At 45.2% G+C, this 144,179-nt stretch overlaps 1 protein-coding gene across 3 annotated transcripts; it reads right to left on the bottom strand.

Moving 5' to 3' along the window:
• Positions 1-44,125: 44,125 nt before the first annotated feature.
• Positions 44,126-129,424, bottom strand: LRRC8C (leucine rich repeat containing 8 VRAC subunit C). Of its 3 annotated transcripts, none has more exons than XM_075322305.1 (3): positions 129,267-129,424; positions 57,108-57,249; positions 44,126-51,545 (listed from the first exon to the last, which is right to left on the bottom strand). In XM_075322305.1, exons 2-3 carry the CDS (start codon positions 57,243-57,245, stop codon positions 49,278-49,280), a joined length of 2,406 nt encoding a protein of 801 aa, XP_075178420.1. In that variant the 5' UTR covers positions 57,246-57,249; positions 129,267-129,424; the 3' UTR covers positions 44,126-49,277. The 3 variants fall into 3 exon arrangements, with proteins under 3 accessions (XP_075178420.1, XP_075178421.1, XP_075178423.1); XM_075322306.1 differs by lacking the exon at positions 129,267-129,424 and adding an exon at positions 59,400-59,859; XM_075322308.1 differs by lacking the exon at positions 129,267-129,424 and adding an exon at positions 59,475-59,859.
• Positions 129,425-144,179: the final 14,755 nt, after the last annotated feature.

Below are 144,179 nucleotides of genomic sequence, written 5' to 3'. Positions count from 1 at the left end.
ATCTTTCCATCTATCCACATACAGTATATATCTATCTATCTATCTATCTATCCATCCATCCATCCATCCATCTTTGTCGCTGAATAATCTGCTTCTGGTTTCTCTACTGCAATAGAAAGGTCAAGATTACCAAATCTTCCTATGTCCTTTATTAGAGGCAGTAGCTCAGTGGTAGAGCTGTTGCCTATGGCCAAAGAGTTCACGAGTTGCAGTCCCGGTAACCCAGAGAAGATGAGAATTTAATTTATTCACTGCACTGAAGGGAGGAGCCGGGACAACACCTGTGAGCCGCGGGACTGCAGGAGAAAGCCCTCAAATGGAGACAGTCCAGCAGAATCCAGGATAGTTGGGAGGTATGCATGTACGGGGCAAGTTGACGGGGTCCAACTGTGATTCAAATCAGCCCCCTTTTGTCCCATTAAAAATACTAATTATTTATTTTTTTTAAATACACATATATGGTATTGACGGATTCAAAAAGTCTGACCAAAATATAAAATCAATTATCCCGATCAGTAAACACTGTAAACAAATAAAAAATTAAGAACACCAAAATTACGTTTTCTTGGGTCATTGCAATACCCCCAAAAATACTGTAGCAAGCGATCAAAACGTCATATAGTTTCCAAGAATTGAATATCTGCTCTTCTCATTCACTGCGTCTTTTTGCTGAGTTTTTGAAGCAGAAATTGAGCGGAAACTTTCCAAATTCTACTCAAAACTCCTCAAAAACTTAGAGGTCCTGTTCAGTTTCTGCAAAAAAGACTCTGTGTGAACATAGCCTTCAGAGGGAACTGAATCTATGCTCCAGGTTCTTTGACCTTCTACAGTATTTAGTATCCTAATACACTGATCCAGTGTTAAGATATGTGGACAATGCGTTTTTGCTGAGTTTTTGAAGCAGAAACTGAGCGGAAACTCTCCAAATCCTCCTAAAAAAAATGCAACTGAGTGTGCATATTGACTTCAAATAGATTGTTTTAATTCAAACAAATGTATTCTTCTGGGGGGGTGAAGACCGGTGCACACAGTCACAACCACTCTCTAGATTTAGGTAGCTCAAGAAATAACATAAACACAACAAACATGCTAATAAATATTTGGCGTTGTGATCTTTTTTTGTTTCTATGGTAACGAATGTCATATCACATGAAAGCCTTATGTGTCTAATATATGTTTTCAAAATTTTGTGTTTGTTGCTTATGGCAACAGTGTTCCACGCACGCGGGAAAACAAAATGGCGAAGTCTAATGCGATACTCACAGCAACTGAGAGCTGAGACTGAGAGAAGTGATAAAATTCTTGTTTCTGCAAGGAAAGTCCACAAAGGATATTCATGGTGATATGTCGCAGACATTGGGGGATCAATGCCCTTCATATTACACAGTTAAGAACTGGGTTGCCAAATTTAAAACGGGCCACTTCAGCTCCAATGATGAGGAGCGTCCTGGACGATCGAGAGTGGTTGTTGTTCTGGAGATCGTCGATGCTGTGCACAACCTCATACTGGAGAATCAATGAATTTCAGCTAAAGCAATAGCAGACATCATGGGGATTTCCCATTATCCATGAACATTTGGACATGAGGTAGCGATCTGCAAAGTGGGTCCCCAAATGTTTGACAACAGATCAGAGAAGCATGCAAGGGGAAACTTCCCAGTCTGTTTGTCACCATTTCCGGACTAATAAAAACTTCCTGGATCGACTGGTCACCATGGATGAGACCTGGATTTATTTGTATGACCCTGAAAACAAGGAGCAGTCAAAAGAGTGGAGGCACAGTGGTTCTCCTCATCCAAAGAAGTTCATCGTGCAAAAATCAGCCACTAAGGAGGGCGTGCTGCTAGTGAACTACCTTCAAAAGGGTTCCACCATCAATGCAAGGTATTATGCTGAACTTTTGGACCATTTGAAGGCAGCTCTGAAGGCCAAAAGGAATCGTGTTCCTGCAAGACAACGCCTCCTCTCACGCGCACAAGCGACCAAGACAAACCTGGCAGACCTGGGCTTCCAGCTGGTTGACCACGCACCTTATTCACCAGATCTAGCTCCCTCTGATTATTGTGTTTCCAAACATGAAGAAATACCTCAAGGGTACTAAATTTCACACCATTTCTGATGCAATGGCTGCTATGGATGCCTGGTTTGAGGCACAATTGAAATCATTCTTTTTGCTAGGCTTACAGAACTTGGAATACCCATGTAAGAAGTGTGCTGACATCAGAGGAGAGTATGTAGAATAAATGTAAAGTTTCATCATCCTATCTCATGTCTTTCTGGGTAAAGCCAAAGACTTATCAGCAGCCCCTCATATACACAGTATTCCAGAACACTTTATATAAGAGCCCAGGCCGGCGCCTTCTCCATCTTGTGCAGTCTCAGTTTGTCCTCCTGCCCAGCCATGTGTGCATGACGAATCCTATCGTTATTCACACAGAGGCCTCCATTGCGCTCCTGCGCATGCGCACTTTGAGGTGCCATGCTGAGGGCAGAATAAAGTACTGTAATGCACAGGTGCGAGAAAAGGTCAATGGCCGCCCCTCGCATGCGCACTGCAGTGCGTTGATCTGTCCTCAGCTGGATAGATCAAAGTGTGCATGTGCACGGGCGCAATGTAGACACAGGATGCGTCATGCACACGGGGCTGGGCAGGAGGAGGGCAATCCTACAAGATGGAGAAGACATCAGACCCAGAGCAGCGACATCCATCGGACCTGACTGCCCCCTAGGTGAGTATAATAAAAGGTCTTTTTTATGTTATACAGAGCGGCCTGGCCTAATACATAAAAGTTCAAATCACCCCCACCCACTCCTGTTTTCTCTATCATAAATAAAGATAATAAAAATTTTAAAAAAAAATACACATATGTGGAATTGCCGCATTCAGAAAAGTCTGATCTATCAAAATATAAACATAGTTAACCCGATTGGTAAACACTGTAAACAAAAACGACTTCAAGAATACCAAAATTATTTTTTGGAGGGCTCTCTGTAATACCACAAAAATGCTGTAAAAAGCAATTAAAACGCCATATCTGTCTCAACATGGTATCAATAAAATCATTCTCTTGCCCCACAAAAAGTAGCCAATGACACAGCTCCATGAACTGAAAAATAAAACTGTTACTGGTCTTGTAAAATGCTAAAAAAGCAACCCCAAGTTTTTTTTTTGCAAAATTTCTGATTTTTTGCACGACAAGATGTGCTTGAATAACACCATTCATTTAACCACATAGTGTACTGTAAAACAGGGAAAAAAAATTCAATTGGAGAGAAATTGTGGAAAAAACACAATTCTGACATATTGTTTGGGAATTGTTTTTTAGTACAATTACAGAGATACCAAGTATGTCCAGTTTTTTAAATTGTTTTAGTAGTGAAAAAAAAAATCTGAAATTTGTAAAAAAAAAAATGTTGAGGGGTGTGTCGACATTTTCCAAGACCTGTAAATGTTTTCATTTTTCGGTCAATCGAGCTGTGTCATGGCTTATTTTTTATGGGGAGAAACAATGTTTTTATTGATACCTTTTTGGGATATATCTGACATTTTTATAGCTTTGTACATCCTTTTTTGTGGTATTGCAGCGACCAAAAAAACCTTAATTTTAGCATTCTTGATATTTTTTTGTTTACAGTATTTACCGACCATGTTAATTATTTTTATATTTTGATAGATTGGACTTTTCTGAACTCGGTGATACCACATATGCAATTTTTTTTTAAATTTATTATCTCTATTTTTAATGTGGCAAAAATGGGGTGATTTTACATTTTTAAAACATTTTTTTTTACTGTTCCTAATAGTCTCCATAGGAGGCTACAACTTGCGATGGTCTGATCACTTGTGTTATATAGAACCATGCTACAGCTTTGCTGTATTTAGTAAAAATTACAATCTCCTTTGAAGCCCGGCCACAGGCAGGATTTCAGAGGAGTTCTGCTGTGATAAACACAAAGGTATTCAGCAGATCTCCTGCTGTCATAGCCATCCATTGGCTACCAGCGATCATGTCATGAATGTGCTTATGGTTGCTAAAAATGGCGCGTCTCTATGCGTGTTAAATCCCGCTCTCAGAGTTTGACAGTGGGATTTAACAGGTCAACATTCGTGGGCGGAGCTCTATTCCACCCGCGTTTGTTAGCTGCAGCTCGTGCCAGTAATACATATCCAATTACCTGCTTAGTTTGAGGGGTGAGCCTGTGTAACATGAGGCTGCGTGGTAGACGGAGGTGAGAGACATAGTCCAGCACCCGCCTGACATGCTACAGAAACTGGGGATGGAGTGTGCGTTGGAGTCGGTGTGGTACTGTTACCTGAGGGCCACGGTACTTCTGGGCTGTCAGCCCACTGCTGCTGGTCCAGTGCATACGCTGCAGATTTTCTTCCATAGGAATTAAAAAGGCACTCAGGCTAGTTACAAAATGCTTCAACTTTACTGATAAGTTCCACACACCGTTGTTCTTCTCTCACAGAGAGGTACATATTCTTTACAGACATTTCTCCACAGTAGACTAGGGCTGTTCCTTAATGGCTGTAGACAGAGTCCCACCAGCTACCATGGAGCATGAGAGTTTCTTTAATTCAGGTATAGGCACTCTGCTGATCCCTGAGAGGCTATTCTACACCGGGTTGCATCCGAAGATTTCAAATCCCACAGTAACGGTGGCTCTCCAAAGACTAAGACCCTTACATTAACTGTACTCCTCTTCGTAGCCTGCTTGCAACGGAGGAGCTGTTCTTGTTCCCTATCAATACACCAAGGAGCTGCTCTGCTACAATCTGTTTTCTGGTCATCAGTGTTTTCTTCCTCCTGCCCAAACTTCTGCCTGTTCTCTCCACACCACACCACTCTATCTACTTAGCTACATTGCTTTACTCCATCCCTATCACTAACTAACTAAAACCAGGAAATCCTACCTCCTTTATCCCCTTCACTGTGGTTTGGGCCTTTCTCACTAACCCTTTCAGTTCTGTCACTATACCTTCTATATGAGACTCTTTCCTAACAGTTAGAGAGTCCAGTGTCACCTAGTGGTAGCTGGCATCACTGCAGCATAACTCACATGAAAACTTACACATATTATTCTACACATAAAATACACATTTGCAATGCGACCAATGATGTCATCAGGGGAGTACTGACGATAGGTCACCTCCTTACACCTGCTCCATATACCCGCTTCCGACATGCGCCATACATATACGGTGGATGTCGTGAAGGGGTTGAAGGTATACTGGGAGTTGTAGGTTTATGCATTACAATTGTACATGATGCTGACCTAACATTGCAATTGATCGCTGTACGAAGAGAGAAAATTATTAAAGAAATAAAGTCAAGAGACACCTCCATTCACCAATTTATTCCCCTAGCAAATCCCTAATCCATGGTCCGACGTAATCCAAAAGGGGGTCCCACGACGATCCCATACTCGTTGTCCCAGTTAATGAAGAACACAACGTTCCACATTGGCTGGGAGAGCAGTGACTGCATGCTCACACACTGCTGTGAGAAGCACTGCAATGACCTGAGATAAACTCATAAGGTCATCTCAGGTCACTGCAGGGGCTCACACAGCAGTGCGTGAGCGGCTGCATTGTGGCGAGCGGTGACATAATGAGGTTAGCTCAGTTCATTGCTTGCGGCAATGACCTCAGCTGAACTCATGATGTCAGCGCTCGTCGCTGAGTTCTATTCCCGTGGCCGTTCTCACACCGAGTATAGCAAGAGCCCGCTGCTGTGATGTGCGGTGATGTTGTAGGCTCTCACGATACTTCATGTGAGAACAGTCGTGCAGTGGAACTCAATTATGAGTGCTGACGTAATGAGTTCAGCAGAGTTCATTGCTGCGGGCATGATATCACCGCTCGTCACGCCCGCGACCACTCACACAATGCTGTTGGTACACCTGCGGTGTCCTGAGCTGACCTCATGAGGTTATCTCCAGTCACTGCACTGCTTCTCACAGCAGTGTGTGAGCCTGCAGTCACTGCTCTCCCAATCAATGGGGAATGTTCTGTTCTTCATTGGCTGGGAGAGTAAGTATGGGATTGTCATGGGACTTCCTTTTTGGATTACGCTGTACCCGGATTAGGGATTTGCCAGGGAAATAAATTGGCGAATGAGGGTGACTCTTGTCTTTATTTCTTTAACAATTTTCTCTTTTTATGTCTTTCAGGATCGCTTTTGGGGAATGTTGTGGGACAACACTATGGATTACGTTGGACATTTTTGAGGGTAACATTTGTAAAAAAAAAAATTGTAAACGAGGGATGTACTTGGGGGTGTTGGTCCAAACAAAATTTATTTTCATTTTTACAACTGCTAAATTAGTAATGGGGGAATCTGACGCCCACCCATTACTAATATCAGGGCTTGATGTCAGCTGGCAGTTCACAGCTGACATCAACCCATTTTTTACCCCATTTGCCACCGCACCAGCTCAACAGGAAGAGCTGATGCGAAGCACCAGGATTGGTGCATCTAATGCGTTGGCTGTGGCCTGCTATTTTTAGAGGAGAACCTAATAACCATGGCCCCTCCCACCCTGAGAATACCAGACCCCAGCTGTCTGGGTGCAAGCTTACAATATGTAAAGGGAGGGACATGGGGCTGGGGCTGGGCCTGAGAATACAAGACCCCAGCTGTCTGGATGCAAGCTTACAATATGTAAAGGGGGGTACAAGGGGCTGGGGAGGACCTAATAACCAAGGCCCCTCCTACCCTGAGAATACCAGACCCCAGCTATCTGGGTGTAAGCTTACAATATTGGGGGGGACATCATATACAGTAGGTTGCACATATATATCTCTCTCTCTATCTATACATTCATCTATCTGACTTTGGACAGTATATAAAACTCCATGATAAAAACGCGTTTCTCAAGGACGTCTTATGGATGGCACAAGGTCGACACACGGATGACACTCGGACAACACACAGCCATCCCACAGAGACTAGGCAAGGGGAAAAATGCACTCACCTAGCATTCGCATGACTTACAGAATGACACTTGCATGTCACTCGCATCTCACTCCAAGACACTTCAGGAGCAACAATGGAGCTATATTTTACATGCAGATGGGACTGAACCCTAAGATGTTTCCCACTGATTTATATCTCATCGCTTGCTTATTAACCCCTGTAATAGAAATGTACAGAGTGATCGAGCTGGGTCAGAAAATTATCCGCCTCTGGCTTTTATCAAAAGTAAGGAGTGGTGTCCGGGCAATTCGCCAAAGTAAAGGGTATTCATGACCTTGTCCTGTCAAGGAGAAGACGATCATCTCTGCTCCAGCAGCTAGGAAAAAGTCACTTTCCTGTCCGTGTATTGTGCTGAGCCGGAGCTGTTTACTCCACCACAAACATTCTGTGTTGTTTCTGGATTTATATTATTGTTCTCTTTGGCTAGTTTCACACTTGCGTTGTTTTCCTTCAGTCGCAATCCACCGTTTTGGAAAACAGCGGAATCCGTTAATGGATTCCGCTGCTTCCCATAGACTTGTATGGATGACGGATTGCGACAAATGTACCTGCGTTGCTTCCGCTGGCCGATGCTGCGTTGCTTCCGCCCAACGGAAGGAACGCAGCATATAACGCTTTTTGAGCAGCGGAATCCTTAGGATTTCGCTGCGCATGCTCTCTCTGGCTCCCTGCACACGTAACCAGGGTACACATCGGGTTACTAAGCAAAGCGCTTTGCTTAGTAACTCAAAATGTACCCTGGTTACGTGTGCAAGGAGCCAGCGGATAGCGGTGTACGCTGGTAACCAAGGTAAATATCGGGTAACCAAGCAAAGTGCTTTGCTTAGTTACCCGATATTTACCCTGGCTACGTGTGCAGGGAGCCCGACACTTCCCCGCCTCCGGCTCGGCCCCCTCCCGCACTCCACTCCACATGTACACACACACACACACACTCACCTGTCCCCAGCCATGCAGTCCCCGTGGCACTGACGTCCTCAGCGCCATGGCCCCGCTTGGCTCCACCCACTCTTCCCCCCGCACTCCGCCCCCCGCACACATTCTCGGCGGCCGAACGATCAGCTGATCACCCGGCAGCCGGCTGCTGTGAGCGATAAGGTGATCACCCGGCGACCGGCTGCTGTGAGCGATCAGCTGATCACGCGGCGGCCGGCTGCTGTGAGCGATCAGCTGATCACCCGGCGGCCGGCTGCTGTGAGCGATCAGCTGATCGTTCACAATAGTCTGCCGCTGGTAAAACTGTAAAGAAAAAAAAAGCAGATTCCGTTGATTTGTATGATCCGTTGCATCCGTTGTGCCACTATTTGCAACACAACGCAATGCAATGGAAGCCGTTCAACGCAAGTGTGAAACTATCCTTTACTGCAGATCTGTACAAAGGCAAATAAATATAACAGCAAACTCTGAATAAAGAAGATAATAAGTGTATACTAGTAATAGTTCTCCATGTAATTCACCCCATAGTTTTCCATATATTATAAAGCAACCCCATAGTACTCCATGTATTATAATGTATTTCCCATAGTCCTCCATATATTATACTGCACCCCATACTGCTCCATGTATAATTCACCCCTATACTCCATGTATAAGGTGTCCTTCATTTTGTATAATGCATCCCCATAGACCTCCATGTATAATGCAGCCCCATAGACCTCCATGTATAATGCAGCCCCATACTCCTCCATGTATAATGTACCCCTATAGTCCATGTATAAGGTGTCCTTCATGTTGTATAATGCATCCCCATAGACCTCCATGTATAATGCAGCCTCATAGACCTCCATATATAATGCACCCCTATAGTCCATATATAAGGTGTCCTTCATGTTGTATTATAAATCCCCCCATGCCTCAATATATAATGCACCCCCCAGGCCTCCATGTATAATGCAGCCCCCCAGGCTTCCATGTATAATGCAGCCTCCCAGGCCTCCATGTATAATGCAGCCCCCCAGGCCTCCATGTATAATGCAGCACCCCGGGCTCCATGTATAATGCAGCCCCCCGAGCCTCTGGCCACCGTGTACTCACTGATTTAAAAAAAAAAAAAAAAACAAGTTCCACCGTTGCTCTGTCCTCAATTCTCTCCTCGTTTCCCTGCTCCTCCGGTCAGCCTCCTCCTTTCCGGCGCTCTGCATGCCTCAGCACAGCATTCGCACAGGAGTGACGTCACCGCACAGGCACAGGGGGAGAATGAGGAATAATCGAGCTGCGTACACCACTCGATGCTTCATCATTACTGTTTGCAATGACAGGTGAGGGCGGGCCCGGTGCTCCTGCTGCTGACACCGAGCCCCCCTGACTTATGGGTCATACAGTGGCTGCGTGGTCTGCGACAGAACAGCGCAGCTCCTCTCTCACAGACTTAATGTTTAACATTGGTGCGAGTGCAATCCAATGTATTATCAGATTGCACTCAGTGTATTTTTATGCAAATGTAAGCAAAGTTCATGGGAACACTGTTGCTCTACTGATGCCCTAGCTGCAATCATACAGAGGGACATATATTATTATTTTTGTTCTTGAGCCCTGACACAGAGTATATGTTTATGTCTTTAACATCCGATATAGTGAATGACTATATGTGATACACAGTGAGTATTATTTTTGTCTATCCACTCCTGAAGAACCCTAGATAGATAGGGGGAAACGCGTTGAGTGGTTTCCTCCAATTTTTGGTAGGAAGAAGTTATAAAAATATAGGACGATTGGTTGTTGTGTCCCTCTGATGTAATTGTATTGGACGGACACTGAATTGAACATTTGTGTTGGAGGATCACACATTTAATCATCTTTTGTCATTTCTGACTAGGCTATTTGGTGGTTTTGATCCTAGATTGTTAATCACTTTATCTCCCAATAGAGACTAATAGGGTCATTAGGTAAAAGTCGACGGTGAGCGGGGGCGCCAATTGCGCAGGTAGTAGGGCGCCGACCTCCACCGCAAGGTAGGGGAAGTCATAGGGCTCATTAGGGTCAGCCCCTTGGTGTGTTGTTTTCTTATTTAATGTATTGGATGTTGGGTTTCCCCTCTTTTTAACCTTACTAATAAATTCTAAGTTTTAGGAGTTTTTTGTTTATGATCTACCTTATGTACTTCTATATGTATACAATTTCACCCTTTGGTAGGAATCAATTGGCGTCATGGGACATTACATCACTAAATTACGTTGGAACTTCTAGGATTTCTTTTTAGTTAATAAATTGGTAAACAAGGGAGTTTGGGAGAGTCTTAATTCAAATAAATTATTTTTTGTTCTGTGTATGTTTCTTAACTTTATACTTTTTTGGATAGTAATGAGGGTGTCTGATAGACGCTGTACACCTACATGTGTGAACAGCACCCTATACAAGCCTTTTTGTGTGCAATTTTTATACTAAGCAATCACCTCCTCCATGAATTGGTAGATTGTGAGTGTTTTGCACCTGTGTTGCTTCCATCTGTATTAAGGGGATTTGCTGAGTCCTGTTAGTGCATTAGATTCTGTGATCTGGGTAGGTAAATACTTTTGCCCTTTTTTTGCTGTGTTAAATGCCTATCCATTACTAACCCCTGGGCTTGATGCCAGCTTTCAATTCACAGCTGACATCAACCCCAAAAGTATTACCCTGATTGCCACTGTACCAGGGCAATTGGGAAAAGCCCGGCAAATTGGCACATCAAATGCATGCACCACTTCTGGCGCGTCTGCGGGCTGCTATTTTTAGGCTAATTTTATCAGCCCCCAGTTGCCTGCTGTACCTGCATTGGTTATAAAAAATAGGAGAAACCAAAGTAAATTATTTTTATTTTATATTCACATTTTTTGCAGGGCAGTTGTCCAGCTCTTAACCCTATTTTGCTTCCTTTTTAAGCCCCCTAGCCCTTACTACAACCATTTTACAGCACCAAAGTTTATGTCCCCCTTTGACTTATATGAAGCTCGGCTCAAGTCTGGGTCCCAAACCGAAATTTTAACTAAAGTTCATCTGAAACTGGAAAAATTCGAACTTCCCCGACTCAACTCATCCCAAATTGTGAGCTAATCAGGTTCTCAGCATGTTTGTACATGTCCAGAAAGTGTCCATACATCGATGGATCGATTGCAAATATCCTGTGAGTTTAAATAGATATGATCTGCCTAATTCAAAAAACTAAATACTAAAACACGGGGAAAAAATATCCAAGTGAGTCGAAATGGTGGGAAAAAAACCCAAATAATGCCATTGTTGTTTTTTTATTCATTTTTACAGAGTTCATTGTGCAGTTATAATGACCTGAATATGATTCTCCAGCTCAGTCCAATTATGTATTGATATTTTTCTAATTACGGTAAGTGATGAAATAAAATTCTTAATATTGTAAAAAATTTTTTTGGTTTTGTGTTGCCATTTTCTAAGACCTGTAACATTTTTATTTCTCTTCTTCTTGCTGAGGGAGGGATTGTTTTTTGCACAGTGAGCTGACATTTGACATGCTTTGATTGTTTACATTTTTTTATGGAGATGAGGTGACAGAAAACTCCCCACAATTCTGGAAGTTACCAATAGGGTTAATTAATGTTATATTTGAGAGCCGGTGTGCGTGAGTATCTAAATGCCATCAGAGATCGAAAGCGGTATTTAAATAGTTAACAGCTGCGCCTGTTAGACACCGATGCCAACAATGTAATATAGCCACTACCTGCCTCGTGTAGAGGGATTTCAGCTCCTGAGCCCCCTCCACACATGTGGACCCCTATGTTAATTCATGTCTTAATGCAGGAAAAGATGAACTAGGTCATTAAAATGACCCATGTGAGTTGATACACGCGGCACTTCTGGGGTGGTGCACAAGTAGGGTCCAAAAACGTCTCAAGTACATGTAGAAACTTGGCACTCAAAATCACTGTGAATAGTGTTTTTTATTGTGAAGAACTTGTAGGACCAGCACAAGCACAGATGTTTCGGTCAAAAGACCTTCATCAGTGTGCGTGCAGAGGATCCTTAGAAAGTATAGTAACGTGGCAAGCGGCATAGCTGGATATGATGTGGTGTCCACCGCTGTCTATGTGGCAATGCCTACACAGCTATGCCGCTTGCCACATTACCATACATTCCGAGGACCCTCTGCATGCACACTGATGAAGGTCTTTTGACCGAAACATCTGTGGTTGTGCTGGTCCTACCAGTTCTTCACTATAAAAATAACTATTAACATTGATCTTGAGTGCCAAGTTTCTACATCCCCATAAAAAATGACCTATAACATATTCTGCAGGTCTGCACAGGGCCAAATTTAGAAAAAAAATTATGTTTTATGGGTAAACAAAAAAAAATAAATTTGATTTCTGTCAGCTTTTTTTTATTAAATAGCAGCCGCCAGAGCTAACAACAGATGATTGGAGGGGATGCTGGATGTCAGATTCCTATAGATCTCATATTGATGATCTATCCTCTGGATCGGTTATCAGTTTTAGTTGTCCAGACAATCTCTTTAAAGGGAACCTGTCACCAGATTTGGTGACTATAACCTGTGGCCACCACCAGTGGGCTCTTATATACAGCATTCTACCATGCTGTATATAAGAGCCCAGGCCACTGTGTAGAACGTAAAAATCACTCTATAGTACTCACCTAAGGTGCGGTGTGGTGCAGACTGGTTGGATGGGTGTCTCCATTCTCCGGTACTAGCACCTCTTGTTTCGGCCATCTTTGTCCTCCTTCTTCTGAAGCCTGGGTGCATGGTGTGTCCTACGTCATCCACATTAGCCGGCAATGAGATCCTGCGTTTGATCTGCTTTGAGCAGGGCAGATCAAAGTATTATAGTGCGCATGCGCGAGATCTCAATGCCAGCTAGATATTCTGAAGCCTGGGTGCATGACGCGTCCTACGTCATTGTAGGATGCGTCATGCACCCAGGCTTCAGAAGAAGGAGGACAAAGATGGCCAAAACAGGAGGCATCTGTACCTGAGAACGGAAACACCCATGCGACCGGTCTGCACCGCAACGCACCTTAGATGAGTATTATGAAGTGATTTTTACATTCTACACAGCGGCCTGGGCTCTTATATACAGTATTCTGGAATGCTGTATATAAGAGCCCACTGGTGGTGGCCGCAGCTTATAGTCGACAAATTTGGTGGCAGGTCCCTTTTTAGTCATTCTATTATGTACATATATGTAATTTTGATCAAATAAAAAAATTCTGCCATATAGTATAATCAGTGCTAACATCTTTACGTCACTCATTGCAGTATGATTGTGCATTTAGCACCATCTTATAAGCCTGCTGTGCAATTACTATTGGAAATTACTATGGGGTTCAGTTAAGATTGGTTACAATAAAAATGGATCTGACTACAGACAGAAGACGCCTATAGATTTTATTATTTACACACGTGTACATTTTTTACAGTTAAACTTCTTGGATTTTAATGCAATAGTTGTTGCAAAAAAAGTTGTAACTAATAATCATGCCACTTGTTACATCGACATGCAGAAAGGATTGAGTGTATTATATATTATGGCCACTAGGGGGAACCAGCAACTTACATATTACTCCTACTAGAAAATACACTGGGAAAATGTGATCAGAGTTTCTCTGGTGTCAAAGAACATATATCTATATACATGGATATATGTACAAACATATATACAGCCATCAATATTTGCGATATTTCTGCCATGAATCTGATATAAAACTACATTATATTTTCATCCAAGTCTTAAATTAGATAAGGAATCGAATAAAACAAATGAGTCAAAAATATTCGACTTTGTAATTTTTTGTAAATGAGGAATATGATCAACACCTTCTCATCTCTAGAACAACTATTAAGAGGAGACTTTGTGCAGCAGGCCTTCATGGTAATATAGCTGCTAGGAAACCACTGCTAAGGACAGGCAACAAGCAGAAGAGACTTGTTTGGGCTAAAGAACACAAGGAATGGACATTAGACCAGTGGAAATCTGTGCTTTGGTCTGATGAGTCCAAATTCTAGATCTTTGGATCCAACCACCGTGTCTTTGTAGAAAAGGTGATTGGATGGACTCTACATGCCTGGTTCCCACCGTCAAGCATGGAGGAGGAGGTGTGATGGTGTGGGGGTGAAGGCATGGCTACCACAGCATCTTGCAGCGGCATGCTATTCCATCCGGTTTGTGTTTAGTTGGACCATCATTTATTTTTCAACAGGACAATGACCCCAAACACACCTCCAGGCTGTGTAAGGGCTATTTGACTAAGAAGGAGAGTGATGGGGTGCTACGCCAGATGACCTGGTCTCCACAGTCACCAGACCTGAACCCAATTGAGATGGTTTGGGGTGAGGTGGACCGCAGAGTGAAGGCAAAAGGGCCAACAAGTGCTAAGCATCTCTGGGAACTCCTTCAAGACTGTTGTAAAACTATTTACGGTGACTACCTCTTGAAGCTTATCAAGAGAATGCCAAGAGTGTGCAAAGCAGTAATCAAAGCAAAAGGTGGCTACTTTGAAGAACCTAGAATATAAGACATATTTTCAGTTGTTTTACACTTTTTTAAGTATTTCATTCCACATGTGTTAATTCATAGTTTTGATGCCTTCAATGTGAATCTCCAATTTTTAGAGTCATGAAAATAAAGAAAACTCTTTGAATGAGAAGGTGTGTCCAAACATTTGGTCTGTACTGTGTATGCATTGAGAAGGTGAGTTTTTTCCCTGATATTTAGAAAAAACTGGTCCCCTGCTCACACCTGATTATAATCTCATTGATTGAAAATACCAGAATTTAATTTTACCTTCAAATTAATAGCTAATCCTAAAGCTTCACATGCTTTTGCCATTCACAGACATGAGTTATTGGATTGTTGACCTCATTTAAAAAATTACAAAATCTAATATTTTTGACTCATCCATGTGAGTTGCTTCTCTTTATTTACTTTTAGTGGATGTGAAAATCTGATGTATTTTTATGTCAAATTTATGCAGTAATATGGACAATTCTAAAGGGTTTACAAACTTCCAAGCATCACTTTATATACAATTGAAATCAGAAGTTTCTATACACTATGTAAAAAGACACATATGCAGGTTTCCCTCACTATCTTGACATGAAATCAGAATAAACCTTTCCCGTTTTAGGTCAATTAGGAACCAAAATTATTTATAATTGCCAAATGTCAGAATAATGAGAGGGAGAATGTTTTAAAGCATTTTTATTACTTTCTGCAAAGTCAAAAGTTTACATACACTAAAAGTAAGTACCAGCCTTTATACAATATGGGACAGCCTATATGATGATGTCATGTCTTTGGAAGTGTCTGATAGGTTTATTGGCAACATCTGAGTTAATTAGAGACACACCTGTGTATGTATTTTAATGCACACAAATGCACACCTGAAACACACTGCTTCCTTGTGTAGTATCATGGGAAAGTCGAAAGAAATCAGCCAAGATCTCAGGAAGAGAATTGTGGACATGCACAAGTCTGGTTGATGCTTGGGTGCAATTTCTAGATAACTGAAGGTGCCTCGTTCATCTGTACAAACAATTATATGCAAGTACAAACAAGAGGGGAATATCCAGCCATCATACCGCTCAGGAAGGAGACAAGTTCTGTGTATCAGAGATGAAGGTGCTTTGGCCAGACATGTGCATATCAACCAAAGAACAAACGCAAAACACCTTGTGAAGATGCTGGTGAAACTGGTAAGATTGTGTCATTATCCACAGTGAAACGAGTACTGTATCAAGATGGGATGAAAGGCTACTCTGTGAGGAAGAAGCAATTACGCCAAAAGAAACATAAAAAAGCCAGATAAATGTTTGCAAATGTACACAGGAACAAACATCTTAATTTTTGGAGACATGTCCTGTGGTCTGACAAAACTAAGCCTAAGAACACCATCCCAACTGTGAAACATGGGGGTGACAGCATCATGTTGTGGGGTTGTTTTGCTGCAGGAGGGACTGGTGCACTTCACAAAATAGATGGCATCATGAGGAAAGAAGATTATGTGGCAATACTGAAGCAACATCTCAAGACATCAGCCAGGAACTTAAAGCTTGGGGGAAAATGGGTCTTCCAAATGGACAATGATGTGAAGCATAATGCCAAACTGGTTACAAAGTGGCTTAAGGATAACAGACTCAATGTTTTGGAGTGGCCATCACAAAACCCTGATCTCAATCCTATTGAAAATTTATGGGCAAAGCTGAAAAGGCCGGTTCGAGCAAGGCAACCTACAAATATGGCTCAGTTACACCAGTTCTGTCAGGAGGAATGGGCACAAATTCCTACCAGCTATTGTGAGAAGCTTGTGAAAAGATGAAGGATATCCAAAATAGTTGACCCAAGTCATACAGTTTAAGGGCAATGGTACCAAATACTAATTAAATGTATGTAATCTTTTGACTTTGCAGAAAGTAATAAAAGTGACTTAAAACGTTATCATTGTTCTGGCATTTGGCAAATATAAATCATTTTGGTTTCTAATTGACCTAAAAAGGGAAAGGTTTATTCTGATTTCATGTCAGATAGTGAGAAAGACATGCAGATGTGTCTTTTTAGATAGTGGATGGAAACCTCTGCTTTCAACTATATGTGTAGACACTCCTCAACATTGACATTGGAGCACGAATAAGGAAAAGTCATGGAGTTATGGAAACCACAAGATAGTCATTTTGATGATATGCAAATGATGGAAAAATGAAAATAAAACTTTCAAAATATTTTTATTTATTTAGAAAAGAATACTAGCACCACAAACAGAAATACATACAATTAGAGTCCTTGGCTGCTATCAAGCAGGTTATAAATGGTTGTCTAAGGAATGTTCTGCCACACCCAATGAAGTTCAGCATGCAAATCATCAAGATCCAATACTGGCAGTGACTAATGATAATGCCATGAAAAGGCCTTCACGAAAGAACATCACACTGATCCTACTCCCGGGATTATAGTGTGAGTTGGTGTAATGTACAGTAACTTGTCCATTCTACTCTGCATTCCTGGTACAGTAACAACTCTGTGTTAAATTAATTTGGTCATGAAACCTATGGTATAGCAATTTCTCCACTGTCCCAAGAGCCATTTTTCAACACAACACTGCCAAAGTCACGAGTGTCTCTGGGAAGACTTTTGGCGAGTCTGGGACCAGAGGGTCACAACACCTTATTATGCACAGGTCTACAAATTGTATTTGAGTTAATCTACTTTATTTTAGTGCTGTATGGGTTAAAGACTCTGTGAAGCCCCTTGCTCACCTGCAGGTCGCCTCAGGGTCTTCACGTGCTGGGAATCTTCCGGCAACAGGTATGTCAGGTTAACTTCAATAGGAATCGTGACGCCACTCGGTAATTGCGGTCAGGGGGTGACCGCCACTGCAGTTTAGCGAGCGTCTGGGGCTGATGGTAAATGCAGACTGGTGTTATGGCCTCCCGAGAGTGAGGCTGGCCCTAGGGGCTTGGGTGTACGTGCGTGTAGAACCAGAGGTAGCAGAAGAACTCACACACAGTCCAGAAATGTCTTTCAGGGTTTTTACTCACTTTTTACTGATAGAGTGAGACAACCCGGGCGATGCTATGATGGACCAGGTGGAACCAGGTATCCCTCAGACTGATATAGGGGTGACTGCTGACTCGCCTTCCTAGCACTTCTTTTGTTTCAGATAACCCCTAACTTGAAGTATTGCGGGATTGACCCAGGGAAGTCGCTGCTGCCTTTCTCCCCTTTCTGACCCGTTTGCTGACAGCGTGGACCAAGGATAAGATGGCTCCAGGCTCGATCCTCCTTATGGGCCCCCTCATTGCTGTTGATGCTGCGGGTTCCGTGATGGTTGGTGTGGGACTTGTTGTCCACCCCACCGGCAGGTTTAGTAGGTAGTTAAACTTGAGCCTACTTCGGGAGCCTGTTTCCCCTGCGTGCCTAGTCCTCCAGAAGTCTCCGTACACGACCAGCTGGTTCCCTCAGTGTCCTTCAGACCTAGCTGATTTCCCCAGCGTCTTTCCATCCGACTTGTGGTGACTGAACTCCCCCACCAGCAGCCACTACAGGTGCAGGGTCTGACTAGTATCCTGCTCTTCAGCTCTACACTTCAGACATGGCTGCTCCACTTCTCCTCTAACTGCCACTGCACACTCCCTGTCTCCAGTCCCATTACCCACCACTAGCTGGGATGCGAGGGCTACGCCCCCTTCCTGGGTCTGCCCAAGGGTCCCCTCTAAGCTGTGTGTGTGTCCTGGGTACTTTGTGTCTGTGCGTACACACCCTAGTCAGCCTTTGGGATTACCTGTTTGTAGTGACCCAGCATGGGTGCAGTACTCAGTGGTGCCTGACCAGGTCAGGGGCGCCACAACTCTTTCTTATCTGGCTGTTATTTGTAGCTTTAATCTCAGATGCAACTTTTTTATGACCCCTTCTCTTCACTATAAAAGTCATGTGTCTTACCATCTGACGGTGGTTATTCATTCTTATTCTATGCTGACCACATGGGAAGGAGCCTGTCTCTGGAAGAAGTTGAGGAGTCATGACTATTGCAGCTGTGGTGTTTAGCTGCATTGGAGAAGCTTGGCGTGTTTTCCTTTTTGCGTCTATTTTCCCTCTCTCTGTCTCCGTTATCTTGTGTTTTATTATTGCAATGGTGAGACTAGTGTTCTCAATGGCCTTCTCACTAGCCATGGTGAGTTCAGGACAAGTGAGATCCTAGGAAAATGACAACGATGGGGGGAAGGACCCATATAGGTACATTAGGAAGCGTAGGGTACAGGTAAGTTGCAGGAGGTGACCCCTCTTGCCTCTCCCTATCGCAAGGGCCTTCCTACTATACCATTCGCATTCCTGTTGTTATCATTGTGTTGCACTGCACACTGATCATCTGTACAGTCTAAAGGTCCAGTCACACTAAGCAACTTACCAGCGATCCCAACAACGATAGGGATCGCTGGTAAGTTGCTAGGAGGTTGCTGGTGAGCTGTCACACTGCGACGCTCCAGCGATCCCACCAGCAACCTGACCTGGCAGGGATCGCTGGAGCGTGGCTACACGAGTTGCTGGTGAGCTCACCAGCAACCAGTGACCAGCCCCCAGTCTCCTAGTTACAGCACACATCAGGTTAATTAACCCGATGTGTGCTGCAGCTAAATGTGCACAGAGCAGGGAGCAGCGCACACTGCTTAGTGCTGGCTCCTTGCTCTCCTAGTTACAGCACACATCGGGTTAATTGCCTGATGTGTGCTGCAGCTATCTGTGCACAGAGCAGGAGCCGGCAGCACAGGCAGTGAGAGCGGAGGAGTCTGGTATCAAAGGTAAATATCGGGTAACCAAGGACAGGGCTTCTTGGTTACCCGATGTTTACATTAGTTACCAGCCTCAGCAGAAGCCGGCTCCCTGCTCACTGCACATTAGTTGTTGCTGTCTCGCTGTCACACACAGCGATCTGTGCTTCACAGCAGGACAGCAACAACTAAAAAATGGCCCAGGACATTCAGCAACAACCAACGACCTCACAGCAGGGGCCAGGTTGTTGCTGGATGTCACACACAGCAACATCGCTAGCAACGTCACAAAAGTTGTTCGTTACCAGCGATGTTGCTAGCGATGTTGCTTAGTGTGACGGGGCCTTAATACCATGGGCTGCAGTGTATCTACATTTGTCTCCTGTCAAACACAATTGGGACATCATTGATAGGCTAATACAAAGGGAGCTGCCAGCAGTGGATCTTGATAACTTGCTTACTGCATTCAATGTGGCAGAACATCTCTCAGACAACCACTTATAATCTTGCTGATAGCAGCCAAGGCGTGTAGTGCGGGGCATTCTGTGCGTGGTGCTCATACTCAATACTGAATAAATTGAGATGTTTTCACAATTATGGAAATACCAGCAAGTCAATACTAAAAACTGAGTTTTAATACTTCACAGGGAATGAACTTTAGCTCATGTTCTTCTCTCGTCCTGTCTTTTGCAGACAGGAAATCTATGTCTTTGGCCTTCACAATATCTTCAAGTCTCCAGGGGAATCTGCAAAGGAAGGGTGTTAAGGCCCCGTCACACTAAGCAACATCGCTAGCAACATCGCTGGTAACGAACAACTTTTGTGACGTTGCTAGCGATGTTGCTGTGTGTGACATCCAGCAACAACCTGGCCCCTGCTGTGAGGTCGTTGGTTGTTGCTGAATGTCCTGGGCCATTTTTTAGTTGTTGCTGTCCCGCTGTGAAGCACAGATCGCTGTGTGTGACAGCGAGACAGCAACAACTAATGTGCAGTGAGCAGGGAGCCGGCTTCTGCTGAGGCTGGTAACTAATGTAAACATCGGGTAACCAAGAAGCCCTGTCCTTGGTTACCCGATATTTACCTTTGATACCAGCCTCCTCCGCTCTCACTGCCTGTGCTGCCGGCTCCTGCTCTGTGCACAGATAGCTGCAGCACACATCAGGCAATTAACCCGATGTGTGCTGTAACTAGGAGAGCAAGGAGCCAGCACTAAGCAGTGTGCGCTGCTCCCTGCTCTGTGCACATTTAGCTGCAGCACACATCGGGTTAATTAACCTGATGTGTGCTGTAACTAGGAGACTGGGGGCTGGTCACTGGTTGCTGGTGAGCTCACCAGCAACTCGTGTAGCCACGCTCCAGCGATCCCTGCCAGGTCAGGTTGCTGGTGGGATCGCTGGAGCGTCGCAGTGTGACAGCTCACCAGCAACCTCCTAGCAACTTACCAGCGATCCCTATCGTTGTTGGGATCGCTGGTAAGTTGCTTAGTGTGACTGGACCTTTAGAGGACTCAGTAGAGATTTGTCTGCCCTGAAACAAAAGAAAAAGTGGACAAGGTAGCAATAAATCTGTTTTCTCCTTGTAACAATAGATATTTAGATAGTTTTCCGTGAACTGTAATAATAATAACTTTTTTTCCGGCTGGGCAGCATTGTAACGCCAGTTACCTGCAGATTAACCCTATAGCTGCAGGTAAATAGCATTTTTGGAGGTGACACCAGGCTCTGACTCACACCTGTGTTGGGAATGGGTAAGGGTACCTATGTCTGCAGTCTAAAGGGCACTTTACACACAGCGGCATCGCTAGCGATGTCGCTGGTGAAAGCACCCCCCCTGTCGGTTGTGCGTCATGGGCAAATCGCTGCCCGTGGTGCACAACATCGCTAAGAACGGTCACACGTACTTACCTGCCTAGCGACATCGCTGTGGCCGGCGAACCGCCTCTTTTCTAAAGGGGCGGTTTGTGTGGCGTCACAGCGACGTCACTAAGCGGCCGCCCAATAGAAGCGGAGGGGTGGAGATCAGCGGGCGGAACATCCCGCCTACCTCCTTCCTTCCTCATTGCCGGCGGCCGCAGGTACGGTGATGTTCCTCATTCCTACGGTGTCACACGTAGCGATGTGTGCTGCCGCAGGAACGACGATCAACCTGCGTCCTGCAACAGCAACGATAATTGGGAATAGAACGACGTGTCAACGATCAATGATAAGGTAAGTAATTTTGATCGTTAATGGTCGTTCATGCGTTTCACACGCAACGACGTCGCTAACGAGGCAGGATGTGCGTCACGAATTCCGTGACCCTAGCGACATCTCATTAGTGATGTTGTTGCGTGTAAAGCCCCCTTAAGAATCTGACAGCATTGATAAATATGCCCCAATGTGTCCTCACCAGGACAGCATCATATGTATATATTTGTTCCATAGACATCCAAATTTTCTGTACTATTTCTCAAGATTAATTTAATAATGACTGCTGGGGGAGAGGAGATAATGACTTCTGGGGGGAGAAAATAATTACTATCTCCTCTCCCCCTCCCCCCAACAGTCATTATCTCCTCTCCCCTTCCCCCAGCAGTCATTATTTCCTCTCCCCCCAGCAGTCATTATCTCCTCTTCCCCTCCCCAGCAGTCATTATCTTCTCCCCCCTTCCCCCAGCAGTCATTATCTCCTCTTCCCCTCCCCCCAGAAGTCATTATCTCCTCTCCCCCTCCCAGTAGTCATTATCTCCTCTCCCCCAGAAGTCATTATCTCCTCCCCCCTCCCCCCAGCAGTCATTATCTCCTCTCCCCCTCCCCCCAGCAGTCATTATCTCCTCTCCCCCTCCCCCCAGCAGTCTTTTTCTCCTTTCCACCTCCCCCCAGCAGTCATTATCTCCTCTCTCCCTCCCCCCGGCAGTCTTTTTCTCCTCTCCCCCTCCCCCAGCAGTCATTATCTCCTCCCCCCTTCCCCGCAGCAGTCATTGTCAGATTTTGTTATTAGAGCTACAAATATCACAAGATTATGGATTTTTCGAGAAGTGACACACCACTTGAGTTATGGTCGGTTTTATTTACGAATTTTGACACACCAAGTTCAAAAGGTTGTCCATCACTGCCCTAAGCGTCGGATGGGAGATTACTTCCTGATCGCTTGGTGTCCAAATGCTGGGACCTGCAGTGATCCCCAAAAGTGGGGGATAGATGCATCAGCGGCGGTAAAGCATACGCACCTCCAATCCATTCATTCTCCATGGGACAACTGGAGACAGCCAAGCGCTGCAATGAATAGGAGATAACTTTCAAATTTGGTACAAACCCTTTAATTAATTTTGTTAAAATCCCCAATATTAGCTTATCTGAATTACATACAATAATGTATGCCACTCAGAGATATTCTACTGTATATTATTCCCCTATAGGGAAGAGCTATCTTCATGGGAAGGAAAATTTACCGCAGGATCTAATTTATCTACAAGTTATACAACAATTAGCACAATTCATACAGTAACAATGTACGGTAATATTCCTCACACAGTGATAGGTTGTCGGCTGCGTCTATCATAGTGATATAATAGGTCTACCAAGTTTGGTTTATTTCTGCAAACCTTCCCAGGCTCACATTAAGTGCTGGCGAAGGTGGCAATCTTCCCAGAAGAAATCCTGAGTGTGGACTGCTGGTGGCATATCAACAGATGCTACCAGTACTTCTGCAGACTGGTGAGAGACCTTACTGGTCTGCATAGGAGCATGAAGATTCAGCATAATGGACAATCTGGTAGTGATCAATGTCGCGGGCAGGGAGGACCCCGTCGCTGCTGCGCTCTCGCTAACGCTCGGGTCCGGCGCTGCTGCGATGGCTGATCGGTGGCTCGAGCGGTGGGCCGGATCCGGGGACTCGAGCGGCGCTCCTCGCCCGTGAGTGAAAGGGGTGGTTGGTTTTGGGAATTTAGTCCATGACGCCACCCACGGGTCGTGGTGAAGATGGGCACCACCGCTGCTGATGATGGGGATCCCGGGAGCAGCTGGGATGTTGTTTTCCCCCTCTGTGGATAGGGGTCGGTGGTCCCGGGGCCCGGTGATGTGACAGGGAGGCAGGGTTGGAGAGGTGCAGGGTTGCAGGGACAGCGTGGCGCGGTGCCGGATGGCACGGGTGTACACACTCAGCAAGAAAGGTACAAAGTTCTCGGTAAACCAAACGGCTGGATGGACGGGTCCCGCAGTCGGCTGCAGTGTCTCTCCCCGGACAGGTGATGGCGGCTGTCTTTCCCTGCACCTTGATGTTCTCGTTGACTACTATGGATCCCCAACGGTAGTCCGCTCCCCGGTGTATGGGTACCGGAGGAGCCAGTTTGCCCGCGGGCGCTGGCCCTTGGGTCTCTAGCTTAGGCGGTAGCTGTATACCCTCACGGTGTGGGCCGTTGCCTTCAATCGGGTCTTTTGCTGTTGTGAAACCCCTGGGGTTCCAGTCACATTCGGATCTGACTATTGTCAGCGGCTCCAAGCCTTGTCGGGGTCCGATGGCCCTGCCTGTGTGTGCTGGCTTCACTTCGCTCCCCGGTCGGTACCGGCGGGCCATCGCCTGACCCCGGTCCTACGGTTCCGCGTCGCTCCACCACGCCTGCAGATGGCCACCACCGTCTGACAACCTTGCTGTCAGTGTCTGCGCCACAAACCCAGACACCCAAGTGTTTAATCCTCTCACTTCAAACTCCAAGACTGTTGTCACTTTTCCCGCCTCCAGGCCTGTGAACTCCTCGGTGGGTGGAGCCAACCGCTTAGCCCCGCCCCACCTGGTGTGGACATCAGACACTGGAGGGAGGCAACAAGGGTTTTGTGTTTGGCTGGTGTCCCTGTCTAGTGGGGGTGGGGTGTTGTTAGGGCCAGGTGGACGGGCAGACCCAGGAGGTGGATCCACTGGGCCAAACACCTTACTGAAGGCAAGGGGTCCGGTAGCCGGAGCACTACAGGTAGCAGGACAGTCCGTTCAAAAGAGTGGAGTGGAGAAGTCCCTGGGACCACGGAGTCACTGATGGTAGTCCGGGTGACGGAGCTCAGGTTCAGAGGCCGAGATGTTGTCAGGCAGAGTCCGGAACCGATGGAGCGAGAAGACGGGTCACCACAGGGATCAGAGATGGTACGGACTGACGGGATGGCAGACAGTCAGCGTTCGGGGTTCGGGAATCGTCAGGACCGGATGGCGAGGCAGGAGCGGCTCTAGAAGAGAGATAGGTAAGTATACCAGCAGACGCAAGGAGACCTGACTCCTAGCTTAGGAAACACGAAGAACAGGCCCCGCCCACTTGGACATTAAACCCCTTTATACCCTGTACCTGTGTGTTCAATATCCTGTCAGTGGACGCTGGCCCTTTAAGAGAGGGTCAATGACCGCGCGCGCGCCCTAATGCGCATGCGCGAGGCCCGGGTGCCAGAAGCCAGGACAGGGAGCGGTGAATAGGAAGCAGGGGAGCCGGCCTGGAGCAGAGCTGCCGACGGGCGCCGGGAGCGGGGACCGGGCCGCCTGGGGACCGCAGGTGATGGGGGCTGGAGGCTGTGGAGCGGGGGACGCCTAACAGAGGAGCCGGGGAGCGAAGCAGGGAAGCCGGGGAGCGTGGCAGGTGAGCCGGGGAGCAGGGCAGGGGACCCGGGGAGCGTGACAGGTGTGTGAGTGTTATCTGTGACGACCTGGCTTGGCCAGGGCGTCACAATCAACAACCCAAACATCTCTGTGTGCAGGGCTGTGGAGTCGGTAAGCCAAACCTCTGACAACTCAATTTCCATGATTCCGACTCTGACTCCCACATACATGACTCATGTGTGATAAATTTACTATAGCAAAATGGTGACATCAGGCTTTTAATCATTATTATCATGCAATAATCACGCTGCTTCGATAAAACATAAAATATATTTATTGGAGTTTAGAACACAAAAATGTTTAATAAATTGTAAATAGGCAATACACTGTGTAGTAAACAGGGGCGCAACTACCGCGGTCACAGCGGTCGCCATTGCAACCGAGCCCGGGAGGTTAGGGGCCCGGCGGCCACCCAGCAGATCAGCAGCCAGCTCCTGTCAGTAAGAGAGGAGCTGCGCTGATCTGTTACAGTGCATGCGGCCACTATATGACCCACTGCCACCGCCGACACCGGGTCCCCCTGCCCTGTGTCAGCGGCGGCGGCACCGGGCCCCTCCTCCCCCATCACCGCGCACAGTAATAATGAAGCATCGAGCGGCCGGTGCCGCTCTATGCATCATAATCCTCCCCCTGTGCCTTCGCAGTGATGTCACTCTTATGCGACTGCTCTGCTGAGTGCACAGAGCGCAGGGAGGGAGGACACGCCGACCGGATCATCGGGAGAGTGAGGAGAGGGGAGGACGGACCAGCGGTGGTGGAAGAGGAGAGCGGTGAGGACAGCAGCGGTGGAAAGAGGAGACATGAGGTCAGAACAGCGGTGGAAGGAGGAGAGCGGTGAGTACTTTTTTTGTATATATATATAAATTAGTGTGTACACGGTGGTCAGAGCCCTGGGGAGGCTGCATTATACTATACATGGAGGCCTGGGGAGGCTACATTATACTGTATATGGAGGCCTGGGGAGGCTGCATTATACTGTACATGGAGGCCTGGGGAGGCTACATTATACTGTACATGGAGGCCTGGGGAGGCTGCATTATACTGTACATGGAGGCCTGGGGAGGCTGCATTATACTGTACATGGAGGCCTGGGGAGGCTGTATTATACCGTACATGGAGGCCTGGGGAGGCTGCATTATACTGTACATGAAGGCCTGGGGAGGCTGCATTATACTGTATATGGAGGCCTGGGGTGGTTAGCTGCTATAAAATAAATGGAGGCATGAGGAAGCTGCATTATACTGTACATGGACGCCTGGGGAGATTGGCTGCATTATTATACATGGAGGCCTGGAGAGGCTAGCTGCTATATTATACATGGAGGCCTGGGGAGGCTGGCTGCATTATTATACATGGAGGCCTGGAGAAGCTGGCTGCATTATTATACATGGAGGCCTGGTGAGGCTGGCTGCATTATAATACATGAAGGCCTGGGGAGGCTGGCTGCATTACTATACAAGGAGGACTGGTGAGGCTGGCTGCATTATTATACATGGAGGCCTGGGGAGACTGGCTGCATTATTATACATGGAGGACTGGGGAGGCTGGCTGCATTATTATAGATGGGGGCCTGGAGAAGCTGGCTGCATTATTATACATGGAGGCCTGGTGAGGCTGGCTGCATTATAATACATGGAGGCCTGGGGAGGCTGGCTGCATTATTATACATGGAGGCCTGGAGAGGCTGGCTGCTATATTATACATGGAGGCCTGGGGAGGCTGCATTATTATAGATGGAGGCCTGGAGAGACTGGCTGCATTATTATACATGGAGGCCTGGAGAGGCTAGCTGCTATATTACACATGGAGGCCTGGGGAGGCTGGCTGCATTATTATACATGGAGGCCTGGGGAGGCTGGCTGCATTATTATACATGGAGGCCTGGGGAGGCTGCCTGCATTATTATACATGGAGGTCTGGGGGGCTGCATAATAAACATGAAGAACACCTTATTCATGGACAAGGGATGCATTATACATGGAGGGCTATGGGGCTGGAAGGACACCTTATACATGAAATATAGGGGTGCATTATACATGGAGGAGTATGGGGCTGGAAGGACACCTTATATATGGAATATATTGGTGCATTATACATGGAGGAGTATGGGGCTGGAAGGACACCTTATATATGGAATATATTGGTGCATTATACATGGAGGAGTATGGGGCTGCAAAATACAATATGAAGTTTTATGAGGTTGCGTTATAATACATATAGGACTATGGAGGCTACATTAAAATATATAGCGGACTTTTGAGGCTACCTTATACATGGACTATGGGAGTGCATTATAAAACATGGAGGACTATGTGGTGCAGTATAATATATGGAGAACTATGGGGTGAATTATAATATATGGAGAATCCTTTTAAGGATTCACTTTCCAAGCTCAGTGTTTGTTTATTTAAATGTCCTTTTACTATGCATCGCTCTGCCCTGTTTTGTGTATATATTTGTGTTTCTTCAGATATTTTGTCATACCATGCCTGAGGAAGAGACCTGAGATGTCTCGAAAGCTTACTTTATAACATCATATTTTAATTTTATTTTAGTTAGCCATTAAAAGGTATCACAATTACAAAATTTTAATTTTCTTTCTCTCACTGAGAGCAATCAATCATTTTTCAACTGGCTAACACGGTACCAAAACCTTTTTCATCTAGCAGTTCTGAGATGATTGCAGGCATTCTTTGTGTCTTTGTTTTTATCCTTACCTGTAGACAAGGAGTTTCACTACTTATATCATGTAGCTGAAGCGCAGCACAGATTCATCTCAACTAAAAGCCGAGATCCTTTGATCAGGAATAGAACAGATGTTTATAGGACATTTCATAACTTTCCCAAATTCTTATGAAAAACTTAAGTATTCATCCCTTACTGCATTGAACCGCCGTTCCCAATTAATTATAAATTTTAGGAGTCAAACCAAGTTTATACCGACTCAATCAAAATGGACATGACTCCACAGCCCTGTCTGTGTACTTCCATAAAAATACAGAAATATATTCTGAAAGATATAAACTTCACCATTACCTTAAAGGGGTTGCTGAGATCTGAGAAAATTTGGTAAGAAGCAAATGATAATGGAAAATAACAAAATTAGGATTGCTTAGCAGTTGAAACCCATCCTTCTCCAGCACAGCTGATGTTGCTCTTAGTAAATATTGTATTTTCCATGGAATAAGAGTTCTGGAGCATCTTTCTTTAGAAGTACTATTTCTGTTATTCCTTCTGGAATTGCAAGAATACATTGGGAAAAGGGACGAGTCCCTGAAAGATAATCCAGCTGGAGCACTGTACATGCTCAGAAAATGCAGGTCAGTGATTGCACATCCATAGGTTGCCAGAGAACTAACTGTAACTGGCAAGAGAAACTGCTGATAAATGCTGGAATCCCTGCGGCAACACAGCATTAGGCCCCCTTCACACGTCCGTGATACACGTGCGTGTTTGGTCCGTTTCCGTATATACCGGAGACACGGCCAAACGTGCACCAATGTTAATCTATGATTGTGGTCACACGTCCATTATTTCATTATGTCCGTGTGTGCGTGTCCGTGATCCGTATGTGTTTGCGTTTGGCACGGATGCATGTCCGTTATCTGCACGGAGCACGCACACGTGGACACAATGAAAGTCTATGGGTATCTGCACACACATTAGTAAACACGTATGCATCTACCTATAGTTCGTGTCCATTTGGTGTTTTTATTTCTAGTGATGTCGGCTATTCTTTCTATTTCTGTGTATGTCGGTCAATCTCCCTGAGTCCGTCGGTCAGTCTCTCTGTCTCTCTGTCGGTCTCTCTGTCTGTCTGTCCCTCTCTCACAGTCTGTCGGTCAGTTTCCCCCCCTCTCTCATACTTACCGTTCCTCGATCTCCGGCGCGGCTCTGCACGGCATTCACACCGCTGCGGCGGCTTTTACTATTTTGAAAAAGCCGGCCGCTCATTAAACAATCTCCTATTCCCTGCTTTCCCCGCCCACCGGCGCCTATGATTGGTTACAGTGAGACACGCCCCCACGCTGAGTGACAGGTGTCACACTGCACCCAATCACAGCAGCCGGTGGGCATGTCTATACTGTGCAGTAACATAAATAAATAATTAAAAAAAAATGGCGTGCGGTCCCCCCCAATTTTAATGCCAGCCAGATAAAGCCATACGGCTGAAGGCTGGTATTCTCAGGATGGGGAGCTCCACGTTATGGGGAGCCCCCCACCCTAACAATATCAGTCAGCAGCCGCCCAGAATTGCCGCATACATTATATGCGACAGTTCTGGGGCTGTACCCGGCTCTTCCCGATTTACCCTGGTGCGTTGGCAAATCGGGGTAATAAGGAGTTAATGGCAGCCCATAGCTGCCAATAAGTCCTAGATTAATCATGTCAGGCGTCTATGAGACACCTTCCATGATTAATCTGTAAGTTACAGTAAAAAAACACACACACCCGAAAAATCCTTTATTAGAAATAAAAAACACAAACAAATTCCCTCATTACCAATTTATTAACCCCGACAAACCCTCCATGTCCGGCGTACTCCACGGTCCTCCAGCGTCGCGTCCAGCTCTGCTGCATGGAGATGACAGGAGCAGCAGAAGACACCGCCGCTCCGGTCACCTCCACGCAGCTAATGAGGTGAGTAGCGCGATCAGCTGCTGTCAGTCAGGTAACTCGCGGCCACCGCTGGATTACAGATTAATCATGGAAGGTGTCTCATAGACGCCTGACATGATTAATCTAGGACTTATTGGCAGCTATGGGCTGCCATTAACTCCTTATTACCCCGATTTGCCAACGCACCAGGGCAAATCGGGAAGAGCCGGGTACAGCCCCAGAACTGTCGCATATAATGTATGCGGCAATTCTGGGCGGCTGCTGACTGATATTGTTAGGGTGGGGGGCTCCCCATAACGTGGAGCTCCCCATCCTGAGAATACCAGCCTTCAGCCGTATGGCTTTATCTGGCTGGCATTAAAATTGGGGGCGACCGCACGCCATTTTTTTTTAATTATTTATTTATTTATGTTACTGCACAGTATAGACACGCCCACCGGCTGCTGTGATTGGGTGCAGTGTGACACCTGTCACTCAGTGTGGGGGCGTGTCTCACTGCAACCAATCATAGGCGCCGGTGGGCGGGGAAAGCAGGGAATAGGAGATTGTTTAATGAGCGGCCGGCTTTTTCAAAATAGTAAAAGCCGCCGCAGCAGTGTGAATGCCGTGCAGGGCCGCGCGGGGGATCGAGGAACGGTGAGTATGAGAGAGGGGGGGAAACTTCAGTTACTCGGGGGATTAGCGGTCACCGGTGAATCCTTCACAGGTGACCGCTAATCAGTACTCGGCACAGACAGAGCCGCGGTATGAGGATGAAGTCGGGTGAAGTTCACCCGAGTTCATTCTCATCGCGCAACTCTGTCTGCTGTCAGCCGACGTTTATAAACGACATTGTGCATTACACACACGGACATTACACACGGACATTACACGTACACATACACGTTAATTCCACACACACACACGGACGTTCTGCACACAAACACGGCTAGCATACGCAATTCACACAGGTGCCACACAGACCATAAAAACGGACACAAAAACGGGACACGGACCCGAAAAACGGCCCGTAACACACGTGCGTGTTTTTCACGGACGTGTGAAGGGGGCCTTAAACTGGTTTCCAGTTCCATTAATGGGACAATTATTTTAATTGATGGCTGATGGACTATTTAGCATAAGGTATTTTTTTGCAGCAGATTTCCATTCCGGCTACTGTGAGATGTCCTTTCTCTAGTATCTCAACATATTATAATTAGGTAATATAAAAACTAGACAACATGTATTAAGACTTTTAAATACTGTTACATAAAATGTGTACATGAAGGGAGGGGGCGCTGGGCAGCTCAGGCGCCACACCCTCGTCAATAGTCCCTTGTTTGTGTGTACATCTCTATTTAGGGTGCATTGCACTTACATACTCCCGTAGGACACCGTCCAGCTCTCTGTCCACACTTGGAGGTGCTGCCAGAAAGAATTCACAACACACCAAGGTCTCTTTAACCAAACAGTCTTTGCTGTGCAACCAATAACCAAATAACCAAAAGTAGACAACTTGTTCATCGTGTTAAGGCTCGGTTCCACTTGCGCATAGCTTCCGATGTGAGAGCATAGGAAGCGATATGGTAATGACCCTCTGCTGCGAGCATCAGCTGAGGGTCATGCGACTGTGATCAGATCTTACAATCAGATCACAGCTGCAGAGAAGGGGTGGGAGCACTTTCTCCCTCTTCTCTGCTGCCTATCTCTGTGAACATTGCACTGTGGTCGCATGACATGCGAGTGCAGTGTGATGTTTTACACGCACCCATTGACTTGTATGGGTGTGTGTGAACCGAGACTCGCTGCCAAACGCAGCATACTGTGATTAATTTCTCATGCCGATATGGCATGAGAAATCAATCGCAGATGGACACTGCCCCATAGTTTTGCACTGGTGTGAGAGCAATCCAATGTTTTATCGGATTGCAGTCGTCCATGCAAAGCGCAAGTGGAACTGAGATCTTACTCTCTGACTGGGGTATTCCTTTCATGTAGCACTTCCACTTTGGGTGGAATTTCTTCTCTGAAGTGCACCATAATCAGCTTCACAGACATTACAGTTCTGTTAGGTTTAGGCGTCTTCCCTGCATTCGCATTCAACTTGACATTCAGTGAACTCTATCTACTGTATATCTAACTAATACTGGTGCCATACAATATTCCATCGCTGACCCACATTATACAATACAGTTAATATAAACACATATTTCACAGTACAAACATAATATTCAGCATAACCATCATCAGGGCTCGATCACCTACTACACTTATACAAAATATGAAAGAGCATCCTCTATTTACTGTAATATTCTTAAAGGGTTTATCTAAGACTTATTATTATTTTTGTGTATGGGGCTAAGAACTAACACCATGTAGTTGCTAACTACTTACTTGCTTGTTCTTATGGGCTGACTCAGCCAACAATTCAGCTACTTCACCTCTCATGAAGAGAGCAGCTCTTTCTCTTCGGGACTGCTATGTTGATGGAGCATGACTGCAGACATCATGCTGATTGACAGCCGATTCCCTGCAATAAGCCAGTGGGGAGCTGGCTATCATCAGCAGGACATTGGTAGAGACACCCCATCATCCGAGCAGAGCAGAAAAGAAGATGCTGCTCTGTCAACATGACATCAGAAGAAAATGCTGAATTACCGGCAGGACAGTCTGTGCCCACTCTCAGCCAGCAGATACCGGCACCAGGCAGCTAGTTAGCAACTACCTACCTGTTAATTCTTAGTCCCATGCTCAAAAATATTACAAGTCCAGGATAACCCCTTCACAACTTTGGACATGTTGGTATGTCCTAGGTTGTATTCCTTGCTTTGATGTGGGCTTGCATGTCAAGCCCACGTTTCCCTGCAGATGTTGGCTGATCCGATCAGCCGACGGGTGCCTCTAACAGCCTCGGGTGGATCTGAGATCCGCTCGTGGCTGTTAACCAGTTAAATCCCATTGTCAATCTTTGACTGCGAGATTTAACATGTGTCGCCGAGGAGAGCACAATTCCCCACTCCCATTGGAGCTCCCATGAATCATCATCGAGCACCAATGGGTTGACATGAAAGCCAGAGGTCAGCTGATGACCCCTGTGTCTCTTATGACAAACTTCCCGTAAACACTGGCTGCCAGCCAGCGTTAATAGGAGGCTGTCATTTCAGCTGTACAGAGCAGTGCTGATGCTGATGGTGATACACTGCTCTGTAAGGCACAAGTGCAGCTTTGCAGCGCGGGGGTCCTGAATTCAAATCCCACCAAGTACAACATCTGCAAGGAGTTTGTATGTTCTCCCTGTGTTTGCGTGGGTTTCCACTTCAAAGACATACTGATAGGGAATGTAGATTGCGAGCCCCAATGGGGACAGTGATGATGTCTATAAAGTTCTGTGAAATTTATAGTGCTATAAAAGTGAGTAAAATAAATAAATGAGCCTTACAATAAACTGAGATTTATAGCTAGTACAGTATTGTTGTCATAGGCAAACATATCAAAACATATTATCTCTCTGTTCAATGCTTTTTCTCATATGTTGCAAGCATAACTTCCAGGACTACACAGTGGAAAAGCAGCCATTTTTCTTTAAATATTTGGGCTATTAGAAATGAGGGATGATAGGACAGTGGCTTTAAAATCTGGAAAAAAAAGCAAAAAACGTTTTGATCTAACCAAGAAACAGAACAAGCCCTTTAAATCAACTGTATTGAATAACTAAATCTTAACCCCGAAGATCCACTTAAAAAACTCTTAGAGGGGTGATCAGAAACACAAATTTATTTTCATCCTAAATCCCTATCTATTTTATGTCCTAATCTAATCTATTTTATAATATACTTTAATTAAGAAGTCCTTACCATTCCCTCACTACATTATGTCTGCGTTACTTTTTTTAGTACTTCCTTTTTGATGACGCTTCATTTAAGAATTCCAGTGCATGTTAGAATCATCAAACAAAGCGTCATCAGAGGCTGCAGTAACTGCTGCAGCTTATGTTCTCTTCCTGAAACAAAGCGTCATCAGTGATGCTCATCTCAGGGGCTTTGCTAATCCCTGCTCTCATTAACACGCATTGGTTGTCATTTTCAACAGATGCTCAGTAGTTTTTTGTTACTGTACACAGTGTGCTCTCTCACCGGCTCTGATCAGAAGAAGCTGGTTCGTGTTTAAGAATACCTGGAATGTAGAGACCAGCGCCGCCCCCACAAGTAACATCACGTGAGTGGGAAGCACTAGTCTCTGCACGCCGGGTATTCTTACAAAGCGCACTGACAATGCTTTATCCTGCCAGCTTGATATTTCTGATCAGATCGGGTGAGAGAGCACACTGGCACTGTACACATTGCACAGTTACAAAAATGTACTGTGTATCCATCAAAAATGACAACTGACACATTCTAATTAGAGCAGGGACTAATCCAGTAGAACATAGCACCAATGGACACAAACAAAGAGAAACAGGGGCAACGCAGTCATGGGTCACTAAGGACCACTGAATCAATAATCAGTATACCAACTTTTGCAAAAATATCAAAAATGTTTATTGAAATTTAGTGCATAGCAAAAGAAGTAATATTAAATACACATTAAGGAATCATAAACACTGATCAGGCTAAAGCAGTATCACAGATGAAACACGGGTCAACGGACCATATGGGGAGTGCAGATGTACTCAAATCATCAAAAAAGGCTCCTCAGAGTTATTAGTACGTACAAAGGCCATAATAACCCATTAATACACTTCCAGGAATCATGTGCAAAAAAAGGGGGGCATTACAGCACATGTCCAGGGTGACGGGCACAGTAACATTCAGTTACCCATCACTCCGAGGGGCCAAAATCCATGCAGGGGAAAACCAGCCAGGGAGTAGGTAAACATTAGCTGGAAGCACTCCCATCAGGGCACTCACCCATAGGTAACCGTGGAGACCGAGGAAAACGTGCCCCGACGCGCACGTTTCGCTGACTTCTTCGGGGGGCCGTGAAGTGGTGTGGATAGGGCTAGCATGTGTCTTTAAATATCCCGCTTCCAGGGCCGCTTAGCAGCCATTGGACGCGCGCGAGGCGGGACTCCGGCCAGAGACCGCGTCATCGGGCGCTCCCGGAAGTGACGCGGGCAATTCCCGTGTCGTCACACAGGATGCGCGCGTCACGCCGTATGGAGGCCGGCCGACGCTGGCATGGTGGGAGTGACGCCACGCGTGCGTACCACTGAAGCGGCCATGGAGGTGAAGGGCAAAAAAGAGGGCAAATCTCAACGAATGGAGATAAGGTCTGCACCATAGATGGTCTGAGTAGGGATAGTCAGGGGGAACGTACTGATGGGAGAACCGTCTCTCCATACACATAGCAGCCGCATGTAAAATACAATACGTAACCTCTGCTAAACATAATGCAGCTGCCAATAGTATAAATGAACTAGTCAAATGGGGAAAGACGGGAACACCGTCCCTACATTCATAAAACACCTGCATTTAAGATATAACATATGACATATAATAAGCATAATGCAGATGCCAACAGTGTAGGTGATCTAATTAGTGAGAGAAGATTCACACAATGATGAGCAAAAAACTCCCCCCACCCCCACTCAGTCCATGATCCACAGGAATAGTGCAGAGTGTTGTTTCTTCTCTCCAAAACGTAACATAATCGTTATATCTTGAGATGCCACTCATGCAGTAACATGATCCACCATATGTCCGGAGTTCTATCAGCCAGCATCAGAGGATCTGACCGGGATCACTTTCTCCAAAAGTGATTTTATTCTTCTCTCGGACACTCTTGACCTCTAGAGCAAAGAGAGAGTGACGGGTATAAGACCATCACTTATAATTCCAGAGAGGTATATCCGGAAAAAATCCCAAAAAGAGAGGGGAAAAAAATTTTACATGGAGCCTCCAAACAGGGAAATCCATGAAGCGGGAAACATGTAGAATGTCATTGTGAAGATGTAATTTACCCTCTCACTGTATATGCTGTGATACTATGTCATGATATGTATATTTCCCTGGTTGTATTAGTTGTAATTCATGTATTTCCTTGGGGGAGCTACTGGTCTCAATGTGTCTCTCTCATACAATTGTAGTCTTGGCATCTAATGTGATTATGTAAATAGCCTGTCCTCTTCTTTCCAGAGTTGTGTATCTAATCTGTAATTGCATTGGCCAGTGAAGGAATAGTCATTGTTCTGCACAGCAGGGGATCCCTTCATCTACTGTGGCTGGCAGACATATCGGAGCCCTGTGATGGACCAAACCATTGATGATAGGATGTGTGACCCCCACCCCCTGAACATGGTGGGCTGGTCAAGGAGCACAGACAATGCATTTCCCTTTTTGTAACTTCAGAGTGAGCTGAAACTTGAAGGGAGCAGGAGCTCCAGCCTGTGTGGCTGTGGACACGGACGGAGCTAGGCCTGTGTGGCGGCCCGTGGGATTGTGTGGAACTCTTTGGACTACTGTAAGGACGATTGCTTTGTAATCCGGTCCGAGGATTGTCGGGAAGGGCCCCCGAATCTGTTTTACGTGGACTTATCGTGTGCTGTTCCAGTGTTCTTGTGAATAAACCTGTTGGATCGTTCCTCGGCCTGTTGTCTCTCCTTGCTCTGCTGTACACCCCGTCACAAACTGGTGGCAGCGGTGGGATCAGAGCAGAAGGAATGGAGGACAACGGCCCATTAACATCTGGAATCAGAACCTCAGAGTACAAGAACTGGACTGTGGTGAGCCTACAAACAATGGCCCGTGAAGTAGGAGTTCGTTTCAAAAGACTCTCCAAGGAGCAACTAATTGAGGCATTGGAACACGCTTGCCTGCAAGATGGCACCGAGGAACAATTTCCACAGCAAGGGGAGCAAAGACGGGAGCCGGAGGTGAATACCCAAAAAAGTCAATGGGTTGTGTGGTACAAGGAAAAGATGGCACTGCTTGGAGATGAGGCCACCATAGAAGATAAGAGGGAGGCCATGCGTGGAGCTGAAGAGAAGGAGCGCAGGATGGAGGAGATGGCATTGCTGGATAAGCAGCTCGCTGTGGAAGCCGCGAGAGGTTCCAGACAGACTGTAACCCCAGCACTCATCATGAGGGAACTTCCCAGGGTGTCCCGCAAAGACTTTAAGCCGTTTAATGAGGCTGCAGGCGACATTGAGGGCTTCTTCCAGGACTTTGAGCATCAGTGTCGATTAATGGAAGTCCCGGACAGGGAGCGTGTCCGGCATCTGGTTGGGCTCCTAGAGGGGGGAGCTGCTGAAGCCTATAGAGCTATGGACCCTCGGTGGAACTGTGAGTATGCGGATATTAAACAGACTATTCTAGAACATTATGCTGTGACCCCAGACACTTACAGGACTCAGTTCCGTGCTTTAGCCTGTGATGGGGAAGTGTCTTTTAAGATATATGCTCATAGACTCAAACAAATATGTAATCGCTGGCTGGAGGCAGAGGAGGCCTTATCTTGGGAGACCTTCCTGCAGGTCATCCTAAAAGAACAATTCTTTGCCCAGTGCCCCGCTGAGATCCGGGAATGGGTGCGTGAGAGAAAACCAGCGACAGTGGAGGAAGCTGCTGCTCTCGCTGATGAGGCTCTCACCATCAAGCCTCAGTGGAGGGTTCTGTTGGAGGATGGAGAGACGCCTAACAGCTCCACAACACCGGATGCCCCCAGTTATTCTGTCCCCATTGTTCCCCGTTCCTCTAAGCCACCACATGTTGATACCCGTGTTAATGTGCCTCCAGTTGCTTCTACTGCACTTTCTGGAATACGCCGGGGAGAGGAAGTAACAGAGCGCAGGTGTTATGTTTGTAGGCATCCCGGGCATTTGCAGGCCTCCTGCCCAGCCAGGCCATGGAGGAATCATCCTCAAACCCCTACAGCACCTTCAGGTGGGAGCCGGCCTCCAAGTTCCCCTACCCCTTACCCAAGAGGACGCCTTGGATGGAGGGAGACCCAGCTCAGATGCTATCAATGTGGACAGCCAGGGCATCGGCAAGTCTCCTGCCCAGCTGTTCAAATGAGGACTGATCCTGCACCCAATCGGATTGTTAATTATTTACAGCCCAGTGCCATGGAGGAAGATGTGGCACCGTTATGTGAGGACTGGCCTAGTGACTCAGCCCCCCATGTTGCACCACCAGGAGTTTACGGGGTGTGACCCACAGTTATGACGACTTCTGCTCATCGAGGTAAGCACTTGCAGGAGGTTGTGCTGGATGGACAGAGACTTGTTGGATTTTGTGACTCGGGTGCTTTCCTCACACTGGCTGATCCCCGAGTGGTTCGGCCTGAGGCAATCCATAGAGGACCTGGGATTGTTATTGAACTGGCTGGTGGACAATGGAGGACTATTCCCACAGCCACTGTGGATCTGAACTTTGGTTTTGGGGTCAGGCGATGTGTGGTTGGGGTGATGGGTGGTCTGCCTGCAGCTGTTCTCCTGGGCAATGATGTGGGAGAGCTACGATGCCAATTCGTGGCTGCATGAAGCCACATGTAAGTAACGCTCTGCCTGTGTGTACTTAACCAGTGACCTGTAGAGGTCCCTAGTATGTACACAAGTTGGGAGGGGGAGGGATTGTGAAGATGTAATTTACCCTCTCACTGTATATGCTGTGATACTATGTCATGATATGTATATTTCCCTGGTTGTATTAGTTGTAATTCATGTATTTCCTTGGGGGAGCTACTGGTCTCAATGTGTCTCTCTCATACAATTGTAGTCTTGGCATCTAATGTGATTATGTAAATAGCCTGTCCTCTTCTTTCCAGAGTTGTGTATCTAATCTGTAATTGCATTGGCCAGTGAAGGAATAGTCATTGTTCTGCACAGCAGGGGATCCCTTCATCTACTGTGGCTGGCAGACATATCGGAGCCCTGTGATGGACCAAACCATTGATGATAGGATGTGTGACCCCCACCCCCTGAACATGGTGGGCTGGTCAAGGAGCACAGACAATGCATTTCCCTTTTTGTAACTTCAGAGTGAGCTGAAACTTGAAGGGAGCAGGAGCTCCAGCCTGTGTGGCTGTGGACACGGACGGAGCTAGGCCTGTGTGGCGGCCCGTGGGATTGTGTGGAACTCTTTGGACTACTGTAAGGACGATTGCTTTGTAATCCGGTCCGAGGATTGTCGGGAAGGGCCCCCGAATCTGTTTTACGTGGACTTATCGTGTGCTGTTCCAGTGTTCTTGTGAATAAACCTGTTGGATCGTTCCTCGGCCTGTTGTCTCTCCTTGCTCTGCTGTACACCCCGTCACAGTCATAGCCCAAGCCTGTAAAAGAATCAACACAGAAAAACAAAAGGAAAAAAGACAACACACCAACATTAATAAAATGTTTTAAAAAGGACACCGAGGCATACTACTAAAATCCAAAGCAAGATAAAAAGACTCAATTGAAGACTGGGTCAGGCAAAAATCATAAAAAGGGGGCAAATGACAATTTTTCATTAAGTCCCCCAGGTGCCATTGTGCCCAGGGTGACAATCCACCTGCACTCAAGGTGCGACAATGCTTGTTGGTAATTACCGCCCCTCGAGCCCAGATGTAACCTATCAATGGCCCGTACTCTAAGGGATGCAGGGTTGCAGTCATGATGCAACTTGTAGTGTCGAGGAATAGTCCTCAGGGACTGCAAGTCATCCACTTCTCTTGCGGCTATAATGGCCCTAACATGCTCGCGTGTACGCACGCGGAATTGGCGAGTAGTCAGGCCCACATACAATAAGTTACAGCCACATCTGGCCAGGTAGATGACATGATCAGTATTACAGGAGATGTAATGTCTAATAGTAAATTCCCTTGTCCCATCCGCCGATGAGAAGGAGAAAGCTCTTTCGATATTGTCGCATGATATACATGAGCCACAGGGAAAACATCCCCATTTTGGTTTCCCAATGTTAAAGGGTAGGGTGTCCCGATGTACAAAGTGGCTGTGTACCAGAATGTCTCGCAAGTTTTTACCTCTCCTTGCTGTCATGAGAGGGTGGTCAGGGAGGGCTTTGGCTAATGTTGGTTCGGTTTTGAGTATCGACCAGTGCTTATCCAAAATACTTCTTATCCCCCCCCACTGGTTGCTAAAGGTGGAAATAAAACGAATTGGTCCAGAGGTCGATTTGGTTTTGTACGATGTAGATAGCAATTTATGTCTGGAGGCGGCTTTAGCCCTGGAATAACCTTGCTTGATACTACGCGCACTATACCCCCTATTCCTGAAGCGCTGGGAGAGATCTCTAGCCTGTGCATCAAATAATTGATCGGAGGAACATATCCTCTTGATCCTCAAAAATTGTCCAACAGGAATCGCCTTAATTGTTGAAGCTAAATGTGATGATGCGTGTAACAGGCTATTCACTGACGTCTCCTTCCGGAAGACGTCAGTGTGGATAGACCTATCAGGTTGGACAAAGATTTTGATGTCCAAAAAATCCATGGTCTCTTTGTCGCTCCTAAAGGTCATCCTGACATTACGATTATTGGAATTCAAAACAGAAAAAAAGGAATTCAGTTCAAGGTCGGTTCCCCCCCAGATCATCAAAACATCATCAATGTAACGTAACCAGCACTGCAAATGGGAAGCGGCGTAGGCGCCGTCGACGAAAATCTCCCTCTCCCAAAAGCCAAGAAAGAGATTTGCGTACGACGGCGCGCACGCCACGCCCATTGCAGTGCCGCGTTTCTGGAGGAAGAACCGATCCTTGAACAAAAAGAAATTACGTGTCAGGATGAACTCAAGGAGCTCCAAGACCAGGTCCTGCATAGGTATCTCCCAGCGGCTCATTCGTAGGAAAAATTTCGTTGCCACAAGCCCGTCGCTATGTTGGATACAGGAGTACAGAGACTCCACATCTGCTGCCACCAAGATAGAGCCCTGATCAAGATACAGTCCGTCAATCCGCCTCAGGACGTCTGAGGTGTCTCTGACATAGGAGGGGAGCGTCTCGACTAATGGATGTAAATAATATTCAATGAATTTGCATATCGGATCGCAAAGCCCTCCTATGCCAGAGACAATAGGACGTCCTGGGGGATAACAGGGGTTCTTATGTATCTTGGGCAGCAGATAGAAAGTGGGAGTGACAGGGAATTTGGTGTATAGGCCAATTTTTTTCCCCTCTCTTTTTGGGATTTTTTCCGGATATACCTCTCTGGAATTATAAGTGATAGTCTTATACCCGTCACTCTCTCTTTGCTCTAGAGGTCAGGAGTGTCCGAGAGAAGAATAAAATCCCTTTTGGAGAAAGTGATCCCGGTCAGATCCTCTGATGCTGGCTGATAGAACTCCGGACATATGGTGGATCATGTTACTGCATGAGTGGCATCTCAAGATATAACGATTATGTTACGTTTTGGAGAGAAGAAACAACACTCTGCACTATTCCTGTGGATCATGGACTGAGTGGGGGTGGGGGGAGTTTTTTGCTCATCATTGTGTGAATCTTCTCTCACTAATTAGATCACCTACACTGTTGGCATCTGCATTATGCTTATTATATGTCATATGTTATATCTTAAATGCAGGTGTTTTATGAATGTAGGGACGGTGTTCCCGTCTTTCCCCATTTGACTAGTTCATTTATACTATTGGCAGCTGCATTATGTTTAGCAGAGGTTACGTATTGTATTTTACATGCGGCTGCTATGTGTATGGAGAGACGGTTCTCCCATCAGTACGTTCCCCCTGACTATCCCTACTCAGACCATCTATGGTGCAGACCTTATCTCCATTCGTTGAGATTTGCCCTCTTTTTTGCCCTTCACCTCCATGGCCGCTTCAGTGGTACGCACGCGTGGCGTCACTCCCACCATGCCAGCGTCGGCCGGCCTCCATACGGCGTGACGCGCGCATCCTGTGTGACGACACGGGAATTGCCCGCGTCACTTCCGGGAGCGCCCGATGACGCGGTCTCTGGCCGGAGTCCCGCCTCGCGCGCGTCCAATGGCTGCTAAGCGGCCCTGGAAGCGGGATATTTAAAGACACATGCTAGCCCTATCCACACCACTTCACGGCCCCCCGAAGAAGTCAGCGAAACGTGCGCGTCGGGGCACGTTTTCCTCGGTCTCCACGGTTACCTATGGGTGAGTGCCCTGATGGGAGTGCTTCCAGCTAATTTTTACCTACTCCCTGGCTGGTTTTCCCCTGCATGGATTTTGGCCCCTCGGAGTGATGGGTAACTGAATGTTACTGTGCCCGTCACCCTGGACATGTGCTGTAATGCCTCCCTTTTTTTGCACATGATTCCTGGAAGTGTATTAATGGGTTATTATGGCCTTTGTACGTACTAATAACTCTGAGGAGCCTTTTTTGATGATTTGAGTACATCTGCACTCCCCATATGGTCCGTTGACCCGTGTTTCATCTGTGATACTGCTTTAGCCTGATCAGTGTTTATGATTCCTTAATGTGTATTTAATATTACTTCTTTTGCTATGCACTAAATTTCAATAAACATTTTTGATATTTTTGCAAAAGTTGGTATACTGATTATTGATTCAGTGGTCCTTAGTGACCCATGACTGCGTTGCCCCTGTTTCTCTTTGTTTGTGCTTATGTATATTGGGTGCAGTCTCATTAATATGGTAAAATTGGTCATACATCTTGTCCTTCCCTGTCTGATTTATAGCACCAATGGACGTAGAGCGGAGCCAACCGCAAAGGTTTTTTTTGTTTTTTTTTACTCAAGAATAATTTGATGATTAGCAAATGGATAAAACTCTTACACATTTTAAGAATTTATTTCAAATAAAGATTTATTATATAATTTGTATGTATACACCACAGTTTCCTTGTATCATGTATAATAGTCAGATATTCTGTAGGCTTTGACGGTTTACAGGCACAGCTGGTTACAAATTATATCAAGTAAGCGCCACAGACAAGCTACATTATCCTTTACTGGATTGAAGATGGCCATATTGCACATATAGAAAAATAAAAAAAGAGCATACTTTGTTTGTTACCCAAAAAACAATTTCAACTGAGCTCAGCCCCTAAAATAATATTTTTTTTTACATCAATAAAATGATTTTTGCTTATTATGCAAATGAGGGCTCTGGGTGCACAAATGGCATGGGCAATTTCAAAGCGCACTGATCTGATCCTCCCCTTTGTTGATTGACAGCATTTGCTTGGTAACAGCAAGTCCTGCCTGTACTGAAAACTCACACTGACACTGCAGGAGCGGAGCGTGATATGTGCATACCTGTTCAGTTACCGCACTGACACTGTACTCGGCTCCAGCAATGTTAGTGTGTGCACAGTGAAGTTTTCAGGTAACGTACACTCTGGACAAGTCAGCGCTGTCAATCAACAAAGGGAGCAGCGGGAGAAACTGTACAGTGAGAACGTAGCCAATGTAAGGCTGCACAAAACACCCTTGTTTCCATATAGTTAAAGATTATCATGTGATGAGCGGACCTGTGGAAGTTTAGGTTCTGATGGTCTAGCTGAACTTTTTTAAAGTTCAGTTTTGGACCCGGACTTGACCTGAACCCTAATGGACGTCACTAATTGGGCAGTTCGGGTCTCTGCAACATGCAGCCAGCTATAAACAGATCACTTCCGGGTGGGGGTGAGTGGGGTTTTTCTTTTTTTGTTTGGTGCACACTACATCTGATGATCACACTGATGTTTCCCCCAGTGCGAGCTGTTCAAACACTGCGAGTGGTTTGCATTCATAAAGCACCCGAACTCGAAGTCTGTTTTCTTGGAAAACTCTGAGTTCGTACCAAACACCGAACTTCAGGTTTGCTTATCTCTAATCATCATGTCTGACAGATTGGGTCCTGTCCTTGCACATGGGAGCACCATGTTTCCTTTGTTTGACCAGGCACATCAGTTTGCCAATGTGAACAGCTTTGCTGTGTACTTATGCTGCCCCAACAGGGACACAACCAGGGTGTTTATCGATGAACCATTGATGGTCTATCCAAAGCATGGGTCCTAAAACTTTAAGTCCTGAAAACCCTCTTTAAAAATTGCAATGTAACAAAAACCTTGATATTCTTTACTCCATAGAGGTAGTGTGATTGAACGAAACATAAGGAAATGAGAAAATCAAGTCACACATATTAAAATATTACATTCAAGACAAGTATGAGATAGCAGCCTGGTACCGACACTTGATTTATCAGACATAAAATATGTAATGAGACAATTAAAGAAGTGGTTCACCCATATTTATTATTTGCTAGATCGATATTATGTTGAGAAACTATGTTTCTCTCAAATACCTTATGTTGGCAATAGTACCTGTGAGTAGCGCTATTGCAGTCTGCCCTTCCCCATCGCTTGACCCTCGGGTTCCGTGACCTCAGGGATCCGGTGATGTCACGTCAACTTCCTGATCACCTGACCACGGCCGGCCGCAGTCTTCCTGAGTCACTAGGCTGTGGGTGGTGTTTCACCGCTCGTCACAGCCCAGCGTGTCTCCTGTTTGCAGGAGTCTCCTGTGAGGGAGGAGGGAGCTGGGAGCTGATGGGCTGTCACGCTGGGCTGTGATGAGCAGTGAAATTCTGCCCACAGCCAATAAATCACGGAGACTGCGGCCGGCCGCGGTGATGTCAGGTCAGCAGGAAGTTGACGTGACATCACCAGATCCCCGAGGTCACGGAGCCCGCGGGTCAGGCGATGGGGTACAGTGGTCCACAATAGCGCCTCTCACAGGCAGTATTGCCAACATAAGATATTTGAGAGAAACATAGTTTCTCAACATAATATCGATCTAGCAAATAATAAATATGGGTGAACCACTTCTTAAAAAAAGAGGTAATGGAGAGAAGAGAAAGATTCTGCGTAGCAAAATAACAGTAACCAGAACCACCATGTTTTATGACACTAGGTCAACGCTTAGAAATTGGAAGAGAATTTAACATTAGATAGATTTTCCATATTTGATCTCCATGTGATATATGAGGCTATTTCTGGTGAAGCGTTTTTCTTGGATGCAAACACTCAGTAATGAATCTTGTCCAGTGTAAAACGTTTTCTGCTTTGTTTAAAAAGAATTCTCCAAAATAGGCTGATGGCAGGGTGCGCTGCTCCTGCCGTCTCTACAAATCTGTGGGGAAACCTGGTTACAAATTTTCAATTTTATTGCAGCACTGTTGTATGGAAAATATAGTATTACAGGGGGCGTAATTATATCAATATATAATTATATCTATCTAATAGCAATCAATGACAGGTTTATGAATACACACTCATGGAATTCCCAACACCAACCGCGCAGATAGGTTATCCAATATATAACAGAAGATGGACTTGGAGTGAAGAGCTCCCTCTCTGATCATGAATTCACTGTTACCAGCTGGACAAGGTTCTGGAGTGACGGTGTCCTGTCAATGGCAACAATTGGAATGGATCCTTCCAACCTAACTGTCCCTAATCCTAGTTTCAGAACCAGTCCTGTATCAATGAAATCAGATGCAGATCCCCAGTCAATGAAAGCAAATGCTGATAATGACCGATTTTGGAAAAGTAGTTCCACATTCAGCAGTGTTTTATCTGAAGAGTAAAAAGGTACCTAGAAGTCTGGGTGACCTCCTCAATAATCACCCAGACTTAGGTGTCTCCCCTTGGTTTGTTTGCTGGACGGCATGCCAAGCAGTCCTTAAAGTTCATAGGTTAGGTCATCAATGTCTGATCGTTAGAGGTCCGACACTCCCAATAATTACCGTGTTTTTCCAAAAATAAGACACTGTCTTATATTTTTTTTGCCCCCCAAAAAAGCACTAGGGCTTATTTTTGGAGGAGGTCTTATTCTTGGAAAGCAGACCCCCCACTTTCCAGGAGACCCATACTCACCAGACCAGGACGTCTTCGTGCTTCCCAGGTCCTCCTGTGATCTCTGGTCGGTGCTGCACGCCGTCCTACCCTGCTGCTAGCTGACACACACAGAAGATCCCAGACACACACAGCAGATCTCACACACAGCAGATCTCACACACACCAGATCTCACACACATCAGATCTCACACACACACAGCAGATCACAGATATACACAGCAGATCACACACAGCAGATCGCAGACACACACAGTCGATCACAGATACACACAACCGATTACAGATACACCCATCCGATCACAGGCACACACAGCCGATCACAGATACACACATCCTATCACAGGCACACACAGCCGATCAGATACACACATCCTATCACAGGCACACACAGCCGATCAGATACACACATCCTATCACAGGCACACACAGCCGATCACAGATACACACATCCGATAACAGACACACACAGCCGATCAAAGATACACACATCCGAACGCAGACACACACAGCCGATCGCAGAAAAACACAGCCGATTGCAGACACACACAGCAGATCACACACACACATCACATCACATCCAGCACTTACGGCAGCAGTCACGTGTCCGGCCGCAGGTCCTGTTCGTCACGCTCCACTGCACTGCCTCTTAGGATTCTCCCGGCGAGAAGAGATCGGTGTCACGTATGTATGCGATCCGATGTGTGTGCGATCTGATGTTTGTGTGTGTGTGTGTGTGTGATTTGATGTTTGCGTGTGATCTGATGTTTGTGTGTGCGATCTGATTATGTGTGCGATCTGACTGTGTGTGCGATCCGATGTTTGTGTGTGAGATCTGGTGTGTGTGTGTGATCAGATTGTGTGTGTGTGTGTGTGTGTGTGTGAGAGAGAGCTGATGTGTGCGGGTGTGTGATCACTACAGGTCCTGCCGCTCAGTGTCGGGTGAGTGTAATCGCCAGGTGCCGCTGTGTATAATGAAGTGTCCTGCAGTATCTGTAACTTTTTTAGCTGCACGGACACTTCATTATTGATCCAGGAGTAGGGCTTATTTTCGGGGGAGGGTTATATTTAAACCTTTCTCCAAAAATGCTGAAAATCCCTGCTAGGGCTTATTTTTGGGGGAGGTCTTATTTTTGGAAAAACACGGTACCGGTCCACTAAAAATGGAAAATCGACGGGTGGTGAAGGGGTTAAGGACATTCTGTCTCTGTATACTTCACCTTGTTTATTGGGGAAGGCTATGACTTAGGATATTTACCTGGAAGAATTCAGAAGAGACGTGATGTATGACAGGAGGTATCGTTCATTCCTCCTGGGTCAGGCCACTTACCTGAGGCAAAACTTATGGTGGTAGGAGCAGCCAGGTCAAGGGTCACTGAAAGAAGATGACGTCATCACGATCTTGGACTTTGCCTCTATTGTGGTCATGCTGGACATCTTAAATAGGTTGTCCACTACTTTTACACTGACAGCCTATACTTAGGATAGGTCATCAATGTCTGATCGGCTGGGGTCCGATACCCAGGACCCCCGCCGATGAGCTGTTCTAGATACCAGCGGCGATAGCAGGTGGCTTGCAATGCTCAGTTCTGGAGCTGCTCCAGCCACGGCCATGTACTGCACATCTGCCTTCCATTCAAATGAATAGGATGCAGATGTGCAGTACCTGGCCGCGGCCGCTATCAGTTGACGGGGCAGCTCCGGAACTGAGCATTTTTTTATTTTGCTTTTACAGCGCAGATTTTGTGAGAAAACAATTACTCTGAATCATGATTCTACAGGACAGTATGATTATACTGATTCTAAATTTGTGTAGACTTTATCTAAGTGAAGAAGCACAATTGCAGAAATTTTAAATAAAAATTTGGGTTTGTGACGTCATTTTCTGAGACCCATAAGATTTTTATTTTTCCTTTAAGTGATTTTTCTTATAGCTTGTTTTGATTGAAATCTGGGGTGGAAAAACTGCAATTCTGGTGTTTTGATTATTTTTCTCTTTACAGCATTTACCTATTTGATTTATTATTTTTAGAATTTGATAGATTGGACCTTTATGGATGCGGCAATATAAAATATGTTCGCTTTTTTAATTTCTTTAACTTTAATGGGGAAAAAAAGGGGTAGTTCAAAGCTTTGTATTTTGTTACTTTTTTTAAATTTTTAAAAACTTTTAAATGTTAATGTCACTACAGTATTACAGTTGTAGTGTGAATCACTGTCTTTTTTGAAGCTCAGTATGTAAAGGCAATGAGCTGTAGATGAGCTTCAGAGGTGGATCAATATGGTGGCAATGGGGGCCTTTCGATCTAGTCTTGGGGCGCCGATTAGATCTAGTCTTAGGCTGCCGCTGTTGGAGAAGAGATTAGCAGCGCCATTGAAACGGTTAATGACTGCGTCTGTTAGACACAGATGGTGGCTATTTAATACAGCTTGTATCTGCCACAAGTGGAGAGAGTAAAGGGTACTTTACATGTTGCGATATCGCTATCGATATTGCTAGCGAGCATACCCGCCCACGTCGGTTGTGCGTCACGGGCAAATCGCTGCCCGTGGCGCACAACATCGCTTACACCCGTCACATAGACTTACCTTCCCTGCGATGTCGCTGTGGCCGGCGAACCACCTCCTTTCTAAGGGGGCGGTTTGTGCGGCGTCACACGGCAGCCGTCCAATAGAAGTGGAGGGGCGGAGATGAGCGGGCGGCATATCCCGCCCACCTCCTTCCTTCCTCATTGCCGGTGGATGCAGGTAAGGAGATGTTCGTCGTTCCTGCGGTGTCACACGTAGTGATGTGTGATGCCGCAGAAACGACGAACAACCAGCGGCATGCACCACCAACGATATTATGAAAAGGAGCGACGTGTCAACGATCAACGATTTTTGACGTTTTGCGATCGTTAATCTTCGCTCCTAGGTGTCACACGCTGCGATGTCGCTAATGACGCTGGATGTGCGTCACTAACGACGTGACCCCGACGATATATCGTTAGCGATGTCGCAGCGTGTAAAGCACCATTAAGAGAAAGCATTGCATGAGTAAATGTTGTGGCTTTTGCATTGATATTAATTGTCAGAGACCGTAGTGCATTCAGTGATGTTGACATCCCTGGCACCACTAGGGCACAAATATAACAACATAGTTGGGAGCCCATTGTGATTACCAGTTGGTGAACACTGCTCTACAGTATATTGACCAAGTGAATTACTCACTGACTTGTAGTGTTTTTCTACATGGTAGATTGGGCCAATAATGGAGGGCATGGAGCTCATCCTTATTTACTAATAATTTATTATTGTAATTAGACCGTATAAAGTTTGGAACATCGGAAACAACATAAAACGTCTGCAGAAATTAAAAGTAACTCATCCATGTTCAAAATACATTTTATAGTGCATGACATTCTAGAATAGAAAAGTCCAAAACACATTTTTGTTTTCAATATGTGATTAAATAAGGCACAAACTAACATTCATGAAAGACTTGAGTGATAAGTTATTCATAAAAAAAGAGAAATACTTGATGAACTTCATGATAGCTTGGTCCCTAGAACAGTAACAAAGTAATCCACAAAATAATTGTAACAGATTTGTAACAAAATATAAATGTTCCTCAGATCTACAGACGGTACCTGAGCATTTGAAAACCCAAATGAATGTCTACAAAGGTCCCACAAAAAGAGTTATATCGCCCTGAAATAGATTAAGTTAATGCCATACTGTCTAAGGTAAATTTCATTGCCCGTCAATACAACCGTGCGGAAAGAGAGCGACCAACAACTTGTCCATTAAAACAATGGTCAGTGTGAGTGAGCCATGACAACAATTTATAAGGTCCAGTAATCGGGAACCATTCCATCTACTCTGACTCTACTGTATTTTTTATTTCTCATCTAGTCCCATAATAGATATATATGATTTTTTTGTCCTGAAGAAGGAGAAATTGTTCTCACAAATGCGTCGACGAATACAAATCACCACTCTTGATCTTCTGGATCTAGTTTAGTCCACGGCCGCGCGGCGTTGTCCCATCTCTACTTCCATAGGATTACCATAATAGATCCTAACATAAGGCAGCTTTGTCCTATTCAGATTTCATTTGTTCTCTAGTATCGGAAGGAAGTGTGTCAAATAAGGTGTCTTCTACAACAAGTCCGATCCTCTTTAAGGCCCTGCAGTCTCCAAGCTCTGGAGGCAAAGTTTCAAAATGATTACCTTTAATGTCCAGGTAAGACAGGAATACCAAGTTCCCAATCTTTGGTGAAAGAGTACTTAAATTATTCTTTCCGATTTTTAAGGTTTTCAATTTCTTGCAGAAATACAGTTCATCTGGCACGCTTTCCACTTTGTTGCAAGAAATTGAGAAATATTGTAAACTTTGGAGAACTCCAATCTCAGGAGGAATGAATCTAATATCATTATAAGATAAATCCAAGTATCGAAGTTTGTGGCATAAGAAAAGGTGAGAAGGAAGCACCTCTATCTTGTTGTGACTGAAATACAATCGTTCCAAACTTGTAAGTTTCTTTATGTGTTCTGGAATATAGGTAATACTGTTATACCACAGCTTTAAGATTGTAAGTTTACGCAAATGTTGGAAACTAAGTATTTCTTCAATGGATTTAAGATTATTTTCTTTCAGATCCAGTTCTTGAAGAGCTAGAAGACTGAAAATTGCATGAGGTATTCTCTCCAAGTCACAGTGTATGAGCTCCAGCTCAGTCAAGTTGACCATTTTCTTAAGATTGTTTAGCATTACCAATTTGCTTCCATCATTAAGGATACTTAACTTCTGAAGATGACCAGAAACATCAACTGCTCCTTGAGGGATTTTAGATAAATTACTTTTTATATAAAGGATTTTTAGACTCTTCAATTCCCGGAAAGACTCAAGGTTTATATTTTTGGATATATCAGGGCTTAAAGAGCCAATCAAGTATAGTTCCTCTAGGTTTCTCAAACTGTACATCCATGGTGGAAGTTCTCGAACGTCGTCGAACTTTACTCTCAATATTTTTAGATTTTCTTTTAAGAAAGCCAGGGCTGCCGTATGAATTTTTACCGAGCACTGATACAAGGACAATTCTTGAAGGTTATCAAGCTGAGCAATTGTTGCTGGTATCATGACATTATTGATGATTTCCAGCTTTAAAGATTGCAGCTCAGTTATCTCAAAGACAGTATCTGGAAGACCTGACAGCATAAATAATTGTATCTCCAGGCGGTTGTTAGCATTTGTTTGTAACCTTTGCCTCAGCTTATCGGCTGTCCATTCATTATTTAGGTTTAATTGTTTTAGTTTATTCTCGCTTACTTCAGATAGGAAAACGGCAAATCTTTTAGAGTACAGTGGGTCATATTGATCTATCATGTGAAACATGAAGGCAAAGTCGTTTTTGACATCCGGAATATCATCAATACCAGTTTCTTGACGAACATATTCAAAAGAATATTCCTTTAAGGAACGATAGAACAACCAGTAGAGAGTATAAAGGCACGTAAGTCCATAGACACCAACAAAACACAAGTAACAAAAGGATAATTTAGAAAACAAGTGTGCCATTGTGTGATTACAGGAAAAGTTCTTATATCCCGTCATATCTTGTATGTCAACATTACAATCCACAGTAAATTGTACTTTGGAAACAAGTGCACTATTGTAACAGATAATAATGAGGAATTTAAGAACTTTTAGTATGGTTTGGCGCACATACATGGCGTAAAGAAGATCCCCTTCTTCAACATGGAGCCGAAATTTTTTAACTTTCTCAAATAAAGCTTTAGCTTGTTCTCCTTCCTTTTTATCCAGGGCTCCCGCTGTAGTTTTATCAACCACAAACTTCTCGGGTATAGATTTTAGTGACTGGGTTTTGACTAGAGGACTCTCTACAGCTGAAGGAGTGGCAATTGTTTTGCTCAGAGCATTCTTCCGGTTGTCCTTCTCCTCTGGCTCCTCACCAGATACTTCAGATAAGGCTCTGGTTGTCCAAGGTGAGTCAAAACACTTTCCCAATATGGAAATAAAATGCTCAATTTTTGAGCTTGATCCAGGGAATTTAAACCAAAAGTTGCTACACACCATAAAAATTAAAGTGTGGATGAGAACCAGGTAAGGGAAATACTTTGCATACCAATGAAGAGCCCGCTCATAACACATCTGGTTAATGAAGCTGTATTGTTGGAGATCCAAGTCCGTCTTTAATCCTCTCATTTCCACTGTCCCAGAAGGAGCAGTTGGTTTGGGAGCTGGTAGAGGCAAATTAGTGACCACGGCACCAGAAGCATTATAGCTGGAAGAATTCTGAACTGGATGCACTCTCTTTGGCAGACATATAATCTTGTCTTGCATTACCTGAGTAAAAAAGAAAAAGATATTTTTAATTATTTTCAAAATAATGATGTTGAGTTGCAAAACTAATTTGATTTCTATACATGAGAATCTTTATTTAATTGTCCTTGAGGAACTGCAAAGTTTTACATTTTTGTAATATACTTCATTAACTTATTCCTTCTCTCCCAAACAACATGCTGCACTAACTTTCAATTCTTCTTTAGAAGCTGCTTTTCTCTGTTGCTCAGTAAAGATCCATACACTATCTTCAATTAGACTATGTACAGGAATTTCCCTGTTTGAGTACTGGGTGCAAGATCAAACAAGGAAAGTTCAAAACACAGACTGTGTGAATATAATGTATTGATCTTTGCTGAGCAGCAGTTAAAAGCAGCTTCAAAAGGAGCATAGAATAGGTATTGAATCAGTATACGGTGGTGTTGGAAGAGAAGGAAGCAAAATAAGGAAATTAAGTATATTACAAAAATGTCAAAACGTTGTAAGGTCTGCAATGCAATTAAAAAAAACAATGGCTGCAGTTATTCTCATGGTCACAGTCATCCAAACTTAAATGGGGTTATCAAACATTTTTAAGCCAAGAGCTATATTAAAATAATAATTAAATAACTTACAAATTTGCTCACAGCGTTTTGTGTATACACTGGTCTTTATGAACTCCCTGGAAGTGATCACATTCAGCCAACCCAAGAACAAAAGTAAAAGACCTTGTGAAAATGCTGGCAGAAGCAAGTAAGAATGTATCAATATCCACAGTGAAACGACTACTGTATCAACATGGGCTGAAAGGTCACTCTGCCAGGAAGAAGCCATTACTCCAAAAGAAGCATAAAAAAGCCAAGTTAATGTTTGCAAATGCACACAGGAACAAAAAGATTAATTTTTGGAGACATGTCCTGTGGTCTGATGAAACTAACATTGAACTGTTTGGCCATAATGACCATCGGTTTGTTTGGAGGAAAAAGAGACAAGGTTTGAAGCCTAACAACACCATCCCAACTGTGAAACACAGAGGTGGCAGCACCATGTTGTGGGTTTGTTTTGTTGCAGGAGGGACAGGTGCACGCCACAAAATAGATGGCATCACGAGGAAAGAAGATTATGAGGCAATACTGAAGTAACATTTCAGCACATTAGCCAGGAACTTAAAGTTTGGCGAAATGGGTCTTCCAAATGGACAATGACCCAAAGCACATTGCCAAATTGGTTTTCAAAGTCAATGTTTTTCAGTGGCCATCACAAAGCCCTGACCTCAATCCTATTGAAAATTCATGTGCAAAGCTGAAAAGGCCGGTGCGAGCAAGGCGACCTACAAACATGGTTCAGTTAAGCCTGTTCTGGCAGGGGAAAAGGGCCCAAATTCCTACCAACTATTGTGAGAAGCTTGTGGAAGGATAGCCAAAACGTTTGACCCAAGTCATAGAGTTTAAGGGCAATGGGGCCAAATACTAATGAAATGTATGTAAACTTTTGACTTTGCAAAAAGTAATAAAAATGCCTTAAAACATTTTTCCTCTCTTCTTATTCTGGCATTTGGCAAATATAAATAATTTTGGTTCCTAATTGACCTAAAACGAAAAAGATTTATTCTTCTTCCGTGTCAGATAGTGAGAAAAACCTGCAGATGTGTCTTTTTACGTAGTGTGATAGTGTGTATAAACTTCTGGTTTGAACTGTATGTAATTTTTTGCTAAGTCTAAATGTAGCTGTTCCCCTGTATCTGGAGTCATTTTTCTTTTTTTTGTCTTGAGCTTCTTGGTTACTGAGATGTGCCCTACCACCCCCTTTTTCTGTAGTCTTGTCAGACAAGTGGGTGTGATCGTCAAGAAGACATGCACCGAGAGGAATTGTGTATACCAGCCTCTTGACTAAAGGGTGCTTTACACGCTGCGACATCGCTAACGATATATCGTCGGGGTCACGGGGTTTGTGACGCACATCCGGCGTCGTTAGCGACATTGCAGCTAGTGACAGCTAGGAGCGACGATCAACGATCGCAAAAACGTTAAAAATCGTTGATCGTTGACACGTCGCTCCTTTTCATAATATCGTTGGTAGTGCATGCTGCTGGTTGTTCGTCGTTCCTGCGGCATCACACATCGCTATGTGTGACACTGCAGGAACGTCGAACATCTCCTTACCTGCGTCCACCGGCAATGAGGAAGGAAGGAGGTGGGCGGGATATTCCGCCAGCTCATCTCCGCCCCTCTGCTTCTATTGGACGGCTGCCGTGTGACGTCGCTGTGATGCCGCACGAACCGCCCCCTTAGAAAGGAGGCGGTTCGCCGGCCACAGAGACGTCGCAGGGAAGGTAAGTCTGTGTGACGGGTATAAGCGATGTTGTGCGAAACGGGCAACGAATTGCCCGTGACGCACAACCGACGGGGGCAGGTACGCTCGCTAGCGATATCGATATCGCAGCGTGTAAAGTACCCTTAACAACACTGGATTTCATCAAGGGAAGAGGTGCCCATACGTCAGGAATGGTGAGGAACCTAAGAATAATGTCAGATTCAAGGGAACAGCTACATTTACACCAGGTTATTACACATTTATTGGAAGAGACGGGTCCTCTTTAGATCTGCATTTCTGAAATTTTCACGACCTTTTGCAAATTAATTTTTATGACTCTTGAGAGAATAAGGCCATGAAAACTTCTGGATCCAAATAGGTTAGAGATATCATCTTAGAGGAAATGCCTTGTAATGCAATTATCATTTGGATTGTTTGTTCTGGTACAAACAATATGATTATAAACCGAACAAACCAGGTGAACAATTTCCAATGTTGTTTCTAAGACAATAAGACCTAAGAAACAAACAAACTAATTACAATTTCAGATGTGAGGCCACAAAGGAATTTCCTCAAATTATCCACTCGATGAAATAAATATTAATGGAACATTAATTCAATTCAGATGGAAACTAATGTTTAATTAACCGTTTATCAGGTTTAAGATTTTATGGATGTTTTTCCTACAAATATATATCGGAGAGAGGTTTTTTGTTCTGTAAGCATCTTTTAATTTTAACTTTCATTAGGAAAAACAGAAATGGGATCAGACCTAGCAAAAATGTTCCTTTGGGGTATGTGCACACGATATCTTTTTCAGGAGGGTCGGCTCAAAAACTTGTCTTAAAAAGCACTTAAAAAATGGTAAAAAGAATGAATATAATGCAAAGAAATATAAAAATAACTTGCAATGCCTATGCGCCATCTTTTGAGCTTTTTCCATTTTTTCAGCATTCTTCAGGTGGCTTCTGTAGCCATATACATAATGTATAAAATAAATGCCGATGGGAAATTCAGTGTAAAAAATGATACAAAAGCCGCTTCCAGAAAACCACTGGAGGCGTGTCACTGGGATGTCTTCTGCTTGAAAATCTTAGCGGGTACGTCAGTGTCTAAAAGACATTGTGTGCACTTATCTTTAATGCGCACCAATCACCAGGATTTTCCTATATAACCTAAAGCCAGTGCTTTACTGGCACTATCAGGCTGATTCTATATATACACCTTTAGTTGTCAGTTAGGATGTATAGGTTTTGAAACAATGAGCAGCTTTTTGAGTGGCAGCAGCTGTCGATCAGCTAATAGCTGGGGTGGGTATTCAGAGTGATTCCTGCCCCCCAACCTGTCCGTCATCCCCCTATTATTTATGCTAATTCTATTATAGAATCTATTTTACTAAGTGACTAGAAGGACCTGTGCTGATGTCCTACCCATGTCACCAGAAGGGGCGGGGCCTTAGCCAACAGAAAAATAATGTTGCTTCCTGGTATCAACTATGTTGGCTGAGGCCCCGCCTTTTCTGGTCACATGGGTATGACATCAGCACAGGTCCTTCTAGTCACTTAGTAAAACGATTCTATAATAGAATTAGCATAAATACCAGGGGGAGGATGGACAGGCAGGGGGTGGGAATCACTATCAAACCCCACCCCAGCTATCAGCTGATCGGCAGCTGCTGCCAATCAAAAAGCTGCTCATTTTACAAACTTTACTTGCTTGTGTTTCAAAACCTTTACAAACTAGCTGACAACTAAAGGTATATATAGAATCAGCATGATTGTGCCAGTATACCACTGGCTTTAGATTATATAGGGAAATCCTGGTGATTGGTGCGCTTTAATGTGTTCCTCACTTGAGATCTACTTTTTATTGGTTTCTAAACCTCCAATGTGACTGCTATCTGTAAACGAGTCTGACAAAATCATTTATGAGCATGAAGTTCCTATATCATTTTTGTCTACAAGAAAATGTATCCATATTACAAGGGTAATAAATTGAATGCAGGAAGTAAGAGGCATCTGAACTACTAGGCTCCATTAAGCAGAACAATGTGCCCCTTTCATAACAAATGTCAGACTGAATGTCCACCCACTTTTTGTACTTAATAACGTGGGTAATTTTGGCTGTTAGAGTTTCAATATATTTTTTATCTTCACCCCTTATTAGTTCATGTTCAACCAGCAATATTTTACTAACCGATTCCAAATAATCCGGTTTTGACATGGGCATGTTTGGACCTTTGCTCTTCTGGGATTTTTGAGCCAGTAGGCGATCCTCTCAGTTACTGACGATAGCTCTATAGATACTCAGTTGTACCTGTTATCAGTGTCATAAGCGCATGGTCTGTGTATCCGTTTTTACCATCAGTCATCAATATTTTTCACAGATGGATAAATATATAAATTGTAAAGTTTCTCCTATACTTTGCAGTGTTAGACACGTACAGCACACTAACGGCACAATGATGTCATCCGTATGCTGTAGGTGTTATTACGGACCCATAGACTTGTATAGACCTTTGTAATCTGTGCTGACGGAAAAAATGGACAAGTTAACACCATAGGCTGTAATGGGCATATGTGGTATCCATGAAAAACATGGACAAAACATGTACGTGCCACATGGACGTCTGAATGATGCCTTACACAAAGGAAGCTGTCAGTAACTGATAGGACTTAGTCGCCTCCTGATGAAGTTTTGATGAAACGTACGTTGGGGCGGCCGGAACACATGGATGCTCTATTGTTTTCCCACTAAGTGTATAATTATTTATCTTCTGACACTTCACATTTTGATCCTGCTCTTTACTAGCATCTGCTTATATGCTGTCAACACAGGGTCTCTCATTATTTTCATTTTATACTCTACTTATGTGGATCTACACTTATTTATGGATTATACTGTCAAATTTCTGACTATTTGTAATTTTTTTGTAATAATTTTGTTTTTTGTAACTTTAATTTTTTTGATTCTTTGCAATTTTTTGTATTTCAATACCCCCTTGTCCCTGACATATCTTGCAGCTTTGAATTTATAGATACTTTCTATGAAATTTCCTTGTGTTTTAATATTTATTAATAAATATATTTTTTAGCCCAATACTTATTCTATTGTGTGTGATACTAGAATTTTTGAATGCACGTGTTTAAGAACAGACACGTGAAGGAGGCCTAAAACAAATACTGTAGGAGAGGCCTCTGCCCAAAAAGAGAATATAGTCTAAAAGAATTGAGGATAGCGCAGAATAAGCCAATACAATAATATAGTGATTACCTGCAATGTACAGCCGAACACGCCAATCATAAGCATGGCTACAGATAGGTAATCCGTAAACACATCCCACCATGGTTTGAGCACTCGGAATGCCGGCTGCTGCTCCGAGAACTGACGGAATTCAGTAACTGGAATCATTGTCCTGCAAGGCAGAAATAACACTGATGTATCAACTGTCACACCAAGGGCATAGTGAAATCACACTATTATGAAATGTAATTTTTGCCTTTAAATATTCAAGGTTACATGGAAAAGCATTTACCCCGTTCCAGATGTCCAATATTATGACGTGCTTCTAATAAAAGGAATAAGCGGCACGTCAAGCCAAGACTAGAAGCACATAACCAGCCATGCTCACAGAGGACTATCCTGTTACACCGCATAATATAATAGACTATCACTGTGCATCATCAAATGCAGCGGGTGAAATAAGTACACATTTACGCAAAATTTGGGTTTATGAAAATTGGTTCAAATCCAAAGATGTTTTGTTTTCTTATGCCCGGATTTAAAAACACACTTCTATTTTTAAGTATGGTTTTGCATAAAATAAGCGTGAAATTACGTACAAGCGCGATGAACAAGAAAAATCTTTATTATAGCCAAAAATGTACTTTGCATATCCTCCTTGAGGCCCAAGGTCCAGAGAGAGAACTTTTAGATCACCACATATTGACCATTTTTGATCCTCATAGTGTAGACTTTATTCTCAAAAAATGTAATTCTCATAGCTTTTCTTCAAGTGCACAGAATGCCCTACAGACACTGAAACATACTAGTATCATGGGTGGTATGGAGATAACAGGGAACTGGGGCTCCTAAACTGGCCCTCAGGTTAAGGGGGCCGTAACTATCCCTATTCCCCGAGATACCTCTGAAGGTGAGGACATATGGGCCGCCTTTCTAACCCTACTTCTGGCTAGCCATGATCTAATACCCCTCTCCCCAGGAGAGGGCCATTATAAGAGAGGTTAAACATATGGAAATAGATGAACAGGGGAAACCAAAACTCGATCGCACAGCCCACTCACACAGAGGTACTAGACAAGTTATAAGGAGGAAAATAAGAGCAGGGAGGAAACAAAAAGACGACAAGAGAATTTCAGAACACCCCAAGCAGCACGCAGCATAAACACCAGGAAACAGCGATACACAGAACACAGACCAGTTTAGCAGAAGCTATAGTCGGTATAGGAAGACAGACTCCACCATCTTAAAAAGGCAGGGAAAAACTGTGATAGGTTTACCCCAACATGTGATCCTAGAGGTAACCAGTGGGCTAGTAGAGATTAATTCTTGCTAGCCCAACCATTAATGAGCACACAAATGGTTGACACCCGAGCCCTGCCTGTGCAATGCAGAAGCACCAAAGAAAACATAGTGTGGAGTGTCAGAATCTGTAGTGTGAAGATCATCTGATGCTGCCATGACACTCAGCAAATTTTAAGCCAAACTCTGTGTGACAACTTGCTGCCATTGTGCAGTAACAGATTTCAGACTTTTTTGGGATGAATCACTCTCTCAATGTTACATTTTTTTATCAGCCCAGGAACATCATTCCAATATACTAGAGCACCGTCTTAAGAAATGTATAGAAGGAACTCCTTTTGGAAGCCTACAGAATTCCATTCTTTTGGAAGCCTATGTAGTCAGGTTTTATGAAAAAAAAAACCACTTGTTTTATTTATCATGAGACGTTTCTTGTGTGGCACCATAGTAATGAGACACCTTTTTTAGGCCATCAGTTGAACCAACTGATATTATTTTTCGCGAAGTGGCAGGATTGCTTTCTTATAACTGATAAATTTGAGCTGGTGTCATGACTTTTCATGGCTTTTTGCACCTTTCTTCATGTGTTCAATACTTTTTCCTGTGTCATTTCTCATTATTACAGATACCTTAATTTCATTTATGAACTTCTATAGTTTGACTTCTTTGCCTTTGTGGATGGGTTGTTACCAATATCTGGTGAGAATTTCATGTCAATAGAACCTTTAAAAATATATTTACGGTACTTAGAGATTTAGTGACGTGTTAAATACTTATTTCACCCGCTGTATTCATCATTGTGCTACCATCATTTGAGCTTTTTATGGTATTTATCATAACATGTATCTTATATATTGCGTAACTGCTGCTTTTCTACTATTTACCCTTTTAGGTGAAAATTATGTGTTATCTTTTGAGGTTTCCATGACTTCTTTTTATATGATTAAACAATTGACATCATTCATTTTATTCTAATTCATTTATTGTGCCGGTAATTTCTTATAATGGAATCATTTTAGTTACCGGGGTGGTGATGTATCTTGCGTCACTCTGCCATGTGCACGGACTCTGCCAAATATGTAATAACAGCGGAAATACCGTAAATGGTTGTTAGGGCCAGATGGACGGGCAGACCCGGGAGGTGGATCCACTGGGCCGAACTCCCCGATGAGGGAAAGGAGTCCGGTAGCCGGAGCACGCACTTTAGGTAGCAGAACAGTCCGTGCACTGGAAGACAATGGAGAAGTCCCTGGGACCACGAGGTCACTGATGGTGGTCCGGGTGACGGAGCTCAGGTTCGGAAGCCGTGATGATGTCAGGCAGGGTCCGGAACCGTTGGAGCGAGATGACGGGTCACCGCAGGGAACCGAGATGGTGCGGACTGTCAGGATGGCAGATGGGCAGCGTTCGGGGTTCGAGACACAGCAGGACCGGATGGCGATGCAGGATCGGCTCTAGAAGACAGAGAGGTAAGTATCTCACAGAACACAAGGAGACCTGACTCCTAGCTTGGGAAAACACGAAGAACAGGCCCCGCTCCCTTGGACATTAACCCCCTATATACCCTGTACCTGTGTGCATCATTTCCTGTTCGTGGACACTGGCCCTTTAAGAAAGGGTCAGTGACCGCGCGCGCGCCCTAATGCGCATGCGCGCGGCCCGGGTGCCAGAAGCCAACACAGGAAGCTGAGAGGAGGACGCAGCAGAGCCGGCCATGGACTGGGAAGCCGACGGGCGCCGGGAGCGGGGACCAGGGGGCCTGGGAAGCGCTGGGACTGGAGGCTGGAGAGCGGGGAGCGTGGCAGGTGAGCCGGGGAGCGGAGCAGAGGACCCGGGGAGCGTGACAGTACCCCCCCCCCCCACGCCCCCCTCCCCGCAACCGGGACAAGAAGGCACGGATCAGAGGAGTGCCCACGTTCTCCCTGGGCTCCCAGGACCTATCCTCAGGACCATACCCTTCCCAGTCCACCAGGAAGAACTGTCGACCTCGTACGGTCTTCATGGCCACGATATCCCTTACCGCATAGATGTCGTCCTCAGCAATAGGGGGAGGAGCCGGACTGGCGGCAGCGGAGAAGGGACCAAGGACAACCGGCTTGAGCAGAGAGACGTGGAAGGAGTTGGGTATCCTCATCGTGGCCGGGAGCTGCAGTTTGTAGGAGACCTCATTGATCTTGCCGAGGACTTTAAATGGTCCGATGTAGCGAGGTCCCAGCTTGTAGGATGGTATCTTCAGTCGGATGTACTTGGAAGCAAGCCAGACGAGATCTCCCGGAGAGAAACACGGAGGATCCAGACGTCTCTTGTCCGCGTGTCTCTTCATCCGCAGGGATGCACGTGCAAGGGACGCCTTAACTGAGTCCCAAATGGTAGCAAAGTCACGGAGCACTGCATCAGCAGCAGGGATGTCCGAGGAAGAGGATACCGGCAATGGGACAGACGGCTGAAGTCCGTAGACGACATGGAAGGGAGAACTGGAGGAGGACTCACTGACGTGGTGATTATGGGAGAATTCAGCCCAAGGAAGAAGCGTGGACCAATCGTCATGATGGGCGTTGACGTAGTGACGTAAGAAAGAGGTCAATATCTGATTGACCCGTTCCACTTGGCCGTTCGACTGAGGATGGTAGGCCGAAGAAAAGTCCAAAGTCACTCCCAGATGTTTACAGAGAGCCCTCCAGAAGCGGGAGGTGAACTGAGTTCCTCTATCGGACACGATGTGTGATGGAAAGCCATGCAAGCGGAAGATGTGATGTATATAAGCGTCCGCTAGTTCCTGGGCAGAGGGCAGTCCAGCCATAGGAACGAAATGGGCCATTTTAGAGAACCGATCCACCACGACCCATATGACTGTGTGTCCGGAGGACAATGGCAAGTCCGTAATAAAGTCCATCGCTATGTGTTGCCAGGGAACTGAGGGTATGGGCAGAGGCAGAAGACGGCCATATGGCAGGTGTTTGGGAGTCTTGTTCCTGGCACAGGAGGAGCAGGCAGAGACAAAAGAGGCGACGTCCGTGCGAAGGGATGGCCACCAGTAATGACGCACAATCGCAGTCCATGTTTTCTTCTGACCTGCATGACCGGCTGTTTTCGAGGCATGGCCCCAGTGTAACACTTTTTGCCTGTCAGTCTCAGAGACATAGGTCTTCCCAGGCGGTATCTGGGCCAGGGTGACAGGAGCCACTGGAATAATCTTACTTGGACAGATGATGGGTTGAGATGTCTCTTCCTCCTGCTCCATGGGCATGAAAGACCTAGATAAGGCATCAGCGCGTACATTCTTGTTCGCGGGTCGGAAATGAAGCTGGAAGTCGAACCGGGCAAAGAACAAGGACCACCTGGCTTGCCGTGGGTTCAGTCGCTGAGCAGTCCGCAGGTATTCCAGGTTTTTGTGGTCCGTGTAAATAATGACGGGGTACACTGCTCCTTCCAGAAGATAGCGCCATTCTTCCAGAGCCAGTTTGACCGCCAATAGCTCTCGGTCACCGATGGTGTAATTGCGTTCAGGCGCTGAGAAGCTCTTGGAGAAGAAACCGCAAGTCACCATCTTCCCGGAGGAGGACTTCTGCATGAGTACTGCTCCGGCTCCCGAGGAGGAGGCATCCACCTCCAAGGTGAACTGGCGGTTTAATTCTGGACGGTGGAGTACAGGAGAGGAGGCAAAGGCTCGCTTTAGAGAGCCAAACGCGGCGTCGGCCGCAGGTGACCAGTCCTTTGGATTAGCCCCCTTCTTGGTCAAGGCGGAGAGGGGAGCAGTCAGAGCCGAGAAGTGAGGAATGAACTGGCGGTAATAGTTGGCGAATCCCAGAAAGCGCTGGATTGCCTTCAGTCCAGAAAGGGGAGGCCAGTTGAGAACGGAAGAGACCTTCTTTGGATCCATCTGCAGTCCGGTGTCGGTGATGAGGTACCCCAGGAAGGGGAGAGAAGACTGTTCGAAGACACACTTCTCGTACTTGGCGTACAGACGATTCTCTCTCAGTCTTTGTAGGACCAGTTGCACGTTCTCTCGGTGGGTCTGGAGGTCCGGAGAGAAGACAAGGATGTCATCCAGATATACCACCACACAAACGTAGAGAAGGTCCCGGAACACATCGTTCACTAATTCTTGGAAGACTGCTGGTGCGTTACACAGGCCGAAGGGCATCACGCAATATTCATAATGCCCATCGCGAGTGTTGAACGCGGTCTTCCATTCATCCCCTGAGCGGATACGGACCAGGTTGTAGGCACCCCGAAGATCCAACTTGGTGAACACACGAGCTCCTCTGAGCCGATCAAACAATTCGGGGATGAGCGGCAGGGGGTACTTGTTCTTTACGGTGATTAGGTTCAATCCCCGGTAGTCTATACATGGGCGTAGGTCGCCCTCTTTCTTCTTTACGAAGAAGAAGCCTGCTCCAGCAGGAGAGGAGGATCTCCGAATGAATCCCTTAGCCAGGCTCTCTGTGATGTACGTAGACATGGCTCTTGTTTCGGCTGGAGACAGTGGATATATCCGTCCTCGAGGTGGTGTAGTTCCCGGGAGCAGGTCAATGGCACAATCGTAAGGACGATGTGGCGGAAGTACTTCGGACTCCTTCTTATCAAAGACGTCCACGAAGGACCAATAGGCTGAAGGCAGTCCCGGTAGGGACTCGGGAACCGGAGGTCGCCGGATAGGTTGTATGGTCTTCAGACACTTCTCATGGCAAGAAGACCCCCATCGAGTGATATCGCCAGTGCCCCAGCTGACTGAAGGCTCGTGTGTCCGCAACCAGGGAAGGCCCAGCAGGATTTGATGTGACATATGTGGGAGGACGTAGAGAGCGATGTTCTCGGTGTGTAGAGCACCGATACGCAGTTCAAGCGGCTTGGTGATCCAGGAGATGGTGTCAGAGAGGGGTCTCCCATCCACAGAGGCAATCACAAGAGGTTTGGCGAGTGGAGTAACAGGCACCTGGTACTTGTCCACCGTGGCCTGCTGGATGAAATTGCCTGCTGCCCCAGAATCGAGGTACGCCTCAGCCGTAAACCGCGTCTCTCCCGTTGTCACTTGCACAGTCCATGTAACCGGGTCTGAGAGAGTCCCAGCACCTAGGGTGGCCTCTCCTACCAACCCTAGGCTTTGGAGTTTCCCGGCCTCTCAGGACAGGCGCGTAGCAGGTGTGTGCTTTCTCCGCAGTAGAAGCAGAGACCCTTGGCGAGCCGCTCTGCTCGACGTTGTTCCGACTGTCGCACACGGTCGATCTGCATGGGCTCATGGACGGAGACGCCTGAGGCCGTTGACTGGAGTACAGCGGGCTTCTGTGGAGGAGAGGAATGCCGTACCGGACGTCTCTCATGGGACACCTCTTTGGACCGCTCCTGGAAGTGTATGTCCACTCGAGTCGCTAGGGTAATCAGGGCGTCCAGGGTGGACGGTACGTCACGTCCAGCCAGCTCATCCTTGATTCGACCCGAGAGTCCTTCCCAGAAGGCGGCGGTTAGGGCCTCGTTATTCCACCCGAGTTCTGAAGCCAAGGTGCGGAAACGGATGGCGTATTGACCCACCGTCAGAGTTCCCTGACGTAACCGGAGAAGAGATGAAGCAGACGCGGAGGCGCGTCCGGGTTCATCAAAGGTGCTGCGAAAGGCCTGTAGGAAGTCCTGGAGGTTCTTGGTCATAGGGTCCTCCTTCTCCCACAAGGGGTTCATCCACGCCAGTGCCTCGCCCTCTAGGTGAGACATGATGAAGGCGACCTTGGCTTGGTCGGAGGCAAACAAATGTGGCAGCTGCGTGAAATGGAGGGAGCATTGGTTTATAAACCCCCTGCAGGTCTTGGGATCTCCGGCGTACCGGGGTGGTGAGGCCAAACGCAGTCTGGAAGCATCCGAGGAGGCTGCCACGGGAGCGGGGGCCGTGGATTGACTAGTGGAGGCCCGGGACGCTGAAGATGTGACCGAGGCTTGTAGCGTATTCAAGCGGGCGTCCACGGAAGTCATAAAGTTCAGCATGCGGGTCTGAGTCTCACGCTGGCGTTGGAGTTCCTCATGCAAGGCCGCTAGTGCTTCGGCGGGATCCATGGCCTGTTCTTACTGTTAGGGCCAGATGGACGGGCAGACCCGGGAGGTGGATCCACTGGGCCGAACTCCCCGATGAGGGAAAGGAGTCCGGTAGCCGGAGCACTTTAGGTAGCAGAACAGTCCGTGCACTGGAAGACAATGGAGAAGTCCCTGGGACCACGAGGTCACTGATGGTGGTCCGGGTGACGGAGCTCAGGTTCGGAAGCCGTGATGATGTCAGGCGGGGTCCGGAACCGTTGGAGCGAGATGACGGGTCACCGCAGGGAACCGAGATGGTGCGGACTGTCAGGATGGCAGATGGGCAGCGTTCGGGGTTCGAGACACAGCAGGACCGGATGGCGATGCAGGATCGGCTCTAGAAGACAGAGAGGTAAGTATCTCACAGAACACAAGGAGACCTGACTCCTAGCTTGGGAAAACACGAAGAACAGGCCCCGCTCCCTTGGACATTAACCCCCCTATATACCCTGTACCTGTGTGCATCATTTCCTGTTCGTGGACACTGGCCCTTTAAGAAAGGGTCAGTGACCGCGCGCGCGCCCTAATGCGCATGCGCGCGGCCCGGGTGCCAGAAGCCAACACAGGAAGCTGAGAGGAGGACGCAGCAGAGCCGGCCATGGACTGGGAAGCCGACGGGCGCCGGGAGCGGGGACCAGGGGGCCTGGGAAGCGCTGGGACTGGAGGCTGGAGAGCGGGGAGCGTGGCAGGTGAGCCGGGGAGCGGAGCAGAGGACCCGGGGAGCGTGACAATGGTTCCCATGTTTTACAACATGGGAACCTTTGCATTATTGGTGTATACATTTAAAGGGGTTGTTCATCGTCAGGACACTGGGCAACAGACGTTGTAAAACATCTAAAATAACAAACCCAACAAGTGCTCACTCTGTTTGGGTCCAGGGTTGGCTCTCAGTCTCCGTGTTTTGGCTGTATTGGTGACATTTACGTCAACAGTGCACTTTAACGCACTGTTGGCCGTGAACAAGTTTACAGCATTCACCACTGAGCTCAGTGACTGAGCTAGAGCTGTGACGCTCGCTGTTGACAAGGTGTTACCACTATAGTCAAAACGCTGACACCGGGGCAGCTTCGGAGAGCCAGCTCTTGACCCAGGTACTTGATGTGTTTGTTATTTTAGGCATTTGATAATGATTGAGGCCCTTTAGTTGGGTTGACCACGACTTTGATAATGAACCTTAGGTGAGGTTATTAACACCAGATTGGTGGGGGTCTAAAAACAAGAATCCCCACCTATCAGTTTGTAGATGCTGCTGCAGTGGCCAGAAGTAAACGAAATACAACGTTGGCTCACCACAGGTTTGTACACCGAGTAGTGGTCGCTTTGGTACCGCAGCTCAGCTACCATTAAAGGGAACCTGTCAGGTGCAATCTGCACCCAGTACCACGAGCAGTTTTGGGTGCATATTACTAATCCCTGTCTAACTGTTCCAGTATCTAGTAGCATAGATAAAGAGATCTTTAGAAAAAGTATTTCTAAAAATCCGTTATGATATGCTAATGCGGCCAGTGACTAGACGCAAGGACATTATTTCCCTTGGCTAGTCAGCCCCCTTAGCATGTAAGCATGCTCCTGTGGGCGTGCTAACATGCTAATGAATGTGCAGCGTCAGAGGCATGGCCACTCTCACCTCTCTGCTGCCACCTCTGGATTTTTGCTCAGTGCGCATGGATCAGAAGTCCTCGGACTTCCGGTCATGCGCACTACACCAGTTTGAAGTGGGAAGCGTACACCCGGATTCATAGTACGCATGATTGCAAGTCCGGGGACTTCTTATCAAGTACACTGAGCCAAAAAACAGTGTCAGCTGCGGTGGCAGCAGAGAGGTGAGAGCGACCATGCCTCTGATGCTGCGCATTCATTAGCATGTTAGCACGCCCATAGGGGCGTGCTTATATGTTAAGGGGGCCAACTAGCCAAGAGAACTAACACCCTTGCGATGAGTCGCTGGCCTCATTAGCATATCATAAAGGATCTTTAGAAATACTGTTTCTAAAGCTCTCTTTATCTATGCTACTATAGGTTGGGGCAGTTATTGAGGGATTACAAATATGCACCCAGAACTGCTCGTGGTTCTGAGTGCATATTGCACCTGACAGGTTCCTTTTAAAGTGAAAATCTGATAAAAAGGCCATCATTTTTTCATGTATATTGAGTATTCCCTTACCTGCAATGTTTGTTCTCTTACTAAAGGAACATTAGTGAACTGAGCCTGTCTTAGAAAAAGTTTCTAACCTGCAAAGTGTAAAGCACTTGTAGAGAAGCGGTGCAGCTACAGTATACAGAAGTTGAGGGTGAGGCTTTTACAGAATTCTGCATGCTATGGTTCCATATATAAGCTGTGTTAATTCTTGTTTTCTTTTTACTAGCTCCCAACAAGCCTATTAATAACATCAATGAATAGCTGACCTTAGCGGTCCTTTAGATGTTCTTTTGAGATGTTTTGTGACTTTCCGGAAAAGTAATAACTGTGGTTTTAATTAATTCTGGCAGGGCTCTACTAGGATTATTTAAAGGGGTTGTTCAGCCTTGGGGAACAAGTCTGAAGTCAATCTATGTGACTGCACACTTAGGAATCCTTACAGCACACAGGATTCTCTGTTGTCACTAGATGTAAGGATTCTCTAGTGCCAGGAGATATTAGGATTCTCCGGTGCCAGCGCCGGAAGCAGGCATACGCGTGTCTTTAAGTATGCATTTTACATCTATGTGGTTATGTGCCGACTAGACATGCCTTACTCAATACAGATTAATTAAGTGAGGCCGGACACGTCTAGTCTGAATGTGGCCGAAGTAAGCAAACAACATACCTACAGTCACACAAGCGCCGGCTCCCTAAGCCGGCACTGGAGAATCCTGAGAGTGTGCACACTGTGCGCTTTGATGATTTACAAGTGTGCAATCACATAAATGACTGCTGTCTTGTTCCCCAAAACTGAACAACCCCTTTAATGCAGTCCCAATTCATCTTTAGTTGGGGTACAGGGGTTGCTCACTAGTTGGAGAAGCAATCAACTTCCCTTCGGACAAACAAGGTGAGTGTTGCAGCACATCCATTGGTGCTGACAGGTTGCAGTGATCGTGTGGCATAACAATGGTACTCGATATGTCACAATTATACTCAATACTAAATAAATGTTTCTAAAATTTGGTTTCCATATCATTAGCATGTCTGTCGATCTTGTGAGTTTCATGAAGCCACACATTTTTTGGGAGAGTATTGCATTTTCATTGTTGAAGAGTGCAGAGTATTTTTTAGTGTGCAGTAATACACAATTTGTGCAGTAATAAACCAAATATGTGCAGTAATAAAAGAAATGTTCTGCAGGCTATGTGATAGCGATATTATAGGGAGGGTAAATATTAACTAGAAACACAACTGTCTCCCAGAATTCCCCAGGTTCAGAAAGCACTAACCACATGAGGAGATGGTCTGTTTCACTTTCTTTTCCAGTCTCTGCATATAAATTCTGCGCGCCCCCAGGTCATGTGACAGTGACATCATCACAGGTCCTACTCCACTCATCTCCACTCCACTGACCAATGTGACCATCTACATGCCAGGACGGAGCTTACAAGCTGCACAGGCGCTCGGTCATGCAGCTAGAAAGACAGCTCTGATCTGTGAATACTAGTAGCACACTTGGGGTGTACTTACTTCTTGGAGGAGATTCCAGCTAAATTACAGTATGCGTATACCTCTCAGCTTGTAGTCTGTCAATATTTCTGTGATGCCTTGTATTCACAGCTTCTTTAGGTATAGCCTCAGCAGTTCAGTAGGGTTAAAGTGACCCTCTACCCTGGTACTGAGACATGGCTATACATTTTTCCCCTTCCTGCTGTCCCCCATTTGCCTCCCACTGCTTCCTCCTCCTGACTGGCATTCTGGTCCTCCGCCATCCAAAAAGGACAAATGGCATAGGGAGGAGCAGTGTCAAGTCTGGAGCAGGCATCAACAACAAAGGAAAGTCAGGGGTGCATGGTGTCCTCTTATCTCTACGCTCCCCATTCCACTACAGCCGCATTCTCCAATGCAAGAAAACCAGAACACCAGTCTCAGCAGAAGACAAATGGGGGGCACTATGCACAACATATGCACAGTCACGTCTCAGTGACAGGATGAATGATACATTTTACATCAGGACTCTTATCTAGTTAATGCAAACCTTCCTTTCCAAACATTTTTGATTTACCGTGTTCTTTAGGTCATTGTCTTGTGTTGTCTCATCCAACAACTCTTCAGTTTGATGTGGTGGACCTCTGCCGTTACATTCTCCTATGAAACGCCCGCATACATATTTTACAAGATATTGATCAGTGACAGGCCCGTAAATAATGTAAGGCACACTTATGTCATAGGAAGTTAGCAGACACCAGCCGAAGTAGCAGTGTTGGAGCACTTGGAGACAGAAGAGGTAAGTAATTTTTTTCCCTATATGATCTATTCTTGCCCTTTACTACATTTTTTGGCTAATCCCTTCAAATATCACTCAATTTAATTGTGAGTTTGCCATATCATTTGTCAGTAACCACAATATACAATGAAACAGTAGAAGTAAAGTATCAATTAGCCATTGACTACCGTGTATAAATAAGTGTCTATATTACTGTCATGTTGTGACATAAGAATAATAAACCGCGGCTTTTCACAGCAGTAAGCTTCAGTGATTCAGAAGTCATTTCATCTTATGTATATTATTACCATCTGTATATACATAAGGGGAGTATATATGTTTTGCCAGAAAACATGAATTTCTAGAATCAATGGCAGCTCAAAGTTTCCCCTACTCAAAAACATTACAGCTTTGACACAGACGCTATGCTACACATTAAAAGTACAGTATAAGAACAGTGGAGGTAGTCCCTAGGGTACATATATCAAAGGTTGCACACCAAGGCTCTCTACTGATAAACTTAAAAGTTTGACTAAAAATAGCCCATTACTAACAAAATTGGCAACAAAAGTAGCCACAACCTGTCCTTCACGCTATGGGACCATCGGCTATCTATAACCTCAGGGTTACCCCTAATGGTGGAGATGCCTGAGTCCTGTGCCTGGCTATTTTCCTGAACAGATCAAATCTATTCGCCTCTCTGGGAAGGAAGGGGCAGGAGTGTGATGGCAACACAAATTTAGACAGGGAGAAAAAAAACCTCACAGGAACAAACAGTAAGAAACTAAGGAGAAAAGCAAGAGAAGTAAGGCAGCAACAAAAGGACAACAAGAGTTAACACCACAACTGTTCACAGCAATAAAGTACTACAACCACCAGTAAGTCTGGATCAAACCACCTCTCCAGACCTGTATAGATAAACTATAGCTGGCAATAATGGAAGTGTCCAACCAACATATATAGGAGGGGAGTGAATGTGACTGGCTCTCCCATAGCATGTGACTAAAAGAGATTAACAAGCAGTCCAGCAGAGATTAATTTTGCTATCCTTCCTATGAAAAACAAGTCTGTGGATCGCCACCTGAGTCTCCTTGTGCTGATCACAGACATCAGAGAAGTTAGAAGACAGAGTAGTTTCCACAGATCCTAACCGCCACCATGACAGTCAGCAATGCTTGCAAAAACCTCCTTGTAACACTCACCTACTGGTTCCCCACCTCTTCCCGTACTGCTGACGGTTTCCCCTGCCAGTCTTTGCTTCATCTTCCAGAAGGGTAGAGGGGGTAACGTCAGATGACCACTGAAGCCAATCTTCCAGAAAGGTATTGGGGGTGACTTCAGATGACCACTGAAGCCAATCTTCCAGAAAGGTATTGGGTGTGACTTCAGATGACCACTGAAGCCAATCTTCCAGAAAGCACAAAGAAAAGAAATGGCCTCGCACCACCACACTGCACTCCGCATAAATGCCGGAAAGGAGGAGACCAGATCAGGTTGTTTTCCCATATAGCACTGGTCGTGGGTGCACGTTGATGTAAAAATAAAATTTTCATAAAACCAACGAGGAAAGTAGGAAATCAACGGCACATACCATCTGGTTCCAGAAGACAAATTATTTTATTAGTTCCAAAGGTGCATATAAAAAACAAAAGGAGAGCTGGGTGCGGGTCCCCTCAGGGACCCGCACCCAGCTGTCCTTTTGCCTTTTATATGCACCTTTGAAGCTAATAAAAGAATTTGTCTTCTGGAACCGGATGGTATGTGACGTTGATTTCCTACTTTCCTCGTCAATCTTCCAGAAAGGTGTTGCGGGTGACTTCAGATGACCACTGAAGCCAATCTTCCAGAAAGGTATTGGGGTGACTTCAGATGACCACTGAAGCCAATTTTCTAGAAAGGTATTGGGGGTGACTTCAGATGACCACTGAAGCCAGTCTTCCAGAAAGGTATTGGGGGTGACTTCAGATGACCACTGAAGCCAATCAACATCTACTGAATGGTGGCAGTAGTCACGTTCGATCCGTGCAGGAAAAAAGACAGCGGAGCTATTTCTTCCAACTTGAACTGCTGCAGCCAATTTGTAGCAAAGGATTGACGGCGGCAGTCATCTGACCCAACAACTTAATTTCTTGTCCAAACAGAAAGCAAAAAGATCGGTGGATAACACTGGCAGCAGAACTGAGGAGTGGTGGGGTCCAGTAGGTAAGTATGTGTTGTATTTTCATTTTAATTCAAGACCACGAAGGACCTATTTTTAAAAAATAAAAAAAAATAGTGGACAACCCCTTTAAATTCATGAGCTATTTTGGTGTTGAAAATACAGACTTTGTCAATTTAATTGGATCGGCGCACCTTGCAGTAGTTTGCATTGCGTGCCAGTGCATTAGTGCTTAAAAATTAATATGGTTGGTCAGTCACATTGCTGCTAATGAGGGTGAAGCACACAGAGCAGTATTTCAATTCTGACCAAGGTGTCGGAAGTATCTATCATGAAAAAGTATAAAAGCATCTCTTTCTCGGTAATATTATTCCCTATTAGATAATGTCTGTCTGTGAACGAACGCAGAGTCAATTACGGATGACAAGGTCTAATTACAGATTAGGCTCCAGAAGGCCTGGATCTCCGCACAAATTAACTGCCATGAGGAATAGAAGATGAAGCCTCCGAAAAAGACATTTCCTGCTACTTAGATGATTTTCCACATAATTATAAAGTTACATAAAGATGCTTTATATTGTACTTCCTAATGTTCTATGAAATAAGAAGCATCCAAAGCTCTCGAAGAATATAGCAGATTACGTGCATCAGCCAGTAGGTGGCGCTATATTTACATCTCAATGCATCAGAAAGGTTTATAATATTCATGTACAAGGACTTTATCAAAGATGTTGTCCCCTACTTTAACATTGATGGCCTCTCCTTAGGATAGGTCATCAATATCTGATTGTCCGGGGTCTGACACCCCACATCCCCGCCGATTAGCCGTTCTCGGGCCTGGTGGTGGCTGTAGGCAGCAGGGAATACTCAGTTCCAGAGCTCCTGCGTCTTCTGATAATGGCTGCGGCCGGGTACTGCACACCTGCCTCCTATTCATCTGAATGAGAGGTGGACGTGCAGCACCCGGCCATGGCCACTATCAGAAGATGGAGCAACTCCAGATCTGAGGATTTCTGGCTGTATGCCGCCACCAGCACCATCAACAGCTAATCGGTGGGGGTGCGGGGTGTCGACCCCAGACGATCAGACAATGCTGATCTATCCTAAGGATAGGCCATCAATGTAAAAGTAGTGGACAACCCCTTTAAGTGCATTAAAGCTTGGGCAGAGTCTTAAATTGTTGTATTAAAGAGAAACAGTCACCAGGTTTTACTATGTAATCTGAGAGCATCAAGATGTAGGAGCAGAGACCCTGATTACAGTGATGTGTCACTAACTGCACTGTGTTTTGCTGTTTCAATACAGTCAGTGTTTTATCATCAGTAGATAATCACTAGAGGACAACTGCACTCATACCTCCTAGTCCCACCACCCCCCCAGCACTGATTAGCAGCTCTCTGTCACTATATAATGTACACAGATAACTGCCAATAAGTGGTGTGGGTGGGGGCTATACACAGCTTAACAGCTAGATCTGCTACAGAGAAAATTGTGACTCTATCATATCTGCTGCTCCCAGGAAACTACCGTGTTTTTTTCTAAATTAAGACACTGTCTTATACTTTTTTTTGCCCCCAAAAAAGCGCTAGGGCTTATTTTTGGAGTAGGTCTTATTCTTGGAGAAGCATGGTTGGGGGTTAGTTTACCCCCTCAAAAAATCTGACCCCTTTCCTGGAGACTCTCTGGAGATTTACCAGACCTTGGACGTTTGCGTGGCTCTAAGGTCCTCCCTGTGATCTCCGGTGGGCCGTTCCAGCAGATATGCTGCACGCCGTCCTCCCCTACTTCTGGCCGACACACTCACATACATCAGATCGCACACACACACTCATATATACACACACAATCACCGATCAGATTGCACACACACACACACACTCACTATTCACTCCCCACATCCAGCGGTACAAAATGCTTCCGGCTGCAGGGAAAGATGGGAGGAAGTTACGCATCGAAGGTCCTGTTGAATTCCATCCGCAGCCACAGGTCCTTGTGATCCACTGCACTGCGTCTCAGGATTCTGCCGACCAGAAGAAATCGGTATCACTGGATGTGGTGTGTGTGTAATCTGATGTGTGTGGGTGTGTGATCTGATGTGAGTGGGTGTGAGATCTGATGTGTGTGGGTGTGTGATCTGATGTGTGTGGGTGTGAGATCTGATGTGTGTGGGTGTGAGATCTGATGTGTGTGGGTGTGAGATCTGATGTGTGTGGGTGTGTGATCTGATGTGTGTGGGTGTGTGATCTGATGTGTGTGATCTGATGTGTTTGGGTGTTAGATCTGATGTGTGTGGGTGTGAGATCTGATGTGTGTGGGTGTGAGATCTGATGTGTGTGGGTGTGAGATCTGATGTGTGTGGGTGTGAGATCTGATGTGTGTGGGTGTGAGATCTGATGTGTGTGGGTGTGAGATCTGATGTGTGTGGGTGTGTGATCTGATGTGTGTGGGTGTGTGATCTGATGTGTGTGATCTGATGTGTTTGGGTGTTAGATCTGATGTGTGTGGGTGTGAGATCTGATGTGTGTGGGTGTGAGATCTGATGTGTGTGGGTGTGTGATCTGATGTGTGTGGGTGTGAGATCTGATGTGTGTGGGTGTGAGATCTGATGTGTGTGGGTGTGAGATCTGATGTGTGTGGGTGTGTGATCTGATGTGTGTGGGTGTGTGATCTGATGTGTGTGATCTGATGTGTTTGGGTGTTAGATCTGATGTGTGTGGGTGTGAGATCTGATGTGTGTGGGTGTGAGATCTGATGTGTGTGGGTGTGAGATCTGATGTGTGTGGGTGTGAGATCTGATGTGTGTGGGTGTGAGATCTGATGTGTGTGGGTGTGAGATCTGATGTGAGTGGGTGTGAGATCTGATGTGTGTGGGTGTGTGATCTGATGTGTGTGGGTGTGTGATGTGTGTGGGTGTGAGATCTGATGTGTGCGGGTGTGAGATCTGATGTGTGGGTGTGTGTGTGTGTGTGTGTGTGTGTGTGTGTGCGATCACTGCAGGTCCTCTCTCTCAGTGTCTGGTGAGTATGATTGTGGGGTGCCCACTTTCTATAATGAAGTGTCCTGCAGTATCTTTATCTTTTTTAGCTGTACGGACACATCATTATTGAACCGTGACTAGGGCTTATTTTCGGGGGAGGGCTTATATTTAAGCCTTGATTCGAAAATGCTGAAAATCCCTGCTAGGGCTTATTTTGGGGGGAGGTATTATTTTTGCAAATATGTACAAATATTCCCAAAATTACAAATTTTATTGGATTATAAAAAACACACCAACAGTGTAAATGCAAACTATACCAAAAGGTCATGCATAAATAAGCACAGTGTAAATATGACCAAAATGGTCATGCACATATATACACTGTCATAACACAATTAATATATAAGAAGGTTACAGGGGTTCACAACAAGGAGATCATATTGGAGCATGGGACTTAACTTGTAGGCTGTAATTAATATTCCTTTTGCTGCGCCACAGATAAAGGGCTTCCTGAGCCCTGAGGAAGGGAGCTGAGACTCCGGAAACGCGTCGACCTAAAGATGAAATAAAGGAACATTAACTCTCCATATTCAGAGTGGTCATTTGGCGCAGCCTTGCAAGCCCTACTTCACCATTCTCTGTTAACAGATAAAGGGCTTGACAGTCCATGTAAGTCCAGATATTAATATGCTGTTGCTCCTTGAATGTCCTTTATTGTAAAAGGTGAACCATCAGCCTTCATAGTAATACAAAAGACTCCACCTCGACGCGTTTCCCCACACAGAGACGGCGTTTTGGACTGTGGTGGTCATCTGCACAGCATTGTCTGTACCGCCGCCGATCCCTGCACCTGGTGCCATGGACCTGCATATCTGATCACTTTGGCCTCCTGATGAACCACACTCTCTGTGTGGGGAAACGTGTCGAGGTGGAGTCTTTTGTATTACTATGAAGGCTGATGGTTCACCTTTTACAATAAAGGACATTCAAGGAGCAACAGCATATTAATATCTGGACTTACATGGACTGTCATGCATTTTTATAATCCAATAAAATTTGTAATTTTGGGAATATTTGTACATATTTGGACTTTCGCTAATATTCCCGGGACACTTTGATCCATAACTCTATAGAGGTATTATTTTTGGAAAAACACGGTAAGTGACAGAATGCTGAAAAAAGTGTCCATATCAGTACCTCATGGTGTAGACCAGTGGTTCCTAAACTCCAGTCTCTCACACTGGGCCCTACATTATGCTGCAAAATTTGTTGGTAGTCTTCAGACTTCATAATGCCATGCACACGGTCAAGCAGTCAAGTGCCAGAGGCAGCAAAGCAACCCCAAAACATCAGGGAACCTCCGCCATGTTTGACTGTAGGGACCGTGTTCTTTTCTTTGAATGCCTCTCTTTTTTTCCTGTAAACTCTATGTTGATGGCTTTTCCCAAAAAGCTCTACTTTTGTCTCATCTGACCAGAGAACATTCTTCCAAAATGTTTTAATCTTTCTCAGGTAAGTTTTGGCAAACTCCAGCCTGGCTTTTTTATGTCTCGGGGTAAGAAGTGGGGTCTTCCTGGGTATCCTACCATACAGTCCCTTTTCATTCAGACGCTGACGGATAGTACGGGTTGACACTGTTGTACCCTCGGACTGCAGGGCAGCTTGAACTTGTTTGGATGTTAGTCGAGGTTCTTTATCCACTATTTGCACAATCTTGCGTTGAAATCTTTCTTCAATTTTTCTTTTCCTTCCACATCTAGGGAGGTTAGCGACAGTGCCATGGGCTTTAAACTTCTTGATCACACTGCACACCGTAGACACAGGAACTTTCAGGTCTTTGGAGATGGACTTGTAGCCTTGAGATTGCCCATGCTTCCTCACAATTTGGATTCTCAAGTCCTCAGACAGTTCTTTGGTCTTCTTTCTTTTCTCCATGCTCAATGTGGTACACACAAGGACACAGGACAGAGGTTGAATCAACTTTAATCCATGTCAACTGGCTGCAAGTGTGATTTAGTTATTGCCAACAACTGTTAGGTGCCACAGGTAAGTTACAGGTGCTGTTAATTACACAAATTAGAGAAGCATCACATGATTTTTCAAACAGTGCCAATACTTTTGTCCACCCCCTTTTTATGTTTGGTGTGGAATTATATCCAATTTGGCTTTATGACAATTTTTTTTTTTTTCATTAAAGACACATTAAATGAAAATAATACAAAAGAATTTGTGATTGCAATCATTTTCAAGAAGAAACTGAGTATTATCTGACAGAATTGCAGGGGTGCCAATACTTTTGGCCAGCACTGTATCTGTTATGCATGTATGCAGATTGACGGACAGGAGACCAGGGGCAAAAATACTAAATCCACGCCCCATCTAATGGTTGACACTTTGGAGTGATTTTTCTGGAAGTAAATCAACATCATTTTTTAAATCACCTAATTCATGCTGCCCAGACTGAATCATGAATCAGAGCCTGGCTGCACGATAAGGGTTTGTTCACTTCACACAGGGCTTTTTTGGTAAGTTTTTGCTGTTTTTTTAGCTGCAGATTTGCCTTGGTTTTGTGCTAATCCATGCTAATAAAAAGATGCTTTTTACAGTCCCAGCAAAGTCTAAGAGATTTCTGAAATCTCATGCACACACAAACACCTGCAGATTTTTTCCTAACTTTTGTCAAATACCTGCGTTTTTGCTGCAGATTTCAAAGAATGAGCATGTTACTTCTTTGCAGCGTTTTTGCAACGTTTTTTCATTGATACAACCCATTTTGTAGAAAAAAACGCACCAAAAACGCATAAAAAACGCAGGTGACTCAAAGGAGATTTCCTGCCACAAGATCAGGTTTTGGTCAGGAAAAAACTTACCAAAAAAGCCCTGTGTGAACATAGCCTTACAGTCAGGTATATTGTGATCTGAAACACTCTTTCTCCTCAGAAAAAATATGGTATGAAGATCCAGCCAGGGACCATAGGCAGAGATGAGACTGGTCCGGCACCAACCCTGGACATCTTCTCCCTGCACTGCCCTAGGTGATTGACGGGTCTCTTTCTATGCTATGTATGCAAGTGGGAGAGACCTGTCAATCACCTTTAGCGGGGGCGGAGCCAGACTAACCTCTCACTCCTATATTCTACATTTTCAGGAGTGCTGAGAAGAACTGACAAAACCTTCCAGCCCCATTGTTTAGAGTGATGATATGGGCCTCAGATCCGCTAAAGTTGATATTCATTACCAAGTGATTTTACTTGTAAATGGGTCATTTTACTAATACGCAGTATACACTGTGTGCAGAATTATTAGGCAAGTTGTATTTTAGAGGATTTTTTTTATTATTGATCAACAACTATGTTCTCATTCAACCCAAAAGATTCATAAATATCAAAGCTTAATATTTTTGGAAGTTGGAGTGGGTTTTTTTTAGATTTGGCTATCTTTGGAAGATATCTGTTTGTGCAGGTAACTATTACTGTGCAGAATTATTAGGCAACTTAATAAAAAACAAATATATTCTCATCTCACTTGTTTATTTTCACCAGGTAAACCAATATAACTGCACAAAATTTAGAAATAAACATTCCTGACATGCTAAAACAAAACCCCAAAAAATTAGTGACCAATATAGCCACCTTTCTTTAAGATAACACTCAACAGCCTACCATCCATAAATTCTATCAGTTGCTTGATCTGTTGACAATCAACATTGCATGCAGTAGCCACCACAGCCTCCCAGACACTGTTCCGAGAGGTGGACTGTTTTCCCTCCCTGTAGATCTCACATTTTATGAGGGACCACAGGTTTTCTATGGGGTTCAGATCAGGTGAACAAGGGGGGCACATCATTATTTTTTCATCTTTTAGACCTTTACGGCCAGCCACGCTGTGAAGTAGTTGGATGCATGGGATGGAGCATTGTCCTGCATGAAAATCATGTTTTTCTTGAACAATACTGACTTCTTCCTGTACCACTGCTTGAAAAAGTTGTCTTCCAGAAACTGGCAGCAGGTCTGGCAGTTAAGCTTCACTCCATCCTCAACCCGAAAAGGTCCCACAAGTTCATCTTTGATGATACCAGCCCATACCAGTACCCCACCTCCACCTTGCTGGCGTCTGAGTCGGAGTGAAGCTCTCTGCCTTTTACTGATCCAGCCTCTGGCCCATCCATCTGGCCCATCAAGAGTCACTCTCATTTCATCAGTTCATAAAACCTATAAAAAATAAGTCTTAAGATATTTCTTGGCCCAGTCTTGACGTTTTATATTATGTTTCTTGTTCAAAGGTGGTGGTTTTTCAGTCTTCCTTACCTTGGCCATGTCCCTGAGTATGGCACACCTTGTGCTTTTTCATACTCCAGTAATGTTGCAGCTCTGAAATATGGCCAAACTGGTGGCAAATGGCATCTTGGCAGCTCCACGCTTGATTTTCCGCCAAAGGAAAGGAAGTTGCCTAATAATTAAGCACACCTTATATAGGGTGTTGATGTCATTACACCACACCCCTCCTCATTACAGAGATGCACATCACCTGATTTACTTAATTGGTAGTTGGCTCTCAAGCCTATCCAGCTTGGAGTAGGACAACATGTATAAAAAGTATCATGTGATCAAAATACTCATTTGCCTAATAATTCTGCACGCAGTGTTCTGTATGTGTAACTGTACAGTGTGTGTCCAATGCTGCCAATGATGTGAAAGTGGCTCCAAGAACTGGAACTTCTAGGGGAAAAAGTTGAGTATTGAGTTTATAAGCATTACACAACACCGGTGACTAAGAGCCGATTACTGATCTCTCCCATCGTGTATATAAAATCCTTTATATTGAAGAACATTTGGTCAGAGGCCTTGGGGTATTTATCGTATAACAAGTTGCTAGGTGGTGCAAGCAAACCGAACAGCTGCCTCTTAGGCTTATAATATCCATCAGATTTATGTTATGCGGCTCAACCCAAAAGTCACTGAATACTGCAGCCAAGCTCAGATTGTCAGGAAATCTAATAAAAGGAATCATTCCCAATCACTGGACCATGTACACATAGCAGAGTCCAGCCGGGGAGCGAAGAAACGCTTGTTCATCGGCTGAACACATCCTTTATGACCCTAAAATACAAACATGGGATGCGGTACTGACAATACACAACATGTACACGGACCAAACGGTGATGTCAGAACACCATCATCTTCTTTTGTTGCCGATGTTGTTGAAGACTTCACCCAAAGCAACACAAGGGGGAAGTCTGCAATGAATTCTGTGAAAAGACTTCAGCTGCACCACAACCAATGTGGTGTACTTAATTATATGTACCAAATGTCCAACTGGGGGTCTGTATGTAGGGGAGACCGGACAACAGCTCAGGACAAGATGACTTCTCACCGCCACACAATTAGAAAAAAAAGGATAGATCTACCTGTGGCCAAATATTTTTGTAACTCAGACCACAGCATCATGGACATGAAATTGCTGGTATTGAAAGGTAATTTCAAGTCCCAGAGAGATAGGAGACTATGGGAGTACAAACTTATGATGACCTTTGACACATTCAGAGCAGGAATGAATGTGTCACATGGATTCATCTCTTTTTACATCAATTAAGAGATGTGCTCCTCAGACCATCTGGGGGCATCACAGCCCGGACCAGACCCCAAACAGAGGACAATAAAACTTTCACACTGAACTGCAGCAATATTTATGACAACAACAGTTTTTCCTCTTGCCATAGTGATAGTTCTGCTTCACATAACTTGTTTTATTTACTGCCCCATTCTATGTCCTGTTGTGTATAAATATGTGACTCTTCAGATTTTGTGTTATATTGAGCCTGATGAAGAGACCTGAGTAGTCTCGAAAGCTTGCTATTATTACCATCTTTTCAGTTAGCCATTAAAAGGTATCAACCACTGAGGACTTCAATTCTTTTAAACATTGTTTTATCTCTACTGGCTAACACGGTACAAAGATATATTTTACCTGTATCAAAATGGAGGATACCAGAATGTACCGCATCTTTATGGAACTAAAGACACTTCTGAAGAAACGTGCACAACTGGACAGCGACATATTTTTCTTATCCAAATGCAAAAAGGAGAATCTGATCCCCAAAGGACTCTGGATTACAAACCCAATTCTACATACCTACAATACCCATTATGCGCAAAACCTTTGTCACAGGACTTCTGAGAGACTAAGGGTGGGTTTACACGCTACGATATCGCTAAAGCGATCTCGTTGGGGTCACGCAATTTGTGACGCACATCCGGTCGCTTTAGTGATTTCGTTGTGTGTGACACCTATGAGCGATTTTGAATCGTCGCAAAAACGTTCAAAATCGATCATCGGTGACATGCCCCCCTATTCCCAATTATCGGTGCTGCTGCAGTAACGCTGTTGTTCGTCGTTTCTGCGGCAGCACACATCGCTACGTGTGACACCGCAGGAACGCGGAACCTCTCCTTACCTGCGTCCCGCCAGCAATGAGGAAGTAAGGAGATGGGCAGGATGTTCGTCCCGCTCATCTCCGCCCCTCCGCTTTGATTGGGCGGCCGCTTAGTGACATCGCTGTGATGCCGAACGAACCGCCCCTTTAGAAAGGAGGCGGTTCGCCGGTCACAGCGACGTCGCTAGGCAGGTATGTGCGTGTGATGCTGCCATAGCGATAATGTTCGCTACGGCAGCGATCACCACATATCGGCCGTACGATGGGGCGGGTGCTATTGTGCTCGACATCGCTAGCAATTGCTAGCGATGTCGCAGCATGACAACCAAGAAAAGGTCAGATTGGACACCTCCACCAGGACGCAACCCTCATTTGGATAACTATATAGACACTTTCAGACATTTGGTAAAATCCACTATCCTAGACACAAACAGGAGGCAACCATCCAACATCAGTGCCCAGGAGAGAAGGGCCATAAAATCTTTGAAAACCAACAAAGAAATCATCATTAAACCTGCAGACAAGGGGGGTGCAATAGTCATGATGAACAAATCAGACTACATGCATGAAGCACACAGACAACTGATGAACACATGCTACTATAAAAAATTGGAGTCTGACCCTACACAGGACTATTACAAGGAACTTAACAAGTTGGCCTCTTGTCTGCCTGACATATCCTCAACAGCTGATGAACTGATACCAGTAAGTCCAAGAATAGGCACATTCTACATGCTTCCCAAAATTCACAAGTCTGGAAACACAGGAAGACCCATCATTTTATGTGTGGGCACCCTCACTGAACAAGTCTCTAGATGGGTAGAGGGTATCCTTAAGCACTTGGTGAGTGATACAACCAGCTACATCCAGGACACTACTGACCTATTGAAAAAACTATCAGCAATAGGTCCTCTACCAGAGGGAACCATCCTTGCCACCATGGATGTGGAATCCTTGTACTCGAATATTCCACACCAGGATGGATTGAATGCCTGCAAAGTCTTCCTGGAAAATACAGGAACTGATGCCGATCCTGTAGTGAAGCTTACAAAATTCATCCTCACCCATAATTACTTTGCATTTGACAATGACATATATCTACAGGAGACTGGGACTGCAATGGGAAGCAAAATGGCACCACAATATGCAAATCTTTTCATGGCCAAGCTTGAGAGTGACTTTTTATCCTCTTGTCCTATCATGCCTCTGGCCTACTACCGTTACATTGACGATATTTTAATCATCTGGACAGAGTCTGAGGAGCAGCTGAAGACCTTCCATGAACACTTTAATCAGTTTCATCCCACCATCAACTTAACACTCAGCTACTCCTGCACGGAAATCAACTTCTTGGATACCATCAGTAAACTACGGAACAATGAAATAGAGACATCCCTGTACAAGAAGCCAATTGACCATCCAACAAACCTGAAATGGGACAGTTTTCATCCAAAACACATAAAAAACTCTATTGTATACAGCCAGGCTATCAGGTACAATCGGATATGTTCCAACAGTACAGATAGAGACAATCACCTTGAGGACCTCAGAAAGACCTTTCTGAATCAAGGCTACCACCCAAGAACAATTGAAAACCAGATTACAAGAGCCACCAGAATATCAAGAAACCATCTCCTACATTATAAAACTAAAGAAGAAAACAACCGGGTGCCTCTTGTAATCACCTACAATCCACATCTGGAGGTGCTAAGAGGAGCTACACGGAAACTACAACCATTACTGCAAAAAGATGCACGGTTAAAATCTATTTTTCCAGACCCCCACTTCTGTGTTTTAGGCAGCCCCCGAATCTAAGAAGCATCATTGTCAGAAGCTCCCTGTCCTCTCCAACAACAACAGGAACATTTCCCTGCAACCAGAAAAAAATGTAAGACCTGTCCATTAATATTGACAAAGGACAAGATAAAGATTCCCAGATCACATCAGGACTACAAGATCCCAGGTACCTTCAGCTGCACCACAACCAATGTGGTGTACTTAATTATATGTACCAAATGTCCAACTGGGGGTCTGTATGTAGGAGAGACAGGACAACAGCTCAGGACAAGGATGAATTCTCACCGTCACACAATTAGAGAACAAAGGATGGATCTACCTGTGGCCAAACATTTTTGTAACCCCGACCACAGCATCATGGACATGAAATTGCTGGTATTGAAAGGTAATTTCAAGTCCCAGAAAGATAGGAGACTATGGGAGTACAAACCTATGATGACCTTTGACACATTCAGAGCAGGAATGAATGTATCTCATTGATTCATGTCTTTTTACATCATTTAAAAGATGTGCTCCTCAGACCATCCGGGGGCATCACAGCCCTGGACCAGACCCCAATCAGAGGTCAATAAAACTTTCACACTGAACTGCAGCAATATTTATGACCACAACAGTTTTTCCTCTTGCCATAGTAATAGTTCTGCTTCACATAACTTGTTATATTTACTGAGCCATTCTATGTCCTGTTATGTATAAATATGTGACTCTTCAGATTTTGTGTTATATTGAGCCTGAAGAAGAGACCTGAGTAGTCTCGAAAGCTTGCTATTATTACCATCTTTTCAGTTAGCCATTAAAAGATATCAACCACTGAGGACTTCAGTTCTTTTAAACTATTTTTTATCTCTACTGGCTAACACGGTACAAAGATATATTTTACCTGTGAAAAGACTTGAAAATTCACATTGTACGGCAATTTATTTTTGGAAAATGCAAAATGTGCAAATGAGATCTATTACAGGGGTTATCCCCTGCTTACATACTGATGACCTATAATTAGGATAGGTTATCAATATCAGAAAGGTAACGGTCTGACACCCAGGATCCCACCTATCAGTCAAATGTACATAGTCTATGTAGATGTGTAATGGCCATTCTCAGGTGCGGCAACTCAGCTCCCACTGAACTAAATGGGAGCAAGGCTGCGGTACCTATACAAACATCGGATCACACACACAAACATCGGATCACACACACAAACATTGGATCACACACATCGGATCGCACACACAAACATCGGATCACACACAAACATCGGATAACACACACAAACATTGGATCACACACATCGGATCGCACACACAAACATTGGATCACACACATCGGATCACACACACAAACATCGGATCACACACACAAACATCGGATCACACACACAAACATCGGATCACACACACAAACATCGGATCACACACACATACATCAGATCACACACACATACATCGGATCGCACACACAAACATCGGATCACACACACAAACATCGGATCACACACACATACATCAGATCACACACACAAACATCGGATCACACACACAAACATCGGATCGCACACACAAACATCGGATCACACACACATCGGATCACACACACAAACATCGGATAACACACACAAACATTGGATCACACACACAAACATCGGATCACACACACATACATCAGATCACACACACATACATCAGATCACACACACAAACATCGGATCACACACACAAACATCGGATCGCACACAAACATCGGCTCACACAAACATCGGATCACACACACAAACATCGGATAACACACACAAACATCAGATCGCACACACAAACATCGGATCACACACACAAACATCGGATCACACACACAAACATCGGATCGCACACACATACATCAGATCATACACACAAACATCGGATCGCACACACAAACATCGGATCGCACACACAAACATCGGATCACACACACAAACATCGGATCGCACACACAAACATCGGATCACACACACATACATCAGATCACACACACATACATCAGATCACACACACAAACATCGGATCACACACACAAACATCGGATCGCACACACAAACATCGGATCACACACACAAACATCGGATCGCACACACAAACATCGGATCACACACACATACATCAGATCACACACACATACATCAGATCACACACACAAACATCGGATCACACACACAAACATCGGATCGCACACACAAACATCGGATCACACACACAAACATCGGCTCACACAAACATCGGATCACACACACAAACATCGGATAACACACACAAACATTGGATCACACACATCGGATCACACACACAAACATCGGATCACACACACAAACATCGGATCACACACACATACATCGGATCACACACACAAACATCGGATCACACACACAAACATCGGATCGCACACACAAACATCGGATCGCACACACAAACATCAGATCGCACACACAAACATCGGATCGCACACACATACATCGGATCACACACACAAACATCGGATCGCACACACAAACATCGGATCGCACACACAAACATCGGATCACACACACAAACATCAGATCGCACACACAAACATCGGATCGCACACACATACATCAGATCATACACACAAACATCGGATCGCACACACAAACATCGGATCGCACACACAAACATCGGATCGCACACACAAACATCGGATCACACACACAAACATCAGATCACACACACAAACATCGGATCGCACACACATACATCAGATCATACACACAAACATCGGATCGCACACACAAACATCGGATCGCACACACAAACATCGGATCACACACACAAACATCGGATCGCACACACAAACATCGGATCGCACACACAAACATCGGATCGCACACACAAACATCGGATCACACACACAAACATCGGATCACACACACAAACATCGGATCGCACACACAAACATCGGATCACACACACATCGGATCACACACACAAACATCGGATAACACACACAAACATTGGATCACACACACAAACATCGGATCACACACACATACATCAGATCACACACACATACATCAGATCACACACACAAACATCGGATCACACACACAAACATCGGATCGCACACAAACATCGGCTCACACAAACATCGGATCACACACACAAACATCGGATAACACACACAAACATCAGATCGCACACACAAACATCGGATCACACACACAAACATCGGATCACACACACAAACATCGGATCGCACACTCATACATCAGATCATACACACAAACATCGGATCACACACACAAACATCGGATCGCACACACAAACATCAGATCACACACACAAACATCGGATCACACACACAAACATCAGATCGCACACACAAACATCGGATCGCACACACATACATCAGATCATACACACAAACATCGGATCGCACACACAAACATCGGATCGCACACACAAACATCGGATCGCACACACAAACATCGGATCACACACACAAACATCAGATCACACACACAAACATCGGATCGCACACACATACATCAGATCATACACACAAACATCGGATCGCACACACAAACATCGGATCGCACACACAAACATCGGATCACACACACAAACATCGGATCGCACACACAAACATCGGATCGCACACACAAACATCGGATCGCACACACAAACATCGGATCACACACACAAACATCGGATCACACACACAAACATCGGATCGCACACACAAACATCGGATCACACACACATCGGATCACACACACAAACATCGGATAACACACACAAACATTGGATCACACACACAAACATCGGATCACACACACATACATCAGATCACACACACATACATCAGATCACACACACAAACATCGGATCACACACACAAACATCGGATCGCACACAAACATCGGCTCACACAAACATCGGATCACACACACAAACATCGGATAACACACACAAACATCAGATCGCACACACAAACATCGGATCACACACACAAACATCGGATCACACACACAAACATCGGATCGCACACTCATACATCAGATCATACACACAAACATCGGATCGCACACACAAACATCGGATCGCACACACAAACATCAGATCACACACACAAACATCGGATCGCACACACAAACATCGGATCACACACACATACATCAGATCACACACACATACATCAGATCACACACACAAACATCGGATCACACACACAAACATCGGATCGCACACACAAACATCGGATCACACACACAAACATCGGATCGCACACACAAACATCGGATCACACACACATACATCAGATCACACACACATACATCAGATCACACACACAAACATCGGATCACACACACAAACATCGGATCGCACACACAAACATCGGATCACACACACAAACATCGGCTCACACAAACATCGGATCACACACACAAACATCGGATAACACACACAAACATTGGATCACACACATCGGATCACACACACAAACATCGGATCACACACACAAACATCGGATCACACACACATACATCGGATCACACACACAAACATCGGATCACACACACAAACATCGGATCACACACACAAACATCGGATCGCACACACAAACATCGGATCGCACACACAAACATCAGATCGCACACACAAACATCGGATCGCACACACATACATCGGATCACACACACAAACATCGGATCGCACACACAAACATCGGATCGCACACACAAACATCGGATCACACACACAAACATCAGATCGCACACACAAACATCGGATCGCACACACATACATCAGATCATACACACAAACATCGGATCGCACACACAAACATCGGATCGCACACACAAACATCGGATCGCACACACAAACATCGGATCACACACACAAACATCAGATCACACACACAAACATCGGATCGCACACACATACATCAGATCATACACACAAACATCGGATCGCACACACAAACATCGGATCGCACACACAAACATCGGATCACACACACAAACATCGGATCGCACACACAAACATCGGATCGCACACACAAACATCGGATCGCACACACAAACATCGGATCACACACACAAACATCGGATCACACACACAAACATCGGATCACACACACAAACATTGGATTACACACACAAACATCGAATCGCACACACAAACATCGCATCGCACACACAAACATCGGATCGCACACACATACATCAGATCACACACACAATCATCGGATCGCACACACATACATCAGATCACACACACAAACATCGGATCGCACACACAAACATCGGATCGCACACACAAACATCGGATCACACACACAAACATCGGATCGCACACACAAACATCGGATCACACACACAAACATCGGATCACACACACAAACATCAGATCGCATACACTAACATCAGATCACACACACATCGGATCACACACACACACACACACATCGGATCACACACACAAACATCGGATCGCACACACATACATCAGATCACACACACAAACATCGGATCGCACACACAAACATCGGATCACACACACAAACATCGGATCGCACACACATACATCAGATCACACACACAAACATCGGATCGCACACACAAACATCGGATCGCACACACAAACATCGGATCACACACACAAACATCGGATCGCACACACAAACATCGGATTACACACACAAACATCGAATCACACACACAAACATCAGATCGCATACACAAACATCAGATCACACACACATCGGATCACACACACAAACATCGGATCACACACACAAACATTGGATCGCATACACAAACATCAGATCGCACACAGAAACATCGGATCACACACACACAAACATCGGAACACACATACAAACATCGGATCGCATACACATCGGATCACACACAAACATCAGATCGCACAAACAACATCGGATCGCACACACTCACCACATCCAGCAACACCAATTTCTTCTGGCTTGCAGAATCCTGAGAGGCTGTGCAGTGGAGCGCCGGAAGGACCTGCACAATGCTAGCCTACAGGACCTGCGGACATACACGTGACTTCCTCCCATCATTCCCTGCGGCCGGATGTATACTGTAACGCTGGATGTAATGTGTGTGTGTGTGTGTCTGTCAGTGTCAGAGTTAGCCAGCCAGAAGCCGGGGGGGCGGCGTGCAGCACCCACCGGAGATCACAGGGAGGACCTGGGAGCAGCGCACACGTCCAGGTCTGGTAAGTATGAGTCTCCTGGAAAGTGGGGGGGGGGTCTGCTTTTTTGGGGGCGGGTAAACTTACCCCCAACCATGGTTCTCCAAAAATAAGACCTCCTCCAAAAATAAGCCCTAGTGCTTTTTTTGGGGGGGTAAAAGAAGTATAAGACAGTGTCTTATTTTTGAAAAAACACGGTATTACACTTCTTTTTTACTGTTATATAACCCTTTTTCTATTATATTGCACTTTTGCTGTTATATTATACTTTTAAATTGCACATTTCCCATGTATTGCCTTATATTACGCTGTTGTAATATTAAGTAGTAAAAATCTGTTGATAAATTCCCTCCAACTTTTTATCTTCCTCTAGGACCTCTCAGAACAATGGTCTTTGTGATTGGACGACTTGTACATGATACATTATGTTCATATCATATAATGCAACATGAGAAACCGTTTCCCTTTTTCCATAGGTGTAATACAGGCTCCACAGCAAATATGATACAAAATATCAACATCTTCCTTTCCCAAAAAGGGGGAAAATGAGAAGCAACAGCCTTCAAACGGGACCTGAAGATAAACCCTGCTGCTTACTTACTAAGTAAATAATCTTTTGCCCGTACATAAACATTTATATTACTCATAAATAGTAAGGGAAGCCAGTACAGACAAAGACAAGTGACTCAGACAGATTTCCTGCAATGTCCGTGTGTCCTATTCCCCCCAGAGCCTGAGTGGCCAATTATGAAATGTAAAGACATCTCCGTCCTCCTGACGGGTCACTTTTACAAAATATTTGCAATCCCAATGACATAACAATAGTGGAACACTTTTCTTAAAACTTCATATTTTGGTATACCTGTGTTATTTATGTGTAAATAAACTGCCAAGTGGGTGTTATAGTTCATCTTGTCAAAGGGGTGAACCACTGTGCTAGTGAGGGGGAAGGTGGGACACCTCTTTCACTCACCTGCAGTTGTACCCTGCTCTCGTGACTAGTTAATACAGGTTCGGCACCTGTTGCCGAACAGGATACCTGAGACTATAATAGCCCAGCTAGTGAGCTGGCAAGTGAGGGACTATAGTCCCACTGCTGCACTAATACACACCAAGGGAAGGAAAGACAGACAGGAGAAACACAAAAACAGACAGCTGCAGTTAGCACCAGGACTGCAGCCTACACAAGGCTCCACCAACTCCTTTCACCTCCAGGCCAAGCATCCAAATGAAATCAGAATAACAGGCACCCTCTACTGGGAGTGGTTCCAAACTGGAAGCTCCTGAGAATGCTACTGGAAAGGAAAACTGACATTAACCCTTACCTCACCAAAGGAAATACATTTAATATAAAGAGTCTTGCATGGCAATGAAAGACTCAAACCTACAATCTGTCACCAGTCTCATACTGCAGAGACACGACCATGACAGTACCCCCCCTTTAACAAGAGGTGTCAGGACTCTCAAGATGGAATCCATACAACTTGTTCACCTCCAAACGGAAGAGATCCTTAGGTTTATCAGTAACATATGCAGGCTCTGGAGACACCACATATCTCTTAAGCGCTGACCTGTGGACAACGTTATGGGCATTAGGTACCGGGGGTAGCTCCAGTTGATCAGCCGTAGAGCTGATAATGTCCGCAACACAATACGAACCCGGACTCCTTGAACCCCGAGCCCCGGACACACACTTCCACATGATGTTATTAGTGCACACCCATACAAGATCATTCATACACAGGTCCAGACATGGACATTTATTTCCACCCATACGTTTGGAAACTGGCAAACTCCTGGAAAGTCCAACAAAAGAGGTAACACCTCCCAAGTTGAAAGCCATACCCTTAGGAATCACGGCCTCCCCTTCTGACCACCATTACGGGGAGGACACTGAGGTCTAAGATTAACCTGAGGAGTAAAATAATTAACTATGCTACCCTCCGCTTAAAGGGAACCTGTCAGCAGAAATTTCCCCTAAAACCTAAAAGATTCCCCCTCTGCAGCTCCTGGGCTGCATTCTAGAAAGGTCCCTGTTATTATTGTGCCCCCTTTCTGACCAAAATACAGAGTTTATAAAGTGGTACCTTTTTGGATTTGGATTCTGTAAATGTGACACGGGGGCGGGCTGCCTGGCGTCCGTTATGCTGCCTCCTGCCTCTTTAGGCCGTCCCCCATCACTCCTTTCCATAGCTGTGGACGCCGCCCAGTGCTCCACAGGTCCCCACGCATGCCCAGTGCTCATCTCTCGTGGATGAGCACTGTGCCCAGTGTCACCACTGGTGACGTGCGCGCAGGCTTTAGATTATGGGCGGTGCTGTGATGTTTATTACCAAGCAACCGCCCATAATCGCGGGACCGCGCTTTCCCCTCGGCGTCCTTCGTTCTGCGCAAGCGCGGTGCTGCTGACCCCACGTCACCTCCTTCTATTTCCTGCCTCAGGGCAAAATCGCTCAGCGATATATTGTTTGCCCAAGGCGGTCGTGTGGACGTTGTTCGTCGTTTGCAGGGTGTCAAACGTACCAATATGTCTGCTGCGTTCCAAACAATGAACAATATTTTAAAAGTGAACGACGTGTCAACGATTTTCAACCTATTTGCGATTGTTCGGAGTCGCACGTAGGTGTCACACGCAACAACGTCGCTAACGATGACGGAAGTGCGTCACGGAATCCGTGACCCTGACGACATATCGTCAGATAGATCTTAGTGTGTAACGCAGCCTTAAAGCACCCTTTTCAGCCAATTATTATGAAAGATCATCACTAACAGATAGATGGGGGTGCAACGCCCGGCACCCCTGCTGGTCTGCAGTTCACGGTGCCGCCTCGGGGGGCTGGTTGTGATCAGATGAGCGGCTGCAGAGCTCCGTCAACTATATAGTGGCCATAGCGGAGTATTTTAGATGATCTTCCCTTATTGATTCGAACAGAGGCAGAAATACAGCCTAATAATCTCATGTAACCCAAAACAAAAGGTCCACATGATAAAACAGGACCTCATACAGATCCATGGACAGAAAAATAAAAAGTTATTATTCTCAGAAAATAGCATCAGAAACTCTTTTTTTGTTTTTACAAAATTGCCCAAAATTTTTTTACCACTAAAATTAATTAAAATGGGCAAGTTTGGTATCGCCGTAACCGCACTGACCTGGAGAATCACATTGATGGGTCACATGTACCGCAAAATGAAGGATCTAAAAACAAAGCCTAAATTTTTTGCCAAAGATTGACACTGGGATTTAATCTCCAATCCACGTGCGTCTCTCAAGTGATCAAATCATCGAACATGTGCAGGGAAAGATGCGGGTTCAGCGTACGAGCCCGCATCAAATTCAGGGAGCCGACATGTAATACAAATATCTGTCATATATCATGAAGGGGTTAACTTTCACCGTCAGAATGAGCTCACTGACAGATACTCAGTTATCCCATTCTGGAACCGAGCAAAATAGGTTCTTTAAAGGGCAAATGGTGCAACATTTTTAATGACATCCAATTCTTCAATATCATCCAAAAAATAATTGATAGCAAAAATACATGCATTAAAATAAGGAAAAAAATGTTCCAAAAGCAGACAGCCTTTATAAAGGGAATTTGTCACCAGATTTTTTGCTACCTAATCTTAGGGGCCTGATTCCAGTGATGTGTCACTTGCTGCAGTTTCAATAAAATCATAGTTTTCTCAGCAGGAGACTATCACTTATAAACTTTGCTACCATACGGTCAACAATATTCATGAGTTCTGTATACCTGTTCCCACCACTAATTGGCAGCTTTCTGCCTATGCACAGTGCACACAGAAAGCTGTAAATCAGCAGTTTGTTTTAAATAAAAACTTCAGCTAGTGGCCCAGTAAGTGAGACATCGCAGGAATCGGGGTGTCTGCCCCCTTTATTATGATGCTCTCAGATGGGGGAGCAAAAACCTGGTGTAAAATCCCATATTGTTGTATTAGTGAATGGATCTAGTCATGTGAAATCCTTGAAGGCGCTAAATATTAACATTGTGTAAATCTTAAACAAGTTTCCAGTATATCAAAAAAGTCTTCTTCAGTAATGCCCCGCATAAAATGAGTCATTTAGGAGGGCCAGATTTTGGTTTTCCAGGTAAACACGGCTCTCCTGCTGTCACACTGCCTGGATTCTTCTGCACAGGATGCAAGGAGTTTTCCTGTGAGAGTGAATGGCGGCTTTCTTCCAGGGCCACCGATATTTCTTAGACTTGCTTTCTTGCTGTGAAGAATACGTTATATCCGCACACAAAGCTTTTGTTTACTAAAATGATAAGGTAGAAGGTCTATTTTCGGGCAGCCGCAGACATAACATCAGGTTCCCCCCCACTGAAATTTCCAGACTGTGTGATTAAAAGTGCAGTCACCAAGATCCTGGCAAGATTCACATCTAAGATGTATCACTAGAAGGTATGAGCAGCAGAAATCCTCAGGCATGTCCAAAAAATGTCAATATTCCCAGGATTCTTGATGGAATATGGTGGCTTCTTGAAGACATCATGCTAAGACTTGTGCAAGTGAAACCTCGGTTTATTTTTCCATCCACATAGGCGTATGGTCATTTAACAAACCGGAGAACAGAAAACAAATTCCAAGTGCAGTAAAATTGCTAAAAAAAAAAAATCAATTTCGCAATTGTTTTTTGGATTTTGTTTGGCATTCATTGTGCAGTACAATCTGACCTGATGGTAGGACTCTTCAGGTCAATATTAGGGCATTACCAAACTTGTATTTTTTATAAAAAAAAAATATATATATATATATATATATATATATATATATATATATATATATATATATAAATAAATAAAATTTGTAAAAAAAATGTTTTTGCTTGTGCATTTTCATTTTTCAGGTAATGGAATTGTGCTTGTTTTTGATTTTTATGTTTTTTTATATGTTTACTTTTTGTAATTTATTATATTTCTTTATTTTATACAGGGAAAAGGGGGATGATTTTAATCTTTATTTTTTTAGATGTTAAAATCTTTTTTTTTTTCTTTTTAGTGCTCTTAAGGCCGCTTTACACGCAACGACATCGCTAACGAGATGTCGTTGGGGTCACGGAATTTGTGACGCACATCCGGCCTCGTTAGCGACGTCGCTGCGCGTGACACGTACGGGCGCCCACTAACGATGCAAAATACTCACCAAATCGTTGATTGTTGACACGTCGTCCATTTCCCAAATATCATTGCTGATTTTGGACGCAGGTTGTTCGTCGTTCCTGAAGCCGCACATATCACTACGTGTGACACCCCAGGAACGACGAACAACACCGTACCTGCGTCCTCCGGCAATGAGGTGGGCGTGACGCCGCACGAACCTCCCCCTTAGAAAAGAGGCAGTTCGCCGGCCACAGCGAAGTCGTTAGGAAGGGAAGTATGTGTGACGGGTACTAGTGATTTTGTCCACCACGGGCAGCGATTTGCCCGTGACGCACAAACGACAGGGGCGGGTGCGAACGCTAGCGATGTTGCGTGTAAAGCCCCCTTTAAGGTGCGTGCCCACGATTAGTGTGCAGCGTTTTGGACGCAGCATGCTTCAGCTGCATCCAAAATACTGCGCTGTACAGTACAAGCACAGTGGAGGGATTTCTAGAAATCCCATGCCCATTGTGCTTGTTTTTTCCGCAGCAAACACTGACCTGCGGTGTGTCTTTCCAGACCGCAGCATGTCAATTGTTTGCTGCAAATTTGCATGCGTCCTCTGTAGGGAGAACATAAGCGATAGACCGCAGCGCACTGAACCCTGATCGTGGGCATGAGCAGCCGCGGTCTCCTGCGGTGGAAACTCGCAGCCCACAGGTCAGGACCCGCCGCGTCCAGGACGCAGTGAGTCCTGATCGTGGGCACATACCCTTAGGGTTACGTGCACACGATCAAGGTTTGCAAAGTTTTGGAAGCAGAATGTTTTCGCTGCATCCAAAATGCTGCATTGTACAGTACAAGCACAGTGGTTGTATTTATAGAAATCTCCTGCCCGCTTTTTATCTACATTGCGTAAACTGACATGTGGCGCGGCTTCCCAAGCCTCAGCATGTCAATTTATGCTGCGAAGACGTGAGTGTTCTCCACATGGAGAACAGAGCGAAAGTCCACAGCGGCCCGAACCCTGATCGTGGGCATGGGCAGCTGCCGTCTCCGGAGAGGACACCGCTGAGTCCGGATCGTGTGCACCCACCCTTAGAGAACTTGAAGCTTCTATTGTCTAATTGCTTATTGTTTGTTCTGCAAAGGTGGCCTGAGACGAGAGTGTCATAGAGGGTATTCTCAAGTTTGCAAGTTATCCACCATCCATTGGATAGGGGATAACTTCTGGATTCTTGACCACCACTGATACCAAGAACTGAGGCTCTGAAGTTCTGGTCTTTGGAACTCCTAAAAGAATGAATGGACTGTCAGTACACATGATCAACCACTGCTCAATTCATTGTCCCAATTCTCTGGATCATCGAGTTACCCCAGTAATAGAAATAATTGTACTTATTGTAATTATTCTATAGAAAGGGGATAACTTCCAGACCTGAAGGAGGAGGAGGTCAGTGTGTATATATACTGTACATTGTGTGTTCACTTATAAAGTGTAGGTTTCCCATATGTGGTGTTATTTTGGGATCTTCTTCCTTTAGCAGAGGAGCATTCCAATGATACAACTTGCAGGCCTCTGTACTATTCCCCTGCAAGGGCTGTGAGAATCAGACTATGGCAGCCAATAATCTGTCAATGTCTACAGTATAACGGATGTGTTAAACAGCATGTCTGCTAAGTATTTCAGAGGAACCAGGGGAGGAATCCAAGATTCCCAGCAGCCATCCTCGTGTACAGTGGGGTTTCCAAGTTATTTGGTGATTTGACACAGACGGAACCATTTTCTTCTTTGACAGTAAACTGCCTTATGTAAAAGTGTGTGGATATAGAAATTCTAGAGGGGAAATGCTTGTCCTTGGTGCATGTAAATTATCTCTTCCGTGCGACCTATTAAAGGTAAAACCTATGCCAGCTACAAAAGGTAAAAAGTGTCGCTAAAAAGGTGTCACGGGGTGTGAGAGTAGGGTAGGGTCCAAGCTATCCCTACTCCCAGAGATACGTCTAATGGTGACGATGTCCGGACCGCCTTCCTTGCCCTGCTCCTGGCCAGCCCTGATCTAATACCCCCTCTCCCCCACCCCATGGGAGGGCCGGGACAGGAGTGGTATATGGGCAAACTGGGGAAACCAAAACTCTAGCACGCTCACACAGAGTAATCAGACAACAAATAATAAGGAGGAATATAAAGAGCAAGGAGGAAATAACCAGATGAAACTAAGAATTCCACAGCACATCAAGCAACACGCAGTAAATCACCAATTACTGGAAGACAACAGCACATGGACCAGTTTAGCAAAAGCTATAGTCGGCATGGGAAGCAGATTCCTCCATCTTAAAAAGGTGAGAAGTAACTGTAATAGGTCAGTCGCAACATGTGATCCAAGAGGTAACCAGCAGACTAGCAGAAATTAACGCCTGCTAGCTGAATCACTAATGAGCACTCATCTGGTTGACCCCTGAGCCTTCCTGTGCAACGCAGAAGCACCAGAGAAAGTATAGTGAGGAGTGTCAGTCTGAAGTCTGAACAGCGCCTGATCCACCAGGACACTTAACGAGTTTAGGGCCAAACACCATGTGACAAAAGGTGGGTTTACACATATATACACAAATATATTGGTAATTGGGTTAAAATATAGGTCTCACTAAATATTTTTCAGTCTATGCACTATTGACAATGCACTTTTCCCTCCATTCTTCTGGTCCTAGAACAAAAACAATGTATCCCAACCCACACGTGTCGGAAACCAGCCGCACCTAATGGATCCAATTGACCATAACCGTATTTTTGGTGGAATCTGAACCGACGATGTAGATGTGAATGACGGTATTATTAAAGTTACTGAACACACTCCCTGAAAATGGTAAGTGGAATATTTTTACTCTGCTGAAAAATATTTAATGTGAGTCTCAGAATATTTAATCCCTGAAACAGAGAGAAGGTTCTTAGATGAAGTCACTGGTGCTGGCCGCTGGGCCGCATTAAGGAGAACTGATTGCCAAGTATGTGCAGAAGCTAACAGGACGTTTTCTTCATGTCTTACCTTTGTATCTTAACGCGACGTCTAACATAATCCTTCTCCGGCTGTGATTAAGATGTGTCACAGCTAATACACTGGAACCAATGCTGGGAAATTACACAAATCTACTTTACCCTTGCTTTTTTTTAACAAGTTCGCCATCCACATAGACTTAGAAGGAATTTTCAGAACATTTTTAATCGGATTGTCAAAACCCAAAAATACATAAATATACTTAAAGGGGAACCTGTCGGCACATTCCACACCCCAAATGTCATTATTATAAAACATTAAGTAATCTGTATAAGTACAGTGTAACCTTGGTTAACGAGAACAATCCGTTCTGGGAGTGTGCTTGTAAACCAAGTTACTCGTTCAGCAAAGCAAGATTTCCCATAGGAAACAATGCAAGCTCAGACAATTCGTTCCACAACTTGTTCAATGTCCCATCCTGGTCCCCTATTGTGCCATTCCACACACATACAAACTCACACAAACACACACAAACACGCATGCACACGCACATATTATGATCACCTTACCTTCCATTCCCTCGCCGGTCTCCTGGGACTTGCTGTTCGCTAGTACGGGCTGTGTATCTGGTAACCATCACGACGAGGGAGGAACTTCCGCACCCAGAGCGCTGACGTCAAAGGCAGGAGCCGCTTGCCTCTGATTGGCCAGCGCACTGCCTTTGAGTAGCGGCTGACAGAAGATCCTGCCTCGTCGCTATGGTTGCCGATAGACATCTTGGAGCCACGAACTACAGGACCCAGTAGGCCGGCGATGAAACGGAAGGTACACATATTATGGTCACCTTACCTTCCGTTCCATCACCGGCCTCCTGGGTCTTGTAGTTCGCCGCGAGGATTCCTCCCTCGTCACGATGTACCGGTGGACAACAAGAACCATGAGGCCGGCGATGAAATGGAAGGTAAGGTGAGCATAATACTGTATGTGTGTGCGTGCGTGTGTGTGTGTTTGTGCGGACTGCAAGAGCGGGTGAGAGCGCGGTGGATGTACGGAACCGGAAGTGTGTGCGGTGAGGATTTTGCTCGTACAGCAAAGCTTTCTCGTAAATCGAGTTACAAATTTACAGAAAGCTTTGCTTGTTAAGCGAAATTCTCGTTAAGTGGGTTACTCGTTAAGCGAGGTTCCACTGTACTCATGCAATCATATTTATGTTTCGGGGTTGACATATGCACAGGGAACTAAGTTCACAGACAATGATTTTTGGAAGTATTTCTGAGCTAATGCAGTGATCGTCACCACTGAATCATCCCTGCTGTTACTGCCGTCTGGGGGCCTGTATGTCACTTGCATGCAATATTGATGCTCAGCCTTGTCCCTTGTGCACATGGATTTTTCCAGAATCTCTGAATCTTTTGATGATGTCATCCACTGTAGGGGGATATTCAAAGTCTTTACAATTTTACATTGAAGAACATTTTTCTGAAATTGTTCCACAATTTCTAGACACAGTTATTCACAGATTAGTGACCACTGACCATCTTTGTTTCTGAGAGACTCTGCCTCTCTTTTTATAAAGTCATGTGACTGAGTTGAAAATTGACCGTACAGCTTTTTCTTATTAGTATCACTTACTTATTTGTCAACCCTGTCACAAATTTTTTTTGGATGTGTTGCTGTCGTCAATTTCTCAATGAGTTACTGTATTTTTTGGGCTATAAGATGCACTTTTCACCACAGATTTGGGGGAAAAGTCGAGGTGCATCTCATAGTCCGGACGTACCTTGTTTGCTCACTGGAGGCAGGAGCAGGCTACAGCGGAGGTTGGGTTTAACATGGGCCTGCTATTAAAGAAAATGTATATTCACTGTTCCCCCTGCCTATAGTACCACCCATCTCTATGCACTGAAGCCATCGCCAAGAGATGTGCAGGATTATGGGACTAGGGAGCAGTGAATATTAATTCTCTTTAATAGTGGACACACGATTGCCCCTGCTGCTGCAGGAAGCCGGTGGCTGGGGCGATTGTGTGTCGACGATTAGAGGAAATTAATATGCACTGCTCCTCACACCCATAGTCCCTGGCATAGGGAGCAGTGAATTTTCATTTTTCATTAGCCAGTAACTGATGGCGGTGCGTGACTGTGGTCACATGGCAGTGACGTCAAGCGCTGCACCACTTTCAGGCGGAAGTCAGTTGCTGGCATCAGAAGGGGACACTGAGCACAGTAAAAGAGGAGGGAAGGAGAGTACAATTGTTTATTTTTTTATGTGTGCAGCAGAATGGGACACATATTTACCAGGATGGGCCCATGATGGGGGACATATATACCAGGATGAACCCATGATGGTGAACTTATATACCAGGAAGGGGATGATAAGTACCAGGATGGGCATCATATGTACCAGGATGGACATCATATATACCAGGATGGGGGACAATATACACCAGGATGCGGGACATATACACTAGGATGGAAGACATGTATACCAGGATGAAGGACATACAGTATATACTGGGAAGGGGCCGAGGATGGGAGACAGAATTGGGGGATTTTAACCCCATAACAGTGTCAGCAGAAGATCTCCCCCCATAACAGTGCATCATGACAACATTTTTGCTTCAATTTTTTTTTCCTAATTTCCTCCTCTAAAACTTAGGGGCATCCTATGGTCCAGTGCGCCTCATAGTCCGATAAAACAGTAATTTTTGTTAAATAAATGGAAAAACTTTCAACCTCTGATCTGTGTTTTATGTCCTGTTAGGAATAAAATATGGCTACAAGACATTTTTACATCATTGCATACTTGTTTTCTTTACACAGGATCAAACGTTTTGGGGAACTGGGGTTGTACAAAAAAAGCTGTGACTGCTGGTGGCGAGGTTGAATATTTTGCACTATAAGTTACACGGCTGGTCACACCTGGAACATAAAGGCCCACAAATTCCCTGCAATTATGGTAATGAGTAACCTATCAATGTCTACAGACCACAAACATCCTGGGGATGATGACAAAGAACATGATTCTCTGTAGCCCTTAGGCTGGGTTCACACATAGCGACAGCGACAACGACGTCGCTGTTATGGCACCATTTTCTGTGATGCAACAGCGACCTTGTATGTCGCTGTTATGATTGCTGCTTAGCTGTCAAACACAGCGACGCAGCAGCGATCATAACGTCGCTACATGTGCAGAGAGCAGGGAGCCGCGCACACTGCTTAGCGCTGGCTCCTTGCTCTCCTAGCTACAGTACACATCGGGTTAATTACCCGCTGTGTACTGCAGCTACATGTGCAGAGAGCAGGAGCCGGCACTAGCAGCAAGAGCGGCGGAGGCTGGTAACGAAGGTAAATATCGGGTAACCACCTTGGTTACCCGATGTTAACCCTGGTTACAGCTTATCGCAGCTGCCAGATGCCGGCTCCTGCTCTCTGCATTTCGTCGCTCTCTCGCTGTCACACACAGCGATCTGTGCGTCACAGCGGGAGAGCAACAATAAAAAAACGAACCAGGGCTGTGTGTAACGAGCAGCGATCTCACAGCAGGGGCCAGAATGCTGCTCAGTGTCACACACAGCGAGATCGCTAATGAGGTCACTGCTGCGTCACAAAAAACGTGACTCAGCAGCGATCTCGCTGTGTGTGAAGCACCCCTCACTGTAAAGCTTTAGGTACAGTAAGTCTCGTATCACGTTTCTGTAGTTTTCAGGTTATAGGAAATTTCTAGGTACTATGACTACCCTGCTTCTAAGCAAAAAACATAAGAAAACATTAAAGGGAACCAATCACCAGGATTTTTGTATAAAACCTAAAGCATGTACTGTACTGGCACTATCAGGCTGATTCTATACACACCTGCAGTGGTCAGCTCGGATGTTTAGGTTTTGAAATCCAAGAAAGTAAAGTTTATAAAATCAGCAGCTTCTTGAGTGACAGCAGCTGACGATCAGATAATTTTCGGGTGGGGGGAATTCATAGTTATCCCCTCCCTCTGTTAGAATTAGTATAAGTATTATACAATCGATTTACTTTTTCACTAGCAGGACCTGTGTGAGGTCATACCCATGTGACCAGAAGGGGCAGGGCCTCAGCCAACAGAAACATGTTGCTTCCTGGTATCAGCTTTGTTGGCTGAGGCCCCGCCCCTTCTGGTCACATGGGTATGACCTCACACAGGTCCTGCTAGTGAAAAAGTAAATCGATTGTATAATAATTATGCTAATTCTAACAGGGGGAGGGGATAACTATGCATACCCCCCAGCTATTATCTGCTCCTCAGCTGATGTCACTCAAGAAGCTGCTGATTTTATAAACTTTACTTTCTTGGATTTCAAAACCTAAACATTCGAGCTGACCACTACAGGTCTGTATAGAATCAGCCTGATAGTGCCAGTATAGCACTGGCTATAGGTTATATATAACAATCCTGGTGATTGGTGCACTTTGAACATCATGAATCTAGTGTGACGTTTCAAGGCGTTGTCTGGGACTTTTACAATGATGGCTAATACTTAGGATAGGTCATCAATATCTGATCAGAAGAGTTGCGACACTCGGCACCCCTAACTGTCAGTATCAGAAGTAAAGGGTGCTTTACACGCTGCAACATCGCTACCGATATATCATCGGGGTCACGTCGTTAGTGACGCACATCCGGTGCCGGTAGCGACATCGCAGCGTGTGACACCTAGGAACGACGATCAACGATCGCAAAAACGACCAAAATCGGTGATCGTTGACACATCGCTCCTTTCCATAATATCATTGCTGCTGCAGGTACGATGTTGTTCGTCGTTCCTGCAGCACCACACATCGCTGTGTGTGACACCGCAGGAACGACAAACATCTCCTTACCTGCGTCCACCGGCAATGCGGAAGGAAGGAGGTGGGTGGGATGTTACGTCCCGCTCATCTCCGCCCCTCCTCTTCTATTGGACGGCTGCCGTGTGACGTCACTGTGACGCCGCACGAACCGCACCCTTAGAAAGGAGGCAGTTTGCCGGCCAGAGCGACGTCGCAGGGAAGGTAAGTCCGTGTGACGGGTGTAAGCGATGTTGTGCGGCACGGGCAGCGATTTGCCCGTGTCGCACAACCGACAGGGTGGGTACGCTCGCTAGCGATCTCGCTCGCAGCGTGTAAAGTACCCTTAAGTCTTTAGCAAAAGGTAAACTATAATGGAAAAAAAGATTTATATTATTGCTATGATGACCTTACAGAAAATGGTTTATATATCTGATGAACTGCAGGGAACAGTGGAGGATAAACTGCAGATAACAAGCTAAAGCCTCACTGACTGACTGTTTTATTTAATTTGGTAATAATTTACATTGTATGTTATAGTTTATTTTAGAAAGGTTTCTGTTTCACTTTATGATCCATCAGTTAAATATTTCTATCGTCTGTATATACACCATTACACCAAGCATTATACTCCGCATACATCACTCATCACCCCATCTGTGTCCTTCATACCTACAATAACAAGTCCACCCTGCCTAATCAGGTGCAGCAGACCATGGCCGTCATTACCCACCTAAAGTCAGCTATACAGTCCCTGACAAATGTTCTGCCGCTTATCCATGTTATGTAAATAAAAAATTATAACCTGACTTTAAATTCATCCATTGGTTTCATAAATTACTCTTTTGAAATCTGAAACCCTCCCAAATTTGGTTTACGTCATGAAAATAAAGTTGCTGCAAAGCTGAAATATTGATCATTTAATGAACACAGAAAGATCAGATTTTGGCAAGACAAAAGTTTTGTCGCCCACAAAAAGTAATGTGAAATTCAAACAAATAATTAACTTCTAATACAAAGATATGTTGCATTACATTGGTGAATGAAGTTGTGGTGCTATTAGAGCCATAGTTAATATTTTGTGTGACTTACATGACCTTGATGAACTGCATCCATGCGGTTCAATAATGATTCATACAATTTATTGATGAAGTCATCATCAAGAATTGCAAAGAATGCAGTCTTACATGCCTCCCAGAGTTCATCTAGATTATTTGGTTTTGTCTTCCAAGCTTCCTCTTTCATCACCCCAAACATGTTCAATGATGTTCATGTCTGGTGACTGGGCTGGTTAGTCCTTGAGCACCTTGATCTTCTTTACCTGGAGGAACTTTGTTGTAGAGATGGATATATGAGATGGAGCACCATCCTGCTGCAGAATTTGACCCCTTTTATGATTGGGAATGTAAGAGGTAGCTAATACTTCTTGATATTTTAGGCTATTGATATTGCCTTCCACCTTGCAAATGTTTTGCACACCCCCATACTGAATGTAACCCCAGACTATGATCTTTCCACCACCAAACTTAACTGTTTTCTGGATCCATACAAGCTCCAGTAGGTCTCCTGCAGTATTTGCAGCAGCTGTGGTGTAATTCAACTGGAGATTCATCAGAAAAATCCACCTTCTGCCACTTTTCCAGCATCCATCTGTTTAGCTGGCTGTGGAACTTGGCAAATGCCACACATTTTTTTAATTGCCTTTTGTTTAGTGCTGGCTTCTGGGCACTGATTCGACCATAGAGGCCATTTTGAGACAGAATCCTCCAAACTGTTCTAGTTGACACAGGGACTTGAGGTAACCAGGCCTGTTGGAGCTCTGCTGCAGTGGAAGAGGGGCTGGCTTTGGATTTTCTAACCAACAAACGTTCCTCCTGAGCAGTTGTCTTGTGGGGTCTGCCGGACTTGCGCTTGTCAAAAACATTTTCAGTCTTTTTCAAATCTTTTATTAATTCTTTGTACTTGACATTGAGACACATTAAAGGTGCCAGGCACCTCTGAAGTGGATCTGGTCTTCTGCCTCTTGATAATCAAGGCTTTGGATGCAAGGTGGATTTTTGGCATGTTGTTAGAGGTCATGTTCCAGTTCAAGTGAAGGTCTGGGGTGCTAGATTTCTTTTTATACACACCCACTAATTAACCGATCATTTAGTGAGCACAGGTGAGGATGTAAACTAGGATTGGGTGCATTATATGACAAGGAGACAAAACTTTTCTCTTGCCAAAATCTGACCTTTCTGTGTTCATTAAATGATCAATATTTCAGCTTTGCAGCAACTTTATTTTCAGAACCTAACCAAATATGGGAGGGTTTTAGCTTTCAAAAGAGTAATTTATGAAACCAATGGATGAATTTAAAGTCAGGTTATAACCTTTTATTTACATAACATGGATAAGTGACAGAACATCTCTCAGGGACTGTAGGTACAGGGAAGTACCAAGTGAGCGGTGAAAGGGAATGGAAATCCTGTGTGTCTAGGGAAGAGGGAGATGGTGACCCCTGACCAAACCTACTGCTTGTACCTGGAGTACCTCACCACCCTAGATAGGTTCTGTACCTATATGCCAAGCCGGATACCTGACCCTAAGTATCCCTAGTGCTGGACTCTAAATAAGGAATGGGTGTGATGAGCTCTTCGTCAATCCCACAAAATGCTAAAGGAAGACACAAAGGGGACAGACGGGGAAAACACATGAACTACTTATCTACAGATGACACAGGCAGGAATTCACCAAAAAAGCTTCACCAAATAGAAGTGTGAACATAGCATTACTAGGTAAAGTTATTGTCCTCTACTAGGACAACCCCTTCTGATAAACGTGTTTCCCCCAGGTAAAATAATAAAGCCTATACTCACCTCCTGTACCAGCGCACTTTCAGCGGGGTCCTGGCTCTCGGTGTCAGGGCTCATATGGGGTTGTGATGTCACGGGAGCCCCATGTCCAATCGGTGCCGTCTTCCTTCTCCTCGCCTTTGGACAAAATGAAAAGTGCAACACTCACTTGCTGTTGATTAATTCATTTGGTCTGAAGGCTGGGAGACAGAAGCCTGCGCTGATTGGACACGGGGCTCCCGTGACATCCCAACCCCATGTGAGCCCCGACACGGAGAGCCTGGACACTGCTGAAAGTACTCCAGTACGGGAGGTGAGTATAGGCTTTATTATTTTACCTGGGAGAAACATGTGGAATCAGAAGAGGTTGTCCTAGTAGTGGTCAACCCCTTTAATACCTAAAATAATCATAATTTACCATATCTGTCAATGATTCTAATATGCAACCAGAGTAAAAATCTCTATACATTTGCATTGCACTTGTACTGACATTGTGAACATCTTACAGTAATCCTCAAATTACACTCAATAACCACACGACATTACAGGGAACCTGAAAGCTGATACATGCTGCCCAATCTACGGGAAGCGTGTATCAGACTGTGGCTGTATGAACTCAGCTAGGTATGTTTGACTCTGAAACGCTTTGTTTGTTTTTTTAGAGAAAACCCCACTTTAAATATCCGCCGGGGACCAAGCTACACTGTAGAGTAGCCTGACATGCAGATCCCTGGCGGCTTCCCTGGAATGACAGTCTGCCTATGTGCACGTATAGGGAGAGACCGGTCACTCCAGTGCAGCGGGCGGAGAGAAGCCGCTGAGGACCCACCATGGATTGTGCATCTATCAGCTCTCAGGTTCTCTTTAAGCCTTATCTTTAACCTATAGTCTGTGGGAACAGTCGGGATGCCAAGGATAATTCCAAAGCTTAATAGTAAAATCACATATAAGAGTGGTTTAGGAAATAATGTATGCTACTTTTTGTTTTGTATATTTTTCCCCTTGATTGAAAAGCAAAGTATGTGACAAAAGTCACGGTCCACAAGAATAAGGACAGTTCTTAGAAATATTAGACTGGTATGTGCACCATATCTTCTAGTATGGCGCACACTGGTATATGCATCATAGTGCAGGATGAGACCAGAAAAAGCCATCGCTGCCGAAACGCGTTGTTTTCATATGTAACCACCTATGAGGTCGATGTTGTTAGTGCCGGTGTGATGAATAATCTTTTAAGAAAAGAAAATAAAACTTAATTTTTATTGCTACCACGGATTCCCAGCGGATTTTTTTCTACATTGGATCGTTTTGTGCAGCTGGCTATGTCGTATCCTGCTTGGATGTGAAGGAAGGCATAATAACGACTTGCTCAGGCATACCTTCAGGGTGAGCTTTTCCTTGTTGTATCTTCTAGTATGGTGCACACTGGTATGTGCATCATAGTGCAGGATTACCGTGCTTTTCTGTAAGTTGTTTCTGAGAGGCCAGGAAATATGTAAATGCAGCCTGTTATCACATTTCTACATGTGTAAGTAGTGCTATAGCTGTGTAGGCACTTATCCTAAATATAAAAATGAAGACGTCTTGGTGGATATCCGATGTGGCAGTAATAAGAAATCTAGAATAGAAGCCAAGTTGGAGGTGCGCTGGGGACATCGATGTACTTGGACTACTTCTTCTAAATGCATTGACACGCACTAAATGCAATTTCAGCCTGATTTACATATGATTTATATATAGTACTAGATTTCTCACAACTGCTCATCAGTCTTCTACAAAGTAGGTGTAATGCCTGATTGGAGCCACAGACTCAGACTGGCTGTAAGGGGAGTCTAGAGAAAAGCCACTCACAAAGCAGGACCCCAAGAACTGTGCAACCCTTTAACCCCTATACAGGGATTTGGAATTACACAGAGCCCCAGAGATCACTACCTGTGGTAGGCTGTAGTTCGTGGTCGTCAGGCAGGGTCAAACACCAGGAGATGCTAAACAGGAACAGAATCGGCAGGCAAGGGCGTAATGAGAAGACAAAGCAGAGGTCAAATCAGGTACAAAAACGACAGGCAGGAGGGTAGTCAAACAACAAGCAAAGGTCAGCACACAGGAATCAAAATACAAACAGCACATGAACCAGGAGTACAGAACTATCTCTGGCAGTGGTCATGTGACAGGAGGGGGAATAAGAAGGGTGTGGTGTCTTCCCATTAGCTGCAGGTGAATGTTGGCAACTTCAGCTGGAAGACACGCCACCTACAGTCAGCCAGTGGTACTGCAGGTTCCAGGGAAACCCAAGCCTAGTGGATGAGCGGAGCCTGTGCTCCGCAGAGCCACGGGCACCGACTCCTCTCCCATCACCAGCACTATCCATGGTGGGAACATGGCGTTGTCTGGCGATCGGAGCAGAAGTCGCAGGAGCGGACTCCGGTGGGGACGTGACAGTAGGTTGCTTTTAAACAAATGATTATAATTAGGCTATGATCCTTCTAAAGTCTTTGAAGCAGGATCTAGATATCAATTTTGTTATTACTGGTGAACTTAACATATTAGAGAATTGTATAAACCGAAATACCCTAATATACTCCTACAGGAAGGGCGCTAATTCATAGCAGAAGTTTCTAGAGAATACAGCAGGGTTCCTTGGGAATAATTGCTCTGTAAAATAGTGTCATATTGAGCAATCCTGTTAAAGAGTAAAACATTAGATGCGTCCAAGTCTATGAGCCCATCTTTAATTAACCCTATCTACCTGAGAATTACAGCCAAGCAAGTGTGTACGAAACACAGAACTAAATGAAGAAAGCTTTTATCCACCACCTATTGCAGAAGCCACCAGAGAAGGCAGGTGTTGTGTTTGGAGGACCACTGTTGCTTAGATGTGAATCCCAGAGGTAAGGACTCATGCTTAGGCTATGTTCACACACTGCATATTGTACTGTGTTTTTGAGGTCATAAAGATGCACCTAAATGCATGTATTTCCTTCCCCAAGCAAAGTCTATGAGATTTCTATTTTGCTGTCTACACTGGGCATCTTTTGTTGGCTGCATCTTGGCTGCGTTTTTGAAGAAGCAGCATGACAATTTTTTTTGCATTCTTCCAGCGTTTTTGAGCCCTTCCAGTCAATAGAGTTGGCTTAAAAGACGCATTGGGCAAAATGCGGTAAAAACGCATGCGGTTTTGTGCATTTTTTGGGGCCAAAAACGCTGCATCTTTGTGGTTAGAAAAGATGTAGTGTGTGAACATAGCATTTATAGCATATCCTATGACTAATGCATACACGCCTGTGATGAGTTTACCCCTTAAATGACAAATTCTGACAATCATCCAATATCGCTTTAGCAAAGGAAGGAAATTAAGGAGTTTTACCACTATGGACAAAATATGTATCTGATCGGACTGAAAGCACAATACAAAATAACAAATTACACTTACATTCTTTCAGATAAGATGACAAAAATTAAAGGGGTTGTCTATTGTAATGAGAAAGATTTATACAGCAGCAATTCATGGGAAAAAATATGAAACTGTTATTTATATATATACCGTGTATTTATATATATATATATATATATATATATACACATACATTCCCCCATTAAATCCCTCCTATTTCAGCGATACTTCCATGAGGGTTTCTAGTTATCCTCTGTTTGAGGCTTCCTAGTCATCTTCTATTTGAAGCTTCCTGTCAACTTCTGTTTGAGGCTTCCTGGTCATCTGCTGTTTGAGGCTTCCAGTGATCTTCTGTTTGAGGCTTCCTGGTCATCTTCTGTTTGAGGTTTCCTGGTCATCTGCCGTTTGAGGCTTCTTGGTCATCTGCTGTTTGAGGCTTCTTGGTCATCTGCTGTTTGAGGCTTCCTGGTCATCTTCTGTTTGAGGCCTCCTGGTCATCTTCTGTTTGAGGCCTCCTGGTCATCTGTTTGCTTCCTGGTCATTTTCTGTTTGAGGCTTCCTGGTCATCTTCTGTTTGCTTCCTGGACATTTTCTGTTTGAGGCTTCCTGTCATATTCTGTTTGAGGCTTCCTGGTCATCTCCTGTTTGAGGCTTCCTGTCATCTTCTGTTTGAGGCTTCCTGGTCATCTTCTGTTTGAGGCTTCCTGTCATCTTCTGTTTGAGGCTTCCTGGTCATCTGCTGTTTGAGGCTTCCTTGTCATCTTCTGTTTGAGGCTTCCTGGTCATCTGCTGTTTGAGGCTTCCTTGTCATCTTCTGTTTGAGGCTTCCTGGTCAGCTGCGGTTTGAGACATCCTGGTCATCTGCTGTTTGAAGCTTACTGTCATCTTCTGTTTGAGGCTTCCTGGTCATCTTCTGTTTGCTTCCTGGTCATTTTCTGTTTGAGGCTTCCTGTCATATTTTGTTTGAGGCTTCCTGGTCATCTGCTGTTTGAGGCTTCCTTGTCATCTTCTGTTTGAGGCTTCCTGGTCATCTGCTGTTTGAGGATTCCTTATCATCTTCTGTTTGAGGCTTCCTGGTCATCTGCTGTTTGAGACATCCTGGTCATCTGCTGTTTGAGGCTTCTTGTCATATTCTGCTTGAGGCTTCCTGGTTATCTTCTGTTTGAGGCTTCCTGTCATCTTCTGTTTGAGGCTTCCTGTCATCTTCTGTTTGAGGCTTCCTGTCATCTTCTGTTTGAGGCTTCCTGTCATCTTCTGTTTGAGGCTTCCTGATCATCTGCTGAGACTTCCTGGTCATCTTCTGTTGAGGCTTCCTGGTCATCTTCTGTTTCAGGCTTTCTGATCATCAGCTGTTTGAGGCTTCCTGGTCATCAGCTGTTTGAGGCTTCCTGGTGATCAGCTGTGACCAGGCTTCCTGGTCATCTTCTGTTTTAGCCTTCCAGGTCATCTTCTGTTTGAGACTTTCCTGGTCAGGTCATCTTCTGTGTGGGGGCTTCCTGGTCATCTGATCTTTGAGGCTTACTGGTCATCTTCTGCTTACACTGGATGCAGCCGTCATACCGTACACCCCACATAACAGCTACATCTAATCACTGACCTCAGCCTTTCTACAGCATATACCATTACGGCTAGGGATTAGCTGCAGTGGTCATGTGGAGTTTATACCTGTTGCAAAGGTAAAGAGGAGGAAATTGAGGAGCATTGGGTAAATGGCACGAAAACAGCCAGGAGTCAAAGGGTGAGTATATGTTATTTACACATTTTATATGTATTAATGTTTTCTGAAGCTTTTTCATTGTATTGGACAACCCTTTTAATGTTACAGTCCAGCCATATCAATGTAAGTTTTAACTTCCAGACTTATGTCTATATGCAGCCAATTCCTTCAAATGCTCTGTACAACTATCGTAGACCTTTTTAGTAGGGTTTCTGCTAAACTGTAATATGTTCGTTGATGAAAACAAATCCAGAGTCACCAGATTTGACCCCAATTTCCAGGTCACAGTTTACAGTACTAAACTCAAGGCTGCTGATGTTGGCACCAGGACAAAGCCAGTGCAAGGAGATTGGTTATTTTTACAAAACAGACCATAACTTTTTATTTAGCAAGACGAGTCTCTAACGGAAAACGCTGCATTGAGGGAAGGTAAATGGTGAAAAAACACATGAAAGAAGTCAGATTCTGTTGGTCAAACTAATCCACAATGTGGCTCAATGACTACAGGTAAAGATCCAGGGACTGAGAAAATCATCCACACAGTAACATTTGTTGGTGCCCACTCAAGACTGAAGTTCTACCCCCACTGCCCCATTCCCAGGGCAAAGTAGCCTGTATGTTACAGATTGCCTCCAAATATCTGTACTAAGAAAATGGTACATGTTAGTCATTCCTAATTCAATACTAATACACAGATACTGACCATATGATATCTGTCACATAACATAACAAAGTCACCTAACAGAAACTGTGGTCTTCATCCTTAAAGCGCACCAATCACCAGGATTCTCCTATATAACCTAAAGCCAGTGCTATACTGGCACTATCATGCTGATAGCTGGGGTGGGTATTCATAATGATTCCCGCCCCCCTGCCTGTCCGTCCTCTCCGTTATTTATGCTAATTATACTATAGAATCGTTTTCCTAAGTGACTAGAAGGACCTGTGGTGATGTCATACCCATGTGACTAGAAGAGGCGCAGCTTCAACCAACAGAAAAATAATGTTGTTTTCTGGTATCAGCTATGTTAGCTGAAGCCCCGCCCCTTCTGGTCACATGTGTATGACATCAGTACAGGTCCTTCTAGTCACTTAGTAAAATGATTCTATAATATAATTAGAATAAATAACAGGGGGAGGATGGACAGTTTAGGGGGCGGAAATCACTATGAATACCCACCCCAGCTATCAGCTGATCAGCAGTTTCTGCCACTCAAAAAGCTGCTTATTTTACAAACTTTACTTGCTTGTGTTTCAAAACCTATATATCCTAGCTGACAACTAAAGGTATGTATAGAATTAGCCTGATAGTGCCAGTATAGCACTGGCTTTAGGTTATATCGAAAAATCCTGGTGATTGGTGGGCTTTAAAGGGAATCCGTCATCAGGTTTTTGTTATTTTACTTGAAAGGAGCATGATATAGGGACAAAGACCCTGATTCCAATGATGGACCACTTACTGGGATGCTTCCAGTAGTTTTGATACAGCAGTTCTCTGAATTCTGAGTTCTTTATAACTCTACTCAAACCAGTGATTGGCAGCTTTCTCTGTACACTGTGTATAGGCAGAAAGCTGCCAATCAGTTGAGCTCAAGAATATAGACACTACCAGGAAGCAGGATTACTATGGTAGTTCTAATTTTCTGCTGATAAAACAGTGATTTTATCAAACCTACTTCAAGCAGCCCTGTAAGTGACAAATCTCTGGAAATAGGGTCTCTACCTCTACATTATACAAAAATCTGGTGACAGATTCCCTTCAACTCCTAAAACAGATATGAACTTGGTTTCAGAATATCCCCAGGTCCAGTCCATGAAGAGTCTTGGATTGTTGGTGCTAGCATAAAAGAAGCAGTAGCATCGACAAGAACAGAGCGGAGTGTCATCACCAGCAGAGCAGTCAGGATGCAAAAAAACAGAGTCAAGCATCACAGCAAATAACTAAAACTATCCACAGCATAGGCCTGATTCCCATTAAATAGGCTGCCAGAGCTAACATCATTCAGGAACGTCATTGCAACGGAATGTTGACAATCAGTTCGGAAATACTGCCTGATGTATGGCAGGAAACGGGTTTATACAGACACTAAGAAAGTAGATGATATACCTTGACTGGTAATAAAGGTCTCAGAAAAATGCTGCCACACAGTGCTAAGATATTGCTAGACAATGACCATATAAACAGTGCCCTACTGTGCACAGGAAAATACAACATATAATGCGCAGTGATTGCCACACAATGACTATACAAATATTTCTATACTGCACTGTCGGCCTGTGAGGTACACCTTCATCATGCATTAACAAGTTGAGTTAAAGGGTTTGTGCCAAGTTTGAAACTTATTCCCAACCATAAAATAGGGAATAATTGCTCAATTTTGGGAGTGCCAACTGCTGGGATCAAACTGATTCCGAGAATGGGGCTCTCAAGAACGATGTCTGAATGAAGCAGAGGTCGGGCATGGCAGAATGAATGCAGCTGAGGTCATCCGTGGAAGAATGAATAAAGGAGAGGTCGTCCGTGGAAGAATGAATGGGGGAGAGGTCGTCCATGGAAGAATGAATGCAGCAGAGGTCGGCCATAGAAGAATAAATGGGGCCGAGGTCAGCCATGGAAGAATGAATGCAGCAGAGATCGGCCATGGAAGAATGATTGGGGGAGAGGTCGGCCATGGAAGAATGAATGCAGCAGAGATTGGCCATGGAAGAATGATTGGGGGAGAGGTCGGCCATGGAAGAATGAATGCAGCAGAGATTGGCCATGGAAGAATGACTGGGGGAGAGGTCGTCCATGGAAGAATGAATGGAGCAGAGATCGGCCATGGAAGAATGAATGCAGCAGAGGTCTGCAATGGAAGTGTGAATGCAGCAGAGGTCTGCCATGGAAGAATTAATGCAGCAGAGGTCTGCCATGGAAGAATGAATGGAGCAGAGATCGGCTATGGAAGATTGAATGGAGCAGAGATCGGCCATAGAAGAATAAATGGGGCAGAGTTTGGCCATGGAAGAATAAATGGAGCAGAGATCAGCCATGGAAGAATAAAGGGAGCAGAGGTTGGCCATTGAAGAATGAAAGAATGAATGGAGCAGAGGTTGGACATGGAAGAATGAATGGGGGAGAGGTCGTCCATGGAAGAATGAATGCAGCAGAGATCATCCATGGAAGAATGAATGCAGCAGAGGTCGGCCATGGAAGAATGAATGGAGCAGAGGTTGACCATGGAAGAATGAATGGAGCAGAGGTCAGCCATGGAAGAATAAATGGGGCAGAGGTCATCCATGGAAGAATGAATGCAGCAGAGGTCAGCCATGGAAGAATGAATGGAGCAGAGGTCGACCATGGAAGAATGAAGGCAGCAGAGGTCGGCCATGGAAGAATGAATGCAACAGAGGTTGGCCATGGAAGAATGAATGCAGCAGAGGTCGGCCATGGAAGAATAAATGGGGCAGAGGTCATCTATGGAAGAATGAATGCAGCCGAGGTTGGCCATGGAAGAATGAATGGAGCAGAGGTCGACCATGGAAGAATGAATGCAGCAGAGGTCGGCCATGGAAGAATAAATGAGGCAGAGGTCACCATGGAAGAATGAATGCAGCAGAGGTCAGCCATGGAAGAATGAATGGAGCAGAGGTAGACCATGGAAGAATGAAGGCAGCAGAGGTCGGCCATGGAAGAATGAATGCAGCAGAGGTCAGCCATGGAAGAATGAATGGAGCAGAGGTCGACCATGGAAGAATGAAGGCAGCAGAGGTCGGCCATGGAAGAATAAATGGGGTAGAGGTCATTCATGGAAGAATGAATACAGCAGAGGTCGGCCATGGAAGAATGAATGGAGCAGAGATCGGCTATGGAGGATTGAATGGAGCAGAGATCGGCCATGGAAGAATGAAGGGAGCAGAGGTTGGCCATTGAAGAATGAATGCAACAGAGGTCGGCCATGGAAGAATGAATGGAGCAGAGATCGGCTATGGAGGATTGAATGGAGCAGAGATCGGCCATGGAAGAATGAAGGGAGCAGAGGTCGGCCATTGAAGAATGAATGCAACAGAGGTCGGCCATGGAAGAATGAATGCAGCAGAGGTCGGCCATGGAAGAATAAATGGGGCAGAGGTCACCATGGAAGAATGAATGCAGCAGAGGTCAGCCATGGAAGAATGAATGGAGCAGAGGTCGACCATGGAAGAATGAAGGCAGCAGAGGTCGGCCATGGAAGAATAAATGGGGTAGAGGTCATTCATGGAAGAATGAATACAGCAGAGGTCGGCCATGGAAGAATGAATGGAGCAGAGATCGGCTATGGAGGATTGAATGGAGCAGAGATCGGCCATGGAAGAATGAAGGGAGCAGAGGTTGGCCATTGAAGAATGAATGCAACAGAGGTCGGCCATGGAAGAATGAATGGAGCAGAGATCGGCTATGGAGGATTGAATGGAGCAGAGATCGGCCATGGAAGAATGAAGGGAGCAGAGGTCGGCCATTGAAGAATGAATGCAACAGAGGTCGGCCATGGAAGAATGAATGCAGCAGAGGTCGTCCATGGAAGAATGAATGGAGCAGATATCGGACCTGGAAGAATGAATGCAGCAGAGTCATGCTCCATTCAGGTGGGCAATAGCCGTTCTTGTGATCAGTGGGATCCAGTGATCAGAACCCTTCAAGCAAAATACAAAACAGGTAGATAAAAAACCCCACAAACAATGGACGTTGGGCAACTGCCCAGGTCTGATGCCAAAGCAATGAGCAATTACTTTTATGTACATCTTAAAGCCGTCCTTCTCATACATTGTATTCATGTTTAATTTTGATCATTTTACTAAATTAACTTTTCTGTTCTGCTTTATTAGGATTTGCAAATTCATCTATAAATTACAAACGTCCGCATACCATTAAACGTTTTGGCAGGCACACATAAGTGAAGAGAGCCATAGAGTAAAATGCAAGCATTGCAGATGTAACATTCCTGATACAATGACTGCAGTAAAGTGATAGGCAATCCCCTGGGGTAGATCTGCTTCTCCTGCAAGGAGATTATTACAAAGACAATGATGTATACAAGATGCAAAATCAGCCAGACATATTGTTTATTTTAACGAAAACTTCTAAAGGAGGCGACACAAAGGAATCTTATGTTCCTCATTAGGAGACTTCAGTTCATCCGAGTTCTAAATCTACATTAAACTTCTGTTTCATGCATAAACAAGGCATGTCGGCCTCACACCATCCCCCGGGGACGGGACTGAAAGCCAAAGCTGCAAGGATAGATCTGACATTGAGTGTCCATCATCTTCTGCAACTCAATAATTGAGTAAAAAGCGTGGAAATGTAGGGTAACGAGCATAAAGAGGCCCTTACATGTTAGATGGCTCTCAGCCGTACAATAATTAAACATTGATGATCCATCCTTAGGGGTACTTTGCACGCTGCGACATTGCTAGCGATGCCGAGCACAATAGTCCCCGCCCCCGTCGCAGCTGCGATATCTTGTGATAGCTGCCGTAGCAAACATTATCGCTACTGCAGCTTCACACGCACTTACCTGCCCTGCGACGTCGCTCTGGCCCGCGACCCGCTCCTTGCTAAGGGGGCGGGTCGTGCGGCGCCACAGTGACGTCACACGGCAGGCGGCCAATAGAAGCGGAGGTGCGCAGATGAGCGGGACCTAACATCCCGCCCACCTCTTTCCTTCCGCATAGCCGGTGGACGCAGGCAGGAGATGTTCCTCGCTCCTGCAGCTTCACACACAGCGATGTGTGCTGCCACAGGAACGAGGAACAACATCATATCTCCTATTGGTGCGACATTATGAAAATGTCCGATACTACACAGATCACCCATTTACGCAGCTTTTGCGATCGTTTATCGGCGCATCTAGGCTTTACACGTTGCGACGTCGTTACCGTCGCCGGATATGCGTCACTTTCAATTTGACCCAGACGATATTGCAGTAGCAATGTCACAACGTGCAAAGTACCCCTTAGGCTAGGGTATCAATGTCTTAGCAGCCGGGTCCAACACTCAGCGCCCCCACCAATCAGCTGTACCCGGTGCCAGTGGCGGCTATAGGTTGCTGGAAATGCTCAGTTCGGTGCTGCCCCATCTTCTGATAGCGGCCACTGCCAGGTACTGCACATTTTTCTCCTATTTATTTGAATAGGGGGCAGGTGTGCAGTACTCAACCGCAACCACTATCAGCAGACGAAGCAGCTCCAGAACTGAGTATTTGCAGCCACCTGCTGCCGCCCCCAGCACAGAACAGCTGATCGACAGGTGTACTGGGTGTTGGATCCCAGCTAATCAGACATTGATGATCTATCCTAAGGGATAGGCCATCAACGTATAAGTGGTGGGCAACCCCTTTAAGCTGATGATCGTTCAGCCAACAACCATCTCTCCCACATACAGGAATGCTAGGTCAAGCGAGTGCTCCTGTGTTCCATATGACAAAGTGTCTTACAGACATATTTGCTGGCGGCCTATCTTATCTACAGGCGCACAACGCACTACGAGCGCCTCTACTGTCACAGCCGTCTCTCTGCATCTAGAGACTTCAGACAGGATCTGGGCCAGAGTCTCTCTTTGCCATCTGAGACTCCTCACATTAAACATAATTCCCTTTACTTTGGTGCTGAAAGGGTTAATGTAAGTTTTACTTTCCAGCAGCTTCTAACTCCTGGTCTCAGGTGCTTCAGGTTGGTGACCCCTCCCTACCCCTATATATGATCACGTCTCCAAGTAGAGGGCGCCAGTTATTCTGATTCATTCTGAAGCTTGGTCTCGAGGTGCAAGGAGCTGCTGGAGCCCTTGTTGTGTGAAGCGGTGTAGGCTTCAGTCCTGGTGTCTGACTACAGTCGTGAAGTTGGGCCTTATTCTTTTCTTGTTTCCCCTTTCTCTCTTGTTGTATAAGTGCAGCAGTGGGACTGGCCATTCTCACCTGCCTGCTCACTAGCCAGAGTTATTACAGGGTCTCTCAGGGCTTCAGGTATCCTGCTCCGCGACAGGTGCACAACCTGTATAGGGTCTGGCTAACAGTGCAGGGTGGAGCTACAGGTGAGTGCAGGAGGTGCCCATCATCTCCTTCCCTAGCACCAGGGCCCACCATTGTTTAAGTGATCCCGGTGTACCCCTTGTTTGTTGTGAGGAAACCCCTGTTTGTTGTCTATCTTGCCCCACGCCGGACCTTCACCAAGTCTGCTCATGATATCTAGACACTAGAGTGTCAACTGAACCACTCTATCCATGGTTGTGATAGACATTAGTCTAACGTGCATTATGGGGGCTTATGACTGCCAGCAAATCTCAAGAGCTGGTTGAATACTTTCTGACCACGTGCCCTTCATCTACTACCTGAGTTATACAGATCTGGCTACTCATAAGAAAGGTGTCGGCTCAATTTTCATCCAATCCCCATGCATAAAGGCCCCGTCACACGCAGCGATATCACTAGCGATATCGCTAGCAAGTGTACCTGACCCCGTCGTTTGTGCGTCACGGGCAAATCGCTGCCCGTGGCACACAATATTATTCGGAGCCATCACAAGGACTTACCTGCCTAGCGACGTCGCTGTGGCCGGCGAATCGCCTCCTTTGTAAGGGGGCGGTTCATGCGGTGTCACAGCGGCGTCACTAAGCGGCCGCCCAATATAAGCGGAGGGGCGGAGATGAGCGGCCGTAACACCCCGCCCACCATCTTCCTTCCTCATTGCCGGCGGCCACAGGTAAGCTGTAGTTCGTCGTTCCCGAGGTGCCACACGTAGCGATGTGTGCTGTCTCGGGAATGACGAACAACCTGCGTCCTCAACAATCAACGATTTCTTGAAAATGAAGGACGTGTCAATGATGGACGATTTGGTGAGTATTTTACATCGTTAACGGTGGCTCGTTTGGTGTCACCGTTTGTGGAATCCGTGACCCCGGCGAATATCGTTAGATACGTCATTGCGTGTGACGGGGCCTTAAGAATGCTCAACTTGAATGAGCATTCATTTATTTTCAAGAGGAAAAAAAGAATAAAGAGGCTTCTCCTCCCTGAAAACAAAAGGACTGACCACTGAAATCCCTACTCCCCAACCTTTCTCTTCCCCGACACCTTCAGTTGGGGAAGAGTCGGGAGACCCCAGTACACATTAAATGGTTGATCGGTCAAGTCAAATCTGTTGGATTGGGCTGATTTTCATAGTCTCCAACTCTCCCAGAGAATGTTGGGTTACTCCAAGAAGAATGGGAAACCTCGGTAAAATTGGCACCCACCAAAAACTCCCAGAAACGGCAGTTCTGAAAGTTTCTTTGTGCATTATGCCGGGATACTTTATTATCAGACACAGCCCATATATCCTTAGGAACATTTAGGGAGTGGGTTTTGAGGCATTGAAAAAGGGTGTAAGGTCAAGAAATAAAATATTTGGCAGTGCGATTTGGAAGACTGTCCTTCAAAGTTGTCAAGTATGAATCTTTTGATGTTTTAGTCAAGTCAATGTAGTGCATGGTCCTCAGTCATCATCTTGTAGTTCTCATCCCATTAATAAAGGTTCCAAAATACTCTGATAGCTCCTGGATTATATCACCTTGTATGCGGAGTGTCATAAGGCAGCACACATCTGCATCCTGAGGAAAGCACGGAAACAATGCTATTGTGTGAGTCAGAGACCAGATAAACCTTAGTAGGCAAAAAATGTAACACTACTGTCACGGTCGTCTCTCTGCTATATGAGACTAGTGCCAGATTCAGGACTTGAGAGTCATTTTCCATTCTTGACTCTCAATATTAGACATTTTTTTTTCTTTCCTTTGGCAGTTGTAGGGTTAATGTCAGTATTACTTGCCAATAAGCAGGCCTATTACCAGCTCAGGTGTTTCCGGTTTGGGACCACTTCCAGTCCCTTTATATACTGTCTACTACCAGCAGAGGGTGCTGGTTATTCTCTTTGTCATTTGCATGGTGAGCAAGGAGGTGAAAGGAACTGCTGAAACCCTCTGTTGAAGTTGCTGTGGTGGCTGCTGTCTTGGGGCTGACTGCAGCAGTCTGTTGTAGTGTTCCCCCTGTTTGTCTTCCCTCCATGGTATGATATTTCAGTGCGGTGATGGGCCTAGTGTCCATTACCTGCCTACTCCCTAGCCAGGGACTATTGTAGGGTCTTTTCAGGGCTTTAGACTCCTGCTGGGGAACAGGTGAGGAACCTGTATAGGTACTGGCTAGGAGTGCAGGGTATAGAGGCAGGTAAGTGGAGGAGGTGTCCATCTTCCCTCTCACTAGTCCTTGGGCCCTCCATTGTTAAAGTGTCCTAGGTGTATCCCTTGTTTGTCATGGTGTAACCCCAGTTGTTCTGTGTTTTTGGCTCACACCAGACTCTCCCCTAGTTTGTGCTGTGACAACTACATGTATCAATAATGGGTTACAAATAATAGTTCGATTTAGCTACTAAAATCACTTAGGACTCGAATGATGTTTCAGGATATGGAGCCAGCGAGCACTTACTAATCATCAGCACAGCAGACCTGCAAGTGTAAACGCACCAACTACATGCACAGTACATGCGCACAGTCGAAAGCTTCAAAAAGATACAGGATTACTAAAGATTTATATTAACACATAGGACATACAACCAGATGACCTTTATAAATAGAGTATGGAAGCCCCCCACCCCACACAGACAGGAGCCAAATATAAAAAACAATGATAATATATAATGATATTCAATACAATTATGCAATATAAATTGTCCTAACTTTAATCCATCAATATCCAAAATAATAACATTAAATGTGCAAAGGCAATATAATAATCTCAAAATGAAATCATCGTAAAAGAATTCAAACCATAATGTGACATGAAATGGACAGAGAAATATGTCAACCAATGCCTCATATTGGAGTAAAAGGTTTCAGAAAATATGTTTTTTTTCAGTGGCCCAAAACCATCATGGGTCTTTTAACAGTATTGCTTTTCTTATATTAGCCAAAGGTCTTTTGGGCCCCTTGAAGGGGTGGTCTAAATCCTTATCTATTTATTGCTCCAATGTAAACTAATTTCTAATATGACTGCATTCAAAATTCCTACCCTTCCCGGACTACATCATGTAACTACTATTGAGGATTTTTTTCCCCCTACTTCCTGTCTGATGATGCTTTGTTTGAGAATCCCAGAGTATGCTGGGATACTCAAACGAAGCATCATCAGAGAAGGGAGGACAGAAACTGTGGTCACTGTCATAGCCTCTGTTCCTCCTTGAAACAAAGTTTCATGTGTGATGCTCGTTTCAGAGGCCGGTTTGGTTCCTGCTGGGTCCCTGTGTGATTTGCACAGTGACAGCATGGTCTGTGTTTCCAGTTTAGATCAGTACAGACAGCAACAGACCAGCGCACACTGACTGTGTGCATTCAGAGACTAGCGCTACCCCCACAGTGACGTCACTTGCGGGGGCTGTACTGGTCTCTGCACACCACTGCGTACTCTAACAATCCGTGTTCTCAAGGTAAAAAACATTAGAAGACCACTCTAAAGACCCTAATGATAATAGTATGGATGCTTTGGAAGGAGATTCCAAAAAGTAGATTCCATTTTGGAAAAATCAGCCCACCCATGTTATACCATGATGTAACCATATTCTACCAACGGAGGAGAATAATCCGCAGACCCTCTCACTTCTACGGGTCTCAGAAAGTGGTGATCATGAATGTGCACTACTGTCCCTATCCAACAGGACACACATTCTTATGATCATTGTGGATCCTAACGATCACCCCCCCAATCATACATTTATTATTACCTATCCTCTGGAGGGGTGCGGTAGTGTATTATTCCCATCTCCCCAACTATTACGAACGTGATATCTTCTGACAGAGAATGCATATTTATGGTGAAGAAAGCCGAAACAGACGGTTCTAGAATAGAATGTTGAAACTACAAAAAAATATTGACGTGCAGAGTCAATTACTGGGATGGGCCCAATTCAATTAAAAGTGGAGGTCTGAGATTACTCATGTCAAAGGCTAATTGATGCAGATTCTGTCACATTTGGTGCATTGATACCTTGTGCTTGGGATTTGTCCAAGCCTGGCGTACACATTATATATGTATATACAGTACATATCTGTGGGATTCATGTAATGCTATTATATCATTCCGCAAGTACTGTATATTCATATGTCATCCTCTCCATCAGTTGCTTATACTGCCACGGTGCCCTAATGTACTATGGATATAAACACTTCACATAATGCAATGTATGCTACCATTTATCACCATAACTGTGTACACCCAACCTCCAGCTGCAGCGTACGAGCCAACAGGAATACTGTGCTATTGCAGAGGTAGATAATAAACTATGGATATAGGTATCGACAGGAAATAGAAAGGGTAACATGAATTAGATTCAGGAATCGTTAAAGGGAAAACAAATGACCTATGCTCTAAATCAGGTTTTCTGTTAAATAAATATTTATATATATATACAGTACAGACCAAAAGTTTGGACACACCTTCTCATCTCTAGAACAACTATTAAGAGGAGACTTTGTGCAGCAGGCCTTCATGGTAAAATAGCTGCTAGGAAACCACTGCTAAGGACAGGCAACAAGCAGAAGAGACTTGTTTGGGCTAAAGAACACAAGGAATGGACATTAGACCAGTGGAAATCTGTGCTTTGGTCTGATGAGTCCAAATTTGAGATCTTTGGATCCAACCACCGTGTCTTTGTATAAAAGGTGAGCGGATGGACTCTACATGCCTGGTTCCCACCGTGAAGCATGGAGGAGGAGGTGTGATGGCGTGGGGGTGCTTTGCTGGTGATACTGTTGGGGATTTATTCAGAATTGAAGGCATACAGAACCAGCATGGCTACCACAGCATCTTGCAGCGGCATGCTATTCCATCCGGTTTGCGTTTAGTTGGACCATCATTTATTTTTCAACAGGACAATGACCCCAAACACACCTCCAGGCTGTGTAAGGGCTATTTGACTAAGAAGGAGAGTGATGGGGTGCTACGCCAGATGACCTGGTCTCCACAGTCACCAGACCTGAACCCAATCGAGATGGTTTGGGGTGAGCTGGACCGCAGAGTGAAGGCAAAAGGGCCAACAAGTGCTAAACATCTCTGGGAACTCCTTCAAGACTGTTTGAAAACCATTTCCAGTGGCTGCCTGTTGAAGCTCATCAAGAGAATGCCAAGAGTGTGCAAAGCAGTAATCAAAGCAAAAGGTGGCTACTTTGAAGAACCTAGAATATAACACATATTTTCAGTTGTTACACACTTTTTTAAGTGTTTCATTCCACATTTTTTCATTCATAGTTTTGATGTCTTCAATGTGAATCTACAATTTTTAAAATCATGAAAATAAAGAAAACTCGGTGAATGAGAAGGTGTGTCCAAACTTTTGGTTTGTACTGTATATATATATATATATATATATATTTTACTTTTGACAATATTTTTTTCCATTTCACAATCTGTATTAAAAAATATAAAACAGATATCGTGCAATTTTCACACTGGTCACCAGGACTTTTCAAGACTCTAACTTCCTGTTTCTAGAAACTGCACATACAGTCCCTGACAGAAGTTCTGTCGCTTATCCATGTTATGCAAATAAAAGCTTATAACCTGACTTTAAATTCATCCATTGGTTTTATAAATAACTCTTTTGAAAGCTGAAAACCTCCCAAATTTGGTTTAGGTTATGAAAATAAAGTTGCTTCAAAGCTGAAATATTGATCATTTAATGAACACAAAAAGGTCAGATTTTGACAAGACAAAAGTTTTGTCGCTTTGTCATATAATGCACCCAATCCTAGTTTACATCCTCCCCTGTGCTCACTAAATTATCAGTGGGTGTGTATAAAAAGAAACTCAGCACCCCAAACCTTCACTTGAATTGCAACTTGACCTCTTACAACATGCCAAAAATCCACCCTGCAACCAAAGCCTTGATTATCAAGAGGCTGAAGACCAGATCCACTGCAGAGGTGGCTGGCACCTTTAATGTGTCTCATCGTCAAGTACAAAGAATTAAAAAAAGATTTGAAGAGACTGGAGATGTTTTTGACAAGGCCAGCTCCAACAGACCCCACAAGAGAACTGCTCAGGAGGAACATTTGTTGGTTAGAAAATCCAAAGCCAGCCCCTCTTCCACTGCAGCAGAGCTCCAAAAGGCCTGGTCACCTCAAGTCCCTGTCTCAACTAGAACAATTTGTAGGATTCTGTCTTGAAATGGCCTCCATGGTCGAATCAGTGCCCAAAAGCCAGCACTAAACAAAAGGCGATTAAAAAACTGTGTGGCATTTGCCAAGTCCCACAGCCTGCTAAACAGATGGACGCTGGAAAAGTGACAGAAAGTGGATTTCTCTGTTGAATTACACCACAGCCGCCGCATATACTGCAGAAGACCTATTGGAGCCCGTATGGATCCAAAATACACCCAGAAAACAGTTAGGTTTGGTGGTGGTCTGGGGTTACATTCAGTATGGGGGTGTGCGAAACATATGCAAGGTGGAAGGCAATATCAATAGCCTAAAATATTAAGAAGTATTAGCTACCTCTTACATTCCCAATCATAAAAGGGGTCAAATTCTGCAGCAGGATGGTGCTCCATCTCATATATCCATCTCTACAACAAAGTTCCTCCTGGCAAAGAAGATCAAGGTGCTCAAGGACTGGCCAGCCCAGTCACCAGACATGAACATCATTGAGCATGTTTGGGGTAGGATGAAAGAGGAAGCTTGGAAGACAAAACCAAAGAATCTAGATGAACTCTGGGAGGCATGTAAGACTGCATTCTTTGCTATTCCTGATGACATCATCAATAAATTGTATGAATCAGTGTTGAGCCGCATGGATGCAGTCCTTCAAGCTCATGGAAGTCACACACAATATTAAATATGGCTCTAATAGCACCACAACTTGATTTTGTTTGAATTTCAGATTACTTTCTGTGGGCGACAAAACTTTTGTCTTGCCAAAATCTGACCTTTCTGTGTTCATTAAATGGTCAATATTTCAGCTTTGCAGCAACTTTATTTTCATAACGTAAACCAAATTTGGGAGGGTTTCAGCTTTCAAAAGAGTAATTTATAAAACCAATGGATGAATTTAAAGTCAGGTTATAAGCTTTTATTTACATAACTTGGCTAAGCGACAGAACTTCTGTCAGGGAGTGTATACATTAACCACAATGGTCTTGAAACGTTTCATGAGTGTGTGTAAAGTCATTGTGAAGGGAGGGGGAGCAGCGTCAGCCGTGACATCTCCTACTGTGATTAGTGGATCATTTGCTATCAGTTATATGCAGGTGTTACCAGTCATTGTAATCCTGCCTCTGATGATAAGAACCTGCTGAAAACTCTTCCTGGAAAAAAAACAGGATGCATGAGTCTGAAAAAGGCCCTTGAAAATTGCAAGATTACTCATTTTTTTTTTTTTTCCAAATAAGATTGTGCTACGAAAAGAAAAAAACATTGGATAAAATATGACAAAACTACATGTAACCCAAAAATCAGATTAACAATAGGTCATTTCCCGACAATCGCTTTTCTCTACGTGATGTGATGTGACCACACAGATTCTCCAGCAGCAGACGTCTCGAGTTACAAAGCGTCATCTCACAGTCCAGGTAGAGATTACTAAGAATTGTCACATGGAAAGTGACTGAATGGAGTCTTTTATGGAATTGTTGCTACTACAAAAGCCAAAGCCAATCCTCCGTCAGTGGGAATATTATACACCGTCCCCAAAGGATCACATCCTGCCTGCAGCCAATATGGGGAACTAAAGGGAACCTAAAGGCCACTGAAGATCAGTTCCATACACATAAATGTAATTTTTCTCCTGTATTGTGTATATACATTTCTACATCCCCGATTTAGATGGATAGGGCAGTACCTTTGTAGGCTCAAGTTATATAATATAATTATGATTTGAGAACTCTATTATTATATTTACATATATGCAGAGAAAGAACCTGATTTATAAATCATATGTGTTTATCTGTTTATTGTTATCAGTTATATAAAAAGTGAAATACTCTCTGTATTGATCCCTAATGATTTAATAAAAAAAGATCTGATTTAAAAAAGAAACTCCATGCCACAAATCTACCGTGTGTGAATGTACCCCTAAGCCCTAATAAGAAATTCAGTCCAATACATGAAATTGTAGGACATCACTGTCCAGGATGACTATATGATGCCTCATACAATCACAAGCTATAGGAACAACAAAAGGCTTTAATTTGGAAAAGACACTGATAATCCCCTCTGGGGGATCCCTTTCTTGTCAGAGAGGTTTTGGTGAGAAAATTCCAAATAAAAGCAACAACATTTTTCCCTTAGGCTATGTGCCCACGCTAGAATGTCCCTGCGGATTTTTTTGCCTGAAAATCCGCGACTTTCGCGGCAAATCCGAAGCCGCGGATTTGCCGCGGATTTGCCGCGGATTTACCGCGGATTTGCCGCGGATTTTGATGCGGATTTTTTTTTTTTTTTTTTCCCCATTCAAAGCCAAAAATCCGCACCAAATCTGCACCAAACAATTGACATGCTGCAGATTTTTCCGGATCAAAATCCGCGGCAAATCCGCCGCGGAAAAATCCGCAGCATGGGCACAGCATTTCCAAAATGCCATTGAAATGGCTTGGAAGTGCTGCTGCTGCAGATTTTCGGCAAATCCGCGGTAAATCCGCGGCAAAATCCGCGGTAAATCCGCGGTAAATCCTGTAGCGTGGGCACATAGCCTTAACGTGAGAAGATTATGTGTAGGGGCACAACAATATGACGCTGACGGGGGTAGACCCACTGCGCCACGGGCTAGGCTTACCCTGGAGGGGCGTGAATAAGGGGGTTGTAGCGCTGACTTACGCACCGCTCTGGCCGGGTCGCCTCCTCCCTTGCAGTTCCCCGGCCATCCACGTATGCTGCTGACTACCTCCCCTCTCGGGCCCTGTACATGTCACACAGGGTTCCCGGGAATGCACCTAAGACGCACGCGGAGGTTCCCGGGAGTGCACACCGGCCCTCCTCTTGAAGAGCTGGCATTTCCAAGAAACTATGTATTTAAGGCTTGCTCCCATCAGGGGAAGGGGCTGAGCAACACATCAGCTAGTGTCAGGTCCCGTTAACCCTGTGTTCATCTCCAATACCTGCCTTCCCATACCTGTGTGCCTCTGCTGTGCCCATCATTCCTGTCCGTACTCGCCTGTGCAGCCTGCCTCAGTCACCCCGCCTGTACCCATCTATTCCAGTTTCCGTCATCTGCCCTGGGGGTCAGGTGACACAGTCCAAGTAACTGCCCTGGGAGTGGTACCTGGCGTCCGCCTCATGGTAGGCGCCTAGTTAAGCCCCTCCAACTAAGGAGAAAGCCCAGGTCCCCCCTGTGGTCCAATGGGTCCACTAATCCTGCTTGCTGTCTCTACACAGGCCAGCTGAGGTAAGCTCATCTCCAAAATCCTATCACAATATGTAGTAGATATAAAAATAATGTTAGAAAATACCTCCAATTAGAAATGTAGTACAGTTCTCATGATTACTATGCTTACTTCATGCTCAGGGCATTGCAGGACCAGAGGTGTATAATTGAGAACACATGCTGACCTGAGCATGCATCCATAGACAAAACTTATACCACAAAAAAAGAAAGAAGCTAAAATCCCATAAAAAGTACTGTGCTGGAGCAAGGATCTTGTGGTTATGTTTTACTAACTGACTAGAAGGACCTGTGCTGATGTCATACCTATGTGAACAGAAGGGGTGGGGCCTCAGCCAACATAGCTGATACCAGGAAGCAACATTATTTTTTGTTCGCTGAGGCCCCGCCCTTTCTTGTCACATGGGTATGACATCAGCACAGGTCCTTCTAGTCAGTTAGTAAAATTATTCTATAATAGAATTAGCATAAATAACAGGGGGAGGATGGACAGGCAGGGGGCGGGAATCACTATGAATACCCACCCCAGCTATTAGATGATCCTCAGCTGCTGTCACTCAAAAAGCTGCTCATTTTACAAACTTTACTTTCTTGTGTTTTAAAACCTATACATCCGAACTGACAACTAAAGGTCTGTATAGAATCAGCCTGATAGTGCCAGTATAGCACTGGCTTTAGGTTATATAGGAAAATCCTGGTGATCGGTTCCCTTTAAAGGCGTCATCCCAGTCGACATAAGTTATCACTGCAAGATTCCAACTACTTGGTCCCACACCCGAAAATGCGGAATTTTATCCCCATTAGGGGACACATGTAGAACTGCTACGCCATTCATTTTCGTATGGGACTGACGAGTGCTGCGCTCAGCTTTTTCCAGCATCCTCATAGAGAATAAATGGGGGCGTCCAGACTATCGCACCATTTTCAAACAGTGATAAATATTCCCAGAGATTCCAATCAGTGACTGGATCAGAAAGTTATTGCCTATTCTAAGGATCGGTAATAACTTTACCCGGACAACCCCTTACGTGTTCTGTGCAGGACTCGTAGTGATCACTGCTTATGCTGGGAGCTCCGTAAACCCTCCGCAGTGTAGCTATATATGTTCTCACATATGGCTGCTCTGCTCTCTGTATACGGGAATGTGAGAGTGCTGCTGAAGTGGACATTCTCTTCCCAAAATAAGGTTCACTGGCCAATAAATACTATTTAGGGAGCGCCCCCACCTCAGCTATACCCACCATTTATAGGGTGTCTATGGCTTATTCGCACTATGACAGTCTTGATACAATGCACAATCCACATCCAGGAGCAGCGGAAGATCAGATGAAACGTCTTCTGGCACTCGGCATGAAATGACACTGTAATTTACTTAATATGCACTCGTAGCCGGAGGAAGCGGCCACCGCCGGGGGATCTGCGGCACTTTTCCTGACAACACAATATAGACAATATAGGACTTTTGTTGCGATATAAGGACAGATAGATACAACTTGATATTTTATATTCCAAGGTCCCCGGGGGTAAATCCTACTTGTAGGCCCACCACCTCACCAGCAGTGATGTTATCGGGAATCTGGAAGTTCCTGGAATATTTGTGATGTATTTCTAGTGTCTTCAGGAATGTATGACAATGTAGATGTAGCAGAGCTGGATCTGTGCTACTTTAGGTTGCAGCATTTCTGCATTTAGAGATCTTTGGGAGTCCCAAAGACAATGAATTGAGCTGCGGTGCAGCATGAGCACCCACACACCATACAAGATAGGGCCGTCTTCTAGGTACTAGAGCCCCAATAGGGTAAGAATCACAGCGATCAGTAAGTTATCATCCATCCTAAGGTACTTGTACACAATAAAGACATTACGGGGTTAAGAGGTTGTCTTTTCAAAATAGGTGCAGGAGTGCTGCCAACATTGCTGCAGAGGTGAAAGGGAATCTGTCAGCAGGTTATTGCTATGTAAGCTGAAGCCAGCATGCTGCACGGGTTAACACAGAAAACTCAGGCAAGTCTGATTTGTCACTCTCTGATCTTTTGTTTATTTGCTATGTTTGTTTAAGCAGCAGTACCCTTATCATTGCTGGGATTACAAGACATTGTACAGAAGACAGACACGCCCCTGCTGTGATTGACACATCACTGTCAATGTACAATCTCTATAGAGAGCCTGGTGTGGGCAGGGACATCTCTCTGGATGACTAAAGGTAAATATTCAGATTGTGTCAGAATGGCTGCAGCCAGTAATCTAAGTGATACATCGCTAGATTCAGAATCTCTTCACCTGCATCATGCTGCTCTCAGATGAGGTAGAAAAAAACTGCTGATAGATTCCATTTAAAGGGGTGGGGGGTGAGGCTGTCAGTGCTCAGACAATACGCAGCACACTGCATCAAATTGGTCTGCATGACTGTCATCCCAGAAAGAGGCCTTTTCTAAAGATGATGCACAAGAACGCCCAAAATCAGTTTGCTAAAGACAAGCAGAGTAAGGATATGGATTACTGGAATCGTCCTGTGATCTTATGAGACAAAGATAAACTTATTTGGTTCAGATGTGTCAGCAGTGTGTGGCAGCTACCAGGTGAGGAGGATAAGGACAAGTGTGCCCTGCCTACAGTCAAGCATGATGGTGGGAGTGTCATGGTTTGGGGCTGCATGAGTGCTGCCAGCTGTGGGGTTCTACAGTTCATTGAGGGAACCATGAATGCAACATGTACTGTGACATACTGAAGTAGAGCTTGATCCGCTCTCTTCGGAAACAGAATGACCCCTAACACACCTCCAAGACAACCACTGCCTTGCTAAACAAACTAAGGGTAAAGGTGCTGGAGTGGCCAAGCGTCTCCAGACCTAAACCCTATTGAGTATCTATGGGGCCTCCTCAAATACAGTAGAAGGTGGAGGAGTGCAAGGTCTATCATTCACCAGCTCCGTGATGTCATCATGGAGGATGGAAGAGGATCCAGCGGCTCCTATGAAACTCTAGTGACCTCCATGCCCAAGTGTCAGGTCATCAATAATTGGCTGGGTGGTTAAAGGACCTCACAGCTTCCTTTAACTGGCAGTCCCATGTAAAACAGACAGAGATAGTATAATTATGAGCTTAAGTAAATGACTAAACGACTGTCTGAACATGTCCAGTCTTAAAGAAAAACACCAAAAACGGCCAAAGTGAGACAATAATAAAATGTCCCAACACGAATCCCTTCCTACCATAGAGAAATACTCGTAAGTCTGGAGAAGTGGCCGGAGCCCTGACTGGACCTGGTACCAGTACCACACAATTCCAGTGGTCGGTTGCTATGGTTATCTGTACGATCTGCCAAGGATTGCCCATGCAGGACTCTGCTGCTTGCAAATTCGTACAATCCTGGAAAAGTTTGGAGTCCCATTCTCATCTGTCATTCACCATCACTGGGCGGGCACACAATGTTATCAGCATGAAATATAGCAGAGAATTCACAATACTTCATAGGATGACATTGCACCGATCAGCGATCGTGCGGACGATCTGTCACTTCTCACAGAGAGGCGCCGGTGCAGCTCACCCTGCTGCCGGGCATCACATTCCCACAGGTGCCCTCCTCCCCCTCCACAGCGGGACGTGCTGCCCCAGACTCACCCTGACCGGAGCCGCACACGTCTGGGCACTCAGCCTGTCCTCATGCCCGGTGCCCGGCTGTAGATGCCGCTGTGCCCGCCGCCGCCGCCGCCGCCTCCGTCCTGCAGCCGCCCGGCCCCGCGGTGACGCACAGACTCCCCCTCTGTACAGGGGGCGGGGGCCGGGGGTCCTGGGGATGGGACTGCCCCCTGCAAGCGCCGAAAACACTGCGCCCTGAGGCCGTGCAGGGTGTGGGCAGCTGGTAAAAATAGATAACAATATAAGGAAAGGGAATACAGCAGTGTCACTGCCACCAGGAGCCGTGCCAGCCGGGCAGACAGCATGGCAGAGGGAGCACCACGCTCCATATAGGACCAAGCATGGTGCCCGCCACACTACACCCAGTACCATAGGCATTAATGAGGTTGGCACCACATCCCCCACTAAACTCACCATTATAAGGTCATGGGGGAGCATTGTTTGTTTGTTTTGTTTTATTTTTCATTTTATAATGAACACTTTAGCTGTTAAGAAAGGGTTAACAATAAGTAGCGATGGCCAAGCTTGCGCCACCGCTCATTACTCCATCCAGCACCAGTGTGCGCCACCGCTCGTTACTATATCCATCATCAGTGTGCGCCACCGCTCGTTACTATATCCATCATCAGTGTGCGCCACCGCTCGTTACTATATCCATCATCAGTGTGCGCCACCGCACGTTACTATATCCAGCATCAGTGTGCGCCACCGCTCATTACTATATCCATCATCAGTGTGCGCCACCGCTCGTTACTCTATCCATCATCAGTGTGCGCCACCGCTCATTACTCCATCCATCATCAGTATGCGCCACCGCACATTACTCCATCCAGCATCAGTGTGCGCCACTGCTCGTTACGCCATCCAGCATCAGTGTGCGCCACCGCTCGTTACTCTATCCATCATCAGTGTGCGCCACCGCTCGTTACTCCATCCAGCATCAGTGTGCGCCACCGCTCGTTACTCCATTCAGCATCAGTGTGCACCACCGCTCATCACTCCATCCAGCACCAGTGTGCACCACCGCTCGTTACTCCATCCAGCATCAGTGTGCGCCACCCCTTGTTACTCCATCCAGCATCAGTGTGCGCCACCGCACATTACTCCATCCAGCATCAGTGTGCGCCACTGCTCGTTACGCCATCCAGCATCAGTGTGCGCCACCGCTCGTTACGCCATACAGCATCAGTGAGCACCACCGCTCATTGCACCAGCCATCATCAGTGCGTACCACCACTCGTTACTCCATCCACTATCAGTGCGCGCCACCGCTCGTTACTCTATCCACCATCAATGCGTTCCACTACTTGTTACTCCATCCAGCATCAGTGTCTGCCACCGCTCGTTACTCCATCCTGTATCAGTGCGCACCACCGCTCGTTACTCCATCCAGCATCAGTGCACCCCACTGCTCATTGCACCAGACATCATCAGTGTGTGCCACCACTCGTTACTCCATTCAGGATCAGTGCGCACCACCACTCGTTACTCCATTCAGGATCAGTGCGCACCACCACTCGTTACTCCATTCAGGATCTGTGCCCACCACCACTCGTTACTCCATTCAGGATCAGTGCGCACCACCACTCGTTACTCCATTCAGGATCAGTGCGTGCCACCACTCGTTACTCCATTCAGGCTCAGTGCGCACCACCACTCGTTACTCCATTCAGGAATAGTGCATGACACCCTTATTACTTCATCCAGCATCAGTGTGCGCCACCACTCGTTACTCCATTCAGGCTCAGTGCGCACCACCACTCGTTACTCCATTCAGGAACAGTGCGTGCCACCCTCATTACTTCATCCAGCATCAGTGTGCGCCACCGCTCGTTACTCCATTCAGGATCAGTGCGCGCCACCACTCGTTACTCCATTCAGGAACAGTGCGTGCCACCCTTATTACTTCATCCAGCATCAGTGTGCGCCACCACTCGTTACTCCATTCAGGCTCAGTGCGCACCACCACTCGTTACTCCATTCAGGAACAGTGCGTGCCACCCTCATTACTTCATCCAGCATCAGTGTGCGCCACCGCTCGTTACTCCATTCAGGATCAGTACTCGCCACCCCTCGTTACTCCATTCAGGATCAGTGCACGACACCACTCGTTACTCCATTCAGGATCAGTGCACGACACCACTCGTTACTTCATTCAGGATCAGTGCTCGCCACCCCTCGTTATTCCATTCAGGATCAGTGCTCGCCACCTCTTATTACTCCATTCAGGATCAGTGCGCACCACCACTCATTACTCCATTCAGGATCAGTGCTCGCCACCCCTCGTTATTCCATTCAGGATCAGTGCACGACACCCCTCGTTACTCCATTCAGGATCAGTGCGCACCACCACTCGTTACTCCATCCACCATCAGTGTGAGCCACCACTTGTGTGTCCCGTTTGTCAAAATGGAGACTGATTGTTTGACACATGGTCACTGTGGAGGCTCGTTTGTCTCCAGGAAGCAATCCTCTGAGTGAGAGGATTAGCTTGTCCTGACCAGGACAGTGTCTATAGGTTGTGACAGCTCTTGAAGGGATCCTCTGAATGAAAGAGAGGGTTCGCTTCATCCATGGTCAGTGAGTGGAGGCTGAGATACCTCCACTGGGATACTTCTAAGCAGAAGCTGTGTCCGAAACTGTGCAGGTGTTCTGCGGGTGAAACAAACTGAAAACCGTGTTATGCGCTGTGAAGCTGAAGGAAAACATATGTTCCTGAGGAGCGGTTTATGTGTAATTTAATGAACTGGTTGGACTTTTAAATGAAAGCGTTCCCGTGTGCTACCTCAAAGAGCACGCAAAGTGAGTAACCCCATCACAACGGAAAGAGGGTCAACTAGTCTGGGGACACAGCGCCCCATATGCTAGTCAAGGCCCTATTTAGCATAGAAATAGCACAGTTTACAATTTTTTTTTTTTTTTTTTTAAAGCATTCATACTAGTGAATAGCATTATACAGAGCTGGTTAGGGAGGGAATTTGGCCATACAGGTATCAATGCTGTTAGATTAGAGGGCATATGTCACCTCACAGGTTCCCTTTATGTGCTCTGGGAGTATCAAAGCACTTCCCAAGCCTCTGCCTCCTTGGCTTTATTGTCCGCCCAGCCCCACCTTCCTCGGTGTGACTTGTTTTAAGGCTGCTGATCGTACTCACCCCCGCCATTTGTGCGTCACAGGCAAATCGCTGCCCGTGGCACACAATATCGTTAGTCCCCGTCACACATACTTACCTGCCTAGCGACGTCGCTGTGACCGGTGAGCCGCCTACTTTCTAAGGGGGCGGTTCGTTCGGCGTCACAGCGACGTCACTAAGCGGCCACCCAATAGAAGCGGAGGGGCGGAGATGAGCGGGCCGAACATCCCGCCCACCTTCTTCCTTCCTCATTGCGGGCGGCCGCAGGTACGGTGTTGTTCCTCGTTCCTGCGGTGTCACACGTATTGATGTGTGATGCCGCAGGAACGACGAACAACCTGCGTCCTGCAACAGCATCGATAATCGGGAAAGGAACGACGTGTCAACGATCAACGATTAGGTAAGTAATTTTGATTGTTTACGGTCGTTCTGGCGTTTCACACGCAACGACGTCGCTAGCGAGGCCGGATGTGCGTCACAACTTCCGTGACCGTGACGACATTTCGTTAGCGATGTCGTTGCGTGTAGAGCCCGCTTTAGACCTGAGTGACAGATCAAACTCATCCATTCACCAGTTACATTGGCAATTTGTGAACGTGATTGGCTCCAGGTGCAGCTCCGTCAGTGTGAAATACGTTTTTACGAACAAAAAATTGCATTTGAGATAAGCAAATTTTACACTGATGGTAAATATGGACACAAGAATAGAAATGGATAAAAATTGGTTCCAGCACACGGATGAAAAACAGTCCTTTATTCTCATATGCAAGAAAAACATGTACAGTGGAACCTTGGTTTAACAGTAAGGGGCACTTTGCACACTACGACATCGCAGCTTAGATGTCGGTGGGGTCAAATCGAAAGTGACGCACATCCGGCGTCGCTGTCGACATCGGAGTATGTGAATCCTTTTTATTACAATTAACGAGCGCAAAAGCGTCGAAATAGTATGATCGGTGTAGCGTCGGTCATTTCCATAATTTCAGAAGGACTGATGTTACGATGTTGTTCCTCGTTCCTGCGGCAGCACACATCGCTGTGTATGAAGCCGCAGGAGCGAGGAACATCTCCTACCTGCGTCCCGGCTGCAATGAGGAAGGAAAGAGGTTGGCGGGATGTTACGTCCCGCTCATCTCCACCCCTCCGCTTCTATTGGCCGCCTGCTGTGTGACGCCGCTGTGACGCCGCACGACCCGCCCCCTTAGGAAGGAGGTGGGTCGCCAGCCAGAGCGACGTCGCAGGGCAGGTAAGTGCATGTGAAGCTGCCATAGCGATAATGTTCGCTACGGCAGCTATCACAAGATATCGCATCTGCAACGGGGGCGGGGACTATCGTGCTCGGCATCGCAGCATCAGCTTGCGATGTCGTTATGTGCAAAGCACCCCTTACTTGGTTTGAGAGCGTTTTGCAAGACAAGCAAAGCTTTCTAAAAATTTGTAACTTGGTTTATGAGCAATGATTTGCAATAAGAACAAATACTCACCGTGCACACTTCCGGTTCTATCCTTTCACCGCACTCTGACTCGCTCTGGAGGTAACTTTCTGTACATATGTACAGTATACAGTATACCATTCTACAGTATATACATCATATAGCATGCCTATAAATTTGCATTTGTGGATACAGTAATGCACTTTCTTTCTGCTAACCAGTATAGCGCATTGCTTGCAATCTAATTGCCTGGGCAGTATTCCTACCCCACATTTGGTTTAGTTCTGCCCTTATTTTTGGGAGAATTGATTTGGGGTGGGTTTTTTGTGTCCTCTACTAGAATAAAGATTGTCATATTTATATATTATTTTTTCTCTCTATAGTACCTCCTGCACATCACCAATTATATTGTAAGCTAATGTGCAGTTTAGTTTGCTTTGTTTTTTTACTGCACAGTAATGTGTATTAGTGTGGTGTAATAATTTTATATGAATACAGTACATTATTGTGTATTACTGTGATAAGTTTGTATAAATACAGTAAATATTTTTGGGTTGTGGAACGAATTGTCTGCGTTTCAATTATATCCTATGGGAAAATTTGCTTTGATATAAGAGTAACTTGGTTTAAGAGCACACTCCCGAGACCAATTATGCTCGGAATCCAAGGTTCCACTGTAAATTAAAAGGCAAGTCTGAATGATGCCTTAAATAGGACCTGTTACAGGTAACAATAACCTGATTTTGCTCTAATTTTATTCCCACTGCTACCCTGAGTATTCACTTTTTCTTTATTTTATTTTTTTTATGCCATAGAGCCCCAGAGATCTGCGCCTTTTTTTTGCTGATTTTTATGATATTTGCAAGAAGGGAGTGGCTCACAGGTTAATTATGCTGAGAAGCCAAAAGACACGCCCCAGAGGATACTATGAAACACGCCCCAGAGGATCCGGTGGGACACGCCCCAAAGGATACTATGAAACACGCCCCAGAGGATCCTGTGGCACACGGCACAGAGGATCCTGTGGGACACACCCCAGAGAATACTATGAAACAGGCCCCAGAGGATCCTCTGGGACATGGGCCAGAGGATCCTGTGGGACAGGCCTGAGAAGATTCTGTGGGACACACCCCAGAGAATACTATTAAACACACCCCAGAGGATCCTGTGGGACACACCCCAGAGAATACAATGAAACACGCCCCAGAGGATCCTGTGGGACACACCCCAGAGAATACAATGAAACACGCCCCAGAGGATCCTGTGGGATACGCCCCTTAGCATAGACCATAAAAAAAGAAATCACGAAACAAAAAGGTCCATAGCACTAGAACCAGATAGCAAATAAATAAAATAATACACAAGGAAGCAGCGTGAATAAAATAAGAGTAAAAATTGGCCACTTTTGACCTAGTGATAGGTGATCTTTAATAATGCATTCCCTGTAAATCGGGAGCTTGCCAGTCAGATGCCAGTAACAGTTATTTGGGGACAGCCTGTATTCTGTGAATGGAGAAAGAGGCAGGAATGTCGCAATGTCCTGAAAACATCACAACGTCTCCACTTACTTTACTAATATGAGGTTTAAAGTGGATACAGCTTTACTTTAAGTGCAATTTTGGCAAATTAGTGCATTGCTTAGGTATATGACAAATAATAAACAGCAGTGCCACGGAAATGAAAATATTTTAGCTGCCATGTCATATGTTTGGGTTATTTGTGATAAATTATAGTAATCCACTAATTATTAAGTTACAGTCGCGCTTCTTGCTTACATTTCTTGCGGTGTTGGATCACTCTGCTAAACACAGATATCGCTTGTATGTAATTAAAATTTGTTTGAATGTGAATTCCGTAACGAAATGTAAAGCTCAGGATGTGACTGATGAGCACCTCGTATCGGCTTGTGCCACCGTCTGGATTTAAGGGTGCAAGAAGCCATACAAGATCCCTGTAATTAATAAAATAGGATTGATGTTTGTTCCCCCTCCTGTAATACTTTTAGTATTATGCGGGCTTCACACGGTACGATCTATCGTGCGAATTCACGATCGATCATACCCGCCCCCGTCGTTTGTGCGTCACGGGCAATTAGTTGCTTGTGGCGCACAAAGTCGTGAAACCCCCGTCACACGTACTTATCTGCTGAGCGACCTCGCTGTGGGCGGCGAACATCCACTTCCTGAAGGGGGAGGGACGTTCAGCGTCACAGCGCCGTCACACAGCGGCCGGCCAATCGAAGCATAGGGGCGGAGATAAGCGGGACGTAAACATCCCGCCCACCTCCTTCCTTCCACATTGCCGGCGGGAGCCACGGGACGCAGGTAAGCTGTGTTCATCGTTCCCGGGGTGTCACACGGAGCGATGTGCACTGCCCCGGGTACGATGAACAACCGACGCCATTAAAAATAAACAATTTTTTAAAAATAAGCGACGAGTACACGACTCACAATTTGTGAGCGATTCTGCGTCGCTCGGAGGTGTCAAACGAAACGACGTCGCAAGCGATGCCGGATGTGCGTCACGAAAACCGTGACCCCGACGATGCATCGCGCGATAGCTCGTCTCGTGTGATGCACGCATTAGGCTGAGACCACACGAGGATTTGCACGAGTCCTCGCATGACACTCAGCACACGCTGGCAGTACAGTGGGAGCTGAGTGTATGTGATTGTCATGCGACTGTGGCCCAATCATGCGATCAGACCACAGCTGCAGAGGGGGGCCGGCACTGCGGAGGGGAGGGAGGGATGTATCTCCACATCTCCGTTGCCAGCTGATGTGAGAATCGCACTGCTCTCGCGTTACACCAATGTAATGTGAGTGCAATGAGAGGTTTCTCTTGCTCCCATAGACTTGAATGGGTGCGAGTGAAACAGGATCGCATTCCACCTGCAGCATGCTTCGACTGTTTTTTCGGTCCGATTAGGGCTGAGAAAAAAATCGCTCATGGGAGCTGCCCCATAGAGTAATATTGGTCTGAGTGGAGTGCGATTTTTTTGCCAATGTTGCAGCGTGTGCTATTGCTATATTCCAGGGAGTCCCCTGGCCAGATGTCTTGGTGGAGAATGGTGTATTCGGAAATGGCAGATTATGCCTTGATCATGTAACAACATTGTCACCCTTAAGGGTGCTTTAGACGTTACGACACCGCTAGCTATAGCTAGCGATGTCGTGGGCGATAGCATCCACCCCCGTCATACGTGCGATATGTGGTGATCGCTGCCGTAGCGAACATTATCGCTACGGCAGCGTCACACGCACATACCTTGTTAGCGACGTCGCTGTGACCGCCGAAAAATCCCTCCTTCAAGGGGGAGATGCGTTCGGCGTCATAGCGACGTCACTGCGGCGTCACTAAGCGGCCGGCCAAAAGAAGCGGAGGGGTGGAGATGAGCGGGCTGAACATCACGCCCACCTCCTTCCTTCCTCATTGCCGGTGGACGTAGGTAAGGAGATGTTTGTCGCTCCTGCGGTGTCACACACAGCGATGTGTGCTGCCGCAGGAACGAGGATTGAACGATTTTTTGTTATTAAACTACCTCTCCAAACAATTTTTATCCTTTTTGCGATCGTTTTAGGTCGCTCCAGCCTGTCACACTCTGCGATGTCGCTAACGACGCCGGATGTGCCTCACAAACACCGTGACCCCGACGATATATCGCTAGCGATGTCGCAGCGTGTAAAGCCCCCTTTAGCCCATCGTATTTGTTGGTTGATTCTCCCCCTATATTTAGTTTGGGAAAACAAGAGACTTAATACCAAAATCTGTGATAGGAAATGATGGACGGTCTGCTGTATTTCCTTCCTCTCTGCTATCAATATAAGAACAAACTAGCTGTGAGATAAACAGCCGGCTTACGTCTTATAGTCTTGGTGCTAAATGTCTTTTTGATATAGTTGTCGGTCAGCAGATCCCAAACAACCAGTGTGTCTCAGATTACTCAGCTTCTCGGCTCACAGCTAAATGCAAAGCAGAGAAGGGGCAAGGAAGCTTCAATGTAAAGAGAGAACATAAAGGGGTTTTTCCATCTCCAGAGATTGGGCCTAGCTAATTTGCTTTCTCTATAACTCTCATAAAAGTTCATAGAGCTTCAAACAACCATGTATTATGGTCTGAATACGGACCTTGATGTAAGAACTGTCCACCGGTCTCCTGACCCAAGCTCAGCAGCCTCATAGGCCAACATCCTTTTAATTTTCTAAACTTCATGGAGGTCCACACGCACTGCCACCTCTCCTGGATGCAGCCTACTAGAACGAGGGTCAGGTGAGGTTTGGTGTTGGTCCCAGAGGTTGATATTTTGTGCATATTTTATGTCTGGGATGGGAATACCACTTTATACCACACTTTCATCTATTTCTTATGGCCACAATATTCAATATATTATAGGAAAATATCATCATTAAATTACATGTTGATGAATGGGAGATCTGCTTGAAGCTTCAGAAAGACTACACTTGATTTAGAAAGAGCACACTTGTTTGTAGAATCAAGTTCTCGAATTCTGATTTCATCCGCATACATTTATGCTATAAAAACAGATGCAAACAAGACCATGTTGATACCGATGAGAATCCCCGAGGTGTAGTTATGGTGGGTTCAGAGGTAACAATCGCATCCATGTCCCGGTGCCAGAGGTCCTCTTTGTCTAAGGTACACCTCTGGTGCATTCACATCTATCTCGCTCTATATTGATCATTCTTTTTTAGCATGACCCAGGTATGTGTTACGCTATGTGTTTGTCAGACTTAGGGGCACTTTGCACACTACGACATCGCAAGCCGATCCTGCGATGCTGAGCGCGATAGTCCCCGCCCCCGTCGCAGCTGCGATATCCTTGTGATAACTGCCGTAGCGAACATTATCGCTACGGCAGCTTCACATGGACTCACCCGTCCTGCGACCGTCGCTCTGGCCGGCAACCCGCCTCCTTATTAAGGGGGCGGGTCGTATGGCGTCACTACGACGTCACACGGCAGGCGGCCAAAAGGAGCCGAGGGGCGGAGATGAGCGGGATGTAAACATCCCGCCTACCACCTTCCTTCCGCATATCCTACGGAAGCCGCAGTGACGCCGGTAGGAGATGTTCCCCGCTCCTGCGGCTTCACACACAGCGATGTGTGCTGCCGCAGGAGCGAGGAACAACATCGGACCGTCGCGTCAGCGTAATCATGGATTACGTCGACGCTGCACCGATGATACGATTACGACACTTTTGCGCTCGTTAATCGTATCATCGAGCCTTTACATACTACGTTGTCGCATGCGATGCCGGAAGTACGTCATTTTCAATTTGACCCCACCGACATCGCACCTGCGATGTCGTAGTGTGCAAAGCCCGCCTAAGGCTATGTGTCCACGGGAGAATGTAGCTGCAGATTTTTCTGCATCAAAATCCGCAGCTTTCCTGCAAAATCCGCACCTTTTCAAAGGTGCGGATTTGCCGCGGATTTACTGCGGAATTGCTGCGGATTTGATGCGGATTTTGGTGCGGATTTTTTTTTTTCCCCAATTTTAAAGCCAAAATCCAGATGAAAATCCGCAAAAATAATTGACATGTTGCAGATTTTTCCGGATCAAAATCCGCACGAAATCCGCTGCGGAAAAATCCGCAGCGTGGGCACAGCATTTCCAAAATGCCATAGAAATGGCTGGGAAGTGCCTGAGCTGCAGATTTTCGGGAAATCCGCGGCTTTTCTGCGAGAAATCCGAGGCAAAATCCGCGCATTTTCCGCAGCGTGGGCACATATCCTAATATTTCTATCTTAGTAACTTTTTCAGTCTTTATTTGATGCACACAGCTCTATAGGGTGCATATGCCTGAGCACCACACATCTACTGGACATAGACTATACAGACAAAAGTGTTGGGTCATCTCAATGATGAGTGAGCGTGCTCGCCACTGCTGGATACTCGATCGTCAATCGGGGTGTTCGGGTACACTCAGTATTTGTCCGAGTGTCACGGGTCCTCAGTTGTGTTGTTCACAATCAATCCGACACAGAGCTGGCTCACTTCAGTGAACGATAGGAGCCGGCAACCCACTGAGAGCCACTTGAAGACTCTGAATGGCTTTCACAGAGGGTAAAAGTAGTGTTCAGACGCTGTGAGTAAAAAAAAAAAAAAACCTACCCACCCTCTCTCGGAAATGTTCTGCTTTTGGTGGCTCTATATGTTGGTGGAGAGCTGGACTATTCTATAATTGACTTCCATTATACTCATTACTCGAGTTGAGCCCATCAGAGCTTCCAACCTGCTTAACTTGAGTAAAGAGCACTCGAGCACTTTAGTGCTTGCTCATCATTGGCCTTAATCATTCAATCAGATTTTTTTTATTCTTTCTTTTTGCCACAGGAGTATAAAATCCAGCCCCTCACCATGCTTTACTAATGTGTGAAAGAATAGGTCATTCTAAAGAGCTCACTGATACCAGTGCAATCCTGTAATAAGATGTCACTGTGGAACACGTCAGTTCAAAACATTTCTTCCCTCCTAAATATTCCTCATCACCTGTATGTGACAGTATTAAAAAATGTCTGGAACAACACTAAAACAGCCACAAAGTAGAAACTACATAAAGTTACAGTGAGGGGGTCACCAAGTGCTCTTGAGCAGAGGGAAGAAAAGTCACCAACACTCTACTGACTTCATAACTGCAGAGTCCAAACGTCTGGAAATAAAATCAGCACAAAAACTGTGCACCAACCAGGAACTTCTTGGTATAGCATTTCATGGTCGAGCATGCACGCAATGCTTACATCATCAAGCACTATGGTCAGTGGATGTGGTGCTATAAAGCAACCAAGACTGGAGTTTGGAATAGTGGAGTCGTGTTCTGTGGAGAGACGGATCACGCTTCTCTATCTGGCATCTGATGGACGAGTTTTATTTTGGCAAATAACGGGAAACTATTAATCCAACTGACGGTACTGCGCAAGCTGTAAAGTAAGGGTTGAAGGGATAATGCTCTTTTTCAGTGATGGGCTTTGGCCCTTTGGTTTCAGTGAAAGGAAATCTTAATAATTCTGCAAAGTTAAGGCTGCTTTACATGCACCCGCCCCCGTCGGTTGTGCGTCACGGGCAAATCGCTGCCCGTGGTGCACAACATTGCCAACACCCGTCACACATATTTACCTTCCTAGCAATGTTGCTGTGGCCGGCGAACCGCCTCCTTTCTAAGGGGGTGGTTCGTGCGGCGTCACAGCGGCGTCACTAAGCAGCCGCCCAATAAAAGCGGAGGGGCGGAGATGAGCGGCCGTAACATCCCGCCCACCTCCTTCTTTCCTCATTGCCGGCAACCGCAGGTACGATGTTGTTCCTCGTTACTGTGGTGTCACACGTAGCGATGTGTGCTGCCGCAATAACGACAAACAACCTGCGTCCTGCAACAGCATCGATATTTGTGATTAGAACGACGTGTCAACGATAACGGTCGTTCCTGTGTTTCACACGCAACGACGTCGCTAACAAGGCGATGTGCGTCACGGAATTCCGTGACCCCAACGACATCTCGTTAGCGATGTCGTTGCGTGTAAAGCCCCCTTAAGACAATATGGACAACTGTATGAAGTCAATCTTGTGGGAACAGTTTAGGAAAGACCCTTTTCTGTTCCCCATGACTGTGCTGCAGTGCACAAAGCAAGGTCCATAATGACATGGTTGGGCGAGTTTGGTGTGGAGGAACATGACTGGCCACCCAGATCCCAAGACCTTTGGGATGAACTAGATTGGAGACTGTGAGTCTGGTCCTCTCCTCCAACATCAGTTGCTGACCTTCTGGATGAGTGGCCAAAAATTCCCACAGACACCTCAAACATCTTGCAGAACATTTTCCCAGAAGAGTGGGAACTGTTGTAGCTGCAAATGAACCCCCTCCATATTAATATCTATGAATGTAGATTGGGAAAGCTCCTGTAGGTGTAATGTGTATATGTAACAATGCTTCAGGTCATATAGTGCAAATCCATATTATATCCAGTAAGCAACACATCTATCCTGGAAGGAAGTGCACAAGACTTGCACAGATTAATGCTGTTAAGTGGAGTCATATTAATTCTTCATGAAGTGAAATGTTGATATGTTCTTGAGTGAGGCGTCTGCAAATAAAGTGATCACATAGCGAAATCAATCTACATGAGAACACAATGTGCACATTATTTATATTATCACTGCGTCCTACAAGTAGTCCTTTCCCTGCCCCCCAAAAATTATTCATCAAGGCATTCCCCAGATACACAAGAATTCTGCTTTGTAATGACGAGAACTGTAGAAAGACAAGGAGAAGACAGTTTAGCAGTCAGAACAGGCAGCACAATCTGCAGGAAAGGAATTCAATTGTGGGTTAAGGTAAATTGAATATATTTGCCAGCCATCTAATGTTCTGAGATTTACCTCGACGTCTAAATGAGCTGTGTACAGCTGGCAGAGTCTTCACCCGTCTATGAGGAAAACCACATGAAGAGATGTAAAAAAGTACAATAATCTCAGAGCCAGTCAAGACATTTTGATGACGGTAAAGGTCATCAGAAAAACATTTAAAGGGAACCTTCAGAGAAAATATATTTTAAGGATCCGGCTGGGGAACATAGTTGGAGACAAGATTAGTCCTATGCGGTTCCTGGCCAGCTTCTCCCAGCGCTGCTCTAGTTGATCAATAGACCTCTTGCTTTGGTAGAGACCTGTCAATCACCTGACATTTATGTAACTTTCTAACCGTATTTCCTCGAAAATAAAACCTACCTAGGATTTTTCTGCCTTTTTGGACAATGCTTAAAATATAAGCCCTACTCTAAAAATAAGCCCTAGTTGTGGATCTTCATGCAAATAGTATCCTGACGTAGGGCTTGCGCAGCCCTTTCAGGATATGTAACTTTTATTTGTGTACGTCGCTGTAAACCCCGAAAGTTTACAGTTATATGCCTGCTAGTTAATGGAATGAATATTCTCCCCTCTTCCCGCCTATAATCCCGCCCACTCCTCTGTCAGAGTCAGTGATTGAAACTTGTATTTGAAATAATTAAATATTCACCCCTTTCCCTGCCCACCCCTCCGCCGGCATCAGTGATTGGAACTTGTGTTAATGATATAGTGAATATTCACCTCCTTCCCCACTCACCCCTCTGTGATGGGTGTTCAGTGATTCACTCAGACTGTAGTCACAGGATTGAGGCACATTGCTCGTACTCTCTGGCGGCTCTAGTCACGTGAGTGTGACAGCTGCATAGAACTACATGCTGGCACTTTAGGATCAGAAAAGTTGTTGGCAAGTGCAAGCATTACACTGCGATCCTCTGATGACAGTCTGAGTGAACCACTGACACCTGGCAGAAAAGGATGGGTGGTGAATGGGGTGAATATTCATTATTTTATTAACACACATTCCAATCAATGACTCCAGCAGAGGGATCGGTGAGATTATAGAAGAGAAGTAAGGTGAATATTCATTCCCTTAACTAGCCAGCACATGACTATAAACTTCCAGAACTTAAAACAACGTGCAGATTATGGGTGGAGGAAGAGGTGAATATTCATTTTTCATTAACAGGTGACCCAGTCACGGACGCAATACAAAATATAAGACATTCTCCGAAAATAGGTCCTGGTATATCAACACGTGTGCAGATTTTTTTTTTTCTTTTCATCTGTGCACGCGCCCCTGCCACTCATAGTCTTCAATGCAGTGTCTTTAATAAAATGGCACCGGAGTTCGCGGTTCGCGCACGCGCAGACTCTGGCACCATTTTAATGAAGACATAATTAGAGTAGTAATACACACGCACTGCTAACAGTAGCAATGGCGGCGTGGTACAATAATTAAAGAAAAGGGGGCATGCAATACAAGACACAGGAGGAGGAATATACAGAGGACCCAACCCACAAAGGCCCGCACCGCTGCACACGTCAATCAAGGTGCAGCGCATTTCTGCAACTTTGATTAAAGGTATTTCTGCAACCAAGCATCTGATCTTTCGATAACAGGTATGCCTGGATTCAGCATCTTACTGCCTGTATGGCACTGCCTTTACTTCACATAGCAAAATCCTGTTGGTTGGTTCCCATTAAGGTCTGTTCATGTTGGTATCGATAATTTGACTCTTCTGTTCCTTTAAAAAAAAAAACAAAAAACAAAAAAAAAACGGACCTTATACATCCTAAAAAAAACAGTCGCACCCATAGTACCCTAGTAAGTAATGGTGCCCAGTGATAAACTTGTGCAGCAGCATTTTTAATCATTTCAGCCTTAGGCTACTTTCACACTTGCGTTGGACGGCTTCCGTAGCATTGCGTTGTGTGACGGATGCAACGGATGCGTTGCATATAGTGGC

The sequence above is a fragment of the Anomaloglossus baeobatrachus genome, chromosome 8 (genome assembly GCF_048569485.1).
Source record: "Anomaloglossus baeobatrachus isolate aAnoBae1 chromosome 8, aAnoBae1.hap1, whole genome shotgun sequence".
NCBI lineage: Eukaryota > Metazoa > Chordata > Amphibia > Anura > Aromobatidae > Anomaloglossus > Anomaloglossus baeobatrachus.
Note: the sequence above shows the minus strand (reverse complement) of the source record. Positions and strands in the feature narration are given on the sequence as shown.

Bases quoted from the DNA above. Each gene is read 5' to 3' on its own strand.
- LRRC8C (XM_075322305.1), bottom strand. From the start codon at position 57,245: ATGATTCCAGTTACTGAATTCCGTCAGTTCTCGGAGCAGCAGCCGGCA. The intron at 51,546-57,107 runs GTAATCACTATA...TTTTTTACTCAG, and splicing joins TGTTCGGCTGTACATTGCAG to GTAATGCAAGACAAGATTAT.